The sequence below is a fragment of the Xyrauchen texanus genome, chromosome 17 (genome assembly GCF_025860055.1).
Source record: "Xyrauchen texanus isolate HMW12.3.18 chromosome 17, RBS_HiC_50CHRs, whole genome shotgun sequence".
Taxonomy (NCBI): domain Eukaryota; kingdom Metazoa; phylum Chordata; class Actinopteri; order Cypriniformes; family Catostomidae; genus Xyrauchen; species Xyrauchen texanus.
In genome coordinates this window covers 27,351,870-27,465,835 of record NC_068292.1, presented here as the reverse complement: position 1 = coordinate 27,465,835, position 113,966 = coordinate 27,351,870, and the positions used below count along the sequence as shown (strand labels likewise).

Here is a 113,966-nt window from a genome sequence, read left to right as displayed (position 1 = left end):
TTCCTCCAGTGGAATAAGCGGTCGCAGCTCACCTCTGCCATAATACTACCATGGAATGGAAATCTCATCCCAGCCACCACTCCAAGCCGTGTCGACTGACCTCCGCACTGGCTGGAAGTGCTTATAAAGGAATGGGTGCAGCACTCCAAAGCATGTTGGTGCCCCAGGTTTTCAAGTTAAGCTCCTCAAACAAATGGATGAGCAAGGCCCTGATCCAGAGCTATTCAAAGAGTAGCAAGCCACGAAAGCTACCACTCATGCCATCGGCAAAGCAATGAGCAGCCTGGTGGTTCTGGACCGGCATATTTGGCTAACTCTCACGGAGATGCATGACGCAGAGGAAGCCGCCCTCCATGACACCCTGTTGTTGCCCGATGGTCTCTTTGGCAATGCTGTGGAAGGCTTTATAAAGCGCTTCATCACGGCGCAAAAGTAGTCTCAAGCGGTGAAACATTTTCTGCCAAAGCGAAGTAGCACCTTCCCTTTACCATCACGCTCCAATCTAATTCCTGCCAGCACCCGGCAAAGAATCCCTTTCTCGCTGCCCCAACAGATGCGGAAGCTACTACTGAGCCATCTGTGAAGCCATGCAAACTATTGAACCAATTAAGCACCCTCCATCTCAGCGTGAAAAACACGCAGATGAAAAAAAACCCAGCTGGGCAGCAGTTCCTGATATACCCAGACCCGTGAAGAGGAGCCCAGTGCTCACCGTTATTCATGGCCCAGAGCCAAAGAAAGCTTGATTCGAGGCACACATTGTTTCTACCTCTTCCCCAACACTGTTCATCGAGAACGGGACATTGTTCAAATTGTTGCTTCTGTTTTCACAGAAGTTCTCACAAAAGAGAAAAAAGTGCCCATTGTACAAACACGGGATGCTCACACAATCTCAGAAAAAGGGCCATTTCTTCTTCACATATCAGACACCCCACACACTATACTCAACTGCTTCCCTATGATGAGTCACACTCTACCTCCTATAGCGAGTGAATCAGTAAGTCCGCTTTCCCACTGCACAAATGTGTGGCAGGCCCTCAGTTTGTACTCCGGCCACCTCGCTTCACTGGCCCGACCACAGGATTCACAGTCTCCTTGCAAAAAACGCGATAGAGACTGTACCAGAATGTGACACACACAGCGGGGTTTACAGCCTTTATTTTCTCATTCCGAAGCAAGATGGCAGGCCCATTCTAGATCTGAGACTCTTGAATTTCATGCTTGCGAAGTCCCCATTAAAAATTATAACTCAGAATCAGATCTTATCGCACCTCCCTCCTCAGGACTGGTTTGCGTCAATAGATCTGAAGTATGCATACATTCATGTACCAATTGCACCGTGTCACAGACGGTTTTTGAGATTCGTGTTCGAGGGAACTGCTTATCAATTTTAAATCCTTCCTTTCGGTCTGTCTCTTGCTCCCCGTACATTTACGAAATGTATCAATGCGGTGTTTGCCCATAGTGAAAATGAACGGTGTGCATGTTTTGAATTACCTCGACGATTGGCTATTACTAGCCCAATCAGAGGCACTATTGAACGAATACAGGGACAAAATGCTTTGCCATTTGAAAAATCTGGGTCTGAATGTCAACTGTGCAAAAAGCACACATTTCCCCAGCCAGCAAATCTTCTTTTTAGGGGTTCGTCTCAACTCCTTGAACATACGTGCACACCTCACGAACGAGCATGTACAGACCATTCTTCAGTGTCTGTCTCAGTTCAAACTGGGGAAAACATTGCCACTGAAGTCATTTCAGAGAATGCTGGGTTTTCTGGCGGCAGCATTCTCCGTAATAACGTTAGGTCTGTTACACATGAGACCTCTCCAGTACTGGCTCAAGCGACACATTCCACATCATGCCTGCAGTCTTGGGCTCATGTGCATTGGCCGGCCTCATGGACAGTGCCGGCCTTCTATGTTATGCTGGTTCAAATTTTCTGAAGAAAAGTGGTGACCACAAATGCATCCACCACAGCCTGGGGCATGGTGTGTGATGGATGCCCGACTTTCGCACTTGGACATGTGTGAAACGGGCATGGCTCATCAATCACCTAGAACTACTGGCTGTCTTTTTGCTTCTTTTTGACAACAGTCGTGCGATACATAAATCACCAGGGTGTACTCCAATTGGTAAGCATGACACAACGCCTCCTCCAATGGAGCGGGCGTCATCTCCTCTCATTGCATGCATCACATGTCTCGGGGCATGTTGTCACGCCAGGGAATGGAGACTTCATCCTCAGACAGTGATGAGGCAAAGCCGAAGTCGACCTATTCACCCCTGTGGAGAACGCCCACTGTCCCTTCTGAATGCGTTTCCACCAGTGCACCTCCATCATTCTGTCATCAGCAAAGGCAGAGAGGACATGGAAACAGTTCTTTTAATTGCACCGAAATGGCCCAATCAGTCCTGGTTTCCTGAGATGATAGGAATACTAGATAGCCTTCCATGGGATATACAGTTGAGGTGAGACACAAGGCACAATTTGGAACCCTTAGCCAGAGCTGTGGAACCTACATGTGTGACCCCTATGGAGCACATTAGACAAGCCAGAATTGTCTCAGTCGGCGATAAATACCATTTTACAGGCTAGAGCACTGTCCATGAGATGCCTCTATACACTTAAATGGCACATGTTTGCAAATTGGTTCTCCTCACATGGTAAAGACCCTATAGAATTGCCCTATAGCTGAGCTTTTTACATTCCTTCAAGACCAGCTGGATGCTGGTCTTACCCTGTCAATGCTCAAGGTTTATGTAGTGACTATCTCTGCCCTGGAGTCTGGCTCTTCGATAGGCAAAGGTAATCTAGTCATAAAGTTCCTTACGGAAGTGAGGCGTTTTAACCCTCCTTGCCCTGCTGTGGTGCTGACTTGAATCTGGTGCTGAAGGCACTCACAAATTACCCGTTTGGAATCTGTTGAGCTGCGGGTGCTTTCCTTAAAGACTGCACTCCTATTGGCTTTGGCCTCATTTAAATAGGTGGGTGACATGCAGGCACTGTCGACTGACAGCTCATGCCTGGAGTTTAGTCCAGATCTGTCAAAAGCCACCATTAAACCTAGAAAAGTCTATGTGCCTAAGGTTTTCGTATGCAAGCCCCACCATTTAATTCAGACGAAAAGAAATCGATGCATATGTTATGCCTGGTGAGGGCATTGCATACATATGTTGAGCACATCCGTCAGTTTAGGCTGTCGGATCAGCTCTTTTATTTGTTATGGAGGATGCACAAAAGGAATGTCCGTCTCCAAACAAAGGCACTGAATCATTGATGCGATCGCCCTCACTTACAAATCATAGGACGCAAATTGCCCTATTGGTGTCAAAGCGGATTCAACCAGAGGCATGGCCTGTTCATAGCCATGGAAAAATTGTGTGTCCTTACAGGATGTTTGGCAGCAGGATGGTCCTCACAAAGCACGTGCACTAGGTTTTATGACCTGGACATTGCGTCCATCTCCTCTCTGTATAGAGTCCTCTCTGTATAGAGTGCTTCTTACTTTCAAGCTGGTGAACCCAAGCCCTTATTACGGGTGGGCTAGTAATAAGGGACACCTAATTACTGTATATGCAGTTGAACTGCATCTTTTTAAGTCATAAACATAAACTACTTTTCCAACCTTGTTGTGAGAGGGTTAATAATCCATAATCCATACTGTGTATATTTATAAGGTTCATCTCAGACTACATTCATTTCCATCTGGCCACATGGAACTATTCATATACACATTAATATGACTTATAAGTCATCGGCCTGTGACTCCTTATGAATATATCTATTTTAGTGTTATAACTCTGGGAGTGTAATGTCACGTAGTGCAGCATGATGGGATTTCATTTTCCATAGTGCTTATAGCAATGTCGAGTGAACTGAATCGAAAGGGAACATCTCTGGTTACACATGTACCTCAGTTCCATGAGATGAAAGGAACAAGACACTGCGAAAGCTGGATGCACTACTACTTCAGAGTTTTAAAATACGAGTGACTCTTGTCCCTCAGTCAGAAAATTCAGAAGAAATGGGACTGAGCGCCTGCTTATATAGGCCTACTGCGCACCTAAAGAGGCAGGGCTCAGACACCATTGCTAATCAGAAGATTGACATGATTGTGTAAGCGTTTCAACAATGGCATGTGAAGGACACTCCCCAGTGCTTACAGAAATGTCTCATTCCCTTCATCTCAAGGAACCGAGGTTACATATGTAACCAGAGACGATTTCCAAATAGTTGTGGGTGTTTTGATTCATCCCAGTTAGTTGAATATTTTGAATCCATTCCCAAAGATTTGTTCAGTGGCCACTTCTAGATATTACGGCACTATGCCACTAGCTGGTGACAGTATCTTTTGAGTGAGTCACTGAATCTTTGACTCTATTTATTTAGAGTGGTGGACAATTCACATAGACTTTAATAACATGCAGTTCACTTAGACATATCATACAACGTGCTCTCTAGCACACACACACCGGCAGACATGCAACGCTCACACTGTTGACCTTCCCAGCCCAATGCAGAATGAACACGATGAGCGAGCTGTGTGCAACTCTCCCTCTCTCTCTCTGGCTCCTCTTTATCCCTCTCACACTAATTGGGTGACTCAGCGCCAGGCATCAATCCTCACATCCTGTCCACACACTCCTCCTCGCCACACTCGTAAATGTGAAAAGGGTTCATCTCAGTGAGCCCTTAATCACTGGTATTGTACTGATCAGTCTCTAACCAATCCTGAATCAGTATGAAGACATGTCGCTCTTTGGATCCTGCAGATGCAACAATTTGATCAATGTTTCTGAACAGAAATTTGTATTGTTGAAAATGTCTCCATATCTTAAAATCAAGTTTAATTGCGAAAAGAGATTTCTGCCTTTCTGTGATATATTCCCTAACATAAATAGCATATCAAAAGAGACAAGTCATGCTTAACAATTACTAAATATTCAACCTGATAAACACTGCACTAGCTACATCACACATTGTGTTAACTAAAGCAATTCATACATTAATATTTTCAAAGAATGAAGCAAACATATTGCTTACCGGTAACCTTTGAAACTTTACAAAAGTAATTAAAGATCAGAGCTAATGTGATTGACAATAACAAACACCCAATGGTCATAATTTTAGAAATGTTTTAAAAAGTGACCTAAGGGTTATTTCAAACCCATTTTATTTTCTTTCAAAAAGTCAAAATGTTAGCCCGATAGCTCTACACTGGAGATATTAGTGTAATATTGTTCCAGCTCTACACTGAAGATATACATGTAAATGTAATATTTACACTGGAGATACAAGTACTTTACGGTATCAACAAGTTATCCTTGTGTTTTCACTGTGCTTTGGAGTGTGTACTGAGGTCTGGAAATACATTCAGAGGTCAGCACTTCTGCTTGACTTGAGTACAAAAGAGGAGGTAGAATTGAAAGCTGTCTTATCAAAGGGTAAGAACAACGAAAGAAAGTTAATAGTTTGGCAGCATAAATTAAGTCAGTTGAGATAATTGCAATACATTTTGGGGGTAATCCTCACCAAACACTGTGGCCTTAAAAAGAAAATGTATGAAGAAAAACTTTGAAAGATATAATGGGTGCGTCTCATCTCGCTCCCTTGCTCCCTATGCTGTGAATCAAAATGGCAGTTGTGTTGGACGTATACTGACACCTTGAAGTATGGGTGCAGCATCATGTAAAAGCAATAGATTTTGGTAAGCAATGCCATTGTAGAAATGCACTATTAAACCACTCCTCCCATTCTCGGCAGACGGCTAGGTTCCTCCGGCTCTTGGCGGCCAGCAGCGACCCCTCCATCCCCAGGCAGACGGCCACGGGGCGAGGACTCCGCAACAGCGCGTTAGGCCTACCTCATTTTTCAATGCGAGACTGTTTTTAGCGCAGGTGTCACATAGATTTAACATTCAGGTTGCAAAGAATTGACTGTTAGGTTTAACATTATTGCAGATTTTTCTGCACTAAGAAAAGTTTCAGCACTTGATAAACGGCAATGTTTCCCCCCCCCTTCTGCTCTAGTGTGCTGAGGGGATGCCATGGTTGTGCGTTTACTGTTACTGTTACGAATGTTGCTTACGATGCTTACAAAAAATTAGACCTACAGTCTTTTTGCAACATGGTGAACATTACACTGCAGCATGATCAGAATATAAGATCCAGGGGGAAGTAAACAAGACATAAATCTAATGTATAAATCCTCAAAGTAATAATAATAAAACTGTATCATGTTATAATGACAAACTGGACAACAATAAATCATGTAATTGATGGGTCATAATATTAATAATTAACAACTGAATTCCAAAATATTACTGGGTGAACTAGTAGGTTTTTGCACACCCTGTTCACAAAAAAACAACAAAATTGTTTTGTAAAAATATATGTAGGTGAATATTGCTTTTTTAAAACTGGAAAACACTTTATTATATTTAACTATATTTTATTTAATTAAACATTTTGATTTTACGCTAGAACAGCTGATAGGATTCATTTAAGATTATGATTTAAAATCATGTTTAAGCAAACATTTTCAAAATGGGGCTCCTAGTTGTTCTGTTGCTTGGGGCCTCAGAAATCGGAAACCCACCCCAGACCATATTTAACATAAAATAATTACCATATGACAATAGCAACCTCCCCTACCCAGTGCAGTTTTAATTTCTGTCACAGAGAATTGAGTTGATTGCATAGGTACACTATAAGGTTGGGCATCGGTCACAATTTAAGAAAAATATACAACATGTTTTTGACATGCTAATTGAGCATGTAACTTAAACGTCCTTTTTTCTCTCTGTACAAGTCACTTTTTTACAAAGCGAATTAATAATCTATTTGTCCAGAGAACAAGCACATGACAGTGCTTAATGTCAAGCCCTGGCTCAAATGTATGCTCTAGTCGATTTTGTGTTTTGACCATTTGTGAACTGTGTTAAACTCCAGCTCGTTTACCATGCTTTGTGGGTGTGACCTTTTTGCCATGTCATCACAATTCATATCTATGTGTTTATGATTAAATTACTACTAGAGTACAAAATTGTTTACAAGAGCGCAATGTTCTTCATGGTTCTAGCCTCACAAAGTGCACCAGATTGATGCATTTAACTTTAAAATGTAAACTTTAAAAGTTTCTTCCGGGGGGGTGAGTGGGGGCATGACACTAGAGGGTCAGAGTTCCACCCACCACAGTCTCACAAAATCCTGTTGGGAACACTGAGGGGTCTAAAGGAAAAAGAGATCAAGTAAGAAATCTTGGTGTTATTTTGAAGTCAGAACTTAGTTTTAGTAGTTAGCTATAAATAAATCAGCCTACCATCATCTCAAAAATATATCAATAATTTGATGATTGTACCAGTCAAGACTTGCATTAATTACTAGCAGGGTGGATTACTGTAATGTGCTCCTCACAAGCCTTCCCAAAACCCCCATAAAATACCTGCAGCTCATTTAGAATGCTGCAGCCAGGATTGTTTACCCAAACCAAAGAATCTGAGTATATTACTTCAGTCCTCAGGTCTATACACTGGATTCCAGTTACATTTAGAATTGATTTTTTTCATAGTTTTAAATCACTCAATGGCCTAGGACCTAAATACATTGCTGTTTGTTGAATATAAACCTAACAGACTTCTCAGATCATTAGGATCAAGCCAGTTAGACGTATCAAACGTTCACTCAAAACAAGGTGAGATAGTGTTTAGCGATAATGCCACACACAGCTGGAACCAGACAGAAAACACATCTGTTTATCAGTGCATTTACTGACAGAGCACTGTGCTACACTTGCTGATTGCACTGTATCATTTTATTTCTGTATTCTTTTCCTTATCCTTTTTTTTAAATGAATTTACATTTTATGTGATAGATTTTTATTCTTATTTCTTGTTCTTAATTAGTTAAACATTTTTTTTTTAATTTTTTTTTTAATATTTTCTTTATAATTTTTTATGTAAAGCACTTTGAATACCATTTTGTATGTGTTATGATCCCTGTTGTCTGTCCCGTGTTTTCTGTTCACCCGTCTCTGTTCACATTCCATGTCACGTTTTCCTTGTTGTCCGCCCCGTGTTTCACTGTCTTCGTGTTAAAACTACATTTCCCATGATCCCCAGCACTCATCACTGCCAGCCTTGTGTCATTGTGCTCACCTGATTGTAGTTTGTCATCATCATGTATCCAGTGTATATATACCCTGTTTGTTCTCCATTCCCTTGTCTATCGTTGATGTTTATGGATGCTTGTTTCCGTGCTCCCCATTGTGCCTATCCTACTCATGAACCCTTTTTATGTCTTTCATGTTTTGTTCCATTTAATGTCTTCCGTGTTTTTGTTTCTATTTTTCCCATCGTGGATGTTTTGTTTGTTCCTGTTTTGTTTATCTTATTAATATAATAAAAACCCCTGCATTTAGATCCTTGCCCCTCGTCTGCCTTCCTGCTCATCGTTACAGTATGAAAACAGAGAACAGAGTTTCTTAGGAGGATTTTGTTAGATCTTTTCCTGCACAGAGAACATTCTTGAAAGCTCTTGGTCCTCCAATACTGATGAAAACAGTCTCTGCACAGTCTGTGACTACACTGAAGCAGCACAGGATCCTTGAAGATTTCACAAGAAATAGGGAACGAAAAATAATCTTGGGAAATGGTCAGCAGTCGTTTTGTCGTCATTTCAACAAATTCAGAGACAGCTGAGTTTAAGATGACAAGAGAAAAAAAGTTCATGGGAAATGTATCGGTCTGTTAGACTCCTCTTATCTATCAGTCGTCCTCTGAATCACGCCGTAATAGTTTAGGCTCGACCATAGGTTAAAAGTGACCCCCCCCCCACCCCCCAAGTTCAAAATATAATTGAAGTTTTTCTTTTAGTTATTTAGCTCAGATAAAACATGCATCTTATGTTTTTGCATCTTAACAAGATATATGTGCAATCAGAATTTAGAGTAATATGAGAATTAAAACCATACGCATTGGTAAAAAATTATTTCAAATTACATTTTAATTTCAGGTCTGTGTAAACTTAAAATAGACATGGGTGCACATCACAACACATCATTCATGGACTGAAACACTGATCATGTCCTTTCAAAACAGAAAATATGACAAGATGTGGTTTTGTAATGACTTCAAGATTATTTTAAAGTAGTTTTTATATACATAAGTCCATACTGTGTATATTGAAAGCCATTGGTTGTGGTAAAATTAATATGAAACCAGCAACAAAAACAAAAAACAACAAAAACAAAAAATGTTTTTTTTCATTTACACATTCTGAATGCTACATTTTAGAGCAGCAGCCTGAAAGGATATGAATTCCCAACCGATAAAATAAGTTGTCCTACTGCATTACTAGCTATGCATTCAGAGTGCTTAAAGACAAAATATTTTGTTCCCTACTTTAGTCTGGAAAAAAATAAAAATAAATCAATGTCAGCCCTTTACATATAAGTTTCTTTTTTTTTTTAAACTTTATATACAAAACAACCTGAACTTCAGGTTTTTTGGAGCCAGTGTACACACGAATTAACTATACAAATATCCCAATATTGCACACATTATTTATATCTAGTCACACTCACCCCGTCCTAATTGTATTTGCATCAACTTACCGAGCAATTATTTTACAAACTTCAATATGTAAGATTACATACATTTTAATATTTTAGTCTGCCACAGACCACAGAATTTATCACTACACCTTAATCATTTTCAAAGTCCCATACTTATCTGTAATATTCAGTTATCTTTTGACTTTTTTGACAATGCATAATGTGAAATTCTAGGTGTACTTATAGAATGTTTTTGAAGGGTTCAGTTAAGAATGTGATGTGTATTGTGGAATGATTCAGACATTGTGCTGAGCTGACGACTGAGATCATATGATCTTAAAGGTGCTGTAAGCTGTCCTGTGCATGCGCAAAATGATTGACAAACAGAGTCTAGTGCTGTTACAGAAACACGTAAGATGTTTCAAGACACCTAATACAGTGATATAAGTCAGATAATATAGACATTTCCATTGAAAAAATGCTTCTAATAATGTTTAACAATATTTAATCAGATATTATCACTGTGTTTCATTGCAGCCGCGCCTACCAGGAAGTCATTGTAGTTGATCGTCAGACAGTGAATTGTAGTAAGGGAACCTGGTGTCCTTAACAATGGGATTGTATTGCTCGTTGGATCCTCCTGACATTGCACTCTATAAGAATGTAAAGTTTTTAGTTCTTGCTCTTTCTCTATTTTAAATAAAGCTTTATAAATGTTTCTGAGTGGTACTGTGGCCCAGCTCACAGATCGCAGTGCAGTGTGGAAGCTGTAGTTTATTTAGAGGTTTGGATCTGTAGACTTCTACAAAAATCCCAAAACACTCGGATGTCGCTCCACCACTATTTTCATGGCAATTCATACCATGTCCACTTTATTCTTGTTCTTCATCTTTTTTGCTCTCATGCTTCTGTAGATTTTTCTGCCGTCAGCTGCTCCCGATCCGACACATCATTGTCTTTCGGTGGCCGCGCCCGATCGAAGAAGCCACACTGCATGGGAGAGTGGGTGGGACGAGAGAGGGGTGGGGAGAGGAAAAAATGAAAGAACAGAGCAGGATGAGAATATGATCCCTGCGATAACGGTCATCATTCATTTCTTCCAATGTTTTGTCTACTAGATCACTTGCACAGATGTGCTCTCAGAGGCTAGACACTGGCCAATTTAAGACCAAAGTTTATAATTCAAAACACTGAGACATCAAGTTCATTTTAAGTGCAAAGCAATAGCAACATTAAGAACATTAATTACCATAAAATCAACAGCAATGACAACCTTGGACCTAGGTCAAAGCTTTCATCTAAAAACACTAAAACACTTTTAACCCTTACTGCTTATTGATAGTCCATCACCTATTCCAAAGCTGAGGTGCAAGATATTATCTTTTGAACAGCAAGAATATTCTAAAAGAGCAGAATATTTAAAAACAACAGTGTTCCACTGAGTCACACAACGAACAATTGTGTCAAGTTTTGTCAAGTTTCATTCAGTGTGTGAGCTGCACACCATTGGTGTAATTTCATTGTAAAAATGAAATTATTGCTATAGATTCGGTAGTTAAATGCTGAGTTAGACCGCTCCATCTTCACCTGGCTGGCTAGTAGCAAGTATCAGTTCTGAGTGCAAAACACACAACCCTTTCTCTTCTGAAAACACTGGAAGACTTACCGAACATATATCAGCGGTGTGCTGATTTAGAATGAAAAATGTAAAAGTTTGAAGAAAGAGAATAAATGATGCCTCTGTTGTAAATATGTAATCATGTAATCTCTAAAAAAGTAACGGTAGTTCGACAAGTATTTTAAAATGCAATTTAATCAAATTAATATTGTAATATGATTACATAATACAGATTACATGTAATCTGTTACTACTATCTAATAATTTTAAACAGTTTTTATCTTAAATTAAGAGACTACCTAGAGTATTTGTACTTCATTTTTAACACCGCAAGACTATTTAAGTGAACTGCAACCTCAGTTTCCCATGGTGGTTTCTTCAACTTCTAGCACTTTTAGCACAGTGAAGTTCTAGAAAGTAAAGACTCATTAAAGCATTTTTCACACTGTTTTTTTTAATTTATTTGTCTATTATCAATGTCCAACAGTACATTTTGTATTTTTTTTCCAAATGACAAAATCATGAAAATGTCATACAAATTCTCACCACTTTGTCATTTCTACCACATTCCAAATTGTGTATAGTGTTGAATGGAATTCAGTGGTTATAATGATTTGATGGAAAATACATTTTTTAAATAAAATGGTGGATTAATACAAATTTGTCTTGCTAAGGCTAATTCCATAGCTTACATTTCATGCACCCTAAATCCACATAATTGAGTAAATGCTGGATGTTGAAAAACGTTAATAAATATTTTAATATATTTTACCACAAGAGGGAGTCATTTCACTATATCACTAGAATGTATAAGAATACAAGTTTTCCTCACATTTCTACCCATTTCTTTGTGACACTATCAATAAATTTTATAATGGTGTATGTTAAACTTAAATCTAGAGTCTCAGCTGCTCTAAAAAGTCCCTCCTAGCATCTGACTGACACTTGTGCATGACAGAGAGTTGTGTATTTGTGCATTTTAGTCAATTAGGGCAGGTCCCCTCCATAAGGACTCAATCAAGAGCCTGAGAACAGCCCTGTAGGCAAAACATTGATACCATCAAAATGGCTCATTAATGCCCAACTGCAACAGTGTTCTCTCCCTATCACTCTCTCTCATACCTCCTTTTCTGCTTTATCTGTTAGTCTGATTTGCCAAATTGTCATCAAGTTCTCCCATGTTTCTCCATACCTCTGTTCACATCACATCCTCTGACCCCCACCTCCATTTCCTTTTCTTTAAAATCTCCTTCCCTCAAACCTAAACTCTAACAGCCATCTCTCTCTCTCTCTCTCTCTCTCTCTCTCTCTCTCTCTCTACCCCCTGGACTTCCTTTGTTTTGCTATTTCACTGAGGCAGGAATTTTGTTACAGAGACCCATTTTTCTTTTCTTAAGGACTTTTTAATATAAACAAACTCATAAGCACACTTTGAGAGCCTGTGTTTGTTCCTTGGCACAGATTCGATTGAAGACTGGAGTGTTTATTTACACAGGATGAATAAAAGTAAGAACATGAACTACATGTGACAGATGAGTACGGTGTTCACAGTTGTATGTGCAGAGCCCATGAGGGTCAGTGTGAGTGTGTTTGTTAGGTCAGCCAACCTTCCACATTGCTAGGCTTAGCACAGCCAGCACCAGCAGTCCCAGCAGTATAGCCAGAATAATGACCCACAAGGGTATAGCAAAGGAAAGATCAGGAATCGCCCACACCACAAACGTACCAACCTCAAAAACACAAGCACAAACAAAGAGGTCATTAATATTTCACGTGCACTGATATAACTAGAATATTAGCACACAATGAGAGTCTATGGGAGTCATATGTGTTTGAGTATTTTAAGCTGAATTTTATAAAAAAACAAAAAAAAAACATGTTAAAAACGTTGTTGCCAGGAGACTTACTATAAAGCGCAACAGTCTGGTTCCGGAAGTAAAAATCCCTTTCAATTTTTCCATAGATTAATTGATTTTCAATGATAACTTATAAACATTTCAAGACAGACCTACCTTGAGCTCCGAGGTTGTTCATCGTTGGTACACTGATGAGCCAAAACATTATAACCACCTGCCTAACATGCTGTTGGACCTTCTTATGCTGCCAAAACAGTGCCTCCCCACCAAGGTATGGACTCTACAAGACCCCTGAAGGTGTCCTGTGCTATCTGGCACCAAGACATTAGCAGCAGGTCCTTCAAGCCCTCTGAGTTGCGAGGTGGAGCTGCTGTGGGTTGAACTTCTTGGTCCAGCACATCCAACAGATGCTCAATCAGATTGAGATCTGGGGAATCTGAAGGCCAGGGCAACACCTTGATCTCTTCACATTATTCCTGAACTCAGATACTGAATAAGTGGGCGGGGGCACTGTTGCGCTCAATAGTGAAACAAGGAACCCAGAGATGATACAGGCAAGATTTTGTCTCTTTTTTTAATCTTTAAAGAAATCTTGTGAAATGCATGCCATAGATTTAAGCCCTCCTTCCCAAACGAACATGTACAGCATCAGCAAGGACATCTGCATTTGCTGAGGTAAATTAAAATAAATAACTTAACATTAATTGATCTATTCATTCAGGTCATAAAAGAGGCGGTGGTAAAGAGTTCACAGCACCACTGAGTGTGTTGTGGACATGTTTGTTTACTAACACTAACGTTATCAGTTGTGCAATCACTGTGCTTTTCATTTTTCACGTGATTATGATAGACATTTGCCTCGAGTCTACTTCACAGTCCCAACGTTTTTAACAAGCCCAGTCTGATGAGAAGTCATATACGATGGCTCATACAAAAACTTATGACTTTTTCTTGCAAACTAACAAAGCAATTAATGATATTATCACACTGTTTCCTAAGTTTAAACCCTTACCAAAAACCTTTAACCAAACCATGATTTTAATAGAAAAATCAATGTTGTATAGAATAGATGAAAGAAAACATCGGCATTTTGAACAATAAAAATAACAATAACCCCACATAAAAATTATATCTAATCAGTAAATGAGAATAATTAAAATAATAATAATAATAACAATAATAAAAACGCTGTTTACGGAAATCTGCAAAGTTTGCCAGAGCTAGGAACGGTAACTACTCCCCTCTCTACCCCCTTCTAAATAAGAAACAATGACAAATGAGTATTTTGAATTTACTTGCATGCTCCAAACTACCTTTCTTATTGAAGCTAAACAGACAGAGCTCAGCAGTGTTTACTCTAGCTTTACCCCTAGCCATGATTTTGTCACTATTTTCTTGCTCTGATCCACTTGGCTTCTTTTGCCTTTTCTGTACTGTTTTTACTTTTTGCAATCTGCACATAAACCAGATTACTCACTGATTTGCTCTGTTGTGGGAGTGTATGGGCATTGATCCGGTAAGGCATGGTCATCACTCGGAAGGACACTGTAGAGTTTAGCGTGTAGTGGTCATTCCGTCTCTGTGAGAGGAAAGCTTTGGATTAGCGTAAATAGAACACACATGGAAACATTCCGGAAAGCAAAGGATAGAGGCCAGCCCTTCACTGAATATGAAAACTGTCAGATTAACATTAACAGGACGCACATGGCAGTTTTCAACAGGGTGTTGTGTTGTAATGGCTCCAGCATGGATGAGGCTTAGAGAGGAGCAGTGGTCAAAAGAGCATCAAAACAAAAACTTAAAACACTTTTTAAACTACGATCATGGTGTAACACACACATGCACGAAGCACTGCTGTCCTTCAGAATCACACATACTGTATGTACCTCTCATACAACAATATTTTCCATAAATATGTATATACTGTATTTTCAAAAATATTATTAAAAACATACATTACAAATTTCACTGATAATTTAGTGAAAATTTTGAGTGATTATGCAAACAAATCACTAAAATTTTTAATGAAATTATTGAAAAGGACAGTTTTAACTGATTCACGGAAATGAGCACTTTTGCTAATAAATTATAAATTAGATCAACTATTAAAACATGCTGTCATACTTGCAATTACAGGGAAGGATTGCAGAACTAATCAAAAGTGAATTAATTAAGAAAATTAATGGCCAAATAAAAAGCACATTAAAATAAATGTGGTTCACGATGGAGCTTACTTTTGTCTGGTTACTGTGAACTTTTCTCAGGATGTGAGATGAATGCATTTCATTCTGACGAGATCAGGGTTTATGGAGACATGTGACATAGGTGTCTAAGGCGAGGGGAGCTGAAATTCCACTCTGAACAACAGTGGAATAGTGCTGATGATGTCATCTCCTCTGAATCCCCCTTAACACCTGAGTGTGAGTTAAACACTTGTGTTCAGAAAGAGAAGAGTGTATATGAACTCTACATTGTTCATGTTCATGATTTTGCTAGTGATATAAAAGTAAGCAACATCGTGAACATCACACTGAACATAATGTGCTTTTTATTTGGCCATTAAGTTCTGCGATCCCTCCCTGTAAATACAAGTTTGACAGCAAGTTTTAATAGTGGCTCTAATTTATAATATATTAGCAAAAATCCTCTTAGAGTTAGTAAGTTTGTTTCATCCCAGTTAAAAATGTAATTTTCAATAATTTCATTGAAAACTCTGATTTAGTGATTTGTTTGCATAATCACTCAAAATATCATAATATATGATAATATGTTAGAAAATACAGCATATACATATTTATGGAAAATATTGCTGTTTATTACAATGTATTTGATGCAATGTATTAGATGTTGGTGCATCTAAATAAAAAATATTTAATCTCTTTCTTCCTTTAGTAAAATCAGTGTAGACAAAAAAAGCCCTTTATTATCTTAAACCAGATATTTACTGTATTTTGTTCCTAAATTTGTTTATCAATTGTCAACAATAGGAAATACACCCTCTACAGCAATTTCAGGCCAAATATATCAATATCAAGATATGAATGGACTATCATCAAATGGAACAATATTGCGATATGCATTTGCATGAAGTTAAACCTCTGCTCTACTGTGTTGCATTGCCAACAGTCTCTGTTGCTCATTTCATCCTGAATCGTCAATTCCAGTCACTTTGTTGCTGCAAATCACTGTCAGTGTAAACACTGCTTAAAACGAGCCTTTGATCATAAAGTGATTTAAGGAGTGAAAATCACCTCAGCATAAAACTGGACTTTACAAGGATACCATCAAGATAACATCTAACGCTGTTAGATGTGACAGTTATCGTAAGCAGATGAAATGGATATTTATGGACTAGTTTCAATGCTGTACCCTTCTCTGTGATTACATAAACAATATTCCTGTATACTGTATGTACCAGCAAATGTTGTGTTTTGGATGCAGTTTTTTTCAGCGGCCTCATAACTATGTTAACTGGCAAGATTTCCTTGATCAACCAGCATCAGACCATACTTCAGCATCTGAGTTTTGCTGGTCCACCAGGTAGACCATCACCAGTGGTAACCAGCAAAAACCAGTCTGGGTTAGCATGGAAGTTTATGCTGGTCTCAGCTGGTGTTTTCATTCAAATTAAAGAAATAAAGAAGGAAATAAAGAAAGAAAGAAAGTGAAGAAATGTTGGAGAGAATACCTGCAAGAAAGTGTGAGCCCAGAGTCGAGATCGAACCTTGATTACTGCACTTTGCCCTCGATCCAACCGATCTACTAAGCACTCCACCATCAGGCAATCAATGTTAGAGCAGTTCTACACACAAACAAACAAGAGAAAGATAGAAAATAAAAGAAACAGCTGGACTCTTTTATATTCTCTATAGAAACACATACTCAAATTAAAGTTCTGGTATAAACGAAACTCTAATAACAGCATAAAAGTCCTCCTTTGACAAAACTGATTCAAATGATTTGCTGTGTGCTTCTGTGAAAGGCCCACACTTGTAAACAGGTTTGATTGTAAGTCACTTTAAGTTGTCATATTTAAATGTGAAAACTATACCAACTGTTTGTGTATGTATAGAGGACATGACCTATGCCCTTTTATATCTCATTCCCTGAGGTGTGATGGATTACAGTTATCAAAGACCAGCTGGTCCATTCACACAGACACAGACACAGACACAGACACACATGCGCACACGCACACGCACACGCACACGCACACGCACACACACACACACACACACACACACACCATGTTGGTGCGGCTATCCTTATGAGGACTCTCCATAGACATAATGATTTTTATACTGAACGAACTATAGATTCTATCATCTAACACTACCCCTAAACCTGACCTTCACGAAATTCTTTCTGTATTTTTACAGTTTCAAAAAAACAATGTTTAGTATGTTTTTTAAAGGATTTTAATTATGGGGACACAAAAAATTTCCTTATAAACCACATTTATAATACCCTTGTAATTACCAGTTTGTAACCTTAAAAAAATTTCCTCGTAAACCACCCAAACACCCACACACCCACATACACACACCTTAAAGAGACGGTTCAAGAGAGAGACAATAAGCATGACCTGTTATGAGATTTACAGTTTAAGTCACCCTTTGAGGTCGACATAGATCCCCATAACACATGTCAAGATCAACTTAAGAGTCTATCTGTCACATCTACAAGACTGCTCCCACAGGGTGTGCAGCATTCCTTTCAGGTGATTTCTGTGTGTGTTTATGGGTACTGGTAGTGGTTTATGAGTTTGTAAAATGTGTGTATGTGTATGTACCAGTGTTTTGCTGCTGTAGCTCTGGGCTGTAGTAACAGATCGTCTATGGCGAGTCGGACCACTGCTGTTCCTCAAGAAGCCCAATAACTCAGGAGTGTCATGTAAAGTCGAGGTCTGTATGTTTGTGATGGAAAGAAAATTGATTTTAGATGAAACCAGATCTGTTTATACACAAAGTAACTGCCATTAGTCCTTTTAAAATGTTGTGTAAATAATTCAGTCTGACTAAAATAATTATTCGGCAAAAGTCCGATTTTCGCAATGTCGCACTAAAAGAAGTAGATAAAGCGATTGACGCTTGGCTACATCCAGATGTATCCATGTTAATCTGACCACAATTGGTCTAGCCATTGTTTGGATGCATGCTCCGAAAGACAGGTGATGCACAACGTGTATTTATCTCAGATTATTTTATTGTCCTTCCTTCAAATATTCAATAACACATTGAGTCATTTATATCTGGAACGACAGATAAAGAATGTAGCGTGACTATGCAAAAACCTGCTGTAGCTTGATTAAAACTGTGCAGGTAAACATACTGAGAGAAAGACAGAGACAGAGAGCAAGAGCTCTGGACCAAAGCACTGATTTATCATTACTCTCTTTTCAGAAAGTTCACAGGAAAAGAGCTCCAATATCAGTCCAGGTGGTTAAAATTCTGAACTCAGCATGAGTATGGCTCAGTTACAAGGCACAGAGACTTAAAATGAAAATGTAGTGACGCTTTATAATGACTGCATGTGACTCTGCACTCACAGTTTTTCATTTTATTTGAGGCTCATTAGGAAAAAAGCACAGAAACCTGAGATTTATGACCTCAAGAGAGCCAAAGAGATGTGATGCAGAATAAGAAAGAAACATGAATTTAAGTAATTGGCTTTTTGTGTGTATAAGAAAAGATCTTAAAGAGGGCAAAGATGGGACAGAGACAGACTGCATGCCAGGGGGTTAGCTCCATTGAAGCATAGTTTAAAAAAAGAGTGGATGTGTGTTGCAGCTGTATGTAGTTTGGAGACTGAGGGGTCAGAGAGAGCAGCTGGGCTCAGCTGCATTAAGAAAGATAGTCTGACCTTGGCTGTCTATGATTGCACCCTCAGGGAGAAAGAATGAAAGAAAAGAATAGAGAGATAAACTGTGTTTGTAAGTATGTGTGTGCCTGTTTGTGTTACCTCTAACTTCAGCGGGTTGAGAGAACCATTGACTCTACAGTGAACAGGCCCATCAGTGATAATCTGAAGGGCATAGAGGAGATGTTCTTCACGGTACTGACTGGGCCAGCCCAACTGTAACACAGTCCTGCTTATTGAACTTGGACCCTTATTATGTAACTAGGACAGAGTGAAGAGACAAAATGTACTGGTTAGAAACAGAATCAATGTGAACTGAACCAAACTTTTTGTTGTTGTTGTTCACTGATGAAAATGTATCATAGTTCTTACTGAAAATTTAAATGAGTAGTTTATCTAAAAATGAAAGTTCTTTTATCATTTACTTTGTATTGAATTGAAAAGAATGACTAGGACATTCTTTTAAAATGTCTTCTTTTGTTTTCCGCAGAAGAAAGAAAGTCACACGGGTTTGAAACAACAAGATGGTTGAGCAAATCATGACATTTTGGATGGCTGGATGGCTTCTTATGATTAGATTAATATAACTATAGTTATAGACCATCTCAAGGATGTAAAAAATAACAAAGGAATAATAATGCTACTGACCAGGGAGATCTCTTGGTCTCTTTACCGGATCCTTTGAATAAGAGGCTGAGTCAGAATATTTTTTGAAAGAACATCAAACGTTTACCTGAAGTGACTTATCCAGGCATGTTGTTGATACTAAGTGCATCTACAGGAGAGAGGCGATGAAAGTGTATCGTAGTTTAGATGCTCACAATTATTTCCTGAGCAGAGAGATTGGGAATATTGGTTCAATCCTATTATAATCAATGAAGCCATTCAATAAAGCTGTTTCACCTGCAGAGAAGGTGAGGATTTCTTTTTTGTGTTACTAATTTGTAAGTCTTTTTGTATAAAAGAGTCTGCACAATGTAAGAGTAAATTACTTGTGCAGCTTCATTCATTATAATGGGAGTGATAGTCCCTTTTAGGGCTCTACCTCTCAAATCTACAATTTTTGAGCATAAGTGTTTTTCACCTACCAGAGATAAGATGTGTGCCACACTTTTTAGTACTGCATGTATCCAGCCGCCTCGCTTCACTGCAGTGGATAATGCGTCTATTTGTGGTTGCTCTTTCAAAGATCTAAACACTTTAATTTCTGTTCGTTCAAGGCATCCAGGGAGCATCTAGCCACAAAATCGCATGGTCCACATTTTATTAATGCCATTTAATAAGGTTAGTAATGCTAATTGCATTAAAGCCACTAAGTACGAAGCACCTCTCACAGTTGTTTTGAACGAGGATGCTAAATAGTAGGAAATGTTCAAGGAACAAACCAACTTTAAACTGACGAATAGTCCTTGAAATGGTCTATATGGTCAGGCAGGGAGACAAACTAGCCGACAGGCTAAACCAGCCTAGCACGAGCATGACCATGCTGGGAGATCAACTAGACTAGCTGAAGACAAGCTTAGCCAGGCTATGAGACCATCTTAAGCCAGCTAAGACCAGCCTACTCCAGGTAGAACCAGCCAAGGCTGTTTTAAATTGATTTACTTTTTTTCAGTGAGGCAACAAATCATTGCATTTGTTAAGAATAAAATTGTTGCCTAAAACATTTAGAAATTAATAAGACTCACTCACTCCTCTAACAATTATATAATATCAATCTATAATATCTGTCAAAATACCAGTTACTGCAGTAATAAAGAAAAAAAATACAATACAGTAGTAAAACAATTATACATGTTCAGAAGGATTTGTTGTTGTTACAAAATACATTTAAATATTAATCTACTAGTTTTATTCAGTATAGAAGAATTTACATGAACTACATTGCAATTTACATTGCATCATGTTTTTTTTTTTAAACGAGTCACTCTGGGCTAACATTAGTATTAGCATTAGCATTAGCGTTTGAGATAAACATGGCAGAGCTGAAGCTGCTTCTAACACAAACCATCTGTACAGCGTCTGGCCAAAATTACAGCCAAATAAAAAATGAATAGCCTCAGGACTGATGGCATTTAGTGAGGCCCTCTCATAGCAAAATTAGGTCAATAGACTTCACAAAAACAAACAACAAATAACTAAGTTTATCGAAGTTGGTTTTTGATAGCTGAGCTGAAGTTTTGTTTGATTAGAATATTTCTTAAAGATTAGTATTTAATTTTATTAATGGAGAAAGAGTTGATAAAGTCTTAACAAATAATGCTACATCTTTCAGACAACAATGGAATAAAATCACTTTCACTCGCCGTGTTCACTGTGTGTTACAAATCAGTTCTGCTGTTTTGGCAATGCTAGTTTATCTGTTTTATGTGTACTACTGTATGCACATGATTGAGTGTGAATGAGACCGTGTTTTTTTTAGAAGTGATTACAAATTTTCTGGAACTTTGATCACAATTTTTTTTAAATGTTTGCTGTTTAATGTACTCACCATATTTAATTTTGTGGTTACTATGGTTTCACTACAAAATATCATAGTGATACTATGGTTACTATAGTAAAACCATGATTAAATATTGTAAAGGAAGGTGAGGTTTAGGGAAAGAGGTTGGTGTAGAGTTTCTCTGGGTCTCTAAATAAACAACACAATAAACGCACTGCTGTGATGCCCCTATAGGATGCAAAAATTATCTGCCACTATTTGCAAATAGGGTAAAAATAGCAATGTGGCAGGGCGGAAGGCGGGGCCGGGTCATGATCGTACACACCCGGTCCTGTATTAGGCTAATCGAGCCTCCGTGATGGATAAACGTCGACTGCAGAAGATCGTGCGAGAGAGAGAGAGATAGTTTACGGACATGTCTGTCATGTGTGTGTTTGTCTTTTAAGTTTGTCTTTAAAACTATTATTTATATTATCAAGCCGGTTCTCGCCTCCTCCTTTCCATTGATCCTTTTACAAGCATATACCTTTAATTGCACCAGGATTTATATAGCATATGCTAGTCTTACCAGCACTTTTACACACTCTCTTCTTCTATTGTGGTTGAATAAAGCTCTCAATGTTTATTTAAACTCCAGTCAAGTTTTGTATTTGTGTATTCAGCATGTGTACGTGTGTGCAGCAGGTGTATGTCTGTACCTCATATATGTGTTGGACCTGAGGGCCAACGTCATCTTCTCTTACAGGTTTCTCTTTAGGGTTCCATCGAGGGAAAGGCAGAACAACCTGAGCTGGATGAGACACACTGAGATAAAAAAGAGAGGGGGGTCATTATATGCAGTCGATGTCACGGCAATGTACATTTAAATTATAAATATTAAACAGAAAACATATTTGCGATCAGTCCTTTTTCCTCACTTTTGACTGCGAAAAAGCATTAAGAGAGAACACTTTGGTCATTAGCCCTGTTCCACACTGTTTATTGCCTAATATATTGCCCACATTCAGTTTTGTTATTATTTTCCATCATGTGCCTTCTGCATCTCCTCCACATTATGGCACAATGATATTTCAAATGAACTTCAAAAATAGTAGTCTTGGTTCTTGGACTGGGACCTCTTCCATTAATACTCCATTCAATGAGACAAAAAGAGTTTTAAGACAAAAACCCACCCTCTGATCTCCACCTCTGCTTTTGCTGTGATGCTCACAGTTAAATTCACTGGGATGCTTTTCGAGTTGTCCTTATTGGAGCTGTTCAAGAAAAAAAAAACATATAAAGTTAGAATAAAGTGATAGCTATAAATAAATTCCTGGATGTGTGAATATGTAAGTATTAAAATTTCAGTGTTTCTGATACATACTGCTCTTGTATCAGAATCACTACACTGCTGTGCAAAAACCTGTGACTTACTCACTAACCACCCACAATTCACCTTAACCAGTCGCTAAATGTGCTGAAATAGTGCTATATTGTGAGTTTATAAATTATGTCATTGTTATTCTTTTCAGTACAAACATGGCTCCTTTTTTATGTAAATTGGGCATGTTATAGTGTGCACTTTATTAATTTATTATTTATTTGCATGCTTCAATTAATGTTACACTTTTACCACCTGCGAAAAGCAGTTGATAATTGGAATTTAAAATGTTTCTATTGATCATGGCAGCAGTTAAACATAAAATTATAATACATTGATGGAGAAGAGCATAATAACCGGACATAAGACGCACATAGTCAAGAGCACTTTCTGGGGCAGATTCACTAAACAGCTGCAGCAATTTTGCGTGTGGTATTTCAGTGCAAAACCTACGCCTTATTCACTAACTACGTTTAGATCACGCTATTACAGCCAAATGAAAGTAGGTGGTAAAATTAATTGTAGAGATGTTTGTGAACATTTTCAACCAATCATAGCAGCAGTGATTCATCAAATAATCATCAAATGATGGAGATGAGCATTACAACCTGGCATATATTCAGATGCACAGTTTCATCAAGCGCACATTCTGAAGGATTAAGAGATGATCCAGGTGTCTAGATCATAATGTACAGTCCCGGCAGGGTGTGTCAAATATGGTGGTCAACGGTATCCTCTGCTATATAGCGCTTAGAATTGGATCAGAACTGTGCATGTAAATTGCATTCAGCAGCTAATTTTGTGGCCACATTTGTGTCATTACCTTTACCTGAGCTTCAACAATGCAGACAGTGTGTACAAATAAATGCCACCATCAGCGGGCGCAATTCATTCCAAGTGAATTGCCCCTACAGTGTGTCAGACTACTGAACAATTCCATGTGTGAGCCTGAGGCAGGGAGTGTCTGTGTTCTGGGAGTGCGGCTGTCCTCTAAGAATGGGCTGAAGCAAGGATGGACAAGGAACAATACTCCTTTCAGATTAGTGTGTCCTCGTTCCAGGTTTCCCCAAGTCAACTGTTTCGCCAGTCATTGTGCAGTGAAAACCACAGAATCTACAAACTCACTGACACACAAGACTAACCCACTGCCTCTTTCATATTTCATAACAATGAATGCAAATACTGAAACAGTGTTTTTCACTCAAAGATTGACACACAGATTCACAGAGAAAGACATGAGCTTGGTGAAACAGATATAATCACTCGTGAGAATACCCTGAAAGAATTTAGTGTACACCATTTATCAGGTCCTAGAAATTGCAAAAGATTTAAACAAATTCAAGTACCTAAGTAAATGGCTGATTACAAGATGCAATAAATACATTATGAAAAATAACAAGAGGAATCTAGGTCAGGCTCTAGTCATTTCACAGTTAGACTACTTCAACTTCCTTACTGGATTACCAGCAAAATTCCCCATCTTCACATCTTCACTAGCTGCCAGTATCTGATAGAATTTAGGTCATGTTCCTGGCTTACACTGATATCACTGTCTCTTAATGTCTTTAATAATTTTAATTTTAATAAACTCTCAATAACCACGAAAAACATCTGACTCCCCAGCCACATGCAGACAAAGCATCACAATGCCCCTAATCAATATTTACTCTACATCTCACTCTGACCACACATGCATTATATAAACTAATTATTGCAAATCTTTAAAAGTAATCTTTATGTGCTTCTTGTCTAGACTCTGTAATTGTTTGATGGCAAAATTATTAGAATGTATTTGCAATGCTTGTGGACCTCTTCTTTGCATGAAAGACTAAGCTTCCCTGCTGAAAAGACCAGTTTAGACCAACATGAATTTCTAAGCTGGTTCCAGTTGGTTAATGCTGGTTAGGTGCTAGCTATGCAAAACTTAGCTGGTGAAGCAGGATGACCAGCATGGTTTTTCAGATGAAGCTGGCTGACCACAAAAGCCCTGCTGGTCAAGCTAGTCAAGAAGCCCATTTGGGACATCTGCATACTAGCAGTCCATGCTGGTGACCTGCATCCAGGTGACCATCAATGCTGGTCATTTCAGCAAGGTTAGTAACTACTTGAATTTTCTACTGCCAGGCACTTTGTATGTTGTTGGTAAGCTGCTGAAAAAACATAAATGTAAAAATCTTTATAATAATTCTAGGAAGGACTGAGCCAAGAAGAGCAAGTAGAGGGTGTATGTATAAAACGTTGCACAAATAAAGTCTGACAATTGCAACTTTGATCTTCTGGTGTAACTGGGGCTGGCCTAAAATGATATACATTATTTACTGTATGCTATAAAATTCACAGTGTCACGAACAGAATACTGCACAATATTTGAACCCCTATAAGATTTTGTTTCATGTATTCAGGTCTCAGATCTTATTAAATACTAAATCATGAATTAATTTTGTTTTATACCTGATACCAATGCCTACATTTTATTCTGAGAAAATCAGAATCCAAGTAATACATTTCAAATTGAACAGAGCAAGAGATTTGATCATTTTAAACAATCATGGTGAGGCCTTTCCTTAGACCTCTATTGTTTTTATACTGAGATAATGAGATTTTCTATTACTTTAACGCTACCCCTAAACCTAACCTAACCCTCACAACAACTTTTCTGCATTATTAACATTTTCATTAAGAAAATATTTAAAACTATTTAAAACTATTTAAAACTACGTGGCTGGGAGTCAGAGCCATTCCCTGTACACCTTGGGGTGCGACAAGGATGTCCTCTTGCTCCCACATTATTTAACATCTATTTCAACCACATAGTTCGTGAAGCCTTCAATGGCTGTACCGGAGGAATTTCCATCTGGTACAGATACAATGGGAGGCTGATCGATGCCTGGGTGCGGTCAAAGGATGGCTCCCTATTGCTCAACCATGTTATGTATGCCGATGATCTGGTAATTGCTGCTCACTCAGAGAAGGAGTTGGGGGTGCTGCTGCTGAACCTGGAGCTTGCCACTAACAGGTGGGACCTTACCCATCAGCCCCACCAAAACTAAGCAGTTTGGGGATTCTTCCAGTAGATGAAGCTATTGATCACTTTTAACACTAGCCATGATTTGTGTGTCAGACCAATAAAACATTATGACTACATTCTCTAAAATTGAACAGAGCCAACATGTAATTAATCCTGACAAACACCAAGCGTATCTAAAGAACCTGTCACTGTCATACAGATAGGCCTGACATTCAACAAGGAGGCAGTAATTATGCAAAAGAATGTAAGACACAAATGTTCCATATTTCTATTCTGCTAATTCAATAAAGGCCATTTACACTACCAACTTCTTATGAATGTGCTGTCTTCATTTATGTCGACGTTGCTTGACAGGGAATGGAATATATAATAGGACCCAGATGACCAAATAACTGGAGAAGAACCTCTGAATTACATTGCACTAGACCAAACCCAATCTGTAAAATAAAATTACCAAAGCATCATGGCCATGCCCACTGACATTTTGCATAGCACATCTTTGTTGCTGCATGACACCTGGATTCTATCTATATCTGTAGCTTTCTCTCTGCCTTCTTTGTCTCTTATTTAGGCTTAGTATATTAGTCGTCAGAAAATGCTTCTATTCTCAAGAGATCCCTTTCTCTCTCGCACACACACACACACACACACACACACACACACACACACACACACACACACACACACACACACACACACACACACACACACATAGACTCACTCCCCTTGCTCTGAGTTTTGGAGAGACTTTAGGGTTCAGTGATTAAACCCTCAGGGAACTATATCCCCTCCTCTTTCAAACACCAAACTGCTTCTGAGAGCCGCTTGACAGTCAACTTAACATCCCAAAACTAACATGTTCTCATTAAAATCACCTCCTGTGTATGTGTGAGTGACATCACAGTGAGAAGTGTTATTCTAACAAAATACTCTTCACCCCTGTACTTAACAGAACATGGCCAAGGACATGCAGACTATGTGGGGAGGTAACAGTGTGAATGAGATGGACTGTGTAAAACAACCTTGTGCTGTGCTTATCATAGGTCTGCTAAATGCATAATCAAGGTTATGACCAAAAATATACATATTACAAAAAATAAAAATTTAAAAATGGCAATAATTTTCCGACCACTCCTCTCTCTCTTTCCTAGCATTTGTCCCACGTAGGTGCAGGGTCCGCTTTGTGATAGTTTTGATTTGGCACAAGTTTACGCAGGACGCCCTTCCTGATGCAACCCCCAGTGGCTGGGGGACTCTCAATCACACACATACAGGGCAATTTAGAGTCTCCAATTCACATAACCTGCATGTTTTTAGATTTGTGAGGGAAACTGGAGCACCTGGAGGAAATTCACGCAAAAACAGGGAGAACATGCAAACTCCACACAGAAAGGCCCTAGTTGAGCCAGGACTCAAACCCAGGACCTTCTTGCTGTGAGGCAACAACGGTGCTAACCACCGAGCCACCCATTCTCCGATCACCATTTTGTCAATTAACAGTTGACAACTACAAATAACATTTGAGATGACCTGTGAAAGACAGGTTTAGCTCAGCTATACTCAGATTCAGAGAAAACAGAGTGAATATACTCCACATTTGGCTGCACAATCAAAACTTTAAAGCCATTTTCAGTGTAGCGTAGTTAATACATTTTGGCTTAGTAAGGCAGCATAGACAAACAGAGTTCCCTTAAGTATGCCATCCATATTCTGTGAGCCAAAACATACATTGAAGTGACACACACCACTTACGTGCACACACACACGCATGCATGCACACGCACGCACGCACACACACACTATAGAGTGGTGTGGTACAGATGCCTTACTAGGCATTACTAGGTAAGGTGCAGGACACTTTCAATACCACAAATAACGGCCAGTCATCACAAGCTTCTTAAACGCACTTACACAAACGTGTTAAGAACTTAGGTGCTGAAAATGACTTGGCTGTCACTATACTGTATATGAATCTGTATTTGTGAGTCAAAGTAAGTAGCTGTGAGAATGTCTTATGCTTGCATTACACCAAAGACACTACTTGATGATCTGTAATTGTGACAAGACACGGGGTGAAAATAAGGGAGAAATGTACTATACCTGTGTATCTGCAACGCAAAGCCAATTGTAGCGGGGGCATCTTCCAGCCTTTGTACTGAAAAACGTAAACCAACCGACAACTAAAGAGAGAAAGAGAGAGAGAGAGAGAGAGAGAGAGAGAGAGAGAGAGAGAGAGAGAGAGAAGAAAGGAAAAACATGAGCACATCAAAAGCTTAACGGACATCTGTAAGTGCTCAGTAAAACAGAATAGAGCTCTCCCCCCAATGTCTAACATAAGAAAAAAACACAATTAACACTGTGCCATCTAAAATGTTGGGAAGGATGTCTGGACATTCTCACAGCTGTTATTCCCCCAACAAACAATACACAGTTACAGATTCTTGCAGAATCAGTCTTAAACAATGTGAGTATATAGAATAGTCTAGATCAGGGGTATTCAGTTAAAGTTCCAAGAGGTCCGGCCTCTACATTTCCTTCCCAACAAAGGTCCGGCCAATAACTTACATTGTGCCAATAGTCAGTAGCTATGAAATGGCATGCTTTGAAAAGGAATGCTTAATCAATTTGATGAAATAGTTATTATACATTTTCGAGTTGGCAGCAATAGTAATTTGTAAAAGAAAAAAAGCATAAAGTCAAAACAGTCTCTTCAAAGGGTGCAAGGATTATGACATTGGGGCAGAGAAAAAGCCAGAGTTGTGTGGTATGGGGAATATTCTACCAAAAGATTTATATTATATTTAGTTTATTTTTCAATTAGTTTATCAACCAAGTGCACTTTGATATGAATATTAAAAGATAAAATCAACTGTTTCAAAACGATTTTGATGCTGAATGACAGCAGTCCAGTATTTCTGTTTAAATATTTTTAGATACCAAAGGGGCATAGCAGGCCTTGTGACTAAAGATACTGTTGAAGTCAGAAGTTTACATACACCATAGCCAAATACATTTAAACTCGGTTTTTCACAATTCCTCACATTAAATTGTAGAAAACATTCCCTGTCTTTGGTCAGTTAGGATAACTATTTTAATAATGCAAAATGTCAGAATAATTGTAGAGTGAATTATATATTTCAGCCTTTGTTTCTTTCATCACATTTCCAGTGGGTCAGAAGTTAACTTGCACTTTGTTAGTATTTGGTAGCATTGCCTTTAAATTGTTTAACTTGGGTCAAACATTTTGGGTAGCCTTTAGGTAGTCAGGTTTGTAGACCTCTTTGCTCAAACACGGTTTTTCAGTTCTGCCCAAAAATTTATTACAGATTGAGTTCAGGGCTTTGGGTTGGCCACTCCAATACCTTGACTTTGTTGTCCTTATGCCATATTGCCAAAACTTTGGAGGTATGCTTGGGGTCATTGTCCATTTGGAAGACCCATTTGCGACCCAGCTTTAACTTCCTGGCAGTCTTGAGATGTTGCTTCAAAATATCCACATCAATTTCCTATCTCATGATGCCATCTATTTTGTGAAGTGCACCAATCCCTCTTGCAGCAAAGCACCCCCACAACATGATGCTGCCACCCCACTGTTTCACGGTTAAGATGGTGTTCTTCAGCTAGCAAGCCTTACCCTTTTTCCTCCAAACATAATGATGGTCATTATGGCCAAACAGTTCAATTTTATTTTCACTAAAAGTAAAAAGTAAGATCTTTGTCCCCATGTGCACTTGCAAACTGTAGTCTGGCTTTTTTATAGTGGTTTTGGAGCAGTGGCTTCTTCCTTGCTGAGCAGCCTTTCAGGTTATATCGATATTGGACTCGTTTTACTGTGGAAATAGATACTTGTCAACCTGTTTCCTCCAGCATCTTCACAAAGTCCTTTGCTGTTGTTCTGGGGTTGATTTGCACTTTTCTCACCAAACTACGGTCATCTCTAGGAGACAGAATGCGTTTCCTTCCTGAGCTTTATGATGGCTGCATGGTCCCATGGTGTTTATATGTAAACTTCTGACTTCAACTGTACATTATGTGGGTTCAGGGGTACCCCCCCAGAGAAAATTTTAAATTCTGAATGGACAGTTTTTATATGTTCCTTAAAGTAAAACTCCAACAACAAACAATGTACATCACAATAGTAAAGCTTAAAATACTGTTAGCTAAAGTTAAGTAGGCCTAAAAATGGAATATAATGATCAAATAATGGAAACATTCTCATGAGAACTCCACTACATTACAAGTAATATCAAATTTCTAGTTGTTTATCCTTGTCATATATGCCAGATGATGACATCTTTGATGACAATTTTAGATGAAAAAAAAAAGAAAAACATAATTGTTTAAAGGTGCTCTGGAAGCACGTTGTCCTATCACAAACCTGGTTTAGCTGAAAGGTTGGATTCATTTCAGACACACGAAGTTCAATTTTCTTTATTCTTGTTTTCTGCAGTGTGTTTTAGCAAAATATGCCAGTATCTATATTGCTGCTCACTCTATTTTTCTGCTACATAGTGATGATGTGGTATCATACTGATGTGGTATCAAGAATATCGTATCGTATCCTCACATAAAAATATAGATTCTGAAGTTTTTTTTAAACAAGTGATCTCATTATTTAGATTACATGAATATCAATGCACCTCATAAGCTTCAAAGTGGAAAAAAAATATTATATTAGCGAAATGTTGGTATTTTGTTTTCGCTCATCTTCTCATAAATGCTAAAATACATCTAGCAGTCCGACAGCGCTCACCCTTTCAGTCATAGTGCTCGTTCAAACAGGGAGCAGTGCTTTCCTGAGATAATGACAAAAACAGCATATGGAGTTATTCACACTAAGTAATGACAAACCTAGATGTGACATGTATTATAATGGGCTTGTTTGACAATATTTATGTTAAAACATTGATAATGATCTTTAATAGTTGTTAATAAATTATACCCTTATGAAAACTTACCATGGATTCACTGCAGTAATATTTTATTAACCATGACTAGTAACCACAACTGTAGTGACTATGTTTTTTCTTCTTTTTGGCAGTAACCAAGGTTTTGATTAATCATTAATCAATTAATCATGGTTTTATGACAGCATTACTGTAGTATCCATATGGTAACTTGGTTTTAGTAATAGTAATGATAGTAGTAAAATAGTAGTGGTTAATTTTGAGGTTTTATATGTGGCTTATACCAACTAATTGGGTAAAGAAAGCAGCCTAATCATTTTCTGTTTAGGCCCATATATATATATATATATATATATATATATAAAAACAATTATAATAATAAAGTTACTAATTTTATCCAAAGAATTTGCGAAAATTATATTTAATAGAGGTATCAGTTTTGCAAGCTAATTTGCATAAATGTACGCAATTTGATAGGATAAAAAATATTAGTTTTATCAAAACATCACTAATAATAATCTCTCTCTCTCTCTCTCTCTCTCTCTCTCACTATAACTGTACCCATATGTTGTAGTTCATTAATATGAGTCTGACAGTGGCTGCTGGAATGGTTAATGAAGGCCAGTCCTTTAGCTAAAGGCTATGAGTTAACTCTGGAGCCCCATAAATGCATTTCCCCCAGCGGAAACCTTAGTCACTACAAAGCCTCCTCATAACAGACGGGTGAGAGTAACAAGTGCTGTTAAACTTTAAAGAGGGAACCAGCCACAGAGCCTCTTTTTGTGGTCACATGTCCTTTTTAAATCCCACAGAGTTGGTATATCACAAACGTCTCAAGTTCAAAATGAAGACCATGTCTCCACAACTTAGTGCAAATGTATAGAAATGAGAACTTCATCTAAGATTGAGCTTTATAAGGGCTGGTTCATATGTTTCTGTGATAAGAGTAATCATATAATTACACTAATGAGACTCTTAATCGAAGTTTAAATGAAAAATAAAACACTGCAGCGTACAACATGGAAAATTACTCAAAAGTCTTCAAGTGAATTTGATTAACTATATTTCACAACATAAGAATTAAATGTCGGATGCTTTTCCATTCGAAAGAGCACAAACAAACATCAACAGTCTCACCATATGTTCAATGGCATTTACTCAGATGAACAACAGATTGAATAAACGAGGCTGGACAGGGTGAGTTAGAGAGATGAATGGAAAGCCAGAAAACATGACAGGTAAAAATTTATCTGATATAAAACAATGATGACACCAATCAAAGAACAATGCAAGCCACTCTTATTCTAGTGTCATCAGGAGGATACAGCTAGAAGATTCCCCAAAATCAGCCCACATTGTCAAGAAATGTATTGTTTCACCTTCCTAATAAATCCTTCTTTTCAAGGAGCTGTGGATAGAGACTAAAGACAATGGCCAAAACGTATGATCGAATATTACCCTAATGAGACATTAGCAAAATGGAGTTAGTAAAACAAAAAACTAATTTAAAGCTGTTCATTGTATAGATCGTGAAACTACTCTCTTCATTGAATAGCAGTGAGAGTAATAGTTTGGGCGAGTCATGTCAGATTTATATGAATTATGGCTCACAAATGAGATTTACAACTCTATTTTAATGTTATTCAAGAATTTAATGCAACAATGCAGTATCATGTGGTGGATTGTAGAAAAATTATGTGAAATGAGAGGCTGAGAAAAAATTTGCAGACATTTGCATTTGCTGCATTGCTTGGCAACTGAAAACAGCCAACTACTGTATATTACTATACTTGGAGGATGAACTGTTTATTCAGATTATTATCAATAGTAAACTGATCTGTTTCAGAGAGGCAGATATCCAGAGATTTTATTGGGCAGAGGAAGTTGGACCCTTTGAGGTAGTGTGACTACCATGTTTTCTGCAGATTGTTCAAGTGACGGGTTATTTGTGATGAATGGGCTGCACCACATGCTTATGACTTATGTTTTATAAGCTATGAGAGCACAGAATGAGTTTGGAAAGTTCTGAAAAATAAGAAAGCTAAAACAACAACAAGAAAACACTTCTAGGGTTTGATCACAGACCACATGCTGATTCCATGTGTGGCAGAATTGTTTTGTGACGTCAGTGACATTGGTGGTTAGCATTCTGCTAGTGTTTAACCAAATGTATTAGTGTTTGTGTAAGTGCATGATAGGTTTCATAAAGGTGCACTCAGGACTTTTATACCCATTAAAAAAGATTTACTCCTTAAGAAATTATTGAAGTAATTTTGAAACATATGTATAAAATCATTATCAGTCATATGTGATGAGGACTCTAGTCATATCCGCAACCTTATTAAAGCTGTTTTATTCTACATGGGGCAGGAGCGCCCTCATAGGGGCTGCCATTTTTAATCACATGACCAGCAGAATACTATTCACTTAATCTCAGTAACCATCTTGTTATTGGACACTTTCACTCTTTGATTAAATTAATTATGGCTGATTATGAATAGTGAATTTCTACAATGGCATCTGTAACTGAAAACTATTGATTTTGAATGATGCTACATGCCACTAAGTGTAACTGTAAGTCCAAGATAACACGAACAAAAAGTTACTGAGTGGACCTTTAATTTGCTTGTTGGGAATGTGATTATGTGTATGGGTGAATGTGTTTGAATGTGAGGTAGGGGATCAGTGGCCTTGTCACTCTCCTCTGCTGGTGCCTTGGTAATTTGGCCCATGCTGGTTAAAACCATGGAGGCTCCATGATGAAGCCTGTCACCATGACAATGTACCCTCCTTCTCCTAAATCTGGAACATGTTAACAGGTTAGTCCTGGCACTTACAGAGCCAAACAACTTCCCATTCTCTTTCTGTTCACTTATCCTTTGCCTCTCCATCTCTCTCTCACTTTGCTCCTTCATGCGTTCACTCTCATTTCACAATCGCACATCTTCCATTTCCCATCTCCAGCCTCCTTGAATATGCGCCATGAATCACAATTCTCCCTTATGTCTCTTTTCATTCTCATGTGTCTCTGCTGCTACATATTGTGTAGCCAAACTTAAATTTTGGTTCTTAAAGGTTAAAGTGTGTAATTTCTGTGCCACTAGCATCACCAAACGGAATTGCAAAAATTATTATTGTTTTCATGCAGGTTTCCCAAACACTCTGCCCTTCGGACATTGGTCAGACAAACAGCTAGTCCCTTCACAAACTCATGCCATTGGTTGAAACAATGTTGCTATGTTGGGCTGGTCAGGGCGCTCAAAAAACAGAGAAATGTTTTATCTGTGTTTACAATCTTTGTGAACTCATTCTACAAATCTTTCACTTAAGGCCCGCTAATACTTCATTTTTGTGTGATCTAGATTGGATTGCGCCCTGTTGACCGCATTGCCTTTTTCACAACTACTTTGTGATACTCTTTTAGCACAGTCAACGGCAGGCACATGAGCTGACAATGTGCACAGACTAGGACTGTCCATGTCAAGATAATCTGAGACAATAGTCTATTTTTGTTGCATTGTGACATAAATCATGTTTGTTTTTGTTTTTGATTAAAGTATGATAAAGTGTATTTGTTACGCATGAATACAATTTAAGTATTCCATGAAAGGCACAATTTTTTAACCATGTTGTTTTTAACTGCATATCAATTAATTATACTACATTTGTAAAATATTAGTCCTTAATGAACCCATTTATAACCCCTTATACATTAGTGTTACCCGTAACATTTTATAAGCAGCTAGGCTGAAAGCAGATAATATGCTGAACTGATCTAATACTGCAAGCAAATTTTGCATGTGCATCCACAGGTAATACTCTGCCATTACAATAGTTATACACTGATTTATAGTGTATGAATAAACATATTATTCTGAACTGTTGTTATAAACACAGTCATAAACCTCCCTGCCTCCGCTCTCAGTGAGTTGGCACTGCTCTACCAAAAAGCATTTACCAGAATATGCATCAAATTACAGATGAATTACATTTCAATTTGCCTTGGATTTCACAAGCACTGCTATACAAACAAACAGAGTGAACTGACTAATAAAAATGCAGGTGTGTGTGTGTGTGTGTGTGTGCGTGCACGCATGAGTGCCAATTTTTGTTTACAAGTCCTCACTAATATAGTGAAACTTGTATAGTGTATAGTGAAAGCCCACTAGTGAGGACATTGTAGGTGGTCCTCACAAGTAAAAATGCCCATAAATCAGCCAAATCCTGTTTAGCTTTAAATCTACTGATGTGCACAGGTTTCTGTGAGGGTTAGGGAATAGAAAATATAATCAGCCTGCTATGAAATCAATGGAAGTCTATGACATGTCCTTATTTATATAGTGAAACAAACCTGTTTGTGTGTGTGTGTGTGTGTGTGTGTGTGTGTGTGTGTGTGTGTGTGTGTCTGTCTGTGTCTGTGTGTGAGTGGTTTGTTTGTTGATATATGCAAAATATGTTCAAATATATGCCTTGGATTCTCTCCAAGTCAACAGATAGCTCCCACAGCCAAAATAACCTAATAACTAAGTGCCAATTTGGGATAATGATACAATGCACTTAGGAGCAATCTTCACTACTGTCATCTTTTAGTATTTTTAATGATGAAATGAGAAAGAGCTCAATGTAAAAGAAACAGGAATGAAGCAGTCTCTAGTCTAATGAGCAGTTTACTCTAAGGGCTTTAAGGAAATGGGAAACTGATGTAGAAAGATAACGTATAGGAGGGAGGGAGGGAGAGTTAGAGAGAGAGAGAGAGAGAGAGAGAGAGAGAGAGAGAGAGAGAGTATAAGAATGTTATTAAAATGTCTCCCAAACGCTCAGTAAGTTCACTAATTGGTGTCATTAGAGCTGTTAGTAGAAATAGCAATTTAACAACAACAAAACAAATATTCATGTACACATAAAATGGAGCACAATATACACTTGGACTGGGTGATATTGCTAAGAAAAATTACAAGAAAATCCAGCCTTTACAATATTTTATATATCTATCAATATTTATGTATTTGATCTAAAATGGCTTAAAATGGTGATGAATAGTAAAAAAAAAGTATATTTACAGTAACAATAACATGCCACATGTGGACTTGAGTGAACATTTTTGATTGATTATGCAAACAACTCGTTGAATCAGAATTTTGGTTTAATTCAAACAGTCAATCTAATTCACAGAAATGAATTAATCTTACCAACTCTAAAGCCATTTTTTGCTACTGATTCTTAAATTTGAAATGGTTTTAAAACATCTGTCTTAAAAGGATAGTTCACCCATAAATTAATATTATCTCATCATTTACTCACCCTCATACCATCCCAGATGTGTATGACTTTCTTTCTTCTGCAGAACACAAACTAAGATTTTTAGAAGAATATCTCAGCTATGTAATTCCCAATGCAAGTGAATGGTGGCCAATATTTTCAAGGCCCAAAAAGCACATAAAGTCACCATAAAAGTGATCTGTATGAATCCATTGGTTAAATCCACATCTTCAGAAGCTATATAATAGGTGTAGGAGAGAAAAGGATCCATTTTGATGTCCTTTTTTAAAATTATTTTTACTATAAATTTCCATCTTCGACCAAATCCGACCATTAGGTGGCAATATGCACAAAGAATGTGAACAGCCAAAAAACAAAAGAATAAAATGTGGAGGTGAAAGTTTAGATTTATAGTAAAAAAAGAACTTAAATACTGATGTGTTTCCACCCACTCCTATCATGTCGCTTCTGAAAACATGTAATTAACCACTGGAGTCTTATGAATGACTTTTATGCTGCCTTAATATGTTTGCATTATATGGACCTGTAGAGCTGAAATATTGTTCTAAAAATCATAATTTGTGTTCAGCAGAAGAAAGAAAGTCATACACATCTGGGATGGCATGAGGGTGAGTAAATTATTTGAGAATTAAAATTTTTGGGTAAATTATTCCTTTAACTCTCTCATACTAGCGAATCACAAGGAAGGATTGCAAACAAGTCTAATGATGCAGTCTTTAGGAACATGTCATGGACATACTCAGATACATGGCTTTGTTTGTTTTTGTGTTTGAGTATGTGATGAAGGGCAGGAAGTTGGGATGGGAGTGTGTTAAAGTATTTGATTGTGTGTTTGCGAGTGTAACAGGTCAAGTGTGTATTTTGCAAACATTGTAATTATACACCAGACTGAGATAATTGGAATGACTGGAAACTAGTTGTCATGGTGACTGGTAAATAGATGAACAGTGTGTTTAGACAGAACCTCAAACTTTGTCCTGATGAGTGTTTACACCCTCCCTACACACACACTCACTCCATCACTTTTTTTTTGTTTTGTTTTCACTGACTCTCATTAACAATGCTCAACATCAACCTGTTAGAAGCATGTGTAAAGGAGAGGAAGGAGGTCGGAAAGAAAGTAGTGAAAAACAGAAGCGAGAAGAGAGAGCTGAAAATCACACAATGTACCAGAGCTGTGTGGACACAACCATATATCGATATATTGCAATTATTCTTCCCACAGCCTTGCATCGATACTTTAGATCCTTGTAACAATATACTATATTTATTCATGTGTGGATTTATGTAATTTCCTGAAGTTAATTAACAATGAAGCAGGTCCTTTAAGTAAGCGAAAACTGTGATTCAGATTAATTGAAGTACATATGAGCAGTACTCCCTACATGCATAATATGCAGTCTGCGTAGGGCACCAACTCCACAGGAGGGCACCAGAAAGTTCACCGTCTGCCCTTACTCGCACTTTATACGTTATTCTAGGACCCTAAAGCAGTTGCGGAACACAGATGACCGCTTCAAGCTCATATCATATTCACACGGTCCTGCTGATGAGGCACTGTACCGGACATAATTGAAGCAAAGAAGTGAAGCATTGAATTGTGACATATTTACCTTATGATGTGGTGTTCCAAATGAAAGTGAGCAACTCAACTCCTTCATGAAGGGCCCTTCCACAAGGTGGTTAGCAAAGGGTGCATGCAATGATCACTTCGAGGAAGTAATTTTACCATTTATGATCACGTGATCCTGGGTGCTGTGTCCTCACAATAAATTGTGGATGTGACGTATGTTTTTCATTACTCCCTTCATCATGGGTGTTCCTAACATGAGACAAGTGTGCCCTGCTCCCTCCAGAGTTCCCACTTAAAGGGCTCAGCCTTTCGGAGGGAGTAGGGCATAGGGATGCTCACTTCCGTTTGGAAATTTGTATGTTAGAAATGTGTGTCTCTGTAGTTAAGGGCTCAGAACATATACATAGTCACAATAACACAAACATCCATATCCTCAGGACAGAAGTAATATGTAAGCTAAATGGCACATGAATGTACACATCTGAAAAACAGCCACATTCCAGCGAGTACGAGGCCAGTAGGCCAGTCTTAGGAACTTAGGACACAAACACATTTACATACACAGAAAAACATGGCTTCCTTCCTCTTTATGGATGATAAGTGCTGTTCAGGAGTTATAATCATAAAAATATCACTGTCATCTAAAGATTGCTCTATATTCATACTCAACAAGGAGGGATATGTTGTCAATGAATGCTGCCAATGCAAAGTGTTAGTTATGAATTTTGTCTGTATTTTTGTGTGTGAAAAATTGTTAGGTGAATCAGTACATGGAAGATCTATTTGCTATGTGTGTGTACATGTGTGTTTGTGTGTGTACACTACAAGCACTCATCTATAGTTTCATCACTGAAGGAATCTCTCTCTCTCTCTCTCGTCAAAGTCTCAACTTCTTGCTCTGCAGTAAAGGGGTTATATAGAAAAGTGTGTGTTTGTGTGATGTGGGTGATGCATATGCAGGTGTCTCATACAGGGCCTAAAGTCAGTAAACTGACAGAGCTTAACAATGTTTGGCTATTATGGGGCGAAAATGATATCCTTTTCTCACCCTTCTCTGTGTTCAATATGCTATTTTCGTTAGTTTTGAAGGAATCAAGCTCTAAATACAAGTTGAGCTAAGATGATGTTTGCTGCAGAACTGCTAAATCTGACTGGACCCATCAAGAGATGGATAACTTTCCTACCAAGAACTTTCACTTTTTCCCCATCACAGAGATCGATTGATCGATCGCTCGCTCGCTTGCTCACTCACTCACACTCACTCACTATTAAGTCATTCACTTACTAACTCACTTATTCATACACTAACTAATGTAGTCATCTAATAACTTATTCAGTCATCTCTCACTGGCTCTACTCACTTCATTTACTCCATTCACTCTCTCACTCACTCATTAATTCATTCACTTTTTGAAATCATTGAATTACTCATTCATTTTACTGACTTATTTACACAATCATTCATTAAATCCCTTATTAATGTACTAAGCCATTCACTTTCTAACTCATTACTTCACACACTTTACTATCCACTTATTCATACACTTACTCAATAATTCATTGAATCATTCATTCACTCTCTCAATGGATTATATACTTATTATTTCACTCATTCATTAGCTTGTTTATTCATTTATTCAGCCATTCACTCTCTCAGTTATTAATTAATGAAACCACTCCTTCATTTACTCTCACACACTTACAGTATTTGTTTGCCCACTTACGCAATCATTCATTAAGTAATTCACTCACTCATTCATTTATTCACTAACTGGCTCACTTATTCACTCACTCACCCACACATTTATTAATGTATTGATTCATTAAATACCTTATTCATGTATTCAGCTGTTCACTTTCTCCCTCTTTCATTCACTCTCACTTACTTACTCACACACTCACTCATTAGTTAATTGAACCACTAATTCATTAATTCACTCTCTCACTGAATTATTCACTCATTAATTCACTAATTCATTAACTGCTTTATTCATTTATTCAGCCATTCACTCTCTTACTCACTAATTCATTATATCACCCCTTCATTCATTCAATTTGTCACTCATTTATTCATTTACTCCCTAACTCAATAATTAATTCAGTCATGCATTCATTTACTCACTCACTTATTCATACACTTACTCATGAATTCACTCTCTCACTCTATTATTAATTTACTCATTCACTCATTAATAAATATATATTACATACACAAAGTTAGTATGACATGTTTCTTACATTTGTGTCAGCCACCATTGGGTTTCCCAGGTCACACACCACAACTCTGGTCTCATTCTCTGTCCGGTGCTCACAGTACAGCCGCTGAAGATCCTGAGACATACGGAGCAGAAGAGAGATGTCAACTCTACATTATCTCAGCTTTGGTAGCTCTTTTTGTTAACACACCATACTGAATGATTCATTAACACAAAACCTAGTATAAACACGTCCAACATTTGACAACTCTAAAACAAGCCAGTGAAAACAGTGCTCAGGGGTGTAAGGGAGGGACGGAGGAAAGAAAACGAAAGGAGAAGAGGGAGAGATGGAACATGGTGAATTCTCTGATAATAATCACACCATACATCACTGAGGCCCTCCTCCTGTCATCTCTTCAAGCCCCCTTACATCTTTCTATCTTTTTCTCCATCTCCATTCTCTGGCAACCACTTCCTCTCACCAAAACAAAGTCAAACCAGTCTATTCCCAGGAGAGCAGCTAATGTAGCCGTGCAAATTGCATTAAGGGCCACTATGCAATTACCAGCTATACATTGTACCTCATCTGTTAAGCTAATAAGAGAAAGAGCAATCACAAAATCTGTGATCAGTACTCTAGTCAATACCAGTGTCTATTTGATAATCCGGAAAAAGGCAGCACGTTTGCAGAGAAAAAACAGAATGATTAAATAATCTAATGATGGGAAGATATGAATGAAGATATGTGAATGTGGAGAGTTGGACAGTATGAAATGAGATAAGTAGTCTGTAAAATCTCGGCAATGCATTACAGAGCACACCTAGGCATGCGCCATTTTTTTGACTATGTTTTAAACGAAACCTCACTCGTAATTAGATCAACATTCACTGCATTCCTGCCTAATTACTACATCAAAGACACTGCAGAGCCCATGTTTGTGTTTTTAACTCTGGGCCAGAAATGGATTACAATTTTCAAGCAGTTTAGTAAATCTGATATTTCACAAGAACTGAGCTCATGTTAAACTGTTGCATTAAACAGCAAAACCTTGTATATTGTCTTTCGTATTAATATTAAGCGTACGTGAAATATTTATACATTGTAATCACTAAATGGGTGCCCACTAAACCAAAATAAACTCATGCATGACCAAGTGTCTGGAGAAAAAGGACACATAGAATGAGTCATAATCTAAACACAGTGGCGAGAGAGTCAGATTGAAACAGGCATTCTGTAATCAGAGCAACTATAAATGGAAAACATTATACAGAGAACTCTAAGTACAATATTCATCAGATCAGTTTCTATATCCAATTGACCACCCAGACCCATTTAAGCACACACACAATTTGACAGCACGCTACGTATCAGTGGCGTAGCCAATGGTGTGCCAGGGTATGCAAATGACATCCAAACCTAAGTTTGCACACCCAAATTAAATGAATTTTCCAGTCTAATAATAGGAATGTAAAAATAGACTGATCTGATCATGACTTTTCAGAATTTACAACCAGTGTGTAACAGAGCCCCCATAGGTACATGCATGCTCTCACAACAGACTTGGAGTTCAGAAGACGTTGCAGTTCATGCAACCAAATTCCGTTTTCTGTGTCATTATTGACAACTGCATTCATCCATTTGAACAAAGTAAGTTCATTGTTGCAAGTTCATTGCTATCAAAATTAAGAATGTTCAGTAAAGACTGCATCTGTGCGTTTCACACAATGCATTAAGCATTCATTTCTTATTTAAAATGCACCAATTACAGCAGTGAATGTAAAACCTGATTATTATTTTTGTCAGTATTCGCCAAGTGTTCGAATTGCCTCTCTATTTACATTTGTGTCTTCAGCATATTTTGACAAATTATTATGTATTTTCCCCAAATAATCTAATCCTGACCGAACTTCAGATTCAATGACTAAATATTAGGCCTAATATTTGGAAAGCTAAAGTAACAGGCCTATCTACTCCATTGTTAAAGCCATTATTTGGTTTAATTAAGTAATTTTAAAGTAACACAAGGTTTAAAAAAGACATAAAAGCAAATTAATGTAATGGTTGTTAATGATACATGTTTCATTATAGTGTTTAAGTTTTTGCACACCCTGTTTTATCATGACATATTCAGAGACTTGTTTCTGGCTATGTCAATGCTAAAAATTCCTTGAGAGTTGGAAATGTGCTGTGTACCTCACGTCTGCGCTCCACACCAATATAGTCCGCCTCTGGTGGGAGGATCACGTGAAGCTCCGCCTCGTACGCTCCCTCACCTTGATTGGCTGCATTAATGGTCAACATAAGCAAGTTGTCATCCCCAATTATAAGTTCTGTTTGATCCCTGTTCAAAGAAACAAAACTTGTTTAAAATCACTTGTTGATTTCAACACATTTGCTGTCTGAATACTTGAGGCTGTAAAAAGGCATATGCTGACAATGCTTTGAAAACAAAAACAAATGCAAGACTACAAATAAATGTGGCTCAACTCTACACATACTGTAAATTAAAACAAATATAACTGTTACTCAACGGCAGACACATGCATGCATTAACTCACATTGTAGCAGAAAGTTTGAGATCTGGGATGCACATGTTGTCTTCCCCACAGTCCAACAGGATGTTTGCCTGAGGGAGAAGAAAAAAAACTTTTCTTTGCCTCTTTTGGTTCATTTATTCACTGAAAAGATCTACATTTCTTTGTGTTTTGCCTCTACGTTTAACTCTGTTTACATCAGATGCTCACAAATCAATTATATGGTTTTCTTGCTACATGTCATGCTTTCCTTATCAATATAATGTTCGCATGAATGAATGCATGCACGCAGCCACTCACAAATCATGATAAACACTGATTAGTGCATGCAAACCTGCTCATGGTGGAAGGTCTTGCTATAGTGGTCTAAAATAGGCCGCAGCTGTAATCCAGAAGGGGAGGAGTTCAGATCCAGACTGTAGTTCAGTGCCACACTGATGGGACTCAATTTATCCCTGAACTCCCCCTCATCCTAAAAAGAAACAGAGACAGAGAGAGAGAAAGGTGGGTTACAAACAGGAGTGAATTCCTTGAAACATCTATCAGTCTTCCTCTCTTCTCTCTTCTCCTCCTTGTAGCTTCCTTGTGTAAAATTATTTTCTGTTCTTTTGATTATTTTATTCCTTTGACATTCATTCTTGACATCAAAACAAAGTTTACTTAAATGCATGCTTCGAGTGAGCCAAAAACAACAAATAAAATAATTGAATACATTTTTGTGGGTTTGAGAAAATGTGTTTATGTTTCTGAATATTAATGCAAATAACATAAAATCACACACTAACCCTATCCGTAAAAGAAAGCTCAAAAGGAGATTTTGTCAGATTTAGCTCACTTTTGGGGGCAATTTTGTCCCCAAGATATAGCTAATCAACACAAGCACATAAACAATGCTTTCATATACAAATTAAACTCTCATTTTCCTCCCTTTACATGCTATAGATTTACAACCTTAATGTATATTATTATCAACCGTCTCTGCTCTCATGTTTTCGGAAATATTTGCTTTAGACCTGCCATATTTAATTTAATAAGTCTGTTTTGCCTGTGACGAAATCATAGTTGGCAAAAAAAATACTTTCCCATGGCCTGTGTTACCATATAAATACTGCATTCAATTCATGAGTCACCTCATAGCAAATAGCAGAATTTTTGGTCTTATTTTCAAGAGACACTCTCACAGAGGGGTGGATATGTCTTAAGTCTCACATCGTTTATTCTGTCCAGTTGAGCTGTGTTGTACCAGGAGCTTGGTTTGGCTCACAATTAACTTTCCCATGGGTTCATTTGTTGAGATGATAGAATATGAATTTTGAATGAGGAACCAACCCAGTTTGACAATAGTGTACCTCACCCGCAGGTAAATTGAGTAGTTGTGGCAATGTTGGTGGTCCCCCTGACCCAGCAATAAATTTTGGGTTTTGTGGTGCTGGTTAGAGTCCATAAACAATATTCTCTTGACTGCTCCATGCTGCTTCAGCCAATCCAACTGCAGGTCCATTCTCAGAGCTGAAAGAGAGAAAGACAGGCATGCTATTGTTAGTCCAATTCCTGCAATTTCTGTCTGGACCAAATGAGTTTTGGACCGTAAAACTTGCACGTTCTTAAGGTTAATGACTGGGGCTTCTGAAGAACACACAAATGCAGCTTCCAACAAATGCATACCCTCACATATGCACTTAGTTTGTCTTTCTCTCACAAACAGGCACACATACACACCTGTTATTTGTCATCTCTAAAACCATATGCATTCAGTTTTTAACAGGCCTGCTTTAACAAATGTGAGAAAGAGGCTTTATTGCCTGTTGGTTTAAGTGAGTTTGGCACCTTCTGCATTTTGGCCATTATTACAACCACTTAAACACAGATGTGCAACAAGGGCTAAAACACATCTACACACACACACACACACACACACACACACACACACACACACACACACACACACACACACACACACAGGCACACACGCACACACACACACACAGGGTAAACTGAGTGCTTAGTGTAGAAACACATTTTCCGTGTGACTCCAATAAAATGTCACAGAGATCATGTAAGGGACCCACCACAGTATGAGATAATAGCTTTTGCAAGGTGATATAATTTGTTTTATTTTAGCAATGGGGTTTGTGAATTTGTTTTACAAACCCACATGTATGAGTTGTATGAGATCTATAATGTTTGGAGAAACACATCCAAAATATTGTTTTATAAGAAAATTTTGCTTAAAACATAAAACAATTGTCAGGGATCCCATACGTTTTTACCAATGAATTCCAAGATCTTTTAAGTCCTTTTTTAAATAAATTTATAGAGATTGCACATACAAAGAACAATCTCTAGCTGAATAAAGTACATTTCTATGTCAATTTTTTTATTATTATTATTATTAATTTCCATAATTTTGAATATATTCTATGAAATTTTCATGACTTTCCAGGCCTGGAAATCACAATTTTAAAATGTACTAATATTTCCAGGTTCCCTATGACATGAGAAAAAAAATATTAAAATGCATTTATTAAAATATGCTTTTATTAGGGAATTTAACAAAGTAAACATTGTACATGTAAAAAAACTGATGCACTTACCTACAGAATCAGGGATTCCTATACCAGATATTTTAGCACACACATTTACTGATAGACTGTGAAAGAGAGAGATAGAGAGAGATTATTAAGTACAGCATAACTTAGCTAAACAAGCAATGACAACATGTAAGCTGTGTTAACATAACAGAGGAAGAGGTTCATTTATAAGAATGTTGTGTGTGTGCACTACATCGTTGTATGCACAGCTAAATGGAGACATGTGACGCTAAGCAATTCTGTGCTCAAAATTTAATGACTTAATCAAATTAGCCTCTGCTCTTTCAGCCTCTTCTGTCTGTGTTCTCCTCCCTTTATCTCTCTCTCCCTCCTTCTCTCTCTTATAGTCTGTTAATAGAAGCCAGCAATCACCTAGCAATGGCCAAAACAACTTCCATTTCCTGTCAGAAAAAGGGGTGAAGGGACAAAACCTCCCTCACTTTTCAAATTCTCTTACAAATACTGTAATGTTTGTAAAACACTCTAAGAACATTCTGAAACCACATATTATATGAAATGGAACTAAATGTTGCTCTTGAAGTCTAAATTCTAAGGTTCTTAACCAATATCGAAATGGCACAGGAAGTCCTGTCTCCCACGGCTATGGCATGCACAATTCCTTTGCTGGAATCTAAAGATGGCCAAAAAGATTTGTTGCCATAGGGCTTTTTTTTTCTTCTTCAGATTAACCTTTTTAATTGGTTGATTCTCAAACACAATACAGAATAAAGCCAAATATAAATGTACAGAGTCAACCATTATCCCAGTTTAAACCCCATTAATTTCCTATCCCCAAACCCAACCCCACCCCAACCCCCAACAAACATTCCTGTGGTCCAAGCCTGAGAATACACATATAATCACTGAAAAAACGTTTTTCTCCACCTGGTCCTCACCAAGAGCCTCCCAGAAAGGTCATGTACAATATTTGTTCCATTTGTTACATACCCATCTAATCTGCCAAGCTGTTCATATGACATATTTTCAAATGCCGCCACCCAGCCCGATTCGGTGAATCATCCTTGAAATGAGGGAGCGCCAATTGACATCCATCCTCTAGGAATTACGTGTAACAATTTTGTATTTTTTTTTGGTTCATGGGTAGTGTGTTATTTCCTAATCACTTATGCCTCAAAATGGCTATTCTCTTTTCTCCACGAACTTTGCTTTTGTGAACAGGACAGTGATATTTTGAAATGTACCTATTTTCCAGAACATTCTAGATAGATTCAGTGCTGAGTAAACTTCTAGAACTTTCCATTAATATAAATAGTAGTATAAATACAGGGGCCTTAAGCCCACCAGTTCAGTTTAGTTCCAGCTGCCTAAGTGGATACATATCTGCATTTTTCTGAGATGCATCAAGAGGCTGCAAGCATCCAACAGACACATTTTGCTATGTCTGCGGCCAATTTATCAAGATAAGAGCGAAAAAGAACTCCGTGGAAGCATCTGCTAAGATGTGTGAGGCCTACAAGCATATTTCGGCATGCCTGTCGGGGATCAAGACAAACCCTGGGCACCTCATTTCACCTGCGAGCACTGAAAAAAACTCTGGAAGGTAAGATGGACAATTGTTGCTCTGAATTTTATGTTATAAAATATATTTTAAAATTGTAAAAGTTTTTAATTTTTAAATGTTTTAAAATGATCAATGTTATTAAAAATATATAACATATGCAAAATTTTGCAAACATCTGTTATACATTATTCATAGGTGAAATAATTGGGCCATGAAGAGCCATGAAGTTCGCTATCCCAGTAATTTTGCTGGAACCCACTGACCACTCAAGCAACTGCTACTTCTGCATGGTGGACCCTTCCAAACATCGGACTGGCAAGAATACACCTACTATCACGTATGCAGACCTTCCTTCATCCATCCATCGCCCCACTGCCATGAGCTCCCCGTACCAACTCCTCCGGAGAGAGAGCAGCCATCTTTAGAAGAGAGCAGGAAGTCAGAGAGCGAGGAAGATGTTGTAGATCTAGATGACAATTTCAGAGGTGGAGCTGAGGAGAGGAACCCATACTACCTCAACCAAAAAGACCTCAATGACTTGATTAGATATCTTGGTCTCACCAAGTCCGATGCCGAGCTTTTGACATCTAGGCTCAAGCAGTGGAACTTGTTGGATGAAAGTGTGCAAGTCGCAGATCAGAGGAAGCGTCACCAACCTTTTTCCAGCTTCTTCAACCGTCAAGATGGGCTACTTCTGCCACAATGTGACAAGTCTGTTCGAGGCAATCAGAATCATCTATAACCAGAATGAGTGGCGCCTCTTCACAGCTCATCCAGGAGCCTCAAAGCCATGCTGCTCCATAATGGTAACAAGTACCCGTCTCTTCCTCTGGCTCACACTGTGCACCTCAACGAGGATTACAACAGCATCAAGACCTTGCTGGATACCTTGAAGTATGAGTACATTTGGGGCTGATTCGTGAAAGTGATTTACAGTATAATCGTAGATCTCATAAAACTACTCACTTTTAAATCTTTTGTAGTAAGTTTTTTGTTACATTGTATTACTTCAGTATAAATACATTTTAATTTGGCTTCATATGTTGTTTTTTCTGACTTTATGTGAACGAAAAGACACAAATTCGCCCTTTTCTAATTGGTCAATTTCAAAATATCACTGTCCTGGTCACAAAAGCTAAGTTTGTGGGGAATAATAGCCATTTTCTATACTTTTGAGGTATAAGCAATTAGGAAATAACACTTACTACCCAGGAACAAAAAATGTGTTACATAGTGTTATCTGTCTTCCAATCATTACATTAGTTTGGACCCAGCTTTTTGTATTCGTCACCTACTTTAATAACTGCCCCATGAACCAATATACATAGTCTGGGGCAGAAATAAATTTGAATATCTAAAAGCTCATGGATACAATTCTGCAATGTAAAACATTTCTGTAATTTTCATCATGTGCTCTTCTGTAATTTTTACAGAGATTAACATTACCTTATAAAGTCAAAAGTAGTTTACAGTTTCAGAATGTTAATATCAAGTTTATAATTTTTTTTACCGTAAATTTAACAGAATTTGTTTTTTTTTACAGTGCCAGCGTGGTCATGTAATTACAAGTTTTAAACTGTAACATTTACAGGTTGTTCTGTAAAGTTGCTTACATTTGTACTGTATTTTTTACATAATTATTCTGGGAAACACAGCAGCCACAGATTTTTTAATCTTAGCACAGAACCATCCTCCAACTGACATCGCCAGCAGGTAAACCAATGCCTAATCCCTACACATAGTTTAAAATAAATCCAATCTGTAAATAAATATTTTCACATAACCTCTTAGTAGCTGTGTAGGCCCCATCACCAAGACTCTGTATCAACGAGGAATAATACACGTGTCTTTCCAAAGGCTGTGAGCACCATACAATGAGTGTCTGCAGCTTTAGGAGGCTGTGTACTACATAGGGCTTTATTTTTAACTAACCCTCAATTTCCAAAGAAACACAAAACCAGGACTGGGTATTTAGAGCATACAGTATTATCGAGTGTGTTTACGCTGATAAAACAAATCAGCTTATTATAACAATTCTGAGTTTAATTGATTTTGAATTTGTCTGATTTTTCTTCAGATATTACGTAAAAACATTAAAAAATGCAGAGATAAATTGGGGTAATGAGCAACAACTTAGCTGGCGAACTGGGTTTTGCTTAAACTATTTGAACTTTACCTAATAAAAGAAAAATTTCCACATAGAGTTCATAAACTTGACCTTACATTTTGCAAGGTTATTAAGCATTAACAGTGTACAGTATGATCATGCATATAAATGCACTCTTTGACAAACAACACACACACACACACACACACATGCAGTGAGGTTAAAGCAAAAAAAAAATTTTAAAGTTTAAAATATAACACTTATTCTAACATGCTCACAACTCTCCAGCTGGTGCTCAATAACTGTATTTCCGTTCTGTGAAACCTGTAATGATATCTGTGCTCAGGGAGTTACAACTGCGGTCCTAATGGCCCAAATGTCCAATTCTATGCATATCAATGTATAGCACTCCACGCAGCCTAAATATGTCTAATCAGAAACACCCCATTAGTCCCCTCCGCACACACACTTACACAGTAATGATCGTGTCTGAGTTTGAATTAGTGATAAACAGCTGGATGCTTTGCCTCATGAACAACACAAAACACCCATGAGGCCTTACTTGATAGAATCCAACATTGTGCATTGTGCTCTAACCATGCAAACTCTGCTTTTACACCAACAGGTGGTCATACATTTTCAAATTTGCAGAAGTTATGTGTGTGCTAAATAGTAAAGGGCTCGGAAAAAAGAGTTTCTTTATCTGTTCAAAGCATGCATATTTATGGGGTGGACATATGGCCTTGCTTCATAATTTTATGATGTCTCATCAGTACTACACTCTAGTGCCCCAAGGTTGACCCCCGACCTGTGTTCTGACCCCAATAGACCCCTTGCTACCCTGCAGCCTATCTGCAATCTGTAATTACTGCCCACTCATTAGGCTATTATTGGCACCCATGTATGTTTGTGTGTTTGGCTTGAATGTAAAGATCAGAATTTGGATGATGATCCCATCAGGATGTAGGCATGGGTAGGCATGAACTGATCCAACCAAAACGTGATTCTTGCCCACCCAATTAAAGATTAGGCAAGCACGGTAGACCGCCCAAACAATCACAAAAAAATATTCTGAAATTTGTACTTTTCTATTTTTGTTATTGGCCGAAAACAACATCATGTTCTACACTCTAGAGGTAGAATCACACTGCTACAGACCGAAAACAAAGATATATTTTTGAGCAATGGATAGGTTTTGATGCCCATAAAGAAGCCTGGTGGTGCTATTAGCAGTGACCATGTGGCTGCTCTTAATGTACAGCTCCCGCTTAAAATATCTCTGTCTTTCTAAAACTTAGCTCCCAAAAATCATGATGTGTGTTCTCTGTAATGATTGTATGATAGCCCGGAGCTGTACCTTAAAGGAATAGCTCACCCAAAAATTTTAATTCTTTCATCATCTACTCACCCTCATGCCATCCCAGATGTGTATGACTTTCTTTCTTCAGCTGAACACAATTTTTTTTTCTAAAGAATATCTCAGCTCTATTAGTCCATACAATGCAAGTAAATGGTGGCCATAACATTTTAAGGTCCAAAAATGACATAAAGGAGGCATAAAAGTAATCCAGAAGTCGAGTGGTTAAATCTTCTGATGCAATATGATAGGTGTGGGTGAGAAAAAGGTTCAATAATTAAGTCCTATCTCCACCTTTGACTAGCCCCAACCATTAGGTGGCTGAATGTGAAAGTTACTTCCACACCAGTATGTGAAAGTGTAGATTTACAGTTAAAAAAAGGACTTAAATATTTAACCACTGGAGTCTTATGGATTACTTTTATACTGCCTTTTGGACCTTCAAAGTTCTGGTCAAAATTCACTTGCATTGAGAGGAGCAACAGAGCGCCCTCCCAATTCATGTCACGCTCAATGAGATTGCAATATACCTTATTCACAGAGGTGCCATCTTTCGATTTAAAATGCAAATGACAACAAGGCTGTGAGAGATAGATTTACCATCTCTTCAATGGCACACATGGTATTTTGTCCATTGAGTGTTCTTGACAAGTGTTTTTTTAATTCAATGTTTTGTACATGGAAAAAACCAAAACACTTAAAAATGCAGTACAGCCAATTGAAGAGACTATGTCTATTCCTCAGAGCTTTGTTGTCATTCCCAACAAAAATCAAAGATAGCGCTGCTGTGAATAAGGTCTCTGTGCTCAAGGGAGGTGTGAGAGACGCTGCCTCCCTCTGAAATATGATCTACTGGTGTCACTGTTTGACAGTGTTACTTTAGGAATATAACTGCTATACACATTATATGAGCTCACATTTCATAATATTTTATTTGTTTTATTTATGTACATTCCATTATTTTCCTCACCAGACATTTTGAGGAGACACTGCCTCCCTTGTCTCCATGCAGTAATTGCCACTGGTTGATGTTTCATATTTCAATGTCTATCCAAAGGTATGAAAATGTACATGAGCTAGAACCAGACTTCATGTACAAATATCTACAAATACTAATGAAATCACTTTGGGGTTGACAGGGGCTTTCAATCTTTCATCTTCTCTGTCTTTTGTCTGTTTCTTTCTGTGTCTTGTTCATTCTCTCTATTCATTGCTGTGTCTCAGTGTTTCCCTTGGTCTCTCTCTAATTCCAACCACAGTTTGTACAATTATTTAACTAAGCTACTCTATTCTTATTGCAGAATTCTGCACTTTAGTTCTTTTCATTTGTCTCTCTAAGACATCTAGTCCTTTCTTCCCCATGACAAGCCTAACACACAAGCATATTCACCCCAAACAGCCAAACGGATTCTGTATGTTTACAGTCATGGGGCCCAAAACTGCTTTTGGGACTCAATATCCATCCACATCCATGGTAAGAATGTGGGGTTGTGTGTATGTTTATGTAGCTTGGTAGAATGTATTGAGACTTCCAGAAACACTTAGTTTTACCACAGAGGGTGGTGGGGGTGGGTTGCTGCTGTAATGTGGTACTATACACCACTTGGCTTTAAAACCTTCCAGTCAGCGATAGTTCCTTGGCCCAGAATGATTTGGTCTAGCCATAACCAGGACTACAGTCTCAACATATTTGTCCGACTGAACTCATTGGCTTATAAAATGTTTATGTGTTTACATTTAAGAAGTCAAACTTAACATGTAGTGCATGAGTATCACTCGCAGTGTCTTAACCTTAGACTTTAAGTAATTCACAAAGGCAAAATGTAAGTAAACCGAAACAGAACAGAATGACAGAAATACTTACCAAGTAATCATGTCATCAGTATTGGGCATGTGGCAGGACTTGTTTTCGGGATTGAGAATTCTGGGTGTCAAAATCAGCTGAGCATCTACGGTTACCACTGGTCTTGCCCTGACATGGAAACAATGGAGAACTGGAGTGAGAATATTATGACAAAAATATATAAAGATACTTATGCAATTTATTGCAATAATGTTGTTGAAGTTAAATGGAAAGCTAAACTAAGAGCAGCACATAATCATTAAGAATCCACCAAATCCAGTTTTTGATGTTTAAAGTTAAAGTGCATAATATTTGCTATGTTAAAACACTTTCTCACATCCCAGTGTAATATGCAGAGACAACTATAAGTAATCTTTCATAGGGTGATTTCCCTTAAAAGTTTAAACACAGTGGCTCTGTGGTGCCACTTCCAAAAAACCATGTTTTGCTATCAAAACATTACTGTTTGTGCATCAATGTGCACAATAGATCATTAATCTTACTTGCTTTTAGCACAAAACAGTGGCTATTTCACCTAGAAACTTCCACGATACATGAAATGAACTAGGTAATTAAATTTTTGCAAAATGTTACCACAGCTACATAATGTTCCTTAAATAAGGCTGGCTATTTCATACATTTTACTAACTTCCACCATTTGTCTAACTTTAATGACATGCTCTCTCTCCAAAATTCCACCCTTCAAAGACATCAGCAAACCCAAAGTTAGAAAACCTGAATACCAAAATGACTGACAGGCAGAGAGCATATCTGATTGAGTAGCTTTTCTGATTGGCTAAAATATTAAGCTTGTGCCGTTCCCCTGACTCCGCTGTTACAGAGCCTAGAACTGTCAAAGGGACATGTGTGATTTCACAGAATGCCAAATTTTGTGATACCTGTTAGGTAGAAGGGACATTTTATGTGTAGTAAGCATCAAACAGTTCATGAGAGTTAATGAGAAGTTAACATGAGGCCAGTTCCCTCTCTCCTCCGGTCTCTCTTTCAGTCTGTTGAGACTAGCACTCAAACTGGATTAACAGTGGAAATGTTAGCTTTCACAAATACACCAGAGCCCACTACAGCTAATCGCTTTAACACTGACACTGAGAATGTTTGCTGGGGCATGTTTAATGTGCCTGTGTGAATTTGGTGTCTTTAAGGCAGGAAAAAGTGGACTATTTTGAAACATGCCTGAGGGAAATCTGATCTGGAAAACAAGCAAAGTCTTGGCTATACTCACACTAGAAATGCAAAAAGTCTGTAGATAATGTTCTCTGACTGTACTTTTGTCAACTACATCTATGGAATTTTCATTGGCTTCACAGGCCTGACATTTTAATATTTTATCTTGTGCATTTTGAAAAAGTGTTCCTATTGTATCATGGATCAGAAGATCAAGTTCTCTTCCAGTTCAACCTCAAACACAGTTGTTTGTTATGCCACTCATTCTAATGGGGAAAATATATGTGAGTTTGTATGTAGTTTGTGCTCTATGTCTGTTCAGACATATGACCAGAATAAATGTGTTCTTTTTTTTTTTTTTTTTTTTTTACAATACATTTGCATGTGTAATAACATTTTAAGAGTTGTTAATAACTAACACTTTACATGTAACTACTACATAATTACAATGTAATTACAATGTAATGTGTCCCAATGCAAAATAAGTGTTTCATGTGTCTTTTGACTAGTTTACCAAGTAATTATTTTGAAAATACTGTATTTACATGGTGTATTGTGTGAAATTTCTCACCTGTAGGCAACAACTTTACTCACTCCAAATGCACCAACCAGCAAATCTGTAAAAGACAGTGAAATATACTGAGACGTGGAGGACTGACACAATATGAAACAGAGAAGGTTGTGCTGCAAATGAGAAGAGAATAATGCAAGATAGAAAGAATATGAGTGGCTGGACCATAAAGCTTCAAAGCAAGCTGCAGCTGGAAGTGATTTAGGCCTCCAGCAGTCTCGTCGTCCCTTTTCTAGTTCTACCGGTATTGCATCTCACATGACCTGCTGTCCCTGAACAGAGTAATAGAGAAACCCTTGAGAGCCATGGGGAATGTGTGAGGGTTTAATCTCATTCTACTCAGTGGCGCAGAGAGTCAAATCTGATTAAGGGAAAGGTAAATATGCTGAATGAATTCCGTTTGCTCTTAATAAAGGTGGGCATGATAAACCTGTGATTTAACCTATTTGAGATTTGAATGTGCTGCTGTGAAACCTTCACATCGTAATGCAGTTCAAACTACGTTTTTTTAAGTCCAGGGCCTACAGTAAAACAGAATCATGCACTGTGATGACTAGAGACAAGGTATACTTAAAACAGTTTGACCGCCAGAGCCGTGGCATAATAATAGCACACATGTTTGTAACAAGTTAGAGCTGTGGTGCCCCCACTGGGATCTAGGTTTGAGTACGGTCTGTGTCATTTCCTGTTCTAATTCCCCCTTTTTCTCCAATTGCTTACCTCTCACTTTATATGGTCCTATCAAATAAAGCCCAAATGGCCCAAAAATAATAATATTTTTGGGGATATAGCAGTATACTGAAAGGTTTTTATTTTAGGTATTTTATTTATTTTATTTTTTTAAATAAATGTTTTACAAGGTACTTTATTGTTATTTTGTATGTTTTATGAAGTTGTACAATATATTTTTAATGGAGTTACATAATTTTCTATTATTGTTATTGTGCACTGTTTTTACATGACATAATTATTTTAACTTAATTTAGATTTTAAATCAATCGACTTCTCACACCAAGTTTACCATTCAGACCAGATTCCTACATAATTAGCCTAATAAAAATAACTTCTTTGGTGGGGGAATAGTACTGTTGGATTGATAAGTGTACACCTGCGCATGGTCATTTTGCTTGGTCTGCATGACTCAGATAATGTCTCCAAACTTAATTAAGAGAAAATTCTGTTTCCTCTGTATTTTTTTTACAAAGCATTTATAGGAAGGAAGTGTACAAATTGTTCCTGGAGGGATGCTTGTAGTCAAGCAAACTCAGAGACTTACAGGCAGGAATCTTCCAAAATAGCTCCAGCACCCTAATGAGTATACAGAGACTGCCGCTTTGATTCCAGTTTCACTGAGGTTGATCGCTGGCCTCAGTTTCTGTCAGGTCCTGCCTTCATAGATGAAACACCTCTGGCAGAGAGCCTGTTGTAAACCAGGGCCCTGATTCACTAGTGAGCAGCTTTTGGTATTGTGACAGAAAACACACCTAAAATCCTAGAGTTGGAAATCTACTGAAGTTTAGTTCTGTTGACGGTTCAAGAATGAATGCATTCTTCTACCGATGTGACAGAAGACTGTACATAAATATTCTGAAATCATTTTCTGTTAGCGATGTCCAATTAATGAACAAATCATTCTTCTAAGTCAGACCTTTTCAATAAATGAAGTGCAACCAGTGAAATCTGATTCTTGAACATTCATTTTATGATGTGGTTCTTTTTAATGAATCTTTCTAAAGGCTCACTAACTCAATCAGAGCAAACATTCGGGAAAGAGTTATAATGGAATAATAGTAAAAACAATATAGTTTTTGTTTAGCAGGTTGGATCTAATGTTTTTTTGGTGTACGTTAAGTAATACAATTGTTTTGAAATTATTAAGTGTAACAGTAAACATTTTTAAAAAGTCTTGCCTGATTCCAATGGAAATATGCTCGCTAACACACGCATGCCCTAGAGGCCTGAGCTTACACCTTATTTCTGAGATGGACAGGCAATGAGGCAGAGTAAATGACAAAATAATTTAATCTATTACATTCTGACATCTGGAAACTCCATTTGGGTGCTTAATTTTCTCAGAACTGCAATGAGGTGCGATTATGTTTCTGTGTGTGTGAATATTTTAAGACTCAACCTGAAAATATTCAGGTTGAACCACAATGGCCAGTACATCACAAGCATCTCAACCACACGGATGGGTTAAGGAGATGTAAGGATCAAGAAAGGAGATGGAGGAAGCTCAAACACTAGGATTTTAATGAGGCTGCCGCCTGTAGTTATTTTCAGTAGAGGTGCTTTTCTAGCCAGTGAAATGCCTGAGCACAGCCAACTAATGCAATCCCCTGTTTTACCTCCAGCTCTGAATTCCTCTGTCATTTCTCCTGACATACAATCAGCCATCCATCCATCCATCCATCCATCCATCCTCCAAAGTAACCAGAACTGGACTACTCCCTGTAGATGTCTGAGAGGGAAATGTTTTGGACAGAAGCTCATGGGAGTCAAAGCAAATTTGGACTGAGAAATGAGGGTTTGTGTGGCTGTATGTGTTACATATCATTCACTGTGATTTTGGAAAGTAGGATGTATTTATTACATTAAAGGGAAACAACATGTTATTGGATGAAGAATAATGCATAAGCCTCTAACACAGACTACTCTAACATGCCTAACCCTACAATAAACCCTAAACCTAACTCCAAAATCTAATTGGTTGATCAGAATGTTGTTCCTGGATCAACAAGGATATTGATGTGCTACTTGGCAAAGTCACCGTCAGTATTCCACTTTCACTAAAGGGATATATGTTACCCACATAAGTTCCTTGAACACAATTTTTTTTTGATATGTCTTGACTATAACAAAAGATTCAAACACACAAACTCAAAGTATCCTGTTTTTGGAAGCAATACAGTGATTAAAGTGTTTTATGAACATTGTTCATCTTCCATTGATGAACGATGTTCATAAAACACTTTAATCACTGGATTGCTTCCAAAAACATGATACTTTGTTTGAGATTGTGCGTTTCCATTGTTTTTCATCTTCAACCCTAACCGCAAATTCTGATTCTCTGTGTCACCAGCTGGCATTTTAAAAGTGTTTTCTCTCAAATTAATGAAGTAATTGTTTTTGAATAAACAATGTGAATGTGTTGATTTTGTTTTCTCTGTGAAAAAACTGCCTGAAGCTGTGAGCAAGAAATGCTAATTATGTCATCTCCTCTGCTGCTTTAGCAGTTCATGATGAATGACACTTGACCTATGACTTCAACCCCACATTTAATCACAGTTCACCCCAATCCTTACCTTCCCCCCCAAACTACACACAGACAAAGGAAAAGATTAAGTATAAACAGGCAAAGGTAACTTTGTATGTGTGCAACAGTTTGTTCGATTAATTTAAAGTCTTTCTTTTTTTAAATAAAAGATTTCAATCTACTATGTAAACATACTAGAGGTTCACAACGCAAAACTCTCTCCCAAGTTCACCCAGGCCATTAATGGAAACCAAGTTGCAAAAACAGGTAATGTGGGAAGTGTCATGGTTATGATGTGTGGCAGAATGAACCCCCGGAATGATGATGAGGCGCACCTGATGTGAATGTACCCTCATTAAAATATAGAGCACACCTCTCCTCGGGGAGCCGGCTCCTCCTTGTGTGCATACACTGACTTCCTTGTAGATCCAGGAATGAAGCAGGGAGGGGCCCATCATTTGGACCCCTGGTGCGAAATAGATGCGATGCCGGGGCCTGGAGTATGCATCGCGGCCAACCATTCCCTCACATGCTTTGGCCCCAGGGACATTTAACCACTTGAGAAAGCTTGGACCTTTGTGTCCTGGATCCAGGAGAGGGGCGCATTGCGGCCACCTGACCCCACCTATTATACCTGGACATGACTCACCCCTGACTTTCACATAGTCCCATTCACCACGAAGCCCCCTTTTATTTTGGACACTTAACCCCATGGACACTTTATTCCCCTTTTTGTACATTTTCTGTTGTTTATTATTTCAAACAAGCACCTCTCCAAGGCCTGATGCCACAACCACTGTGTCTGTCTCTTGCTCACCACAACCTTGGTGGATAATGCGGGCACTTTTGTGAGCGGAGACGGCACTGTTGGGCACCAACATTGACATCACTCGCCCTCTTGGTCGCCTGTTAGATAGAAAGGCTGGACTGAGATCAAGCATGCACTTTTCGGTTGGTTGAGGCTGTGAAACCATGACAAACATTTTAAGTTGACATCAGGGTATAAAATAAAACATTCTATATGTGTAAAACATGTCCCCTTTTCCTGATTTCCAATGAAACGGTGACAAATATTTGTATGTACACATTTGGTATGCACTTTTATCCAAAGCAACTTAAAGTACATTGAAGGTATAGATTTTGTCAATGTGTTCTTTGGGAATTTAACCGCCAACCTTGTCATTGTTAGTGCCTCTACCAGTTGAGATACAGGTACTGTACACATTTTGAAACCTATCATGAGAAATGCATATAACATAGACATGTATTGTATATGCTTACACCACATCAGTAATACAGATTAAAAAGCTGTGATTTTACAACTTCCAGATCAAAAAGACTTTCTTTGCTTATTGGGTCTGTTAAACATTACTCTGCCACCAGTGTGTACACCTGTGTGTCTGACTGTTCAGCCATCTATGATCTTTTGGATTGTTCTCATATGGAAAATCTGTTTTTATTACAGCATATTTAAGGACACTATCCTGTCGCCATGAAAGAATAAACCCCCTCACACACTCACACACACATATGTGTGAGCTGCCTAACACTCTGAATTTATGTCTCTTTAAAGAAAGCATGTGACAGCGTTTGCTTTGATGAATTTGTATAGTGCAGTATAAAAATGAAAGAGGAGATTAAAGGACAGATTAAATGAACATGTCTTAGTTTTTTGTTGAAATCAGCTCAAATCATTACAGCAGTTTTCTTTAAGAAAGAGGGTGGATGATTCTCTTGTTAAATGAATCAGCCAATTCATGTTTCTGTTAGTCAAAGCAGGATTATGGTACAGCTGCAATGAACTGAGAGAATATACAGAACCTTGTTCAACTGATAGCTCTGTGTATTCTCTCATACAGTTCCCAACAATACAAACAAATCCACAAACACCAAGAGAAGCTATCACAACAGCTGTGTGTGCATGGCTACTTCAGTGACTTCTGTTTGAAAGAGCTGTGTGTCTTTATTCCAATACCAGTGCGCACACTGCTGTATGAGCCAACTAATGTTTCATCTCAATCAACACTTTAGTCAAGGCTCTGGCAACGACATTTTTTTTAAAGGGTTAATTTACCCAAAAATTGTTATCATTTACACACCCTCATTTTGTTTCAAAATAACATGCCTTTTCCCCCCCAGTGGATCACAAATGGACATGCTCCAAAAAATGCTAAGTCAAAGAAATAATGATTGAATGTTCTTGTTCACATCAGATTTCCTCTGAGAGAATCGTGCATAAACATTCTCCAACACATAACACACCAAGAGCAGCATTTCTGTTGTAAAACGGCATGATCTATTCCCATAGTTGGGATGGGCAACACCACTTATTTTCTTTTCGCTCCGATTCCAGTCATTTCAAGTCCAGTATTGTCGAGAGAGATACCAATACCAATTTTTTTTTTTTGCAATTTCTTGGGATAAAATGGGTAATTTAACATATTATTTTTCGTCATAATTCAAGTAATTTTTTGTTTTGTTTACATTTGTGACCTAAATAGAAAATTATTAGACTTCTGTTTTGCTTACCCTACCAAAAACTAGCTATGGGTTCAGTACAGTAACTATAGTTTAACCATGGTATTTAGATAAAACATTGTTACCACACAATTAACAATAGTTACTACAACAATATAGGCCTACTGAAGTAAAACCATGGTTTCAGCAACAAAAAAAAAAAAGAATCATGGTTGACTATTTTTTCAATTCCTTATTAACAACAATTACACACAAATGCATTATAAATAATGTCACCTTTAGAAATGTTGTTATTTTAGGGTGAATTTACTCCAGAGGCTGTTTCTCTGATTTTCCATCATTACCTCTACAAGGCACTGTTCCCTCTTATTTGAACGAGCCTGTTGATTGTCTGCTTGTGTCTTTCAGCATGAATTTTAAGATGAGCGAAAGAAGAAATAGTTCACATCCTGCACAAGTATTTGCTCATACATCCTAATCCTTTTTATTTCATTTTAAAGCTTATGATTATTGTTCAAGTTTATGGTAACCAAATAATATTATACCTGATTTAAAAAAAATTAAGATTTTTAGAATCGATATTTGTGTGAGAAATCAATATTTCGGATACAACATTAGTATTGGAAGTATCGATATTTTAGGATCAATCTGCCCATCCCTATCCCATAGTCAAATGAAAAGAATTTGCCTGCTTTGAACAACTTTTTTTTTTTTTTTAAATAAGTGTTAATAAAAAATGTAAAAATAAGATTTTTATTCAATATAGCCAAACAGTGGAAAATATGCCTAGAAATTTTTTTTTGAGACCATTGCGTTTCTGAGTTTCTCTAGCACATTTCTTTAATATACATTTTAATATTAATTTGTTTTGCACTAACCATTTCAGTTACAATATTCTTTGCACAAAGAATCATTCAGTCTCGTCATTCATTTTGTAAAACCAAACTGAAAACACATATACAGCAATGCACCTACAAAGGAAGCCTAGCAGGCAAGTGTGCAGCCCAGTGAATAAATGTTTAAAATATGCAACCATCACACCAATATAATCATAATATTTCAACACTAGACCTGTTAGAATGAGACTAATGCGACAGAATTGTTTATCAACTTGTCTGTGCAAAGTTTTATTCAATCTTTCAACAAATGTTATGATCTGAAAAAAAAAATAATGGTTACTTTATCTTGGTATCCTTTTGAGGATACAAGGAAAGGACACACAAGGGATGAGAAAGTATTCCTAACTGAAAAGTACGATTTAGATAACTTTACATCTCAAATAACAAACTTTTTGGTGCTTTAAAAAGGTTTCACATTTCTGTTTCCACCCACTGGAATACTGCCTGCTCATTGTAAGACCATTACTGTTAATGCATTCTCCATTCTTTTTTAACAAACTGAGAGATGAGTCGAAATTATTCATTCTAGTAATTAAAGGCATGTGCTATATAAGTTCTGCTTAAAGTTGATAGATAGATGGACGGACAGATGGATAGATAGAACTTAATTTGTATGTAACTCGGAATGTAAACACAAATAGACAAGCCACATATTCATGATCACTTCTCTGCAGAGATACAGAAAACTCTCATTTGAATGAGAGGGCCAGAATTTAACCCTTAAGAATTCATCTGCAGACCAGATTATCTGTTACACAACAATCTCTGTCACACAAACACACCAAAACGTATAGTAATACGAATGGAGTTTTTGGTCACCTGCAAATGTTTATCTCTACAGTTTCGAAATGATTGAGATTAAAGTATCTAAATGTTCAGTTAGATGGATTCACTGTGCTTACTGAAAACAAGTAGAAACATCATTCAATCATGTATGTACAATTTGATGTGGCGTCTAAGTCAAACCAGAGACCCAAGCAGAGATCTCAGAAGTCACATGGATCACATCATTCTTGGAGAAGGATTGTTCTCAATAAAACATGATAATTAAATAGTGAAAAACAATGCAATGAGAAAAATCTGAAAGGGAGCTTTGAAACAACATTCCCACCACAGCAGGAAACTAGGAAAGAAACAAAAGCACATTACGAGGTCCAGGATATGAAAGAGAATAAAAAGTGCAAATGACCAGCAAAGTGACCAACTGTGTGACTCAACCTAGATGTCTCATCCTTGTTATTCTCCAATTTGTCCAGTCTTTCATCCATTTGGCTCTCATCTCCCTGGCTTAAATCGGATCCAAATGATTGCCTTAACAGACACTTGCATTTAAAGAGAAACGATAGAGAGAGGGATGGAGATTGGAGGATTTACTCACCAGGATACTGGTTGTTGTCTAAGTCGGAGTCTCCGCGCAGGGTGAATCCAAAGCCTGCTGGGATGGCGGATGATCCCCATTCACCTCTCAACACTTGGGAAGCCTGCAGCATCAGCCCAGATTTATGACCATTATAGATGAAAACCCGACCACTGCGATCTTCACCTGCAAACGGAGCTCCAATTGCCACGTCTGAGAAGGAGAGGGAGTGGAAACACAGATTTTATCAATATAGTATCACATCTTATCCATTAGACCAGTTGTTCTCAAAATAGTTATGCTTCAGGACCCAGATTCTACACCAAAATAGTTTATCATTTAAAGCTGAATTTCGATTGCTTCATAAGTTCATTAGGCAATAGTTCACTCAACAAAACACATGTCCTTGTTGCAAGTGAACCCATATTTAATGTAGCCTGGGTTGTATTTTCTTTTACTTCCATCGTTCAGTTTGCATACTGTAGGGTTCAGTTTAATTAGATGCAATGCAATTGATGTTAACAACAAAAGATATGGGATTTTTTCCTCCCTTTTGTAAAGTTTATAAGATTATTAATTTTGCTATATGGTTAAATGCGTTATATATATATTTTTTAAATATTTTTTTTTATTTGCCCTGCTGTCCATGACCATATGAAAACGGACCTGGGATGTGACCCACCAGTTGGGAACCACTGTTGTAAAGTAGACATCCTGTACTGTAAAATGTACGTCCTATTTGTTTTCCATAGCACATTTTCTAAAATAATACTTGGACTAAACACTAAATTATGTGTATTTGGCCCTTCTCCCAGATGTAATTTATCAATTATTAGTGATTATTTCAGAGTCTGTGATGGTGAGGAGGAACAGAGGGATGCTTTCATGTGGAAGAACGAAGGATGCTAAAAAGAATACACATGATTTACACAAAGCTCCGCAGGGAGCTCTTTTGCAATGAGAGACTATTACAGAACAATAACAGACTCATGCACAAGCACAAGTCAACTACTGCACAGCCAAAACATCTCCAGGGTAGGGTTATCTTTTCAAGTGTTCCATTTACCAGCAATGCTGCTCAAAGCATTAACCTACATTTGGTCCACACACAAAAACACACAAACAAGAGTCAAACTGAAACAACAGAGTAATGCTACCCCAGACAGAGATGCCCACAGTGGGGCATAAAGACAAAAGAACAGAGCAATATAGGGGCTGTTGAGGTTGTAAATTCTATAAAGCTCTATATCCTCAAACCATATTGAAACGAACAAGCAAACCGTAATGAATACCATTTAAAAAAAATACATTTTCCAGCCGTCTTCGCTCCAGAAGTATTTTCCACAATCTTTTTCCTTTCAAAATATAAGTCATTAAAGTTCTAAGACATGAACCAAACCATCCAGCTCAGAAGTAAATCACAACATTTCAAAACTTTGACTTCAAGCAAGAAAGTTTTTGAAAAAAGGAACACAAAGATAAACGGTATAAGACTGTATGCTAGAGAATCATAAAGAGTGAAGTTCTTCACAGGAAATCTGCAACTAAACACGATTCTTTAAAAATTTGCTGAAATAATGCGGCTTCGTGGCTTCAGCAGAAGCAAAAAACATTTATTAACAGTTGTAGGTCTGTCTTTAAAGGTTTATAAGTTATCGCTAAAAATCATTCCTTCTATGTAAAAAATAAAAGGGATTTCTGAACTCTTCCGGAACATCAGTGTTGCTTTTTATTGAGGAAAATAAAGGGATAAAGGGATACAGAATAGGGAAAAAGAGAGAGCTCATGACTAATGATAGATCTGAGAGGAATGTGTGCTCATGGAGGCCTTCTAGGCTAAGCAAAGTGTTCGAGGATAGAAGGGGAAGAAAAGTTTAATTACACTCAGAAAAATAAAATTACCCCCCACAAGAAAGCACTCATTTCCCTCAACTGGACCACCTTGTGTGTGCAAGTGGGAAGTTTGTGTGTGTGTATGTGTGTGTGTGTTTGTGTACGTGTCAGCATATGTAATAATGCTCTCTGTTTATCTTGGGTGAGTTCCTCTCTATAAATATCTGTCACATGTTTTTGTTGATTCTTGGTCATTTCCTTTTCCTGTTTTCTGGCTGTGGGCACAGTAGCTGGCACATTGCCCAAAGACCCCCAGAATTAACAGACCAATGGTTGGCTTACTGACCGCCAAAGGAAATTAAGTGAACTGCAGGCATACATAACGGGCCAGACTTTAAAGCTAGACATCCTATCAACATGAGACAGAATTCATTATGACACTTAACAAGATACTTAATTTTGTGGCTTGGACTTAATCGACTGCATAAATATACCACATGCCATTACTGAGAGAAAAATATGTTTTACAGACACAAGAAACCACTGGGCCCAAAATAGCATGCAGAGATTTTAAACTCATGCTCACAGACCTAATCTCATCCCATTCTCTGGCACTACTTTAAATGAATTACAAGCAAAGATACTTACAAAGATATCCAAAATGTCTATTACAGACAGAAAATAACTTGTACTGAGGTGCAAACTCTTACATCCTTCTCAAAGAGCTTTGAGAAGGAATGTTGTTCAAATTCTTCAGGCTTTTTCTGAAAGTTGATCATGAAAATGTAAATACTCCACCATATGGCCATCACATTATATCCAGGTTTCCACACTTCTTAAAAACATTTTGACCAGTTGTTTCTGATTACTGGATAAGAATGTTTAAAAATAATTGTATAGAAATTGTACTCACAGAGTAATTTCTGGCTGATGAAATGCTGGTGTAAACAAAAGACAAAGCAGTTATCGCTATACTGATTAATTTTAATGAACGTCCACTCAGGTATTGCTTTTCTCGTCAATATAAATGACTCTTCCCCTTTGCCAGTGGGATGCTATTTTCTAAGGATACATGTACAGTTTCTACCTACATGAATGAGGAAAGACTGAAATCTCCAAAAATCGCAGTTGGTCAAGATTACGTGAAAATAACATATTTCTAATTAGCAATAAAATCTAACAACAATTGTTTTATGAATGATCTCACAGTGTAACTGGAAACAGCAGATTTAATTTTTCTTTAGCTAAAATTGGTCTGTGCTTACCGAAATGTGAAACAGTACCCTCAGTGGCTAAATAACTAAATGCTGTTGTGCGTATGGGCATGTGTGAGCTCCACTTTCTGGGTGTAATGTCCATGGAGGGGCCCCAAAAGCAAGTTGTAAAATGAGTTATTTTCTGCTGTAATCTTATTTTCACCCCTCCACCTCCCCCCTCCACCCAGCCCAATTCCCAAACCTAAACATAAAGTGTAATGTAAAAATGTAAGGTTAGAGGGAAAAATGCAACCTCCTAATCGAGCATGTCACTGATTATGCGAACACGATTACTTTCTGGTGTGAACACAGGATCTGAACCAGAGTCTCCAAAGATGCTGACACAGCGTACTACTGGTCTCACCACAGGAGAAGGTAAACACACTGGAGATGGCGATTGTCAGTGAGTCAACATGTGACAAATCCTATTGTATCGGAAATCTCTGAAACAACATGCCGACTTCCCATGTGATCATGTTGATTTCACAAGAGCTTTGTGAAGGAATTATGACACTAAGACAAAACTGTGGCAGGCTTAAGACATTGCACTTGCGCGCACACACACACACACACACACACACACACACACACACACACACACACACACACACGTAGTGTTTCCATGTTTTATGGGGACTTTCCATATAATGGTTTTTATACTGTACAAACTTTATATTCTATCCCCTAAACCTAACCCTACCCCTAAACCTAACCTTCACAGAAAACTTTCTGCATTTTTACATTTTCAAAACACATAATTTAGTATGATTTATAAGCTGTTTACCTCATGGGGACCGACAAAATGTCCCCACAAGGTCAAACATTTCGGGTTTTACTATCCTTATGGGGACATTTGGTCCCCACAAAGTGATAAATACACGCTCACACACACACACACACACACACACACACACACACACACACACACACACACACACACACACACACACACACACACACACACACACACACAATGCCACCTTTCACTGGCAGCTCAGTTGGAAACTCACTTTCCTCTGGATGTCAGAATTTCAATGCTACTCTGCTGTTTTACATGAAAGCAGGAAACAGCAAATCCACAAAACCAGCCATCTGAGCAAAGCTCACAGCACAGCAGCCAGAGCAAACCTCGGCAATACAACTAACTAAATGACTGAATAAGTCAAGAAATATGTATATAAAAAAATAAAGTGAGCTAACACATGCACCTCCCCACACACCACCATTGTGACAAGGGTCACTTCATCAAACCACTGTGGCCATATGGCTGGTGTAAACAGAGAATGCTGTTTATGATATTAGTTTCTTTATGTCAGCATCAGATATTGATTAAATCTTTTGTCTCCAAATCTCCCAGCAGTAACTTCTCATAATGTGATACTTTTACATATTCAGAATAAAAAGCCAATATCCATAAAATAATCAGCAAATGTAACCCCTCCATAAATCATAAATAAAAGTGTAATTAGTTACAATACTGTAGCTCTCCAATTTGAAACACTTACAGGACCACATTACACTGTACATCTAGGTCTCCAAACACACTAGCATTCCATATAAACTGATCAGCCACAACATTAAAATCACCTGAATCTCCAAACAGCATTCTGAGATGCTATTCTTCTCACCGCAATTGTACAGAGTAAGTTATCTGAGTAAATGTAGACTGTCAGTTTGAACCATTCTGGCCATTTTCTGTTGACCTCTCTCATCAACAAGGCATTTCTGTCCACAGAACTGCTGCTCACAGGATGATTTTTGTTTTTGGCACCATTCTGAGTAAATTCTAGAGATTGTTGTGTGTGAAAATCCAAGGAGATCAGCAGTTTCAGAAATACTCAAACCAGCCAATCTGGCACCAACAATCATCCATGCGACTATCTAATCAGCCAATCATTTGGCAGCAGTGCAGTGTATACAATCATGCAGATATGGGTCAGAAGCTTCAGTTAATGTACACATCAACCATCAGAATGGGGAAAAAATTTGATCTCTGGACCATGGCATGATTGCTGGTTGGTCAACTAAACATGTATAGATATCATATACAGGTATTCTGCTTACTTTCATCTACATCTAGTGTAATTTCAAAGCAATTTCAGTGAAATCTCAGTTCATGTTACAATAACATATGTGGATGTCTCATCCAGAGACTGCATATGCACACACACATAGACACACAGTGATCAGTGAAAAGCAGAAAACCTCTCAGTTTTGTCTCTAGAGAGAACATCTCAACTCTATCTGTGTATAGTGATAAAAATAATCTGTGGGTGATAAGTCTGGTCTGGACTCCACCCCTGAACACCCGTTTCCATTCAGATGCAGGAGGAACTGTTGAAAACGTAGAATATAGCCATGACAACACAATAATTGATGATTGGGATGGAAATTGAGATGTAGGACATGTAGACTACAGGGCAAGTGTTGCTAAAAGGAGATTCAACATATGGTCACTGTGTCTGTAAAGTAACATGTAGTGATTGCCATTTTGGAGGCTGTCTCCATCCTAATCTAAGAGGGTCACACCTAACTCTTCACAGGAAAACACAGACAAGGGCATTAAATTACTTTAAACTTTCTGATTGGCTTTAGAACTGTACATTTTAGGCATGTGATGAAAAGACAGGATATCCTACACAAAACTGAGCAAGCACAAAATGGGTGTATAGAGCAACAAGACAAAATGACAACAGCAGATTTATTGTTCTTGGAAATACTTACTCCTGAAACACAAAACACAACATCCTAGAAGTGCATTAGCGTGCACACTTACCCAAGTACCCATCCTGGTTGATATCTCCGAGAGGGGCGATGGCACTTCCGTAGCGACCGAACAGGTGTGTTCCAGTGAGTGTGATGGGAGAGGAGAAGATTATGGAGTCCTCTTGCAGGTATAAGTACACACGGCCCACCTCACGAGGTTTACTTTCAAACTCTCGATCCATGTAGAGTGGGGCTCCAACCAGCACGTCGTCTAGCCTGCACACACACGCCTTTCCATTGACTTCTGCCGTCTTATCCTGAGCTAATAATATTTTATATTCTACATTAGATTCTCTAATCCTACCCTAAATATATCCTTTTTGCTCTTTAAATTGTCATAAAGACATTATTTAGAATGTTTCCTAAGATATTTGGTCCCCACAAAGTGAGCAAGACTTGACCCACACACATACATATTCACATAAAAGACACTTGATTGAAAACTGAACGAATTAATGCTTAGCACCAGTACAAAGACCTTAGCACCAGTACAAAGACCTGTTGCTATATCAATCACTCCTTAGGCTTTATGGAGTATGTTTGAAATTCATGTATTGCACATGGCTCCACCCTTGGGGTTTCAAGACAGGAATATATACAAAGAACAAATGCATGGGCCAAAGAGTTGTACTGTAACCATTGAAAAATATAAGCCATCAGTGCTTGTGGAGACTAGCCAGCTCATGACAGTATTATGGCAGGGGATAAAACATTTGAGAAATGCTGAAAATACAAAACAGAGATGTCTTGCTTGGATATTTGTATTTAGAATAAAGCATTGGAAAGTCTGCCTTGGAATATTTAAGGAATGATGGAGGAGTACCAAAACATTCCTACAGTTCAGAACTGAGAATAATCTGGAAAAAGATCAACAAAGTTTATGGAGGGCTCCTATGGTGAAGCAGAACAAAATGTTTTAAAACATTTTTACATTTGTACATCTCAGAATGTGTTGCTCCAGTATAAGATGTAAGATAACAGACAAGGAATAATACAAATTATACATTGACTTTAACCCTCAAGACTACAGAATGTTTTAAAACATTATAAAACTATTAGGTAAAGAGCTATAATTTGCTCTCTTGGAGGATTTTATGTGTTGGGTTGTTGGCTGAATTATTTAACCGTTCTTGCTTTTTGTGGTGTTTTGCGCAAACTGTTGTTTTAATGACTATATAACTTTGTACAATAGGAAAGGAAGCCTTTTGGTTAATGACATAAACACATGCCAGCCTTTCAGACAGAAACGAGAATAGTCTATTTAAAACCTGATGTCCTATTTAGCTCTGCATACACCTTGTAACTAAATACAGCATTAACTTAAATAGCATAAGAAAGTCAGCAGAAAGACTGTGAGGAAAACACAACAGCAATGCCAGCGAAACTGCTATGCTCTTTTGCTTTTCAGATTTCATAATAAAGAATTGGCTCCATTTCTTGCATAGGATAAACTTTTTCCAAATTATTAATCTAACAAATCATTGGACTTTGATTTTATTTATCTTCCAAGTCAGTGGACATTGATTACATTTATCTAGCAAGTTATTGGACATGAAAGTCGACTTACCCATCTCCATTTAGATCGGTCACAGCAACAGTGTATCCAAAATATGAGGCCATCTGTCAGAAACAGTCATGCATAATATTCAATGAAATTTCCATCAAATTAGAAATATGAGGAGATTAAGGGGACACATGCAGAGCCAAATATCTTCTGTTAAAATAGAAAGCATTATGCGGTCAAATTAAATGTGCTTACACAGTCAAAAGAAAGCTAATAGAACAGCTTTAAAATCAGTTCTAGAATTGCAGCTAATGAACAAAGATTATGTTTAACTACCAAAAAAGTACTTTACAAATATCAAGCAGTTACTCACCTGCTCCCCTGTGAAATTCTGAATAAACGTCAGATTTGTTGCATTGATGACAGCCACCTAAAAAAAAAAAAATGTCTGATTATCTTGCTCATAAAGTATTGCTTTTAATAATTATAGATCCACATGTATCTGGTCTGGAGAATATCTCTGGATCACTAATATACAGTAGGACTTGTGTATCTGACCACATTACTGTCCTCCACCCCAAAGTGAGTCATGTTTTACATTTAGCACTCTAATAATTAACCAGATTAATCTTAGTGGATGTTTTAGTGGATAGAATCTTTCATAAATGAAACTCATGTTATATTCAAGAACATAACATGTAGTGGGGAAATAGACACAATTTCACTGTCTACTTCAGAAACCACCCATCCAGCTGCCTTTGTTTCTGTTTAAATGAAGGCCAAAACCCCTGCATTCAAGATAATACCACCCTAATTGGGAATTCCTTCATAAGACTTCAAATCACATCCAGATGAGATACTTACATCCACTTACATATGTATACACATGTAAGCTCCTCTAAGTGACGTTTTACTTATACCAAAATATGCATTATGAAACATCTAGCTTGCACTTGTTTATTTGAATAAATAACGCTTTAAATTTTAGCACTACACATAGCTGTTTACTTTTGTAAGTGATGACTAACCTCTTAAATGCTTCTAAAATTTTTGTTTTCCCCTTGACTTGTACCTTCTGATTTTACCATGACAAAAGACAGGAGATCAAGACTGTTTAAATATGATATACTTACATAACCAAAGTTATGTGCTCCTCGAGGTACTCCTGCTACCAGTTCTGCATAAAAGACATAGCAAAGGCATTCACACTGTCACACACATAAACATATACATATAGTGCATTCAGAAAGTATTCAAATATTCACATTTTGTTTTGTTGCAGCCTTATGTTAAAATTAATATTTTTTTACATTTCACATCAATCTACACTCCATACGCCGTATATCTTGTCTCTGAACTCTGCAGGCAGTTCCTCTGGCTTGGTTTTTGCTCTGATATGAATTTTCTGCTGTGAGACCTTATATAGACAGGTGTGTGCCTTTCCAAATCATGTCCAATCAATTGAAATTGCCACAGGTGGACTCCAGTCAAAGTGTAGAAACATCTCAAAGATGATCCAGAGAAATGGGATGCACATGAGCTAAATGTCAAGTGTTATATCAAAGGGTCTGAGTACTTATGTCAATGTGATAATTCAGTTTTTTATTTTTATAAAGTAAGTTATAAAAAATCTGTATTTTGCTTTGCCATTATGGGATGTGGAGTGTAGATTGATGTGAAAAAAAGTAATTTAAAGCATTTTAGCACAAGGCTACAACATAACAAAATGTGAAAAGAAATTAAGGGGTTTGAATACTTTCTGAATGCACTGTATATATTTACATATGTAAATATATCAGCACGTTTATACTAGCAGAGTTTGAAGAAACAAATTATGCCCTCTCTCCTCTAGTAGAGAAAAATATTAAAATATACACTTTTCCAATCTTGTGAAGAGTGTGTATGTCATTAAATGTTAAGTTCTGCATACACATGCACATATACACACAACCACTTATCTGTTGCATCTCAGGGTAATCAGTGAGGTGAGAGCTGTGATTTTTGTAAATCTCTTCTCTGTCAACATCATGCCACTCACACATATAATATAAATGTTTAGAAGAGAGAGCCAGAGAGAATAAAAGACAGCAGGAGATAGAGGGAGAGAAAGAGATTGTCTTAAGTCTGATGGATGATCTTGGAGATAGTGATGTGGTGGGAGTGTTTGCTGCTGTCTGTCAGATATCTGTCCCACCTACCAAGTTCGCAGAAAGATGGTACAAAAAAAAGCTAAAATTGTGTAAATTTTCTTATTTGTTAAAAGCTCTCAGACTCCCAGAGACCCATCAATGCTTAGTTGATTCACCACTAATCCATACCAGATAGAACATATGTGTAAGAGAGAGAGAGACAGAGGAAAAAAAGAGCAAAGTTTGATGGATAGGTATGGTAATGACTGCTTGTGAAGTTTGTGTAGGTACATGGATGTGTATGTGTGTTTGAAAGGGATGACAGAATGCAGATGGGCTGTTTGTCACTGGGTGGCATTTCAGTGACAGAATACTGAGAGGGCTCTGTAATTTTGGTCTGAGTCTGAAAGGACCAATCAAAGCTTAGCAGGCAACAAATCCCCCACATCAACCACACACAGAGACGAAGCTCTTACTCTCATGTTCATATTCATGCACAGCCTTACAAACTCTATGAAAGACATAACACACACTCTACAAATACACAAAAACTCTAGAAAAAACAAAACAATCTCTGGAAAAAAAACATAACACAAAATCTAGAAAGACAACAAAAATTGTTCAGAGACAAAAGTAAAAACACATAAAAGTATCATAAAAGAAGTCAAAATAACTCTTGCATTTTATTTAAAGTCTCTTGAACACATCCGATAACTTTGTGAATCTCAAAAGGCTACGCTTAATGAATAAATATATAGTCTGCATGCACAGCGTGCTTCAATAAATGAGCGGTTCTCTGTTGTGTCACACACACTTGGGCTTGCGCAGCATGGCTCGCAATATTTGAACGCAACACACGAACAACGTCTCAGATGTAGATGCTTGATAGTTATGATGATGCATGCATTGAGATCGGAACCACAGAAGCAATTCACCAGATTTTGAATGAAAATCACTTGAAACTACTGTGAATTAGCAAACAAACAGACTCACCGTTTTCCTGGCTTGTTCCATAAAAATAAAAGCCCCAGAGAATTAAAGTTAAGAAATTACAACTGAAATAAATTACTAATGTATAATAAAATACTAATATTTATTATTATTATTTTTAGTGTTACTATTATTTATAACAACAGCAATTATTTATTTGTAATAATTGTAATAATTAAATAGGTACCAGCCAATATTGAGGAAAAGGTATTGGGGTATCCCTAATATGAGCCACTTCCATTCAGCAATACAAAAATACTAATTTATAATGCTTTATATTTCATGCTGGCAATACATGTGATCATATTATTATCATTCATTATAATTTTCATAAACACTAGTTTGGAGTGCAAATAAATTTAAAGTTTGTCGCATTTTGCCATTGTTTTATCACATGCTGTTGCACAGGCAGTATGAATGAGAGATCAGGCACTGAAACCCTAAGCTCCGTCTGTCACAGCTACCTCAAACTTTAGGAGAGCAAAAAGCCACTGGGAAATTGTTGCTTCAATTTTCTTTGCACCAAAACCCTATCTTGTTTCATCTTGGCAAAATAATAAATGCATTATTTTCTCAGTTCTTGCCAGAGTGCATTCCCACTTTCTTAGCAGTGCATAATAAATAGACTCACAGATCTCACATTCAGCATGGCTTATGAAATATATCGCCATCATCAAGGTTATATAGTTACTGTAAATATGAATGGAGGTTTACATGGAGACATTAAAATACTTAATTGTCACACTCTTGGTAAAGTAAAAAGCAGATTTTATTATCGTCTCTTCAATACACAGAAACAAGTGAATGGTCTAATTACTCTTACTACAAATGCTGACGTTAGAAAATTCTTCGACATTTGGAAATTATTCTGCTGTCCATCCTGTGGTTTTGTGATAGTTTATAAGCCCATATCACATAATTCTGGTCTTATTATACTTCTTATTATTTACATTGCGGTCAGTGATAAAGAAACTTTGTCACACTTTCCAGAAATACAACTGCTTACTTGTTTCAGCATTGCAAAATAAGGTGGATGCTCTAAAGCATGTAGTTGAACCTGTCCTCAGCAAGATGTCATGGTGTTAAATTGCCAAACTTGTTTAAAAATGCAACAAATTCATAGATATAAATATAAAATGAAAGGTAAATAATGCTTTAACTGAAAAAATTTAATTGGTGAATGAAATTAAAATGAAAAACATTTTTGCCAAAACAAAATGCCTTCAGAGTACAAAACATGGATAAAATAGAAAAATATTCAATTTTGTCAGCTCCATTAGAATTTTCAGAATAGTGTGAAAACGGGGGTGGGGGATTTATAAGAATGCATTTTATCACTTAGCTTCTTTATTGAATATGATTATTAGATAATTTAAGACTTCACACTCTTGTTAGATGGATGAACTTAAAATAGCATGCTTTATAGTGTGTCTCATGGAGCTGACACAAATTACAGCAAGACTTCAAGTTATGAAGTGAATAAATGTAAATTTTCTGAAAAAGTGTTTAATAAAAACCTGTCCTCTTACATGGTTTGTTAGCCGAAAACTTTGTCTACAAATATATACATTTCTTAATTTAGTGTTAAAAAATAAAAACTAAGATTTAAAACATATTTTGTCCCTTATTTCAAGAATCAGTGGTATGTAAAAAGTTAAAAGTCTTACCTTGTTCTGAGTCTCCTGTGAACTCTCCAACTGCTACAGAGTACCCTACCAAAAAAAGAAAATGTAAGAAAATGTAAGACAAGCAGCGAGTCTCTTTGGACTATACAGTAAGATAAAACTTGAAGCAGCTAACAAAAGTGGGTCAATTTAAAAATTATATTTACTCAAGTTGGCTTTATCTCTAGTCATTTTATAATCGATTGCACTGTTATCATGACAGTCCAGCTGTGATTAAGATTACTTACATGAAGAAAAATATTTGTTTAAGGGCAGAGTGTGTATTTAAGGCATATTTCTGTGTGTATCTGTGTGTTTTGGGTCCACAATTCCAGATGGAAATGTTATCACTTGGCAAAAACTCAGTACCAAACAAATTCTTGTGCATGTTCATGTGCACGTGTGTTTATTAAATGAGTTTCCCCTGACCCAAAAACAGAGCGCCAAGCAAATCACTGTGTCCCATAAACTATCTTTGTCTTTCAAAGGCAAATACACAGGGCCTCTCTTACCTAGGTAACTGTCATCATATGTGTCTGAGGCTGCTACCGTCTGTTTCTCTCCTTGAACTTTGCGCAGGATGGCTTTCAGCGAATAACCATTCAATATCTCTGCAACTCCAGCAGTGATCACTTGACCTAAATACACACACACAAACATGTCACATGTCAAGCACTGCTACAATATTTTCAAATATAAGAAATGTATCTCTAAAAGGAAAACATTGATTTTCGTGGTTTACATTTATGGGAGTATTAATGAATGGGAATGCGCACAGTGGGACACATCAGACGATTTTATTAGTTTAATGATTTTGTGTTCATGATTTGTGTGCAATTCAAAGATATTACATCATTGTGCCAGATGAGTAAAGCACTGAATGGACATAACAAAAAGTATCTTTAATAAGTCAATATATTGTTTGATTTATTTCAACATAATTGATCAATTGAACAATACATTTCACAATCAAGTTTGTCAATCTGTCTAAGGCAGACTAGGGGCCGTTTACACAGAATGCGTTCTGGTTTTCCATCTGTGCTATATTGTAATTTTTGGTCCATGTACTTTACACATGCAGATGGAAGTCTTTGACCAAATCCCTAATTGCAAAATGTACATACAGCTCAGGGGGCATGATTAAATGTGTTCATTTTTAGAGTGTTATATTTACAGTATGTAATTATATGTACGAAATGAACACAATAAATTGACAACCCTAGTTTTGGTCTGAAGAGGGTACAGACTTCATTATAAAGAACTTTCACAGGCATCATTAGCAGAACCACAATAAAAGAATCATTCAAAGGTGGCATAGACCATCCCAAGCTGTGAAAGGAGCTACATGTATGTTTTTACAACATTAAGGTTTATTATATAGGCTACTGCATTCAATTAAAAAGCAATAATACAAAATGAACACAGTTGTAAGTTCTACTCAAAGATTGAGATGAGATATGATGCAACAGAGCAAGAGGGAGTGAGAGATATTTCCTCTGTTTCTGTTTCTGTTGTTCAAGTTCAATTCACACATTCATTTCTTTTAGTACCAGGACTGCAGCTTGACCTAGACCTCAACCATTACTCTCTATTAATGTGTGTGTTCGGCAGTGTGTAACTGTGCCTATGTTTACTCAATCCTCTATTAACCTGCATTTGTTCTGAATTTTGTGGACACTCACACGACAAGTGGTTAACACCACTTTTCCTCCTCACAGATATCTGTTGTCTTTCCTCAAAACAAAGTGATGAGGGGTAGAGGTTAAAATGGTCAAGATGAACTGATTGTGGGAAAGGAGTAGAGAACAGAAAGCGAGAGGCAGGTCGTCATTTTTAGTGTACCTGTAAGTTTCTTGTTCAATTTAGTTATTTAAAATGAGCTAATGCAACACAATTCTTAAAAAAAAATCTGTCTATTTTAATTCTTAAAAATTATGTTATAGCATAATTTATTACTACTGTAAATTAAAAGCCAAAAACTGTAAAGAAAAGAAAACTGTTAAACTGTTAAAAGAAATTTCAAAAGTAAATTATATAGTGATATAATGTAGTAATACTTTTAATACTGTGTTAAAGTAGAATGACACACACTGAGTTAATCTCTAATTATTTTGTTCAAGGGAGGTTATGTATCATCTGTCTAAATATCTGTTCCCTTTCGATTTCGGTCACTTACATCGCGTCGCTGACGCTTATGGGAAAAACTCCTTTTCTCGGATTTCTGAACTCCTATTTTATCACAGCATTTCAGACACAACTGAATTGAGACAATGACATTCGCACCTGCTCAGCCAATGACATTGAGCGCGTGGCACTAAGCTCTCTATACAAGTGGGCGACATAACATCATCAGTCAGAATTTATCTCCTCCACTCCTGGATTTAACTCGCACTTAACTGCAGTGGATGGCGCTTCCATTCCTGAAGCCGGCCACTCCTCTGCTTTGCTCAGGTGATTTAAAATAGTTAATCATTTCCACACTTGCGCTGACTGGACCATCTTTTTCAGGATGCCATTGCGTAATTGTAGATGTGGGAAACCTGTTCCCACATCTGACGGCCACAAGAGTTGTGTGTTCTGTCTGGGCCGCGACCTCTTAAAGGCAAAGCATCCCGCTACTGAGCGATGCGGATGTGCTTGCTACCTTGCCCCCTCAGAACTATCAGGTCGAGGTTGATTTCTTATAGGCACCATCAACGATTAATTAGTCACCAACCACTGTCTATCTGTGATAGTCCCATGGACAGCTCCGGAATTTCACTGGCCTGGGGTCACCTTAGGCCAGGTTTCCAGACGAAAAGTAGTTAGTACAGATGCTTCCAACATGTGTTATGCGATGGCCGCCCAGCATTCGTGGAATGTGAAACTAACCTGGCACATCAACCGCTTGGAGGTGTTGCAGGTTATTTTAGCCCTAAAAGCTTTTGAGTCAGAGGTGACAATGCATCATATTCTGATTTGCAACAAAAAGTAAGTAGTGGCATATATCAATCACATCAAAGTTAATGTCCTGCCCCTTCTATACAACGAGATTCACTCTTGAGTGATTCTACACGTTCTCATAAGTGTCAGCGATGTGATGTAAGTGACCAAAATTTAAAGGGAATGTCTCCAGTTACGTATGTAACCTCAGTTCCCTGAGATGTAGGGAACGAGCCATCGCGTAACTAGCCGCACTACTGGACGTCACTATTTAGCGTCTCAACTGCTGCTTTCAGTCGATAAATTCTGACTGATGGCATTATGCCTCGTAATAATATAGAGAGCTGAACGCCACATGCTCAATGTCATTGGCTGAGCAGGCATGAACACCATTGGCTCAATTCAGTTGCATCTGAATTGACATGTTCCAATAGGAGTTCAGAAATCTGAGAAAAATAGTTTTTCCCATAAGCGTATGCAACGCAATGTCTCATTCCCTACATCTCAGGGAATCGAGGTTACAAATGTAACCGGAGGTGTTATTCTATTCTGAATGTGGAGGAAGCGTCATGCTGGTCATTCTGTGGAAAAGCTTCGATTTTTTGGTTCCTGTGAGAAGGTCTGAGATATGAAAGTCTAGTTTTTGCCAATCAGTTCTCTCAGTTAGAGTCTCTGTATAAGGATGGAAAGATGGAAAACACTACATAATGAGGAGAAATATGTTACCTTGCCAGTAGAAACTCCCTGGTCCTCCCACAACCAGCGTCCCTTCCTGAGATAGAGACAAAGAAAGAGATAAAGCAAAGAAAGAGCAAGAGGCAGAAATGAGGACTAAATGATAAAGTTTTGTTATGGGCAGCAGGTTGACATCATCTGCTCAATGGGAGGCCAAAAAAGTGTTATTTTTGCATCTGGAGCAGAAAGGTAAAGACTTACAATTGACTGAAAAGAGAAGGGTGGCACTACCCATGAATAAAATACACCCATGTTTTGCTTTGTGAGAACTATAATATTTGTTAGATAAACTACAGGGGTCTAAGACTTTTTAAGACCTATTTAAGGCCAACTAAAGGAAATTTAAGTAATAAATTCAAGGGAACCCAATAGGTCATTACATCATTCTCTAAATGTAAAAAGCTAAGAAGCATAAAAACATATATACAGTATACAGTAGTTAAACACTTCAAAGTAAAAAAAAAAATGCAACTTAACACATTTCTTTTATAAAAAGTAAGGCTTGCATACCTCTGCCCCTAACAACCAGAATGTGGAAATAACTTTAACCTTCTGATCAGACCCACTGTATCAGCTATATTCCTCTACAACACTGTGTTTCACTCGAATAGTGTTTAAACAACACACAAAAATATTCCTCAAAGTTCTGGAATAAAATATAAGTGATCGCCACCAAATATGTTAAAGCAAGATTTTATTCAAATACACTTAGGTCATTGAATCTAAAAGCTCAACAAAAGGAGAATATATTATTTTATTTTCAATTTCATCTTTTTATAAGAACCTCCCTATTGTTCTGCAATCTAAATCCCTTGTCCTAGATTATTCAATAATATATACATCTACAGAAATGTACACTGTGCCACTCAGTTGACATGATTCACGAACGGCAAATAGACATGCCAAGGTTGGAGTCAGCACACAGGTGTGGATTATCTTTTGAACTATAGGTGGCGTTGTCACCATACTGCTCAGGTACGTTCACAACATGATGTCACTGATGCATACAAAAGTTCTTATAAGTCTGACAATGCATTCAAAAGATATTTATCTTTTTTATAAATTCAATATGCCAGAGAGCCAGTATGGCTGATATGGTAAAAAAAAAAAATATATATATATATATGGCTGATATTGATATCCTTGAAATCCTCATGACACAAGGAATCCATAGACACCAAACTAATAATAAAAAAAAAAAATCACATTTATTAACACATACGACAAACCGTTGCCGAGATATAGCCTCACTTCCTGTTTTCTGTTGACCTCGTTAAATGTGTTAACGTAACTTTTCAACAAAATCAATATGAGCTATTATTCATTCTCTGTGGATCAGTCTGGAGATTTTTGAGCCATTGTTTAGGCAAATTGGCAAAGTTTGAAGGAATTGTGGTGAATAAACGATAAATGTCATAATCCAAGATGGTGGCCACTGTTATGCGCAGAGTTTTTTCAGATTAACATTTTTATGGCTTGACTCTCAAGCACAAAACAGAACAAAGTAAAATATATAAACACGAAGATAGAGCCTTCCATGTCATGGATTTGTCCCATTTCTTACCATATGCATCTAATCTGCAAAGCTGTTTATATCACATTCTTTCTAATCACAAATTTTGTATGGAGGCTATTTGTGCCCAGGCATTACTCTTCTCATTAAAACGACACGATCCCTCATGCAACATTTAATACTGTGACCTTATGAATTTGAGACTTGTTGCTCAGTTTAAAAAAAATTTAAGGCCTTAATTTGCAAAAGGGCATTTTAAAAATGTTTAACATTTAAGCATTTAAACTGTTCTCTTACGAGAGGTTCTCTCGTATTGCGTAAGCTAGCTTACGCTACGGGAAAGATTCATCTTTTCTGAGATATTGAAGCCAAAAAATGATCCTTAATTTTTGTATCCATTGTCAACGCAGTGCGGCAGCTGCAGACCTTGAGCGGGCTAGCTAGCGAGCTCATAGGTTGCTCTGCGGCAACTGCTGCAGCCTATAGACGAGCTTGGGCGAACTCGCATCCAATGAGAGGCGTCCGCGCGATCACTGCATCAAAGCCCACCAAAATGGGTGTGACTTGAGTGCATATAAGCGTAGTTCGTAGGCTGGAACCCTGATTTTCATCTCTTCAGCGAAGCTTTTCGCATCGCTGACCTGGAAGCCGCGTCGCTGTTCGAGGGGCATCAAGCAAGCGTGGACAGCGCTAGAAGAAGCCGGCCGTCTCAGCCACCTTCAGCCATCCTGCGAGCTACGCCATCCGACGACGTATCCTTTCATTCAGCAAGCTAGTTCTCACGAACTAGTCACAAAAGAATACGAGCGTCTTTTTCAAGATGCCTCGCTCCACTTGCGCCTCATGTCGCGCCCTTCTCAGCACAGGAGACCGCCACATCATCTGCGCTCTCTGCCTGGGACTGGGGCACGCAGAGCTCGCCCTCACTGAGGGCGGATGCGATTTCTGCGAGGAGCTACTGATGTCGACCCTGCGGGCTCGACTCGAAGCGCTCAAAGCAGAAACCACCGCGCCGCCTTACCTTCAGCAGCGCAGGAAGAAGCGCCGCGCACAAAGGCTGCCGGAAACTGTGGTTGAAGCGACTGCCTCGCCGGAGCCTCTCCCTCGAGCATCGCTTTCACCCTCCCCGCCCCCCCGGGACGCGCAGTTGCCGCCGAGCGGCCGCACTGTTGCCATCTCGGATGACGAGGTGGAGGATAAGGGCCGCTGTTCCATCATGGCTTCGGACAGCGAGGAGTGGTCAGGCTCCCAAGCCTCCTCCTCGGCCCAGGAATCCAGCAGGACCCACGTCAGAGTCGAAGGGGAGTTAACACGCCTCCTCACACAGGCCGTCGACCGCCTCGGGCTCGAGTGGTCACCGCCCCCTGAGCAGGCACCCAACAGACTCGACGGCTGCTTTCTTCAAAGCCATCGCCGCTCTACACCCGCTCCCTTCCTGCCGGAATTACACACGGAGCTTGCAAAGTCATGGAACGCTCCTTTTTCAGCCAGGTCCCGTTCCCACGTCTCCACCTCTCTCGCGTCGGTGGACGGCGCCACTGAGAGAGGCTACTCCTCCATCCCCTCGGTCGAGGACTCGGTAGCAGCACACCTTTGTCCTCTCGTAAGAGAACGTATCGGTTACCTAACGTAACCTCGGTTCTCTCTAGATGAGGGAACAAGTATTGCGTAGTCGGCCGTGCTCGCGCCACGAGCAACTTTTCGCTTCAGTCAATGAAAACCAGGGTTCCAGCCTACGAACTACGCTTATATGCACTCAAGTCACGCCCATTTTGGCGGGCTTTGATGCAGTGAGCGCGCGGACGCCTCTCATTGGATGCGAGTTCGCCCAAGCTCGTCTATAGGCTGCAGCAGTTGCCGCAGAGCAACCTATGAGCTCGCTAGCTAGCCCGCTCAAGGTCTGCAGCTGCCGCACTGCGTTGACAATGGATACAAAAATTAAGGATAATTTTTTGGCTTCAATATCTCAGAAAAGATTAATCTTTCCCGTAGCGTAAGCTAGCTTACGCAATACTCGTTCCCTCATCTAGAGAGAACCGAGGTTATGTTAGGTAACCGATACGTTTTTAGGCATGCTGAAACCCTGAAATATTAGCAAAAAAACCTGAAATATATAGCAAAAAATATTTTTAAAAACTAACAAAAATACAAGGGTAAAGACTGTATACTTCATGAACGAGAATTCCATGAAGCATTGCAACTGATTTAATCAAATTAAAAATTATGGAAAAATATAAAACTATTGAATTTAGGTTGTTGATTATAAATATAGACAAACAATATATTGGTGCAGTGTTTCTCTTCAGGATCATGGGTAGTGTAGTTCTTCACCAGGAATTCCTATTAAACACGATTTCTATAAAATGAAGATGAAATAACATAGACTGAAGGCTTCAGCAGAAAAAAATACCATTGATTAATAACCTCAGAGCTCATGATAGGTCTGTAATAAAATGTTTATGAGTTATTGTTAAGAATGAATTCGCCAAAGAAAAACCTTAATGGGATTTTCACTTTCGGAACCGAATGTTGCTCTCAATTTAAAAAAAATAAAAGTTATTTAATTATATAACTAATTTGAATGACCAAAAACATATTATTTAGATGTGTACTGAATATTTTGCATTTAGCACTGAATATTTACTGAGAAAAGAAGACATAAATGGACATATTTTTATAGTTTCAGGCCCTATTTTGTACCCTGTTCATGGAAAGTGCCATGTACTGTTTATTTTAAACACAAGAGTATCAGAGAGAAAGAGAAATATGGCATGAAAAGAGAAAAGGCCTTCTTCCTGCTTTCTGTTCTGATTTGCTGTGACATAAGGATGGAGGGTCAAAGCGACATATCTGTCTCCAGCTTCTCTCTCAATTTCATTCTATCACTCTGCCCTCAATCTAACCTTTAACCTCACCCCTTTCTCTACTCTACTCAGTTCATAGCGTATAGAGAAGAGAATGAGAATTAGGAAATAAACCTTTGCAGTTTAGAGATGTGGACTAATGTCACAAAAGAAGAGAGTAAACTTAAACACACAAACAGGGATGAGGACAGGGATTTATTACCTTAGTGAAGTCAACACTGAAGCCCGCTTGGCAGAAGCCCTGGCCCTCGGGGTCCGGGTTATCTACAGATTTCAGAACAGTCTCAGTTATACATGTGTGGTTAAGATAACATTGAATACATAAGATCTTCTGCACCTTAGAGATGTCTAATGAATATTAGTGTAAATAGAGGTTGGTGATAGAAGTTTCTAATCTAAAAATGAGTGTATATATGCATCTTTGTATGTTTGTTTTTGAAGAAAATTGGTAACTATGATTTCATCAAGTAAAGCGTGGAACTTTTGTAGCTGCTGGAATTGTTTTGATCTTAAACAGAAACATAGTCCTAACTCTATTCCTAATCCCAATCCTAAAATCAGAGGGAAATGATAGACCGATAAGAATGATGTTCAAACCCTAACCCTAAAGTCTAACCCAAAGGCTAACACTAAAATCTAATTGGTTGATAGAAATGCTGTTCCAGGAGGACCAACAAGAATGTTGATCCTGTAAAATCTCCTATGTGGCAAAAACACCATGAACTGCTGTTGCTGTAATATAATGTAGAGTAAATTGTGTCCTGTTTTTGTTGATATAATGTGTCACACAGTGGAGGGCCAAAGCACAAGGTGGGGAGAGTTAATGAGCCATAACATCACTTCTACCAATCCCAACGTCTGCAACACTGCATGTGCCTTGGAATACAATCCCTTGGAATAAATCTCTCTCCCCTATTTCATGCCACCTCTGTTTCTCTTCTTTCACTCTTCTCCTCTGTCAGACTTCCGTGTGTCTAATTTATGACTTCTCATTCTCACATTTTCTCGGCAATTCTGCATTTGTAAATGTATGTCTATGTGTATACATGCTTGCATGAGTGTATCCATTCCTTAGTGTCACAATGTCAACGTTAAACAACCGTGGCAAGGATGCCTTGCTGACCTGCCAGGAAAACTGCTGGCAACTGGATATTGTATAACAGAGAGTAAGGAAAGTAATTCAAATCCATTAAGAGCTCGTATATTATACACAAATTCACCCTCTGAAGACATTAGGCACAGTTACCATCATTCATATATGTATACTGCTTCACTCTCTACTAACTGTTAATACAGACCTGTCTCAGTGTGTGTTTTGTACTCCCTGGTGATGTCTGGAAAGGTACATTTAGTATTATGTGTGTATCAGATATAATGCCAAGAAATCAGAGAAATTAAACAGAGTTCTATGTAACTGTGAAGTAAACCTCAAAATACAGGAAATAAGTAGGAAATTACATCAAAACAAACATGTGAGCTTCCCTTTGATCTCTGTTTACAGCAGGGCATACAGTATGATTGCCATGGCAACGGCCCAGCTGGGCAGTCCAAAAAGCAGCGGCCGTGTCTGTGATTCTGTATGGAAAGCATGATGGGAATGTATCCTGGCTCTAAACACCACCAACAAAGTACATGTGCAAAAGTGTTCCCACAAAATGTGTTCTACTGAATATCTTCTAAGAATGGAATAGCTTTAAGTTGAAGTGTGTAAGTTCTATAGCCGCTGAACAGCACTGCAAAAACAAACACGGTTTTCAAAACAGCCTTCCAAATCTTCCCCCCCAAAGCCCCCCATCTTCCGTTGATCAATCAAACAGACAGTCCCGTCCCCAAATCCACCACTGGATGAGTCAGTGTTTTTGTATAGAGCTAGACAGGTCATTTAAAACAAACAGGAATTTTCATAGCACCACAGAAATTTGAAAATGAACCTATGAATGGCTTACAACTCGCATATTAAGCTGGGATAGGAGAAAAATTGCACACTTCAGTAACTGCATGCTTGCTGGTTTTGTGTGACTACCGTATTTGTTTCTTTGTCTGTACTGTATGTGTGAATACTCACTGCTTCTACAAGGTGAATATTCAGCATAGGCACTAAAGTTCTGCACAGCCACATAACATGTTCCCACCGGATCCATCTCACTGCTTTCCTTCACTGTCCTCCAGTGATAGAGTGGAGCACAGGCCTGCAGAGACAGACACACAATGTCAATGTAACTAACAGCACTGAGAGCACCAAGAAATTACCATATCAAGTTAAATACTCTGTATCTAATCATTTTATAAAATAATGAGGATGCCCCTGGCGTTCATGGGTGGATGAGAGGAGAGGAGTTGAGGACTCCTGATGGAGATGATGGAGGGAGCGCTGAAGCAGAGGATGGCAGAGAATATAAATATTCCAGCTGAAAAGACCAGCATTGCTGGTCACCAGCTTATCAGGTTCCCACTCTTTTCAAAGCACAATTTTCCAGGACATTTCCAAGACATTTTGTTTTGCCACACATTTGTAAATTTTAAGCAAAAACACACAAGAGGTTGTTAAAATTGTGGTAATTTTTTAAAAATTCTGTATTCAACAGTTTAATAAAATTTCATCATCAAAATTGTGTCTAATCAAATTAATTTGCTAAAACTTTAGTCTAATGAAAATGTATTATTTATTATTTTAATTTATCCAATTTTGCAACATAATATTGCATTATCAAATTAAGTGCTTGTCTACAAATTTGATTCTGACTGCTCCCTGATAAAGAGCAGCATTTCCAACAACATCCATGAATATGCAGAAGAAAACATCCAGCAAGATTATGGTGCAAATGGTCATTAACTGGATTATATTTCTGAGCATCACTTACCACCACTTTGCCTTTGTGGGTCCTGACTGTGGCTCCAAACCACTGATGAGATTTAAACTCCAGAGGCTCCCGTGTCCCGTTCACTTTAATCATCCTGTTATCTAGGAAAAAGAAAGAGTGAGAGAAAGAATGAAAGAAAGTGAAAAGAGTGAGTGAGACTTTATAATAATAAACAAAAATATCAGGCAGCTGAGAAATGCAACACATGGAAAATACTTGCAGCAATACACTCAATTTAGAAAACAACATGAGCCATGAAACAGCAAATTATACTGTGTTCTCTAATGAGTCTGAGTTTATTTGTTTATATGAAGGCACATCCCCAGGGGGTCATTTTACTCTTAGAGTGTATATACAGTATGTTGACATGTGGCTGTGGATTTGTATCTACAGAGGTTCTGTTTGTTCCAGAAAAGATCTCAGTGAAGCTGGGCCTGTTTAGAATTACACAAGGTACAGTCTTCACCTCATAAAAACACATAAACTCTAATCCTTCTCTGCTTTTTTCTCTCCATTTCTCATGCCTTTAATATTGACATTTTTCTTCACCCTCAATGCAAGTCTTTTACTTTATTTCTTGGAATAGCAAATACACCTGCAATTCTAACAGATATTACTCTACTCAGCTGCAGATATTAAGTAATTTTCAACCATACAACCACTGTTCCATAGACTTCCATTCTAAATGGCATCCTACATCAGGATGAATTGAAAATATTTTCTCTTGTAGTTGACCACAGATATTAACGTGTATTTAACCCTGAATACTGCTTAATGCTCAGGGTCACCCAAGGGTGATAAAGGGATAGGTCACCCAAAAGTGATAATTCTCTCATAATTTACTTACCATTATTCTGTTTTCAGCAAAACAAAAATGAATATACTTTGAAGGTTGTATGAATTGTTTTTGTCCATATGTAAGTCAATGGGGTCCAACATTTTCAAGCTCCAAAAAGGAAAATCTTTACACCTCTTTTTTGCTGTTACGTGAGAGCTTAGGCATAACGTGTGTTAGATTAGATAAACAGAATTAAATTAAACAAAGACATAACAAGCACAAATTCTTCTACAACACTCATAAATGCATACGGTACTACAGTATTTCAATTTCATAAACACAAGAATTCTGTTCTAACTCAAAAACACTCTGTAAAAATATAAGCAGCCCAGAAAAATCAGGAAATCTTGTTTTAATGAGCAAATGTTCTAGTGTCACACATTGCACGATCATGCATGGCCAGACTCACAGCCATTATTTGCTGCTTAAAAACATCTGTTTCATTCTTTTTGTACAAAACACATGCTTGTCATTTTTCTCAGTTGTAAATTATTCCTCTCTGCTGCAATGTTATGGATCATGGCTGCTATATTAACTGTGATCTTTGTAAACGAAGGTGACTTGTGTTGGGAATAAGACAGTATGGACTAACACATGCACTCTACTCTGATAATAAGATTATGAAAACGGATATGGGCTCAGATAAAAACTATGAAAAAAAATTGATTGTCTTTAGTCTTCTAAATCATTATCTACAATGTGTGGAACATAACTGCTGAAAGACCTCTGTATCTCTTGGATATCCTATGTAATGTACTGTAACTGTGTAGTTGTGTGAGTGCATGTGTACAGTATGTGTGTGTGTGTGAATCTGAAAGACAAGGTCCACTGGTGCATGACCTTGTCTGGTATATCTAATGAATTGACTCTTCTCGGTCAGGACTGTATTAGTTACACACACCCTGTCATCAGAAATGTCAGTCGCACAGACACATGCCATGCCCCCTATAGAGAGCTCTGAGGACCACAGTGGGAAGAGCACACAGGATCAATGGTCAAGTGTGGTAAAGACAACAAGACTAATGAATCTGGAAATGTGTGTGTTCTGGATAGATGTTCTTGAAGGAGTGGAGGTTTGAAATGAATGGTGTGTGTGTTACACTAACAAAAAACAGACAGCACTTCTGCCCTCCCTCTAGAGTCTGAACTCTTCCCTTATTTTCCATATGTTCACAGCTCTTTTAACCCCCCTTGTGTGCGCACACACAGACACTCTCCCTCTCTGCCTCTCTCTCACCTCATCACCATCAGCCTCCTTTTAAATTCTTGAACCAGAGCACCTTTGCCTTCATCTCCAACAGATAATCCATTTCAAAGACAGTTCCTCACTGTGTCTTACAACTAGTGCTTGAAGTGGAATAAAAAATGTGCAGGTACTCTCCTTGTTAGATTTAACCTTGATTTTTTGGGGGAAATATAATGTACTCTGAGGCGCAGTCAAAGTTGTTTTTTTTTCTCTATTTTTATTTGTTCATTTAAAAATAAGTAAATAAACTTGGGGATTTATAAACTGAACTGGGGCCAAACTTCCTTTTCCGTATTCATCTAACCACTTTTATTGTAACTAACCAGGTAACATGAAAAACAAAACTGTTAATAATGTGTTTATTTACATATTTAATTACATTAAAGAGGTCTTTAATTAAAATTTTTCATGTTCTGGCTGTGTATTCCTGAAATTTATTTGATCTGGCTGAAGAACATTTATGGCCTCACACCGTCAACTAACAAATAAGGTTTTGATAAACTTTAATTTGAAAATAAAAAAGGGTAATTTTGTAGGGTAATTTTTTATGAAAACTGAGAAAGAATATTTAGATCTGCTAAAGACTTTATCGTTGACAATATCAACTCACATAAGAGAACAATGGCAATTTAATGTTGAACTGTCTTTTTACACAAAATAAATGTAAGAAAATAGAGCATAATGTCTGTTTTTCCTTTTTATTATTATTATTATTATTATTATTATCTTCCCATTCAAAGAGGGGGAAAGTAGTCTTTCCTTGTCCTGCACACATTAATTTGCACACAGGAGCCAGATACTTGCAGATACCAGCTGATAATATTAATTTGACATGATAAACAAACATCGTGGTTACGTGCGTAACCTTGGTTCCCTGAGACGAAGGGAAGGAGACATTGTGTGCTAACGCATATGGGGAGTTGTCCTTCCACACAACCTAGTTGAAAACACTCTCTACAATAACAGCAATATTCTAATATTGGCTATGGTGTTTGAACCCTGCCATTTTAGGCACAAAGCTGTCCGCTATAAAAGCAGGTGAACAAACACCATTCCTCAAAATTTTCTAACTGAGGGACAAGGAGGAACCCAGTCGGGAAGGGCATTTATTAATAATGAAAGTGCTTGTGACTTTATGGTAAATTACAATGGCCTGAATCAGGCGGTTGTGTAAAATGATGGGGAGCCCATACCTAAGGGGAGGGGCATAAGTATATGTTTGGCAAGCGAAATAGCAAGCACTCTAAACAGAGAGGATTTGTGAAGAGATGTTACGTCTAGGTTGTAAAATATGGTGATTGTGTTTTCAGAAGACCATCCTGCTGTAAAACATATGTCTTGTAAAGACACACCATTCATCCAAACCCATGAGGAGGCCACACCTCTAGTTGAGTCTGCATTAACACCAAATGGGCAGATCTTACCCTCCGACTCGTATGCCAGGGCAATAGCATCAACGATCCAGTGAGAAAGTCTATTCTTGGAGATGGACTTTCCTTTAGTGCATCCTCCATAGCACACAAAGTGCAGATCAGACAGTCTGAACAGGTAGATGCGCTCAATGTATGCGTGTAGCACCCGCACAGGGCATAACAAATGCAAGGATTGTTCCTTGATCCAAATTAACTGGAGGAGGGAAGAAAGATTGAAGGTGAACCACCTGTGCTCTAAAGGGCGGTGTTAGAACCTTAGACACATAGCCTTTTCTGGGTTTGACAGTGGGTTTTGAAAGACCGGAGCCAAACTCTAGACATGAATTATCACTTGATAGTACATGTAAGTCACCAACCCCTTTGACTGAGGCCAGAGCCAGCAGTAGTGCGGTCTTAATGGAGAGCATGTGCAAATCAACAGTCCAAAGGCTCGAAGGGGGGCCTTGCAAGCACTTTTAGGATCCAAAGTTAGGTCCCAATTCGGGACTGTAGTCGCCCAAGGTGGATTTAATCCAGTTTTAGGTGCGCAATATGCATATATAGTCACCACATAAACTTTGAGCATTGATTTGAGTCCTGCGTCTAATCATTCTTGAAGAAATATGAGAATTTCATGTATGGGGCAGTTTATTGAGTCTTTGCCATGTGAAAGACACCAATCAGTGAACACATTCCATTTTAGCACGCAGAGGCGTCTCATGGATGGCGCTCTGGCCTGTAAAATGGTGTTCATGACTGAATGCGTCAGTGCTGGTGTGTTTAGCACGGCCCGTTCAGGGGCCACACATGCAAGCTCCACAGCTTCGGCTGTGGATTACAGATTGTGCCTTGCGCTCATAGGTGGGTAGAGTAGCCAAAAACTGTACTCAAGTAAAATAATTACTCCAGTAGAAGTAAAAGTACTAACATAAATAATTACTTGAGTAAGAGTAAGAAAGTATCCAATTAAAAGAGTACCTAAGTAGTAAGTAACTTGTTACTTTCACAAATGACATAATGGACGTTAACTCCCCTATATTCCATTACATAATACACATTTAACATGTGTTACAGAATTATTATTATTATTATTAATGGAAATTCTGTCATAACTCACCATCATGTTGTTCCAAACCCGTATGACTTTCTGTCTTCTATGCAACACAATAAGGAAATATTAGACAGAATGTTTGCCTGAGTCACTATTTACTTTCAGTGAATGCTTTTTTTCTATATTTTGAAAGTGAATGGGGTCCGAGTCTGTCAGTCCCTAACATTCTGTTTAATATATTGTGTGTCTCACATAATACAAAGGGTCGCACTGGTTTGGAACAACATGAGGGTAGGGAAATGATGACAGAATATTAAATTAAGGCTGAGATATCACTTTAAAGGGATGGTTTTCCCAAAAATGAAAATTCTCTCAAATTATTCACTCTCATGCCATCCCAGGTATGAATGACTTCCTTTCTTCTGCAGAACATAAATTAAGATTTTTAGAAGAATATTTAGCTCTGTGGGCCAAAATGTTGATGCTCCAAAAAGCACATAAAGGCAGAATAAATGTAATCCATAAGACTCCAGTAGTTAAATCCATATCTTCAGAAGTGAAGTGTGGGTGAGAAACAGATCAATATTTGTCATTTTTTGGTAGACATTCTTCTCCCTGCCCAGCAGGGGGCGATATACAGAGAATGTGAATCACCAAAAACATAAGAAGAAGAATGTGAAGGTGATCTGTTTCTCATAACCATTTTCTTCTCTGTCGAAAGCCCTCGAAAGTATGTGAAGCCTCTCCTTGTCAGTGGCGCGTACACACTTCTCGCCCTTGCTGGGGGAGGGGCGGTAGCATCCTCCACTTACCACTCACCTGATGCAGCAAGAGACATGACATAGTCATCATCCCCAGCATCAGAACCGCCTGCTGAGGGCCGGAGCTCAATATTAGAATATTGCATTATTGGAAAGAGGTTTTAACTAGGTTGTGTGGAAGGACAACTCCCCGTTTGCAATGGCACGCAAAGTCAAGTGTACTGAGTCGTAAGTGACATTATTTGATGATGTTCAGGATTGTGAACTCTGACACACATCTGTATATAGAAACAAACGTCTAGGCTACGTATGTAACCTCCGTTCCCCAATGGAGGGAACGAGACGCTGTGTCAGAGAAGCGACACTAGGGGTCTCTCTTGAGCGCTGATATTCACCTCTGAACTATGAAAAAAGGCCAATGAGAGTTGTCAACCAGTATTTGCATGTCCCGCCCCCGGACATACGGGTATTTAAGCGGCGCAAATACGGGAGTTCATTCAGGATTTTTCAGAGGAGCCGGAAATGGTCCAGCCACAACAGTGGCTCGGCTCAGCGACGTGGCAGGGGGAGACACAACGTCTCGCTCCCTCCATCCGGGAACGGAGGTTACATACGTAACCTAGACGTTCCCCTTCTGTCGCTCTCTCCACGTTGTGTCAGAGAAGCGACACTAGGGGTCCACTTATAAAAGTGCCATGCGCTGAGCCGTGTACGTGAACTGCTGATACAGGAGCGAGCAGGTATTCTTACGTGCAGGACGACCAACTGTATCAGGCTGCATGTACCCTTCCCCAATGCCCCATTTAAGCCATCAGGATTCCTTATCGTTACCCTGGAGGGGGGAACAAGGTGCTGGCCGCCAACCTGGAAATGGGCCAAGCCTGGCCGGGCCTCTTTTCTCTCTATGTCTCTCGGGGCCCTTACACGCATTGAGGGAAGGGGGTCTTAGCCCTTATTCAGGGCGGAGAAGACCCTGCGGAGGCCACGCTTACCCGAGAGGGGAGGCAAGTTTAAGTGGCAAAACCATCAGAGGCCTGACTTAGGGCCTATGTGGAAAATTTGGTGCGGTGGTGGATCCAGCCTCATAGAGGGGGGAACATACAGCACGGCAACCGAGGCAGCCGTGACTGCCTAAGGGAAACACGTGAGTCCGCTCGCCAGAGGGGGCAGAACCGTGGTGTTACACACAGAGGGAGTCCGAAGGAGGCCTTACCTGTGGAGCACCTATACCAGTACAGGGTAGCTTGCGGTATCCGCAGTGGCTTGGGTCGGCGAGTTCCTCCGCTGAACTGCGACCCACGAGGGCTAGGGAGGAATCAACCAGTGTCCCAAACCTGGGATCTCCTGGGAATGAAGGCGCACTGTTTCCCCTGGTTAGGGGGAAGGGCACTAGGTGCAAGCGATTCACCCGGTCAGATCGTGGGCATGCTACCGAGTTCTACGGGCTCGGTACCTGAGAAAACATGGGACGATACTGACTCAACTCGGAGATTGTAGAATCTCGCAAAAGTGTTAGGTGTTGCCCAGCCCGCTGCTCTACAAATGTCTGCTAGGGCAGTGCCCCTAGCCAGTGCCCATGAGGACGCAACACTCCTGGTGGAGTGGGCTCTGACCCACAAGGGGGGGGCACGGCCTGGGTGTGATAAGCCAGGGAAATGGCGTCGACAACCCAGTGGGCGAGTCTCTGCTTGGAGACAGCGTTCCCTTTCTGCTGTCCCCCAAAGCAGACGAAGAGCTGCTCAGAGCGTCTGGTGCTCTGTGTGTGGTCCAGATAAATACGCAAAGCGCGTATTGGACACAGCAGTGAAAGGGCTGGGTCTGCCTCCTCCCGGGGCAGCCCTTGCAGGTGCACCACCTGATCCCTGAAGGGTGTGGTAGGAACCTTGGGCACGTAGCCCGGTCGCGGTCTTAGGATCACGAAAGTGTCTGCCGGACCGAACTCCAGGCAAGCGTCGCTAACAGAGAACGCATGCAGGTCCCGGACCCTCTTGATGGAAGCGAGCGCGATCAGCAGGGCGGTCTTGAGAGAGAGGGCCCTGAGTCCAACTGAGTCAAGCGGCTCAAAGGGGGGTCTCTGGAGTCCTGTAAGGACGACCGAGAGATCCCAGGAGGGGAACAGGTTAGGCCGGGAGGGAGTTATCCTCTGGGCACCTTTTAGGAACCTGACGATTAAGTCGTGCTTACCAAGAGACTTTCCGTCTACCGTGTCATGGTAGGCCGCGATAGCGGCGACATACACCTTGAGGGTGGAGGGGGACAGCCTCCTCTACAGCCTCTCCTGAAGAAACACGAGCACTGACCTAACTGCGCACTTCTGCGGGTCTTCGGCTTGGGAAGAACACCAGTCCACGAACAGACGGCACTTTAGAGCATAAAGATGCCTGGTAGAGGGGGCTCTGGCTTGATTGATTGTATCTATGACGGTCGATGGTAGGCCGGCTAGATCTTCCGCATCCCGTCCAAGGGCCAGACGTGGAGGTTCCAGAGGTCTGGGTGCGGGTGCCAGAGCGTGTCCCGTCCCTGAGAAAGAAGGTCCTTCCTCAGGGGAATTCGCCAGGGAGGGGCTGTTGTGAGGAGCGTGAGGTCCGAAAACCAAGTCCGGGTGGGCCAGTAAGGGGCTACCAGAATGACTTGCTCCTCATCCTCCCTGACCTTGCATAGCACCTGTGCAAGAAGGCTCACTGGGGGAAATGCGTACTTGCGCAGCCCCGCAGGCCAGCTGTGTGCCAACGCGTCTGCCCCGAGGGGAGCCTCTGTCCGGGCATACCAGAGCAGGCAGTGGGAGGTTTTTGGGAGGCAAACAGGTCTACCTGAGCCTTGCCGAACCGGACCCAAATCAGCTGGACCGACTGGGGGTGGAGCCTCCACTCTCCGCCAGGCAAGCTTTGTCTTGACAGCGCGTCCGCTATCACATTGAGGTTGCCGGGGATGTGAGTGGTGCGCAGTGACTTGAGTCGCTGCTGACTCCAAAGGAAGAGACGACGGGCGAGCTGTGACATTATGTAGTTTTATGTAGGCTACGACTGTGGTGCTGTCTGTCCTGACTAGGATGTGTTTGTTCCGAATTTACGGGAGAAACTTCTGCAGGGCCAGAAAAACAGCCAGCAGCTCTAGGCAGTTGATGTGCCAGCGCAGCGGGCCTCGGTTCCACCGGCCTCGATGGGTCGATGTCGAGGGCGAATTGAGACGTGGAAGTACGCATCCTTCAGGTCTACCGCTGCGAACCAATCTAGATGCCGGATTCCAGATAGAATTTGTTTCTGGGTGAGCATTTTGAACGGGAGTTTGGACAAGGTCTGATTGAAAACTCGCAGGTCCAAGATCGGTCGTAAGCCACCGCCTTTCTTGGGTACAACGAAGTAAGGGCTGTAGAAACCCTTCTTCGTTTCGGTTGGAGGGACAGGCTCTATCGTGTCCTTTAATAGAAGGGAGGAGATTTCTTCACGCAGGGAATGGGCATGTTGGCCGTGTATTGCGGAAAAATGTACGCCCACGAAGGGGGCGGAGACCTGGCAAACTGAATTGCGTAACCGAGTCGAATGGTCCGGTGCAGCCAGCGTGACGGGTTGGGCAGTGAAAGCCATGCCTCTAAACTCCGTGCTAGGAGCACCAAGGGGACGAGTTTTTTGGACGTACCCGGCGGGGCTTCGCAGCGGTACGGAACAGGTAACGTGGCGTCGGGAGGCAACATGGCATCCCGAGGCTCTGGTGCTGAGAATAAACTCAAAGCACTTACCTTGCTCCGCGCATCCGACAGGGGGCGGGTTCATGACTGAGGAGGAGGTCTGATGCTGGCGTCCTCTGGACTCGTCTGAACCGGCCGGGGAACAGTCGTGGGGCTGAAGGCGGGGACACCACGTCCATGGAGCCAGGACTGTTGAGGCCTGAAAGCAGAGTGCCGTGAGAACGGCATTTGCGGGCCATGTGCCCCAGAGACAAAGGAAATAGCTCTTTGCAAATGAAAAAACAAAGAATTCTCCTCCCAGCCCTCCACCGGGGGACGGAGCGGTCTTACCACCTCCGGAGCTAACGTCTTGGGCTCTGGGTGCGTTGTCTCAGGAGCGCCTGGGAGCCTTCCGGGTTCTCGAGGGGGTCCGTGAGACAGGGGGCGTGCGCTTCCCGCGGTTTGCTTGACGCTGGGGCTGAGAGCTGGGCCCGGGTTGAGGCGGAGCAGGAGCTTGTCTTCTGGCCGTGGGAGGACGCCCTCGGCGAGCAGACGGGGCATGGGCCGTGGCGGCAGACTTGCGGCGAGGCAAGATGTGAGAGATGGCCTCCGTCTGCTTCTTTACCGTGGAGAACTGCTGGGCAAAGTCCTCGACGGTGTCGCCGAAGAGGCCGAACTGGGAGACAGGGGCGTTGAGGAAGCGAGTCTTGTCGGCTTCACGCATCTTGACCATGTTCAGCCACAGTTGACGTTCCTGGACCACTAGCGTGGCCATCGCCTGCCCGAGCGCTTGCGCTGTGACCTTCGTCGCTCTCAGGGTGAGGACGGTCGCTGAGCGCAGTTCCTGCATCATGTCGGGATCAGGGCCACCCCCGTGCATGTTGCGTAGTGCCTTGGCTTGGTGGACCTGCAGGAGAGCCATGGCATGCAGGGCGGAAGTGGCGCGTCCGGTGGCACTGTAGGCCTTCGCTGTCAGCGAGGAGGTTGCTCTACAGGTCCGGGAAGGGAGTACGGGGCGACCTCGCCAGGTGGTAGGGGTTCCGGGGCATAGATGGATCGCAACCGCCCTATCCACCTAGGGAATCGCATCGTACCCGTGGTGCACTCCGCCATCGAGGGTGGCGAGGGTGGACGAGCCTGTGGCGGTGTGACAAGTGGAGAGGGGTGCTCTCCACGAAGTCAGCTCGTCATGCACTTCCGGGAAAAACGGAACCGGGGGGCGGGGGGGTTTGAGGCTGTGAGCGGCGCCCAGACCCCAGGAACCAGTCGTCCAGCCGTGATGGTTGTGGGGAGGATGGAGGGTTCCAATCCAAGCCCACGCTGTTGGCTGCCCGGGAAAGCATGTCGGTCATCTGTGCGTCGGCCTCAGCCTGGGCGTGCAGGCCAGAAAGCGGCAGCCCAGGGGAGTCCTCAGCATCAGATACCACGCCCTCCGATGCCGCGGCGAGCTCATCTGCTTCCATCGCAAGAGGGTCGGCAGACTGGCTGTGAGGCGACTCGCTGCCGCCTCGAGCACGGACGGGAATCAACGAGCGTGCTGGGGTGCGGGTGGTCCGAGGGGGCGTACCCGGCGGAGCTGCACCCGCTGCCATCCCCAAATCGCCTCCATCGCCAGCCGCATCGTCCTCAATCCCGTGGGAAGGAGCAACACGGGGGGCGGCTGGAGTGGCTTGCTCACGGTTGTAAGCAAGCCGCGACCGCAACGTTGTCATGGTCATGTTCTCGCAGTGAGAACATGAACCATCCACAAACGCAGCCTCGGTGTGATCGCTACCCAGACACACGAGACAACGCCTGTGGCCGTCTGAAGTGGAGAGCACTCTACCGCATCCAGAAACAACACAGGGGCGGAAAGGCATCTTTATAAAGACGCGTCCTTAAAAGGACGTTCAACGCCGCTGTGTTTTGCTCTTTTAGAGGAAATTACTCTTTTAAATAAAATCACTCTTTTATGAAAAAAACTTGTGAGAGTTCTTTAATCTGCGCTGTCGAAGCGCCCAGGGGCAGGAAGTGCACAGCCGTGCAACAGGAGAAAGCCACTGTTGTGCGCCGTAGAATCCAACAGCATGCAGCAGAGGGATAGCAGGAACTCGGTGTGTACACGCAGCAGTTGCAGACACGACCATCGGCTCCTAAGAAATTTTCTGAATGAACTCCCGTATTTGCGCTGCTTAAATACCCGTATGTCCGGGGGCGGGACATGCAAATACTGGTTGCCAACACTCATTGGCCTTTTTTCATAGTTCAGAGGTGAATATCGGCGCTCAAGAGAGACCCCTAGTGTCGCTTCTCTGACACAACGTGGAGAGAGCGACAGAAGGGGAACACTGTATTTATGCATAGGCAAGTTCAGTGACACTTACATAATCTTTTTATGAGCACTACAAAAAAGAATGGAGAACAAAAAGCACATTTTCCTGTGTATTTTCTTTGAAGGTTCAGTTTTCTGAACTGACAAGCTTAAACAGGCATGCTCCTGTTCAAGCCTCCGAGAGGGATAAAGGCTGACTGCGGAGGATTGTGCAGGAGAGAGAGATAGTTTACGGACATGTCCGTCATGTGTGTGTGTGTTTGTCTTTTGGTTTAAGTTATTCATTAAAATATTATTTATATTGCCATGCCGGTTCTCGCCTCCTCCTTCCCATTGAACTTCTTTACAGATATTTCTAGCCATTTTGCATGCACATGTTACCAGGCACAATCAGATTCTTTTATCTTTTAATTTTTAAGAAAATTCACATTGGATCATAATTAATTTTTTTCTAGTGAGACCTTTGATATTAAGGAAAAAATCATATTCTTGATTACAATTTTTGTATTGTTTTCCTGTAAAAATATTTAAAAAAATCCTTAAAACAAGATAAATTTGATTGATATTGTTTTAGTAACAACACTGCATAAGATATTTAGTTTTTTCAGAAAATGTATTTTTAACATGTGTATTTTGTCTTACTGTACTGGCAGAGTTTTTAAAGTCAAAACAAGTGAAAAAATCTACCATTGCTGAAAAAGTAATCCAAAGTGTTTAGAACACATTACTGATCTTGAGTATTCTAACGGAATACATTACAAATTTCATTTTACAGCATGTATTCTGTAATCTGTAGTGGAATACATTCAATAGTAACCCTCCCAACCCTGAATATGACCAATGCAAAACTGCTTTCACTATCAAATTCAAGTCAACAAAACAATAATTAAGAACTAAACAACAATGTAGGCCTACAGTAATTCCGTTCTAACAAATGAAAAACAATTCTTACATTCTTTTATTCAGCTTCTTATTAATACTGAATTGATTGTGGATGCTAAAATAAACTCAAATGAAACCATGTTTAAAGTCAGGAACAGCGTAACTGCTGTGATCAAAGCTCCCTCTAGAGAATGCTATGAATACAACCGCGCGACTCCTTCCGCAGCGCACGAGTCTGTCTCCTGTCTGCGAGACGCCACTCCAAACTGACCACTGTATTTCCCGGCAAGCAATGGCTCCTTAAAATAGTCCGCGAATATAATACAAACTCCTGCCATCTGCCACCTAGATGACAACATCGATTTAAATGTGATTTAACAGTGTTTTTTGTCTCTAAAAAAAGCCACCTCTCCTTTTGCGCAAACTGGCCAGTTTGACTCTCTTGCACAATACCTACAACCTTCGTGTACTTTTATATTTAGAGAGTGAGAAAACTCTTAAGTGCAAAGATAAAATATTCAGGTGACCAGCGCGCGCAATGTACGTCTAATTGTGGCAGATTAGGCACTCAGTTGAAGTTACGCGCCTTTCTCTGGAAACCTATAGTAATTACACCGCTCCTGAAATGTTAAACCAAACCATATGCGGTTAAATGAACTCTTTCTTGGATGTGGTTTTTTATCTTTTTATTGGCAAAGCAGGAATTTATGTAGCCTACTCTTAAAATGATGCTTCTATTAAAATGTTGCTTTGAGAGAAAAAAGAAGAAGAAGAAAAAAATTGCCTATAATAGAAGGACATTTGTAGATAGGCCTATAACACAGAAGAACATATTCTCGCTATTATTTATAGTCTAAAATTGTATTCACGTAGCCTACTCATCAATTCAAATTGAAATGTTTGATAATGTATGTTTAAAAAGTTCAGACACTTTAGTACAGTTTATAAAACATATTTCTATATCAGCTCTTCTGTTTACATTATTTTAAGGAATGTTTTATATGAGGGTACATACTTGCTTTATCAAAGGGAATCTGGTGGCAGGAGCCTGGGTCTGATGCCGGCCAGGGGCAGTAGTACACCGCTCCACCCTCCACAATTCCTGGTTGAGAGGTGTTCGCTTTAGGAGCCCCAACCAGCACCGACATGCTGGAGAGATAAAGGTATATATCTACACACAACAGCAACCCACTAGATCAAACAAACCTACACATATAAGCTACCACATAACTGAGAAGAAAAGAAAGCGATTACAAAGGTGAGTTAGGCTACTTGGTGTCTGGTAGAATTAATGAAACAACGAGTGTTTTAATTTCAGCCGAGCTGTAAATATGCGTCATTAGCAATGCAGCTGAACTACAGTATAACTTTAGGAGGAGTTGATGTTGGTCCACGTTGGTGGTGCTGAATGTGGGTTTTCACATATGCGGTAATAGTCTCAAAACATTAGTTTTGCATAAGCAAACTAAGCATGTCCTGATATTGTGGTTAATATGGCATGCACTGGAAGATGGTTCTGGGAGCTTATACACCAAAATAAGGTAAACTAGGAAGAGATTAATAATAATAATAATAATAATAATCCCACTAACGTGTTTCTGTCCTGTGTCGGGTGGAAAAAGTCAAGTGAGTATCCAAAATAACTTTCCTCTGGTCCACTGTAAACCGTTGGCTTCTCCAAATCCAAGTTAAAAGCAGCAGCTTCGCATAATAGTGAAAAAAATAGCAAAACTCCACGAAAAAACAGGCGGGAAAAATAAGGGAGCATGACTTCAGTACAGTAATCCAATTGTTTTGATTAGAGATGTAAAAATGAAATATATTGGCAGCTTGTACCGTCCGTGCTGCTCAGCTGTCATGAGTTGAGTGTGCACTCCATGCGTCTGCTGCTTTCTTCGTGCAAGCTGCGCGCCTTTCTCTGCGAGCTCTCTGCCTACTTAACATTGTAATGAGCTACGCACGAGGCCGGAATCCTGCGCATCACACAGCGCATCCGGCCAACTCCTTTTATGGCAAAAGACACATAATCTGTTCTCCAAACATATATATATATATATATATATATATATATATATATATATATATATATATATATATATATATATATATATATATATATATATATAACATTTTATTATTAAAAAGCCTACAGATGAATGTTACTTTGATATTATGGTAACACTTTACGATAATAATACAGTTCCATTAGTATATATATATGTTGGTATATATATATATAGTAAATATAATATGATGATGTACATACATCATTTATTAATCTTTGTTTTGTTCATTGTTAGTTAGGCCTAGTAGTGCATTGACCAATGTTAACAAATATTATAAAAATAACAAGTATTAGTATATGTTGAAATTAAGTAAGGAATAATTGAGAACGGACCACTGAATTATTGAAAATGAGAAAAAAAAATGTGAAAAATAACTTGAAAAATAATACACACCCGTGGTAGTAATGCGGCCTCGATGCGCAGTGTTACCTCGAATGAGCATTTTCAATAATTCAACGGGCCAGACTAAATTATTCCGCTTTTACCACGGTTTCCACACCTTAAGACACCGTTCAGGGTTTTATATCAAGACATTTTAACATGAACTAACAATAAAAATATTTTTTTATTTAGTAACATTAACAAAGTAAAATAAATGGGGAATAATGCTGTAAAAATAGATTGTTAATAGTTTGTTCATGATACAGTAATGCAGTAAGAAATGTTAACGAATGGAACCTTATTGTAAAGTGTTAGAAAAAGTTTGATGGGAGATGGCGCTTGTCAGTATGGGGTCGGCAGAATGGGGTCGATGTCAGGATACTTAAAAATTTGGTAGCAACATGTTTACTTCCTGTGTGACCATGTTGGTATGAATTGGAACTGACCCCCCTAAATTCTCTCCTCAGTGTTACTCCCCCTGCCCCATTTCCAGCCCAGGATGTATCAAAGCTTTAAGAGCATGTTTTTAATTACTAAATTTTCACCAGCTGAAAATAATGAACAGTAATTATCCGCGTCAAATTGAACATTGGTATGAAGCATGCGCGATAAATAATACCTTAACCTTAAGAAAATAGCCTAAACGATGGGGGTGTTTTGCTGCGAACCTACAATCGTAACCGTTCCTCGGAGCAAATGTAAATTTAGGCACTCGGTTTACATTTGAGCACAAGACACTGCTTGCTTATGGTCACCATCTGGGTGTTTTAAAATAAATAAATATATAAATAAAATCAGCTGCAGTGCAGAACACGCAAGCACACACACACACACACACACACACACACACACACACACATACTTGTTACAACCAGGGATAAATTAGGTTATTACTTGTTTTTCTACTCGTTTCAGGTATGTAAAAACTGTTAAAAAAATAACATCAAACAAAATGCTAAACATTTTCAAAAGTAGTCTTTGATCAATTTTAAATGTATATCTAAATGCAGAACTTGTAACACAATCTAGAAATCATCGTCTCTTCAACCAGGGATGAATAAGTAGCTCTTTGCAGCCATCTAGTGCTTATACTTGTAATTTCATCTTTTTTATTTTTAATGGACAGCAAAGTTGGATTCTTGAGACTTTAAGCTTTCAAATGGTATATAATTTATGAGGATTGGTTCAGTATTTGAGAGAATATTCATAATAAAATGAAAGAAAATAAATTTTTAAGCTCAAGATCATATAGGTAAATAAATAAAAAAGTTTTTTTTTACATAATTTAATTTAGAGTTTTTACATTTCTTTTTTATAACAATGAAAAGAATTACAAGTTACAAGTTTATTGACCAGAACAACTGGAACATGATTTAATGATGAATAAGGGTTAATAAGGGTGCATAAGGGTTAACAAAACTAATCACATATACAGCATACTGTAAAGAAACAAACAAACAAAAAAACAAGTTGTATAAAAGGATCGTTTGCACGACGTTAGTATGGAGAGATAGCCTAAAGATTATATTCATGCAATTTAAAATTATTAGTCTATGGGGAGCATGGATAAACATTTTTTTTTTTTTTACTTTGCACCTGATTAGTTTCAGTTGGTTAATTCAGTGTCCCTTTATCCGACTACCACATATTCTTCTCCTTAAACTCATTAGCATTAGGAGCGTGCAAGTGTTGCACCTGTACATCTGAGTGAGGTGATTCCAAATTCCAAAGCTAGACTTCAGTTTTATGAAGCTAGTGGCCTACATGCATAATACAACACAATCAGCTACAAGGAGAGAAAAAAATGACCCCATTAGATTATTAGAACCATGGTAAATTCTGACTTCCTGGCTGCTGTCTATACAGATTTCTTAACACCATAAGTGGGCCCTTTGAACAGCAATATCAAATGTCATTTGTAACGGGTGTCCCATTAGAAATGTGTGCAAGTCACTCTGAAGAACCCTTCAAAATGACCAATTACAGAAAAGCACTACACTGGACACTTTCAAGAAACAATCTCATGATTCATCACAGGTGTTACGAGACTGGGAAGGACAAGACGAGAGAGTGCTGCAACTGCAAAAAGGAGTGACTCCAGCCAGGTCTCCTAAGCAACCAAATTGGCCCAGTTGTTAGGGAGGGTAGAGTCACATGGGGTAACCTCCTCGTGGTCGCTATAATATGGTTCGCTCTCAGTGGGGCGCATGCTAATTTGTGCTTGGATACCTCGGAGAATAGCATGAAGCCTCCACACAAGCTATGTCTCTGTGGTAATGCGCTCAACAAGCCACGTGATAAGATGCATGGGTTCATGAGGCAACTGAGATTTGTCCTCAGCCACCCAGATTGAGTCATTACGCCAACATGATGACTAAGAGTGCATTGGGAATTCCAAATTGGGAAGAAAAAGGGGAGAAAATCAATAATAAAAAAGGTGCATCATAGGAAGTGTAGTCTAACTAAAAGTCCAAACACAAGGTGATGTATAAACACAAGGCAGTTTGTGACAGTACCACCCCCCCTCAAAGGGGCGACTCCTGGTGCCCAAAGACGGATGGGAATGAAGGCAGGGACAAGCAGACCCATGAAGGATCCGGAGGATCATTAAGAGGCCAGGGAGGAGCCTGCGGACGATCAAGAGGCCTGGGAGGTGACCTCAGAGCAGGGACAGGGTCAGGAGGCGGAGCCACAGTTGGATCAGGGAGTTGAGTCTCAGGTGGCGGAGCCAAAGGTGGAGCGGGCAGAGCTGCAGGAGGAGCAGGGAATTGAATTCCAGGAGGAGGATCAGGAGACAGAGCAGGCAGAGCCCTGGAAGAGCAGGGAATTGAGTTCCAGGAGGATCTTGAGATGGAGAGGGTGGAACCGCTGGAAGAGCAGGGAATTAAATTCCAGGAGGAGGATTCAGAGGTGGAGCAGGTGGAGCCGCTGGAAGAGCAGGGATTTGAGTCACAAATAGAGTGGGAGGAGTCCCTGGAGGAGGAGTCTTTGGGGGAGCGGACAGAACCGCTGGAGGAGGAGTTAAGGAAGACTCTGAGGGCAAAGTTGTGGAAGACTCTGAGGGTGGAATCACTGTGGTCAGGAGCACTGGCAGCAACTGCAAAACAGCCTCTATGGCCAGGAGCACCGGCAGTGACTGGGAAACAGCCTCCATGGTCATGGCCGCTGGCATAGACTGGGGAACAACCTCCGTATTTGTCAGCATGGGCAGTGACATGGGAACAACCTCTGTGTTCTCAAGCATGGGCAGTAACAGGGGAACGACCTCCGTGGTCCCGATCACGGGCAGTGACAGGGGAAGCTCATAGGCCATGGCATGCGTGGGCATTGGCTAGTTGGCCGTGGCAGGCGTGGGCATTAGCTTGTTGAGGCAGAGGCCATGGAAGGCCTGGTGGAAGGAGCTGTGTAAGGCCTGATGTAAGGAGCCTTGGAAGGCCTGGTGGAAGGAGCTGTGTAAGGCCTGATATAAGGAGCCTTGGAAGGCCTGGTGGAAGGAGCTGTGTAAGGCCTGATGGAAGGAGCCATGGAAGGCCTGGTGGAAGGAGTCGTGGAAGGCTTGGAGGAAGGAGCTGTGGAAGGCTTGGAGGAAGGTGTTGGATTATCTTCGAACAAAGCCATCAAATTAACACAACAACACATTCCACAGATCAGGGGGATCCCCCACAGAGCCATTAGAGTGTCATTAAAACAAATCCATGGTGCCTAAATTGTTGAAGGAGACCGACTCTCCCATGCCTGCTTAATCTCAAAATAGGGTTTGTAATGACAGAGCTGACCAATAAAGAAAACCCTTCTTTGGTCCACGAACTTAAACCCTCTGTAAGAACAAATGGTCGAGTAACACCTTGTGAACTTAATGCATAAATCCACAGCCACTAACACAACAACTATGTGAATCCCAATAGAATCACAACAAAAAGCATGAGAGCAACAAGGATTTGGGTGAAGGGTGAAATGACAATAGCTCTATAAGGAAGATAAAAAAAAACACAGAGAAGAAAACAACAGATCAGAAAATGTTGCAGATGGATTTGAGAGGGCCAATGAAACAATGGGATAGAGGACTCCACAAGCTGGTCGTCCTCAGAGACACGCAGGTAAATTAAACGAGCATGATCTTTTGAGAATAAAAAGAACATCAAGCCAAATTTATATTAATTACACTGATTCCCTGATCACAATAAAGTCTGTCACAGGGACACTGAACTTAATTAAACATGCAAAAATATTTCCTTACATAACAGTGCCATGTAGGAACATTTTTAAATACGATTAGGTCTTCTCTCAAAGAGAACCAGGTGAAATATATAAAAACCATCATAGTAGGGCACATTCATTAGTCAGGACCGTGCATGCCAAGTGTTACTTTTTGGGTGGGATACCTTTCAAGCAGGCGAAGAGAGTTGGTGACCACATCAGGTACAGTCACCTCTGCAGCCCAAGAACAGATGCATGAATGATTTGATTTCTCTCATTTCTACACACCACACATTTAAAAGAATGGTTTTAGTATTGGACCACCTGTGATTGTTGTCATCACTCTGTCTGGTCCAATAAAGCACACACTCAGACTAGTCTTTTATGCATCTCTTTCCAATCTCTTTAAAAAATCTAGCCGTCTGTCTCTGAAGTCCTTTTGTAAACATAGATAACAGAGAGCAGAACATATCTAACACAGAAATACACAAATGCTCAATTCTAAAAAGCAACAGATTAGCCATGGTCCATGTATTGCTCTTTCATACCAGGAGGAATGAGAGAGCTCGAAAGCATTCTCTGAATTCCCCTCTAAGACTCAGGGAGGCAAAGAGCCAGACAGACTTTTTTATCATACTGAAAAAACAATGGTGTTTTAAAACACAAGCTTAAAGATAATATATGCAGCATACAATTTTACATGTTTGCTGCAGTCTTGTGAAAATGTGTGCAATTACATTGTAATAAACAATAAATAATCTATTGCAGTGTTATAAGTGTCACAACATTCAACTTTGCTCTTTCATGAAAATAATGTATTAAATGTTCATTAAAAATATGAGGGAGCTACAAACGATATTATTTTGTCTGAACAGATAAAGACAAAAATAAGGCACTAAAACTGGAATCACAGCAACAATAAAATGTCTTCAAAGTATTCAGATCTTTATCAAGTACTTTAATTTTGCCAAATTTCAATTTGTATTTTTATTCAAACCTCTGAAGTTTGAATGTAATTATTTTAATGTTACACCAAAAATAAAAGTAAACATTTTGTTCTTCAGCATTGCCTTGTGTTTGGGAATATTTTATTGCTGAAAGATGAGCTTACTATGAAGCTTTTGCTTCTTAAAGGGTTAGTTCACCCAAAAATAAAAATGTACTCACCCACATCCCATCCCAGATTTGTATGACTTTCTTTCATCTGCTATACTCAATTAAATATTTTTAGAAGAATATCTCAGTTCTTTTGGTCCATACAATGCAAGTGAATGGGTGCCAACCTTTTGAAGCTCCAAAATCCACATAAGGGCAACAAAAAGTACACCAGACGACACTGGTGGTTAAATCCATATCTCCTGTGGTGAAATGATGGGTGTGGGTGAGAAACTGATAAATATTTAAGTCCTCTTTCACTTCTATTTTTGGTGATTCACGCTATTTGTGCATATCACCCTCTACTAACCAGGGAGGAGAATTTATGACCAAAAATGACTTAGTATTGTCAGTTTCTCTCCCACACCTATCATATCATGTCTGAACACATGGATTTAACCACTTGAGTCATATGGATTATATGTATGCTCCCTTTATGTGGTTTTTGGAGTTTAACATTTTTGGCACCCATTCACTTGAACTGAATGGACCTACAGAGCTGAAATATTCTTATAAAAATCTTAATTTGTGTAGTCACGTGATGCTATGCACGTGCAAGCAGCCTAGTGATGTTCTCCGGTACACTTTGCTGCAATTATCCTTTCAATAAACATTACTCTGTGAGAAATTATTTAGTTTTGATTGTTAAACTGCACTAGGAGTGTAGGATGTTGAAGAACTGGACATTTTCAGCCTGTGGGGACATTGAAAAGCATTTACAGTCACACGCGTCTGAGACCTCTAAAGAGCAAGATGGCAGAGGTCTGGTTAGGAATGACAGCGTGACTCAGGATGTATGTCAAGGCCTTGCAAACATTTATGGAGTGCTAATGAAAATCTCAACTGAGGGCCTCGTGGAAATAGGTTGAGCGATCTACAGAGGCCTTGGAGACTTACCATCTTGATTATAAAAATGGACAAGGCTGAAAAGAGAATCGAGTCTCTGCAAGCAGCCAGAAAAGAGCTGCAGACTAACCCGCTTGCCACCAAAACTGATATGGATCCGGTGTGGGAAAAATGAGAGGATATGGAAAATCGAAGCAGGATTACAACATTGTTTTTTTTTTGGACTTTGCCAGTGTTACACAAGCGAATCAGGAGAGATTCAAAGAGTGTGTGTAGGAGCAGAAAATGTTTGTCTTTTATTTTGTATTTTGGTTGTTCACTTCCTGGAAGTTGGCTTGTCACATGGGTAAAGGTGGGTTTTTAACTGTGTCACGAACGCTGGTGAAGGCGCCTCCTCAACCGGCCACCGGAGATCTAATTCATCCGAGTTCTAACCACACTTCCCTAACCCCACATACCTGGCTCGATTGCACGCAGCTGTTTCCCATTATTGCCACGCTATTTAAATCACGCGTGTCTGTGCTTTCACTGTGAAGTCTTGTTTGTTCTGGCTGCATTACTGAGCGTTTAATTATCAACCTGCTACTTGATCTCCTGTGTTCTTACCCTGCCTGTCTACGACCACGATTACCTGCCGCCAGCCCTTGTCACTTATGCCAGTCTACTTGTCATCGATATCAGCTGCCTGCCCCAACCCTCCGCCTGCCTGACTACGAGCTCTATTGCATCCACACTCCAGTCTGCCCCAGATCTGAGCCTTGCCTGTTTATTGACCTGAACCCAGCCCTTAAATAAAAGACTGCTCATGGATCCCAATCAACCTGAGTCTGTGTTACATAAGACTTCGCCACTCACCAATCCAGCTGTCTTTTCCCGGGTGTCGGAAGAAATCTCCACCCAAGCGAACCAGTTGGCCTCCCATCAGCACCAACTCAGCCATCTCACTGCACTGATGGAAGAGGTAGTGAGGTCCATCCAAGGGCTTCAGCAACCAGCACCCCAGCCCGTGCCCCCAGCGCCTTCCACTAGCCAAGCGCTGTTCAGCCTTTCCTCAGCGCTACCGCCGCCCACCGACTAGCACTGCCCGAGAAATTTGACGGTAAGCCCTCCGAATGCAAAGGGTTCATTATGCAGTGCTCCATGTACCTCTCCTAGCAACCAGCCTTTTACCCCACTGAAGAGAGCAAGATCCTCTTCGTGTGTTCCCTGCTCACGGGAAGAGCGCGTGAATGGGCACCGCCATTTGGACCAACCAAGGCTTGAGTCAGATCTCCTTCGATACCTTCAGGCAACGTCTGTCCGAGGTTTTAAGAGCGCAGGTGAACAATTGTTAACACTCTGTCAGGGAAACCGAACAGCGGCGGATCTCGCGCTGTCCTTCCGCACCCTCGCCACGCAGACCGTCTGGGTTGAGGACACGCTCAAACTGCTCTTCCGTCGGGGACTGAATGAGGAGGTGCAGTCCGAGCTAGCCTGTCGCGATGAGGGCATCTCGCTCGATCAGTTCATCACCCTGGCAATCCGCATCGACAACCTCCTTCGCTCCAGGCGACCTACCCAGGGGGCCAAACCCACTGTCCCGACCCATCTCCCCAGCGAAAGTGTCGAACCCATGCAAATTGGTCGGGCACACCTCACTCAAGAGGAGCGTAATCGCCGCATCACCAATCACCTCTGCCTCTACTGCGGCCAGGCCGGTCACCTGCGAGCCAACTGCCCGACTCGACCCTCTCCATCACAGCGGCGCGAGGTGAGTTCACTAGCCTCATCCACACCACCCACAGCCTGTCTCGAAGTGCCCGTTAGGCTCACGTGCCAGTCTGTCGGTATCGACACCAGGGCGCTGATAGATTCGGGGGCAGCGGGTAACTTTATCGACGAAGCTCTGATCCAATCACATAAGATTCCTCTGACCTCCTGCGATCCTCCCTTAACAGTGGCAGCACTAGATGGGCGCCCGCTGGGAACCGGCCAAGTCCTTCACTCCACCACCGGCATCACTCTGTGAGTCGGGGCGCTGCATACCGAAAATACTCGCTTTTTTGTCATCCACTCCCCTCACAACCCGGTCATCCTTGGTCTTCCCTGGTTACGTGAACATGACCCTCTAATCTCCTGGCGGCACAACCAGATCACGCGATGGGGCTCAAGCTGCACTTCCAGATGCCTCGAGCCCGTCAACCCGACCACCGTGGGCATCACTAAGGTCCTGAAGGAGCCAGATGACCCCCCGTCAATACCTCCCGACTACGCCGACCTCAGCGAGGCGTTTAGTAAGTCCAAAGCGTCACAGCTACTACCCCACCGCTCAAGTGACTTTGCCATCGAACTCACCCCCGACGCCTCACCACCCAGAGGCCGGATCTTCCCTTTGTCGGAGCCGGATGCCATGAAGCGTTACATCGAGGAGGAGCTGGCAAAGGGATTCATCCGCCCGTCTACCTCACCAGCCGCCGCCGGGTTCTTCTTCGTGGGCAAGAAGGACGGCACACTCTGCCCCTGTATTGATTATCACGGCCTTAACGACATCGCAATCAAGTTCCGGTACCCCCTTCCTCTAGTCCCAGCGGCACTTGAGCAGCTCAGAACCACTAAAATCTACACCAAGCTCGACCTGCGCAGCGCGTATAACCTGAAACACTGAAAAATCGGTCCACAGGCAAACATATTCAAAACATTAATCCAGAGATGTAAATCCAGTAAACGTATGCAATGGACATAACAATAGTCAAAAGGCAGAGAAACAAATGCTTGGTAAGGCAGATAACTGGCAATACTTCGCAAAGATAAACTATGAGCACATGGCTTATATTCACAGTGAATGTTCAAACAGGAACTGATGTGGTAGGAACAGGAAGTGACAAAAGTTCAATATTCAGGTGAGGGCTCCCTCTGGTGGACGAGAGCCTGTTCAGATGTTACAGATTCCCTCCCTTTAAAAACACCTCTTGGTGTTTCTCTCCTAGGACGACCTCTTGGTCTGGGGGCCGGGCGATCCGGATGGGCTTGATGAAAGTCTCTGATGAGTGATGGGTCCAAGATGTCCTTGGCTGGTATCCATGATCTTTCCTCTGGGCCTGTATCCCTCCCAGTCCACGAGGTATTGCAGTTGACCACCCCTCCTGCGATAATTGAGAATCTCCCGAACTTGATGGCAGGAGCTCCATCGATTTCAAGCGGTGGAGGGGGTCCCCTCGTCAGTAGCCTTAGGACTCGGTGACTCGTGGACCGGTTTCAGAAGGGACACATGGAAAGAAGGAGAGATGTGATAAATGGCAGGCAATTCCAAATGGTATGTGACAGGATTAACTTGACGTAAGATCTTGAAGGGACCTACATACCTGGGACTTTTTGCAGGGGAGTTTCAGGCATAGGTTCCGAGTAGAAAGCCACACCCTTTGACCGGGTTAATACACTGGATGCGGGAGTCATCGTCGGTCAGCTTGGATCTTTTGAGATCGGATGGCTCATTGAAGACGGACATGAGCACTGTTCCAGACTAGCTCACTACTTCTAATCCAATCGTCCATGGCAGGCACCTCAGAAGGCTCCCCAGACCAAGGGAATAGGGGAGGTTGATATCCCAGGACACACTGAAAGGGGTTTAGACCTGTAGAAGAGTGTGTGAGGGAGTTTTGGGCATATTCTGCCCATGGAAGGAAGATGCTCCACCTCTATTGTTCCTTACTACAGTACGACCGTAGATATCTATCGATTTCTTGATTGAGTCACTCCACTTGTCCATTGGCCTGTGGATGCTATCCAGAGGTGAGACTGACGTTGATGTTGAGTAGTTGACGGATGGCTCTCCATACTCTTGAAGTGAACTGTGGTCCTCGATCAGTGACAATATCATCAGGTAATCCATAGATTCGAAACACTTGATTGAACAGTACTCGAGTAGTTTCCATACTCATGGCAGTGAGTATACCCTTCAATGGTATAAGATGGCATGATTTAGAGAAGCGATCAATAGTGACCATGAAAGTGGTGGATCCTTGAGAGTTCGGCAGATCAGTGACAAAGTCAATAGATAAATGGGACCAGGGTCGTTGAGGTATGGGTAGTGGTTCTAATAGTCCTGCAGGTAGTTGCCGAGGTGTGCAGTATTGTGCACCAGTCAGACAGGAACTTACATAGTTCTTGACATCTGTGCATAGTGTGGGCCACCAAAAAGAATTCCTGACTAAAGTGTTTGTACGGTTAATTCCAGGATGTCCAGAGGCGAGTGAGGTGTGGGCCAGTCAATGACAGCTCTTACTTTGAGATCCATCTCCACTCCTGAGTGGCTAATATTATATCCCAAGAATGTGGTGGAAAGGACATGAAATTCACACTTCTCTGCTTTGACAAAAAGATTGTTCTGGAGTAGACGTCACAAGACATTTCTTACTTGGTAAACATGTTCCTCCATAGATCATGAATAATCTATCGTCTATGTAGACTATCACATATTGATTCAAGAGGTCCTTGAAGACTCCATTGATGAAAGATTGGAAGACAGAAGGTGAGTTGGATAATCCGTACGGCATTACCAAGTATTCATAGTGCCCCCTGATGGTGAGAAATATGATCTTTCCCAATGGGACCATCATCGACAGCTGTTACTGTGATAGGTGGTTCACACTTGGTTGTAGGAGCGTTCAATTGATTCACTAAGTCTTGATGTATTACATTGGCAGCCCCTCCAGAGTCTATTAACGCCAAAAAATTCTATTTTTGGTTAGCTATGGACAAAGTGATGGGTAGTGACAAGCCTTGACTGATAGTTAGAGGGTTAAAGATGTGACTCATTCGATAACATTGTGAAGAGGTGGTAGTAGGTTTGATGGGGCAGTTGGAACAGCAATGACCTGGTTCACCACAGTAGAAGCAGAGGTTATGGAGCAATCGTCTTCTATGTTCATCCTGAGACAACCGAGTTTGTCCTATTTGCATAGTCTCCGCAGGTTGCTGTTGACTTGGTGTTGGGACAGAGTTTGTAGATACATGACATGGCCAGGAGGTGTTGAAACATGGTTGAGATCGTAAGAGATTGTCTAGTTTGATAGTAAGGGTAACATACTGAGAGAAACCAAGGGAGTCATCTCTGCAAACTAATTCTACCTGGAGTTTGGCAGACAAACTAGAATGGAAGATGTGCTTCAACGCGATGTCATTAAATCCACTTTGTGTTGCAAGAGTGCAAAACTGTATTGCATGGTCGGAAGCAGACTTATTGCCTTGACGTAACGGAGTGAGCGGAGTAGTTGCATCCATGCCTCCCGCAGGGTATTGAAAAACATCTCAAATTAATGTAGTGAAATGACTGTAAGATTGTTGAATATGTGCATCTTGATCCTAAACAGCCGTAGCCCACTCTAATGCCCTTCCAGTTAGTAAGGTCATGATAAATGAGCATTTCAGCGTATCTTGGTTAAACACCTCAGGTTGGTTTGAAAATTAAATCGAACACTGTTGCAGGAAACCAGTACAGTTATCAGGAGAGCCGTCAAACTTATCAGGAAGAGCAAATCTTACCGGATCATGGCGTGACGCTGGAAGAGACCAAATATATTGAGTTAGCTGGTCATTGGTGGCTTGTAGTGTTAGTAGCTGGTTTTGAAAACCCTTGAGCACCTCATTCTGATATCCAATGGTTGAAAGGAGTTGAGAAACATCCGCTGGATCCGAGTTGGGCGAAGTATTCTGTAAGGATGACGTCGGCTGAGCGGATTCCATTTGTGGATATTTATTGGAAGGTTGAACAAAACAATTCAAACAGTATTCCTTAAACGTAATCAGGTCACAGGCTTGGGTGAAAACACTGAAAAATCGGTCCACAGGCAAACATATTCAAAACAGTCATCCAGAGAGGTAAATCCAATAAACGTATGCAATGGTCAAAAGGCATAGAAACAAATGCTTGGTAAGGCAGATAACTGGCAATACTTCACAAAGATAAACTATTAGCACATGGCTTATATACACAGTGAATGTTCAAACAGGAACTGATGTGGCAGGAACAGGAAGTGACAAAAGTTCAATATTCAGGTGGGGGCTCCCTGATATGGTTACAGATATGGTTTTGGGTGAAGACTTCAATCTTTTAATGGATCTGGTCCTTGATCATAGTGATGCAAAAGTGTGCAGACCCATTAGAGCAATTCTGACACTACAAAGGATGTGTAAAAATCTGGATTATTTGGAGATTTCTGAATCCATCTGGGGGGGACTATACCTTTTTTCATCAGTCCATAAGATTTACTCTAGAATATTTATTTATTTATTTCTAAGTCACTTATTCCATTTGCCACTGATTGCTTAATTGGGATAATTTTAGTTTCAGATCATGCTTTTGTGTGTTTAGAGATGTTGCTACATATAGAAAAAGAAAATCATATAGATGGCACTTTAATACATCCCTTCTACAGGACAGAGGACAGAAGTTAATGTTTATGTGCAGACCAATTGGTCCTCAGTGTCCTCTGTGGGCGTGGCATGGGAAACACTTAAGGCAGTTCTTAGGGGGCGGATCATACAATTTGCCTCATTCATTAAAAATAAAAATTATTTTGGAATTGGAAAAGAGTATTAAAAGTTCTAAAACAGTGCTTATGTTCTGAATGGCATCCAATGATCTTAGAAACTCAGTTAAAATATACAGTGGTGGCCAAAAATATTGGCACCCTTGGTAAATTTGAATAAAGAATGCTGTGGAAAAATATGTGTTTATTGTTTATAATTTTGAGCTTTCATTCAAAATATTCACAATATATATCCTCTAATGGTTATCAAACAATTGCAAACACAACATAAGTTTTTATCAATAAAACAAATATTATTGTCAAATATATGTGTGGCACAATTACTGGCACCCATTTATTTAAAACTTTGTGCAACCTGCCTTTGCCAAGAGATCAACTCTATGTCTTCTCCTATAAGGAATTATGTGGTTGGAGAACACATGGCAAGCTGTCTGAGACCATTCCTCCATACAGAAGCTCTCCAGATCCTTCACATTCTGAGGTCCACATGGTGGACTCTCCTCCAGTTCATCCACAGTTCAGCTGGGGTTCAGCTCAGGAGACTGGGATGGCCATGGCAGAATCTTGATTTTGTGGTCAGTAAACAATGTTTGTGTTGATTTTGATGTGTTTTTGGATCATTGTCTTGCTGGAAGAGCTAACCAGGGCCCATTTTAATCTTTCTGGCTGAGGCAGTTAGGTTTAGATTTTTTTTATCTGTTGGTATTTGATACCAATGATGCCATATACGAACAAGATGTCTGGGATCTTTGGCATAAAAACAGCCCCACAATGTTAAAGATCCACCAACATATTTAACTGTGGCTATGAGGTACTTTTCCATATGGCTACCTCTCTGCGTGCGCCAAACCCATCTATGGTGTTTGCTGCCAAAAAGCTCTATTTTCTCTAACCATAGAATCCGGACCCATTTGAAGTTCCAGTAGTGTCTGACAAACTGAAAACACTTGAATTCGTTTTTGGATGAGAGCAGAGGCTTTATCTTGAAACACTCCCAAACAACTTGTTGTGATGTCATCTGATTGTAGTTTTGGAGACTTTCTGGCCCTAAGACCCAGCTAATTTTTGCAATTCTCCAGCTGATCCTTGGAGAATTTTTGACCACTTGAACTATCCTCCTCACCGTGCTTGGAGACAATATAGACATGCGTCCTCTTCCAGGTCGATTCTTAACATTTCCATTATATTGAAACTTCTTAATTATTGCCCTGATGGTGGAAATTGGTATTTTCAATGCTTTAGCTGTTTTCTTATAGCCTTTTTCCATTTTATGAATCTCAACAACTTTTTGCTGCATATCATGACATTATTCTTTGGTCTTACCCATTGTGATAGATGACTAAGGAAATTTGGCTTGTGTGCTACTTCATATTTATACCCCTCTGAAACAGGAAGTCATGGCTGAACAATTTAATGTTTCTAGTCACCCAGCTGTACTATATTTTTTAAAATATGAATGGGAAAATATTTCAGATATATTTTACTCATAAGAATTTCTAGGGGTGCCAATAATTCTGCCAAACATATATTTGACCAAAATATGTTGTGTTTGCAATTGTTTGATATCCATTAGAGGATATATTTTGTTACAATTTTGAATGAAAATTCAAAAGGATAAACAATATTTCACAGACGTCTTTGCTCATATTAACCAAGGGTGCCAATATTTTTGAGCACCACTGTAGGTATAATACTATTTTGACACAGAAGGTAGAGTTTTGCTTATTCAGGGCAAGACAGATTTAATTTGAGTCAGGAGAGAAGGCAGGGAAACGTTTTTGACGGATACATAAAACAGAATTTTTTTCCCCCACCATTCCTTCAGTGAAGTCTTCTGGAGGCACTATATTTACCTCTGTCACAGATATTAATAAGGCTTTTTAAAGAATTTAGTATTGATCTTTATAGTTCCATGTCTTCATTTACCAATAAGGATATTAGCTACTTCATAGAGCTATAAGAACTCTCTACTCTACTCTCTACTTTGGAGGAACTTGATGAGGTAATCAAAGCCTTGCCAACAGGTAAGGCACCAAGGCCAGATGCTTATGCCAGAATTCTTTAGATCTTATGTCACAGAACTGGCTCCACTTATGTTAGAAGTTTACACAGAGTCATTAAAGAAAAGTGAACTACTGCCAACCATGATGCAAGCCCTAATCAGTCTCAATCTTAAAAAAGATAGACCCAAATAAAAGTAAAAGTCATCGTCC

The 113,966-nt window shown here is 39.5% G+C and overlaps 1 protein-coding gene across 1 annotated transcript; it reads right to left on the bottom strand.

Moving 5' to 3' along the window:
* Positions 1-9,008: 9,008 nt before the first annotated feature.
* Positions 9,009-98,494, bottom strand: LOC127657983 (integrin alpha-8-like). Its single transcript, XM_052147028.1, has 30 exons — positions 98,174-98,494; positions 97,597-97,730; positions 84,417-84,517; positions 83,621-83,744; positions 81,758-81,819; positions 77,170-77,215; positions 74,034-74,159; positions 73,525-73,569; positions 69,872-69,915; positions 69,112-69,168; positions 68,802-68,854; positions 67,245-67,450; positions 61,401-61,592; positions 53,390-53,435; positions 51,655-51,762; positions 44,808-44,863; positions 43,568-43,722; positions 42,548-42,685; positions 42,238-42,305; positions 41,873-42,020; positions 39,719-39,811; positions 27,821-27,900; positions 22,505-22,585; positions 22,031-22,136; positions 18,992-19,150; positions 17,823-17,936; positions 16,719-16,832; positions 14,508-14,609; positions 12,782-12,904; positions 9,009-10,546 (listed from the first exon to the last, which is right to left on the bottom strand). Exons 1-30 carry the CDS (start codon positions 98,347-98,349, stop codon positions 10,457-10,459), a joined length of 3,147 nt encoding a protein of 1,048 aa, XP_052002988.1. The 5' UTR covers positions 98,350-98,494; the 3' UTR covers positions 9,009-10,456.
* Positions 98,495-113,966: the final 15,472 nt, after the last annotated feature.

Excerpts from the sequence above, each read along its gene's own strand:
- LOC127657983 (XM_052147028.1), bottom strand. The coding sequence starts at position 98,349 with ATGCTCCCTTATTTTTCCCGCCTGTTTTTTCGTGGAGTTTTGCTATTT. Across the intron at positions 42,686-43,567 it reads ACTACTCAATTTACCTGCGG|GATGAGGGGGAGTTCAGGGA; the intron begins GTGAGGTACACT and ends GTTTCTTTTTAG. Across the intron at positions 12,905-14,507 it reads TCCCACAACAGAGCAAATCA|GTTGGTACGTTTGTGGTGTG; the intron begins GTGAGTAATCTG and ends TGTGTTTTTGAG.